We start from the raw sequence: 106,591 nt of genomic DNA on the forward strand, positions 1-106,591 counted from the left end.
ATCTTCTCTTTCACAGAGCTTATCAGGATGGTATCTCCTTTTGGCTTAAACCAACCACCTTGTGTTTATAAATAACCCCCCCCACCCCCAGTGCCTGAATTCAACCACGTCTTCTGCCTTCATAGGCAGCCTCCCCTTGGCTCCAGTTCCAGCAGGACAGGCCTTCCTCTGAAAGGAAGCCTGGGGCAGTGAGGCCACACTAGTCAGCGTTCGGCCCTCCCTACACCAATCCCAGCTGGGCTCCTAGTTGTCTAGCACCTTTGCACTCAAGAAAGTTATATTGTTTTTCTCTCTCTTCCTCATTTCTTGCCAGTATTCTGCCTTTTCATAACATTTATGCCAACAAGATATCTGGTCATTCCCAGACCTTCCTGTTTTGCACAACCCTTCATAGATAACCGAGTGACTGCAACGCTGAAAATCTGTTGCTCTTTTCTCTTCTAAACCTGTATCTACCTCAATAAAACTGAGTCTTTTATGGGAACCAGAAGACTTAAGACTAATGGGAACCAGGAGTCATAAGCCAGAGACTCCTCCCCAACACCTTCTGACTCCTAATAGACCTACTCAATAAGAATCTGTTACCTTGAGATGCCTACTGCTCTGCAAAGTCTAGTGAGAACACCACAGCCTCTATCAACTGCAAGTCTGAGGGAAGATGCCAGTCCCACCAATTCTGACCAATGGTTCTGGGTTGAGTTAAATGAATATAGTACCACATTCTGCTCCTCACTAAGCTTCTTCGTTAACACACCTATAACAACTACTTTAGTAGCCTGAGCACAAAGCTCTGGAAAGCTGTCTTTGCCCTTCTTTCACTATGCCTCGATCCATCATGGGAGCCAAGGAAGCACCTGCTGGCCTTGTGAGTGCCTCTTAGGATCTAGCACCTAACTGGTTAAAGTCTGTTATCCATGACTAGCTCTATTTTATGGCCTTCATACAGTACATGTTGCAGCACTGCTCAATTTGCAAACAGTGAAATTTATCAGGAATCTATATTCTCTTGAATCTGATCTTAAGTGCTAAACCTCTCATTAGCATTAAAAATTCTCCTTTTTTATAGTATGTCCACATTAAATGCTCAATAAAGAAGTGTTACTTAAGAGAAAACATGGAAGATTTCTTTAAGAAAGGAACCATGCTTTCCTCTCCAGCGCAGCCAATGGGCTGAAGGCCTGTTTCCATTCTCCATTCTTCCAGCATAAATCTACAACTCACTGGCAGCACAACCTGATTTAACAGGCACCCATCATCCAGACCAGAACACCTATGGCATGTAAACAGGGTGAGATGGCAAAAGTACAAATTCATAGGTCCTTTCTGATGGAGAACTAAAAGAAAGGTCTTATGAGACAATGAGCGCACACGTGCCATTGTGCGTACACAAGAACAAGTCGAACGTCTCAACAAAGATTTACTTCCACAGAGCCTTGCGCGGCACACTACGCTCACGTCTCACTAGAAAGGAGTCACTTGGGTTATTTTTTTTTTCCCTTTCTTAACACAGCACAAGCCAATGGCCAGCTAGACATTCAGACCCGTTGTTGAATGTTGGATAGAAGGGAGCAGCATCAGACACAAAATTTCAGGCCCTGGTTTCATGTGCCTTTAATACTTGTTTTTCCTTTCCTCTGTATTCACTAAACAAACTTTTTTTTTTTTTTGTAAGGCTACTTTTGTAGCTTTTTGTTTTCCCTTTGTATTTATCATGTTTTTAATTTCTTCTCTGAGGAGGAATTCTCTGAATCTGTATCTTCCAATTCGATTCGGTGCCTTTTGAGGCCACTGTGGCCATGAACAGCCCTGCTACTATCTGTGGCTGGGGTGTCAGTGGGGTCCTCTCTTGTTCCAGCATTGGGGGACTCACAGGCCATTTCAGACCCGCAACAATCTTTGTGTAGGAGTGTCCCTGTCAGGGACAAGTTATCACGGTCAGTGTCTGAGTGTCCTGGGGAAGAGTAGGCCACCACCTCCAGCTCCCCCAAGTTCTGCCCGTTATTGTGAGGGTGAGGGGGACGAGGGTGTAAGCATCCATTGTTGTGGTTGGCACAGATGGTTTCGAGGCTCCTCTCCTCACTGTCATCAGACTGGGTCCTGGGACAGTTGCCAGACCCGCTGTTGAGAGTGGAGCCAGATGCCTTGGGGACAGGAGGAGAAGGCGGCTCCTCAGCCCGACTGCTCAGGGCCTTTCCATTGAGCTTCTTGGTTTCAAAAGGGTGCTCTACAGAGCCGCTATTGCCAGTGTCCTGAGAGGTACCCTCTGGCACCTCTGCCCAAGCATGGCTGCTGTGCTCATGGCCTGGGCCATTGCTGGGAGTTCTAGGAGTCTCTTCTTTAAAAGTGTCCTTGCTGCAGCCTTCAGGTGGCAGGTCCTGGTTCCTCTGGGCCATTGCTATGTTTAGACAGGCTTCCTTACTGGAAGAAGGGGCTGGGTTGTCTTTGTGGCTGGTTCCTGCTCTCCCTTCATCTGCCTCCCCGGTCACCAAGGAGGTCTCTCCATCTTTGTTATTTGAGTAGGAGATATAAGAGTAGCGGAGCCACTTGTAAGCTTTATAAATTTTTCGCTCAACTGATTCTATGTCAGAAGTTGGTGATGCCCGGCTTGGTTGAATCTCTAGCGTGGAAGTGCTCCGCTCAGGGGACGAGGTTGGGGAGGAGGAGAGGTCATCCACTTTGATCTGGGGGTAATCATAGTTGTCTTCTCCAATGTAAGTGTTGGTGGGCTTGATCGGGGCACTGGGCTTGTCTTCTCGGGTTGTCTTCTGTCGGCGCCGCATGGCATTCCGCTGCCAGGTAGAGGCTCGGCGTTCATTCAGCTCCTCCTCATCCTCAGAGCTGCTAGAGCTGCTGGAACTGCTGGATTCATCTTCAGGGCTGGGTGACCGTGGCCGGGGAAAGAGATCTGTGTCTAGTTCCACCTCGCAGACATTCTCCTCAGAATCGGACTCATTGGAAAGGGCCAGGAGGCGTTTGTCTTGGTAGCGCCGCAGAGCAGACAGACGCTGCTGGCGAGAGGCTGCATCCTCACACGTGGGTGTTGGTGGAGTTGAGGCTACTGTGTTTGTGGTGGTGACCCGCAGGGGCCCCAGGTGGAAGGCGTTGTCGGCAGACTCATCTACTGTGGGAGGCGGGGAGCGAGGCAGTGAGGCCGAAGACTCTGAGTCAGTGTAGCCTGAGCGCTCGCTGACCCCAGCGTGCAGTTGGAGGATAGTACTCTCACTGAGGTCACTGTCTGAGTCAGAGCTCCAGCCCTCGATCTCTCGGCGTACCAGTGAGTCAAAGAAGGCCATCATCCGGGGGTCTTCCTGGACCGACTGGTTGGCGTAGTCATGCGACAGGCCACTCCCACTGTTCAGCACAAGGCTGATGTACTCTTCATGGGTATAGAGGCAGCGGGAATCGTCCTCAATCCGACCGTCGAGGTCTCCAGTACATCCTGGCTGCTTGTATGGGCTCCAGATCTGAACAGAAAATGAAAAACAAAAGCAACAAGGAGTAACTGGAAAGTATTCTTTCACTGGTGGTGATAAAGAACACCAAGGCAGAACTTCCCCAGACCCTCCCTGTAATTTAACTAGGACTTGCTAACCAACTTAAAAATAAGTTCTTTACCAGACTGGATCATGTGGGCTATGTATGAAAACTGAGGTTTTTAGAATCAGATGTGGGGAAATGCATGGTCTAGAACACAGTATTAGCCTAGTGTCAAGAGACCTACCTAAGTCCTGTCTCTTGGCCCAGGGTAATCACATACTTTCTCCACCAGAATCTTCCTCCCTTTTAGTTTCATCTATTAGTAGTTGGACATTATAATAATAATCCTGGAGAATAGAAGATGACTTGAAGATTTCCCAAGGTGTTAAAGACTTTCAGAAGACTGAAGCTGTGCACAGAGAGGTACCACTTTTCCCAAATGAAAACAGACCCAGCACTCAGCCCTCTACGGTAGTTAATATCTGAGCCTATAGCTCCACTTCTGCCCAACTGCAACATTCCTATTTTTAACTAATGGGAATTGCTCACTGGAGCTTGATAAGAATAGCCAACTGCCTACACTGCTGCAGTTCCCTCTTGGACATACAGGCACTAGTTACCCAGGAAACTGGGTTCTCTTAGCCAGGGAGCTGCTGGCTTAATCCCCAACAAGTCTGTTAGCTATAGGAGTAGGTAGGACACATGCCCCAAGGACAGGTAACTGCAGCCCCACTCATAATACCCCTCCACTCCATGGTCAGGGACATGGACTCATAGCTAAAAGGCAGCAGAGCTAGGATTCAAACTCAGGTCTGCCTGACTTAAAGGCTTAACTTTACTGTTATGCAAAATCAAGTGCAAGGTAATTAAGCTGTCACTGCAAACGAGAACGATTAGCTCCACCTGACTGCCAGACTGGTTCACAGCAGCACAGAGCAGCCCAGTTACATCAGCCTGTAGTCATGGCAACTCAGATGAAATCCCAGGCAATCTTCTTGCCTGACAGGCTGGTGTCTATCTTTAGATGGCATCCAACCCAGAAAACAGTGGCCCCTCAATTCCCCATCCTTCATCTAGACCAAGACTTCGTTTCCCCAAAGCTATCTAAGGACAAATGCACCTCCCTGTGGGAATTCTCCTGAGTCCCATTCCTGCCATGCTTTACTTGGCAATTCCTGAGAGGTGGTATCTCTGCAGAGGACCCCCCATTTCCAAAGAGGCTGAAGAAACCTTCTAGATTAGCATCTCTCCACCAGTTTCCAATTCAGATTCATTCCTCCTTCAACTTTGTTCCCTACCCATAACTCTAGATGTGGCTCAGATGTTCTCTCCTCTCCAGCTTCATAATCTTACCCTAGAGAGTTTCAAGGGATTGGTTTTCACTTTGGAGTGCACAAGAATCACCAGAAGAGCAATTATAATGTTGATTCCTCAGTCCCACTCTTAGAGGTTCTGATTCAGTAAGTCATGAACAGGTATCAGGACCATGCATTTTTAACCACTCAAGGGATGAGTAAGTAGGGAGACCAACTTTTGAGAAACACTAGACTACAGTTACCATAAAATAAGCAGAATAAAATAAAGGGTTTATCTGAAGGTTTACACAAGGTCTCCAGCATGTGGCTTAAGCTATAATTACTATCTCTGCAAACAGATGTCTAAGGGAATAAAAGAGCTTGGTGGCTTAGAAAGGAAGCTGAGGGGTCCAAAAGGGAAAAGCCCTTAGGATTTTTTTTTTTTTGTGTGCATCTTATTCGTAATTCCGAGCCAAATCTCTCACCTCTCCAGTTTAAAAGTGGTAAAATGTCATTAACCATGTTCTCTAATATGAAGATAAATCTATTTGTACCTCACAGAAACTCACAACTAGTTAACAAAAGTACAAAATAACATCAGTGAGATGCTGGCTTAACTCCTTACCAAGGCCATTTTTAAGTTCCAGTGTATTACTATCCAGCTCCTACATTTTCCCTTCAGGAATGAAAGTCTTAACACTGAAAGTTAGTTTGCATTTGAGCTCTGGAATGTATTAAGCTGAGGTAGACTGTTCATTCCTGAAGCCTGGAGTAATGGAGTGAAACACAGGATTAAGAGGCAGGAGTCTTGAGTAGGGGTTCCCACTGACTCCTAGTTAGTGGGTGATGCGCAGCTCCTTCCTCTAAACAGTAAATTAGATGGGTCTCATCCAATCCTAAGATTCAGAGCAAAACAAAACCTTCACTCCAGACACACAGTACAGCACTTCAGGAGTAAGGGGAGCAGGTAGGAACCCCAGACCTGTCATTTCCTGTGGCCCTAAGCAAATGACCTCACACTTGAAAGCCTGTTTCTCATATGTGTAAATGAGAATGATACCAAAGCCCATACCCAACACCAATAAATGTGATGTTTTCTCTTTCATTTGGCAATTGAATGCCTCAACCAGAATGTTAAAACCCACCCTCAGAGAAACTTCTGAACATTATAAGTACTGACCGTTCCTATTATCTTGGTCCTAATCCTTAGTATTAATATATAAATTCCAACCATTTGTGAAATTGGTAATCTCTTTACACTGGAAAGTTAACAACTCAGAAGTGAATCAATGAAAAACCAACTTCCTGTTACATGTTAAATGTGGCAGCCGGGCGTGGTGGCTCAAGCCTGTAATCCTAGCACTTTGGGAGGCCGTGGCGGGTGGATCACTTGAGGTCAGGAGTTCGAGACCAGCCTGGCCAACGTGGTAAAACCCTGTCTCTACCAAAAATACAAAAATTAGCTGGGCGTGGTGACAGGTGCCTGTAGTCCCAGCTACTCGGGAGGCTGAGGCAGGAGAATTGCTTGAACCCAGGAGGAAAAGGTTGCAGTGAGCCGAGACTGCACCACTGCACTCCAGCTTGGGTGACAAGAGCGAAATCCTGTCTCAAAAAAGAAAAAAGATATATATATATATATATATATATATATATATGGCTAGACATGTCTCATAATCGGGCAAAGTTCATGAGAAAGAGCCAGGCGTGGTGGCTCACACCTGTAATCCCAGGACTTTGGGACGTCAAGGCAGGAGGATCGCTTGAGCCCAGGAATTTGAGACCAATCTGGACAACATGGCAAAACCCCGTCTCTACAAAATACAAAAATTAGCCAGGAGTGGTGGTGTACACCTGAAGTTCCAGCTACTCAGGAGCCTGAGGTGGGAGGATCACCTAAGCCTGGGGAGGTTGAGGCTGCAGTGAGCCATGATCGTGCCACTGTACTCCAGCCTGCTGGGTGACACAGTAAGATCCTGTCTCAAAAAAAAAAAAAAAAAAAAAAAAAAGAAGGAAAAGAAAGAAAGAAGTGAAGAGACAAGACGAGAGATGAAACAAATATTTTCCTCTCCATGCACAGTGAAGTTTAGCTTAAGGGGCTGCTGAGAAAAAGGATGCAGTTCAATTCTTATTCAAACATCATAAAAATGGAAAGCAATTAAGTGACAAGTGTTTGGGTTACACAAGTGATCATGATACGCTTTTATTTTTGGGAAAGGGTCTCACTCTGTCACCCACGCTGGAGTGCAGTGGCATGAACATGGCTCACTGCAGCTTCAATCCTGGGCCCAAGTGATTGTCCCACCTCAGCCTCCCGAGTAACTGGGAGCACAGGTGGGCACCACCATGCCTGGCTAATTTTTAAATTTTTCATAGAGATAGGATTTCCCTGTGTTGTCCCTGACAATAGGGACTCTTCTCCTAGCCAGGAAGGTGGCAGTAAAGGACAAGGACAGAAAGAAGGGGGAGTAGAGAGAGAAAAGCAGGTCTCAGGCTAGACCAGAATGTGGTGGCTAACGCTCTTTGAGCCACTGATCCTCTCAGAAATAGCAGGCAGGAAAGTGACATTTATTAAAATAGGAGTTAGGCACAGGTAATTCACAAGGCACTCCTGGGTGGTAAGTCACTGTCAGCACCCTCACTTTCCAGACGGGAGACAGAACCAAGGGTTGAGACTCAGCGGCCTTTCAGGATAATGTAAGTGCAGGGTGAGGCAGTAATTCCAATTGAGATGAGGCTAGCATGGCCATTGGTCTCATCCTTCTCCTTACCACCTCCCTTCCTGCAATGCTTAGTGCCATGCCATTCCCAGCCAGACTGTGAATGGGGATGACACCTGTGAGACAGCAAAGCTGAGGACTCCAGAGCTTTTTGCTTTCCTTCTCACTGTGATCATCTGTACATACTTAATGTTTCAAAGGGCTAAATGTGCCTCCTGGTGGAAGAGGGTTCAGATCCCATGCAAACCAGGGAGCAGTGAGCTCCATAGTTCAGTCTGGATAATCTCACAGATAAAACACTTTTTTCTCTTTTTCCTCTGAGAACTTGGCTAGTTTGCAACATATGACATTTAGGGCAAGGACTTCAGTTGACTAAACAATAAATAGGGAGACTTATCACAGAAGCATCCCAGAGTGCACACTCAAACAGGAATTCCTCTTGTAAAGGAGATACCCAAGCAGAAAGCTCTCTGAGAAAGAGAATGACGTCAACAGGCCCGGAGAGGACACGTTACAGAGTCAACCCATTAGTCATCGGCCAAAGGAGAAGGGAAAGCAATGCAAGGGACTGGGCCATTTCAATGACTGCCCTACTGAAAGGATAGAATCCAGCAGCAGAATCAGGCTGCTTGCTGCCTTCCCACCAGCATGGCAAATGTGGTGGTGACTGGGAAGAACAAAGGGCGGGGCTCTATCCTAGCTTTGCCACCAATTAGCTGTGTGACCTTGGACAGTTAATTTATAATTTAAATCTCATCATCTGTAAAACGAAAAAGTCAGTAAAAATGATTTCCTCATTCTAGCCCCACGGGGAAATGTGTGCTGCCATGAAAGTCAGCTCTGATCCACAGGACCAGCAAAGCCTAAATCAAGGAAGTTGGACTAAGGGCAAATAAAAATACTGACCTACATGCCAATATTATATTTCTTTTTTTTTTTGGAGACAGAGTCTCGCTTTGTCACTCAGGCTGGAGTGCAGTGGCACAATCTTGGCTCACTACAACCTCCGCGTCCTGGGTTCAAGCGATCCTCCTGCCTCAGCCTCCTGAGTAGCTGAGACTACAGGCACACACCACCACACCCGACTAATTTTTGTATTTTTAGTAGAGACAGGGTTTCACCATTTGGGCCAGGCTGGTCTCGAACACCTAACCTTAGCTGATCCACTTGCCTCAGCCTCCCAGAGTGTAGGGATTACAGGCGTGAGCCACCACGCCTGGCCTCAATATTTTATTTCTGGCAGCTGCCCCCTGCCATGAAGTACAATTTGATTTAGCTCTGGATAGTTATTATTTTTAAGAACAAAAGAAAATGAAAATTATGAAATAAAATAATCACAAGTTAATTTTTATTTTTTTCTCTGAAAACTCTCAGGTTTTCAAAGTCATTTTAATAAAAAAATTGAGGATTTTTTTTTTTTTTTTAAACAAGGGTCTCACTCTGTTGCCTAGGCTGGAGTGCAGTGGTGGGAACATGGTTCACTGTAGCACGACCTCCTAGGTTCAAGCAATCCCTCAGCCTTAGCCTCCCAAGTAGCTAAGACCACAGGTATACACTAATTTTTAAATTTTTTGTAGAGACCATGTCCCACTATGTTGCCCAGGCTGGTCTCAAACTCCTGGGCTCAAGTGATCCTTTTGCCTCAGCCTCCCAAAGTACTGGGATTACAGGTGTGAGCCACCACACCCAGCCAAAATCGAGGTATTTTAGCTTTTGGCAGGAACATCACCTATTCTTACTTAAAAGTCATTATCTCAGGGACCTCAAGAATTAATCATTTACCGTGAATTCTCATTTTCTCAGATGTGGAAAAAATGGTACCAGCAACTGGAATACAAGTGATGGGCAGTGGGTCATCCTTCTGTGGACACAGGCCAGGCTAGGACCCACTTTTACAGTTATAAAAACATTTCCTGGTAGAGGTGAGTTCATTCAGCCAATGTGCAAATGATCCAAGTATTTAGTATTCATACCCAAGTAGCCTCAATTACAACCACATGCAGTAGTTTTTGTGATATATCCTGAGACAATTTAACTATGATTCTGGCAATCAGTAGTTTTATCCATGCCATATTAGGATGGCAATTAATGCAAAGTACATACAAAGTAACTGAGGGGATAGTGGCTCTCCTAACCTCCAGATGAGGTTTGGAAAACAGAATACATTATACTCAAGGCCAAAGGCTTTTGAAAATGTTGCAGCATACAAGGTAGTGTCTAGAAGACAACCTCTGTTTCAAAGCTTAGTTTAGTTTAAAAAAATGGTTCCAAGCCAGGTACAGTGGTGCATGCCTGTAGTTCCAGCTACTTTGGGGGCTCAGGCAGAAGGATCGCTTGAGCCCAGAAGTTTGAATCCAGCTTGGGCAACACAGCAACACCCTGTCTCTAAAAAAATTTTTTAAATGAAAAACTAAATGGTTCTGAAAAGAGCATTTTAAATCACCTTTCTTTCTTCTTTTTTTAAAATTTATTTATTTTTATTTTTTATTTTATTTTTTAAGATGATGTCTTGCTATGTTCTCCAGGCTGGCCTCAAACTCTTAGGCCGAAGTGATCCTCCTGCCTCAGCCTCCCAAGTAGCTGGGACTACAGGTACTGTCACTATGCCTGGCATCACTTTTTAATATCAGCTTTCTAATATTTTGTAATATGTTAAAATCTGAGAATTCTGATAGACCTTTAGTATGTTTAAATATGAGGTCCTACATAAATTGTTCTAGTTTCTTCTAATTATAAATTGTGAGAATTTCTCTAAAAGGACAGAAGGGGAAGGTGCCTCACCTTGATAATCTTTTCTACACCAGAAGAGCAGATCATGTAGGTGTGGGGATTAAATCGGACTTGGTTAACAATAGATCGATGCCCTTTCAGCACCATGAAGGCTCCGTTGACCACCCTACCAATGCCACCTGGGAAAACAGAAGGAAACAAAAATCAGATGATGAAATGAATGAAAGTAAATAGGTTCCAGTAATGGCAGATAAACAGCTCTGAATGAGAGCAAAGATTTTTGGATCATACCACCAGCAGAATGCTTAATCTTACAGATAAGTTGCTATGGAAAGAGAGAAGATGAAACACCTCTCAGCATATGTGTTCTTATGAAGAGCCTTTATTTAGCCTTTAAGCATTGCCCACACTCACCCACTGCAATTCCATTGTCAATGAAACCAAAGCCACTTAAAACATTTCTCAAATTTTTGATCCCCAAGATAGAATCCAAGTGTTACCTCAGAAAAGGCCAACCATGAGCAAAATGAGACTGAACTGCTTGGGAATAGTTAGGCAGCTGGACCAAGGACATGCAGAACCAGAAGCATATAATGGCTTAAATGTACAAAAAACATCTCTAATCCATTTGCCCTCAGTTTCTATGATAAAGACAGCAAACAAAACAAAACAAAAAACCCCATAAAAACCAAAACCACTGGGGGAAATAATAGAGAGAATACTTTTCCCCCGATAGCAGGGAGAACTAAGGATATAGAAAGAAAGAAAAATTTGGATCACTTTCATAATAAGCAGGGTCCAAGTACTGAAAATCAGAATTAGAGAGTGGGCCTTAAAGATACCATGTATAGATTAAAGTCAAGAGGACATCGATAGAAAGCTGTATTTTAAGGATCATCCTGTAGGCTTCCTTCTTCAGTGAATGAGAAAAGTGCCAGAGGCCTGGAACTTGTAACATAAACACGTTATCATTTATGAACTTGGGATAAATTCAAAGTTTCCACTGCACTGGTAATGGTATCACATCCATCCAGAACACATGCACATAAATTCTGATCAAGTTCCTTCTGAGCAATCAGACAACTCAGTACACACAGAGAAACATGTGCCTTTGGCTAGTTGGCAAAATGTGTTGCATCCAGACACAAACAAATGAGTGTTCATTTATCTACTCAAGGGATCCCCTCTTAGTCCCTACCAGGAGCATGGCGCCACTAGGCCACAAAGTATCATTAGACAGTCTCTGCTCCAAGTGCCTCCTTCCACTCCCAACTCCACCTTGTTCAAACACTCATTCCAAATATTTCTCAATATCTGTGTTTGGAGGGAAAATGACTACAACAATGTCCCTTCCCCAGAAATAATATGGCTCTAGGGGTATCTTCTGCTTTTGGCCCCCTAACACAACTCTTCTTTTGTCTCATGGAAGAGATACCTCCTTATTGCCACGTACATATCTTTTTTATGACAGCAAAAGGTTCCAGACTGCACCCATCTACTCACTCAGCCAGCTTTAGGTGCTCAATCTATTTGGTGGGTGACAAAATTTTTCTCCATATTTGACAATAATATTTGAATTGTCCAGAATGGAAAATATATTTATCATATTCATATCTCAGCCCAACATCAAGTTTGCTAATAAACCATAAAAAAAAAGAGGGACTAGGACACAGGATTAGTGGATTTTTCATGGAGAAAGAGGACGAGGAAAAGTTAGGCACTGACGTAGACTGCCATGGTGGGAACCCCTAGCACTGGCTTCCTAAGGTGGGATGAAAGGGAAGCTGGGCCAGTCAAAATGAAAATAAACTAGAGAGAATTAGGGAAGAGGGATAAATAGGAATCTAAAGAACCCAAAAATAGTTGTCTTGACAGAGAGATCCTACCATCCCCAAAAAGTTCCTTTGTGTCTATTTCTTCTAGATAAGGTTCATTATGACAAGTAGCATTTCTGCTCATGGGTCTCCTCTGAATTTTACTTTTTTAACATCCTACTTCTACCTCTACTCCCACTGGGGTGGTTAAGCAAAGAAACTTTGATTTAAATCTAGTAACAGTCTCCTGTTTAATCCCTCAAAAAGAGGGGGGATGTGGGGGGATTTAAGTGACTTATCCCAAGCCATAAAGCTAGAAAATGGCAGAGCCAAGATTTGAACCAGAGTCTGGCTACAATACCTAATATGCTTTCCGCCATATCAGCTGCCTTTGGAAGATGGAAGAGTTTGAATAGGAATGGAGTTAGAAGCTTACATTCAAAAGATTTAGATTTCTAAATCTTTCTGGCAGTTATTAGATAGGTGGTTTTCTTCTGAAGTTCTAAATTAAAAGGAGGGGCACTGTATTCAATGGTATCCTGAGCACAAGCTCTACAGCATTACCATAAGCCATTTCATCACATCACTGACACTGAGTACATGATGAGAATAGAACTGGATCTGTCTTACCTACTCTTGCATACCTAGAACCTGGGGTGCAATGTCCAAATTCCACCAGGTGCATAAATACTTGCTGAATGCATAGTGTTTGAAAAGAAAGCAATTTTAGAATAAGTATGTCAAAAGAAGACAGCTGGAAGGTCTCATATTATAAAGAATCAGCTATCATAGAACTAAAGTGCATCAACCAAACCAATCTTTCTGACTTGGAACATAATTAAAGTAACTATCAGATCTAAAGACTAATTGAAGGCTATCAATGCCTGAAAATTCAGACCATGGAAAAACTGTTTCTCTTGCACTTTCATGCAATATGGCTTCTTTTTTTTTTTTTTTTTTTTTTTGAGACGAAGTCTTGCTCTGTTGCCCAGGCTGGAGTGCAGTGGCTCGATCTCGGCTCACTGCAACCTCCACCTCCCAGGTTCAAGCAATTCTCTGCCTCAGCCTCCTGAGTAGCTGGGATTACAGGCATCCACCACCACGCCCAGCTAATTTTTGTATTTTCAGTAGAGACGGGGTTTCACCATCTTAGCCAGGCTGGCCTTGAACTCCTGACCTCATGATCCACCCGCCTCGGCCTCCCAAAGTGCTGGGATTACAGGCGTGAGCCACCGCGCCCAGCCCTGATTTCTCTTCTTGGTAGCAATTTTAACACAAGGTCTTTTTTGCCCTTCTTTCCACCCATGCTGGTACCTAGGAAATCTGAAAAAGAAGAGGAAATCAATAAACCCAGAGACTGATGGTGAAAATAGGTACAGGCAGAATTATAGTGGCCATTTGTTTAAGGTAACCAAGACTGTGTACAATCATAGCAATAAATGGCTTCAGAGAGGTTTTTCATAGTTTCTTTCCTGGTTCCCAGGTTTGATATTATTGAATATAGCTGCTACTGAACAGTTTACGTACAATCATTTTTTGAGATTAGTCCTAGAAATTTGTATAAGCCAGATAGCTTCTCCTTTAATTTGAAATAGCTAAAGTCAAAATGCCAATATCAGAAAGAATCTAGGGTCTCCTTTCCTCTGTCATCTAATCAGACCATGCTGGTCAACAATAGTATCAAATTGGAAGGAGACAGGAAGGGCATATTTTTATCCAAGAACTATATAACCCACATAATCTCCCTTCAGGGTCATCTCTTAAGACTGTGGGTAAGGGCCCAGGTAAGGATCAACTTCACCCCCTGGTTGCTGAACTAAGTCCTGACTGAATCGCTAATAATGGGTACCAATAAATAAAATACCACATACCCAGGAAAAAGGATCTCATTCCTGAGCTGCCATTTGTTTATAAAATTCTGTATAAACCAACAGTCATTTCTCTGGGCTATCTGCTTTGGTTGGCTTAGCCAAATGTGCTGACACTGTTTTTTTTTTTTTTTTGAGATGGAGTCTCACTCTGTTGCCCAGGCTAGAGTGCAGTGGCATGATCTCAGCTCCCTGCAACCTCCTCCTCCTGGGTTCAAGCAATTCTCCTGCCTCAGCCTTCCAACTAGCTGGGATTACAGGCGCACACCACCACGCCCAGCTAATTTTTTTGTATTTTTAGTAGAGATGGGGTTTCACCATGTTGGTTAGGCTGGTCTCCAACTCCTGACCTCATAATCTGCCCGCCTTGGCCTCCCAAAGTGCTGGGATTACAGGCATGAGCCACTGCACCTGGCCAGCTGACACTCCTTTTTAAGTTTAGTTCCTAAGTTGAGGCCAAAGTCCTCATATATTAATCTTTCTTTGATTTAGAAGAGATGGTAGGGGGGTAGGGAAGACTATAACCATATCTATTGCAAGATCTCAGAAAAGAAAATGAGAACAAGGTATCTCACAGAATTTCAGTATCAGTAATCCACTTACTACCTTAGGGGACCCCAGGATCCCAGGGGAAAACACCTTGCTCAAAATTCAGATAAAGATCTTTCTAAATGCCAAGGTCAAATGTCTCCCTAGAGAAGACTAAAGGAAATGTGTATGTCCTAATTTCCCTCCCTTCCCTACTTATGGCCCACTTTCATAACATTCAGCCAGGGGTTTATTGCCTCAGGCCTTTGAAGAGCCAGAATACTATTCCCATTTCTAGCCAATTTCAGTTGCTTTTGTTTAGTGTCAAGTTCATTTGCTTCATGAAGTCCTCCAAGAATGAGTATGTTTTTGACTCAAAAGCTGAAAGCAATGTGGTCAAGATTTCTTGATGTCTTGGTCTAATAGCAATTAATCAATCATGCTGGGACACTGTCCTCAATACCACTTCCTATCTTCCTCTGTTCTACTTTTTCTATAGCACTTCTAACCTTTTAAACATACTACATAATTTACTATGTTTATTGTTCATTGTTTCCCCTGCTAGAACATAAGCTCCACGACAGCAGGGCTTCTGTCTCCACTGTATCCCAAGTCTCTAGAACTGTGCCTAGCACATAGTAAGGTTTTTAATAAATATATGATGAAATGAAAAGATGTGAGTGTATTAGATGGTGGAACACAAGCATGCAGGAAAAAAAAATCTTCACATATGGGCTCCATCACCCAATAAGTGTTTCTTTTTTTCCATCTTCCTGCAGCCAATTTCATATCTTTTTTTTTTTTTTTTTTTTTTTTTGAGACAGGGTCTCACTCTGTTCCCCAGGCTGGAATGCAGTGGCATGATTTTGGCTCACTGCAACCCCCACCTCCCAGGCTCAAGCAATCCTCCTACCTCAGCCTCCCTAGTAGCTGAGACTATAGGGACATGGCGCCACACTTGGCTAATTTTTTGTACTTTTTGTAGAGATGGGGTTTTGCCATGTTGCCCAGGCTGGTCTCAAACTCTTGGGCTCAAACAATCCTCCTGCCTTGGCCCCCTGAAGTGCTGGGATTACAGGTGTGAGCCACCTAATCCAGCCCAGATATTCTCTTTTTTTTAAGATGGAGTCTCACCAGGCTGGAGTGCAGTGGCGTGATCTCGGCTCACTGCAACCTTCACCTCCCCAGTTCAAGCGATTCTCCTGCCTCAGCCTCCCGAGTAGCTGGGACTACTGGCACGCACCACCAAGCCCAGCTAATTTTTGTATTTTTAGTAGAGATGGGGTTTCGCCATGTTAGCCAGCATGGTCTCAATCTCTTGACCTCGTGATCTGCCCACCTTGGCCTCCCAAAGTGCTGGGATTACAGTCGTGAGCCACTGCACCTGGCCCAGATATTCTTTTACAGCATTTTTACTATAATGTAGTTAAGCAGGAGCAGAGAAATAAAGGGGCTGAAATCCTATCTATCCTTCAGGGTCCTTTGAAATGCTAACTGCAGGAAAACTTTACCAATCTTCCCAAATCTCTTCAAGACCTCCTTCATTATCTTTTTTATGGGCCTCAGAAGCCACTTTTACATCGAGTGCATGTGTCTGTGTGTGTGCCCATGCACATCCTTTTTTCATCTCTGTTATATTGGAAGCTCTCTGAAGGCAAGAAATGTTCATTTTTCAGTGGCCCATAGAGCTTTACATGATGTCTTATCTAAGGATACTCAATAAGTGAACAAATTGAAGTTAAAGCCCTCATCATCCTCTCTGGAATAAAGCTTGAAGTTAAAGTTATCTGCTAAAATGAGGTTTGGTAAGTAGATTTAAGACAATCTATTTCATTCTTGACCCCACTGGTAGAATTAAGAGTTTACTCCAAGGGCCAGATGTGGTGGCTCATGCCTGTAATCCCAGCACTTTGGGAGGCCGAGGCAGGAGGATCACCTGAGGTCGGGAGTTCGAGACCAGCCTGACCAACATGGAGAAACCCTGTCTCTACTAAAAATACAAAATTAGCTGGGCATGCTGGCACATGCCCGTAATCCCAGCTACTCAGGAGGCTGAGGCAGGAAAATAGCTTGAACCCAGGAGACAGAAGTTGCGGTGAGCCGAGATCATGCCATTGCACTCCAGCCTGGGCAATAAGAATGAAACTCCATCTCAAAAAAAAAAAAAAAAGTTTACTGCAAGGCATAGACTACTTCTTTTCCTGGTACATCTAAAAAAGGTATCCAAGCCTCTTAGCATTTCAAAAAGGCCCAAGTGAACAGTTGCAGGGTATTCCAGTGTCAAACCATAAAGAGGACCATCAAGGATACTGACAATACGGACAGAGCAGTGACTGCCTCCTGGAGACCACATAACTACTTAAGAAATGAGAAAAGCCAGATGGGGACAGCCAATACTGTCAGTACAGCTCAAAGAGCTCCACAGGCATCAATGCTTAGTTGCACAAAAAAGTCAGTTATGCTGAGTTCTTCTTTCATCATATGTGCCTCACATGTGTTTATAACCAACTACTTGCAACCAATTAAAAACAGCTGTTTTTTCCAGTTACATGGGAGGAAAAAGCAGATACCTAGGCCTAAGTCACTGAGAGTGAATACATGTCTAGAAAAAGAAGACAGAGCACACAAACATATGCAGGCCCATAAAAATGCATTTACAGCTGTTCCCAGCCTACTTCATCAGCCTACTGCCAGTGGGGGTGGTTACAGTGACTCGGCAGTAAAAATACATGTTTTTCCCTTCCATTCAGGGAAAAATTTGTCACATAAGCGAACCCTCCTGAACTACTGATGAGTCAAGGGCAGCCTTCATGCAAGAACAACTCAATCAGCCATTCCAGGTGGGTAGCAAGGAAGGACAATGTCTTGATCTCTAAGGAGTTATTAAAAGGTGAGTTTAAAAAGGGAGAAGGCCTTCTTTTTCTTCTTTTGTAGACACGGAGTCTCATTCTGTTGCTGAAGTGTGCAGCCTCAAACTCCTGGGCTCAAGCAATAGTCCTGCTCAGCCTCCTGAGCAACTGGGATTACAGGCATATGCCACCATGCCCAGTTTTCTTTCTTTTCTCTTTCTTTCTTTCGTTCTTTTCTTCTTTCTTTTTATTATTATTATTAGAGACACAGTCTTGCTGTGTTGCTCAGGCTGGTATCTAACTCATGGGTTCAACTGATCTTCCCGCCTCAGCCTCCCAAAGTGCCAGGATTACAGGTACGAGCCATTGTGCCTAGCAGCAGTTAGTTTTAAAAAAAAAGTTTGTGAAGACAGGTTCCCACTATGTTGCTCAGGATGGTCTCAAACTCCTGAGGCATCAAGCGATCCTCCCACCTCAGCCTCCCAAAGTGCTGGGATTACAGGTATGTGCCACTGTGCCCAGCCGAGAAGGCTTTCTTAGTGAGGAATAACAGTCGTTGAGTAGCTACTAAGTACTCTCACAATAATCCTAAGAAAGTATTATTGTTGTTGTTGGTGGTATTATCCTTATTTCACAGGAGTTTGGTAAGATTAGGAAATTTTTCCAAAGCCCCCAGTTGGAAGATAAATGGATCAGGAATTTAAAGCCATTCCTAACAACTCTATCACATTATGCTTCTTTCCATAAATAAGAAGGTCTTAGAGTAAGAGGTAGCTCAGGAAAAGCAACTCAACCTGTGAAAACCCTAAAGCCCTTTCTAACAAGAATTCAGGGAAAGAGAAGGGAAAGGCAATATAAATATTTTCAAGAGACACCTACCAACCTTCCCCACACATTGCCAAATCCATTACTTTCATACCTAACTTACTTGGGAAAAAATGATTTGGAAATGATGGATCTACATCGATCTTACTATACATAGCAATAACAATGTCTTGTATTTGAATACACATTGTTTTCAGAAAGCTTCCAAGATTATTAAATCAACACACAATATAAGGCAGAGGTGGGAGACATTTTATATAAGAAAATGAGGCTCAGACAAATACTATTATGTAACTTGCTAAGAATCAGACATGTAGTTAGTGGTAGTTAAGTTCAAGTTAGAGGACTTGAATCCAGGTATGATTTTAAGTCTAATGCTCCTTTCAATATGTAACACTGGCTCTATATGTAACTGCTGATCTACTTATTTTATTTTCAGAATTACCACATAAAAACAGATGCCCTTCCTACCTACTTTAGAGGTCTTAGACATATTCCAATGGACTTTTTCTCTGCCACAGCAAAATTCCCAGTTCTAGTTCTATTCCTTCCTCTAATTTTTATTTTTCATTTTTTTTTTGTTTTTATTTTTTGAGACGGAGTCTCCTCTGTCACCCAGGCTGGAGTGCAGCGGTGCGATCTCGGCTCAGTGCAACCTCTCCCTCCCGGGTTCAAGCGATTCTTCTGCCACAGCCTCCCGAGTAGCTGGGATGATGGGTGTGCACCACTACACCTGGCTAATTTTTGAATTTTTAGTAAAGACAGTGTTTCACTATGTTAGCCAGATTGGTCTCAAACTCCTGACTTCAAGTGATCTGCCCCACTCAGCCTCCCAAAGTGCCGGGATTATAGGCATGAGCCACTGCACCCGGCCCCTTCAATTTTTAAAGGGATTTTTAGAATGAGTTGTTTGAAATTACTAAAAAATTGGACCTGATTTTCCCTGGTAGCAAGTTTTATAGTGGATATACGTCCTATATCTTGAAATGATCTCCTCAGCCCACTAGGAAGTCCTATTGGAAAGACTTATATAGTATTGTTTATACAGTAAATAAATTTCATCTCTTTGGAGTTTGTATAGCGAAAAAAATAAAGACTGATTAACAGTCTTCCTGAGCAGCAGTGTGCAGAAGAAAAAGATGGCCTTGACTTTGGCTCACACTCAGGACCACTCTCCATCTCGTTCTCTCAGCACTCGGCACACACATGAAACACACAGCAGGCATCAAATAAATGCTGACTGCTTGTCATCTAGAGTCTAGCTCTGATCATGCCATTAGGTATACAATGGCAAGCCAGCTTTCCTTTACTAGCCTGCCTTAGAATCATATATCCAAAAGGTACACAGAAAATATGAGAGAGAAAGAGGGAGGGAGGGAGGGGGAAGAGAGAGAAAGAGAGAATGAATGAATGAATGAATGAATGTGTACGCACTTATCCTTGGCCCATGATTATTTAAGTCAAAAAGACATTAGGTTGGATTAAGAGTTTCCTGACAAGATTTTCCTCATCTAAGCATTCAAAGTTAGAACTCAAGGGATGCATCCAGCCCACAGATATCTTGTTAGGCTTGCTGAACCTTGCTAAATATTTTTTATAGCTATGCATTAATTGCCAACATTTAAAAATTGAGGTATTACATATAAAAATGAGAGGTACCAAATAGTCCTGAAGCCATGTTGAAGAGTAGGGCTGAAAACAGGAGGAGTTAAAACCATGCACATGGCCAGGAAACCATCCTTTCCCCATATAAGCAGAAGTCTGGGGGTTGCCAATTGACATTGACCCAAAGAGGTTTTAGATTGGCAATACAAGGCACAGCTGGGGGTGTCATTAAACAAAAGTCTTCATATAGATCTGTAAGACCCACAGCCCCATTTCCCTATTTGGCTTTTAAGAGCCATAGTTTAATTACCAGGCAAATACTCTCTAGGTAGGAGAATGAAGATTCCTCTTTTGGGAAACTGACTGATTTCAATAGTAGAAAGTCAACAGAGAATGTCTAATATTGAAAATCCAAAAATATTATGAGCATGTTATAGGCAAAGGTAGAGAAAGGGACTATTGTGCTTTTAGAAAATAAGCTTTATAATATTATTTGATTTAAAAATTATATAGCTGTATTACTTTGATAAAAAGAAGTACTTAATTACAAAAATAGTGGAGGTAATAAAAAAGAACAAGAAGGAAGAACAGAAAGAAAAAGAGAAGATTCATGAATAAGAAAAAATAAAAGAGGCCAGGCACAGTGATGCACACCTGTAGTCCTAGATACTTGGGAGGCTTAGGCAGGAGGATCGCTTTAGCCCAGGAGCTCAAGGCTGTATGCGGTATGCTATGATTGTGCCTGTGAATGCCACTGCACTCTAGCCTGGGCAACATAGCGAGACCCTGACTTTAAAAAAAAAAAAAAAAAAACCAGAGAAAAGAAAAAAAATGTGGGTGGGATCTGTAAGAATAGTGGCAGAAGGGTTGAATCCCCAAATGAGTCAAGACATGCTAAAAATAATCTTAAAAGATACTTTAGTTACATACAGAGCAAGATGATGATCAAAGGGACAGACTTGCTGTGATTAACAATGTAATGCTGAAGAGTGATACAGAGAAAACAAACCCTCAATTACAGTGAATCCAACAACAGGGATAGTTATAAGGTCCTGTCCTTGTGCACAAAGAAGCCCAAGTACCAAGTAAAGGATGGGGATGCAGAACCAACCATAGCCCATGTGGAAAGTATTAATAGATCATGGGTTCTGTGGCCTCTAAAAAAGCTTATGTGACACTGGGTGTACTTTCTGAAACACTGCATAGTGCATTTTAGAATAAAGCAACCAAGGATTCTTATCTGGCCTGGTCAGACTAAATCTGCTAGATGTATTCAGTTAATCCATAAATGGGGTAGAACAAACTCAGGAGAGAAAATCAGTACAGCAGAGGAATTGACATAACTATTTTTTAAGGAACTACTAAATAAACTTAGGGGTACTATCCCTGGAGAACATCTAGAAGGTGGCATGAGAACTTCCTTATAAGAAGGGGAAGGGACACTAGGGATGCATGTGCACAGAGAAAAGTGAGAACACAGTGAGAAGGTGGCCAAGAAAAGAGACATCGAGAGAAACCAAACCTGCCAGCACCTTGATCATGGACTTCTAGCCTGCAGAACTGTGAGAAAATAAATTTCTGTTGTTTAAGCCACCCAGTCTGTGACACTTCGTTACTGCAGCTCTGGCAGACTAGATGGTCGACATCCTAAATCAGTAAAGAAAGCAGCAGGGGGCCAGGCACAGTGGCTTATGCCTATACGCCCAGCACTTTGGGAGGCTAAGGTGGGACGATCACTTAAGCCCAGAGTTTGAGGCTACAGTGAACCAAAGTCATGCCACTCCACTCCAGCCTGGGCAAGAGAGTGAGACCCTGTCTCTTACAAAAAAAAAGAAAAGAAAGCAGCAGGGAGAAGAAAAAAACCTACAATACTATTGCTAATTCTTTCCTATTCTCTCTATTCAAACGTGAAAAACATTCCAGAGAATAGTCCTGGGGAGAAGAAGGATTATCCACATTCTATTTTTAAAGTCATACTAACAAATTAAAAGCTTTTCAAGATCAGGTAAAATATACAATTAAACCCAAAGATTACTTCTCAACGAATCAAGCTAGGAATTACAGGGGTGGGAGACTTGTATCCACAACCACCTCAAGTGCTAGAACATCACTCTTTGTTCAGGTAGACTACTGCTGTTCCATTTGCTTGTGTCAAAGGTAAGCTGTTTCACTCACGCTTTCTAAATTCTAGAAGAGGAAAAGCCCTTTTGTAACTTGTTTAGTAACTAGACCACAGCAAATGTTGAGTTATGCCAAAAGTAGGCCCCAACAGGTTTTGAAAGGCAGATGTTTGGTAAGAATATTGTTAATTCAGCAACAGCCAAGAACTTCCCTAAACTCTGAGCACTACTATAGACATGTTTTGTGTAATATACTTGGCATAGTCTTCTAATTTTCCTAAAGGTCATTTTCCAGCTTAATGTCATGTATCACCTGGAACAGATGGCTATATTGAGCTGTTTGAGTATTAAAAACAGACATTTTTCTACCATTAGGTAACACTCATTGAGCACATGAAGACACTATTATCAAAAATGAAGAAGATTAAGAAACAAACCATCCTAAGAAAAAAAAAAAGGGGGGGGGGGAACTAAGTAAAAAGAATGAAGAGGTATGATCCACACTGTTTGAAAGCTCAGATGGCTTAAATACAAATTTATGGAAAGTTGCAGCCTTTTTTCAGAATACAATTATAGCAAATGTAAAAATATTTCTTCCTAATTTCTTTGACGTCCTGGGTCAACAAAGCCCCAGGGAACATACCTGTCCATCAACAAAGAAAGCCTCCCTTTAGTTAACATGACCAGGGAGGACAAAGGAAAGAAAGAGCCCTACCAACTGTTTGTAGAGTAATAAGCAAGATTATGAAGATGGATAATAAAAACAAAGCACATAAAAGCAAGACAAAAATATTCCAGGTGTGGGCTGGGTGCGGTGGCTCACACCTGTAATGCCAGCACTTTGGGAGGCTGAGGAGGGGAGATCATCTGAGGTCAGGAATTTGAGACCAGCCTGGCCAACATGGTGAAACCCTGTTTCTACTAAAAATACAAAAAATTAGCCGGTGTGGTGGCGTGTGCCTGTAATCCCAGCTACTCAGGAGGCTGAGGCAGTAGAATCGCTTGAACCCGGGAGGCAGAGGTTGCAGTGAGCCAAGATCACACCAGTGCACTCCGGCTTGGGCAACAAGAGTGAAACTTTGTCTCAAAAAAAAAAAAAAAAAAAAAAAAATCCAGGTGTGAAATAGGAGGAGACTGGAAATAAGGGACATAAAGGAGTTCTATGAAGTCTGAAGAAAGGTTTTTAGGAGGAAAAAAAAATCTAAGCATCATTTATGTCAGATAAGACTATGTCTGAGGGATATAGTTTAATCTGGTTTATAATTTTTATTTTTAAACTTCCTTTGGTCACAGCTTATGTTAGAAATGTTGTCCTCTACTGCTAAAGATCTGTCCCCTCAGGGCACAGCATGCCAAAGGTCAACAGAGCCAGCAACAGCAGTACATTCATGTGAAGGATATACTTGCCTGCTTCTGGATCTGCAGGAATTCTCCACATGTACAGGTTGAAGTCATCAGAGCCTGAAAGGATATACTGTTGGAACAAAAAATATATAGATAACATTATATATTATAATATAGAATAAATACAATATATAACAATAAACATATTAATTTTTTTTTGAGATGGAGTCTTGCTCTGTTGTCCAGGCTGGAATACAGTGGTGCAATCTCGGCTCACTGCAACCTCCGACTCCTGGGCTCAAGTGATTCTCCTGCCTCAACCTCCAGAGTAGCTGGGACTACAGGCGCACGCCACCACGCCCAGTTAATTTTTTGTATTTTTCAGTAAAGATGGGGTTTCACCATGTTGGCCAGGCTGGTCTCAAACTCCTGACCTCAGGTGTTCCACTGGCCTTGGCCTCCCAAAGTGCTGGGATTACAGGTGTGAGTCACCACAACCAGCCTAAACATACTGATTTTTAATATATCTATCTGTACAGAGATTTCCTTTAAATAAACAAGATAAATGGGCATATATTTATAAGGCACCACACAGCAAACACCCGCTTAAAAATACCTGCAAATCAAAAGGCATGTTAGCTAAAACTCAGCAACAACAACAAAAAATGACCTAATTCAAAAAATTCAAAAAAGGGGCAAATTAGACAGTTCTCCAAAGAAATATACAAATGGCTAGTAAGTACATGAAAAGATGCTCAACATCACTAATAATTAGAAAAATGCAAATCAAAACCACAATGAAATACTATTTCACACCCATTAGGATGACTATTACCAAAAAAAAAAAAAATTGACAAGTATTGGCAAGGATGTGGAGAAAGTGAGAACCCTTGTGCATTGCTGGTGGGAATGACTAACGAACGGTGCAGCTGCTGTGGAAAACAATATGGCAATTCTTCAACAAGTTAAACACAGAACTACCACATGATGCAGCAATTACAATCCTAGGTATATATCCAAGAATTGAAAGCACGGACTCTAAGAGATATCTGTATACCCATTTTCATAGCAGCATTATTCACAATAGCCAAAAGGTGGAAACAACCCAAGGGTCTACTGACAGATGAATGGATAAACAAAATGTGGTAATACATACAATGGAATATTATTCAGCCTTTAAAAGGAAGGAAATTCTGACACATGCTACAACATGGATAAACCGTGACATTATACTAAATGAAATAAGGCAGAAACAAAAAGACAGATATTGTATGACTCCATTTATATGAGGCACTTAGAGTAATAAAATTCACAGAAACAGCAAGTGGTTGCCAGGAGCTGAGAGGAGGGAGAATGAAGAGTTAGCGTTTGCTGGGGAGTTTCAGTCTGGGATGATGAAGAAGTTCTGAAGGTAGATAGTGGTGATGGCTGCACAGCAATGTGATTGTACTTAATGCCACTGAACTGTGTATTTTTAAATGGTTAAAATGGTAAATCTCATGTTATGTATATTTTACCACAATTAAAAAAAATTTGAATGCAGAATGTAAAAACTAGGAGCTTCCCAGAGATCTTTCACGTTAAGGCCAAGTATCCTGAACTTCCTTACTGCCAGCTGGTATCTTTGAGCAGGAAGCCATCACCAACATAGCCATGAATTAGTGCCTGGGCATAAGCAGTGGTCTTTTATGTGGCAGCTCCAAACTGCTTCATCTCAAAAAGGACACTGTGCCAGATCTACTCTAATGTGAACTCATAAAAGCATTGTCTAACATTGTCTAATAGCAACGAGAGAGTAATTTTGAGAGTTCATTTATTTCCAGTGATTAACGTGTTTTACTTTAAGGTGAGGTCAGCATTACTTCGTCCTGTCTTTTGCCCCCATCTGCTCATTTCCCTGAAAAAGAGAGGCCTACTGTTTTCCTTTTGTGTGTGTGTATGTGACAGCGTCTTGCTGTGTTGCCCATGCTAGAGTGCAGTGGCACGATTATGGCTCACTGCAGTCTCGACCTCCTGGGCTCCAGTGATCCTCCTGCTTCAGCCTCCCCAGGAGATGGAACACAGGCATGCACCACGACATGTAGCTTATTTATTTATTTATTTATTTATTTATTTATTTATTTATTTATTTATGAGACAGGGTCTTGCTCTGTCACCCAGGCTGGAGTGCAGTGGCACAATCATTGCTCACTGCAGCCTCGACCTCCTGGGCTCAAATGATTGTCCTGCCTTAGCCTCCCAAGTAGCTGGGACTACAGGCAGGCACCACCACACCCAGCTAATTTTTTGTAGAGACAGGGGTCTCACTTCCATTGCCCAGGCTGGTCTCAAACTTCTGGGCTCAAGTGATCCTCCTGCCTCAGCCTCCCAATGTGTTGGGATTATAGGAATAGGCTACATGCCTAGCCAGGTCTAGAGTTTTCTAAAGAAAATGTCATACTTGAAAATGACATCAAACATCCCCAAAAAGTGTAAGTCCAACATACACACAACCTCCTGCCTAACATAAATTACTAAATACTGTGCAATCATTTAAAATCAACTTCCTAGCCTTCAAAACACTTGTAGAAACATGAGAAAAAAGGCAAAGACAGATGGGTTTAAAGATGAAGAAAATGGTATCTATAGGGATTAGGTAATCAGGGCACAGTGGAAAAAGCAGTGGGCTCAGTTTCTTTATCTGCAAAATGAGAGAACTGGACTGGTGGTTCTGTAAGGCTCATTTAATTCTAAGATTCTATGATTACACTGTGAAGGAATGTTGGAGGCTGGATTAGACCTGAAAAGTCCCTAAGCTGCCAGCCCAAGTGATTTGATAAGTCACTCCACAAACATGTTCAAGACAAGGAAACTCATAAGGCCAGTCTTGTTAAACTTTAATTTAAAAGTTTCCTAAACTACAACAACAACAAAGAAAAAACAACATGATTTTAAAAATGGGCCAAGGACTTGAACAGACATTTCTCCAAAGAAGTAGAACATGGCCATATACAAATGGCCACTAAGCACATGAAAAGATGTTCAACATCACTGATCATTAGGGAAATGCAAATCAAAACAATGAGATACCACCTCATACCCATCAGAATGGTTACTATGAAAAACAAAACAAAGACCTAGAAAATAGTTCCCCCAAAAATTAAAGATAGAATTATCATATGATCCAGCAATTCCAATTCTGGGTATATATCCAAAAGCACTGAAAACAAGATCAGAGATACTTGCAACCTATGTTCATAACAGCACTGTTTATAATGGCCAAGAGGTGGAATCAATCCCCTATGTGTCCATCAACATCATTCAGCCTTAACAAGGAAGGAAATTCTGACACATGCTACAACATGGATCAACTCTGAGGACATCACATCATGCTAACTGAAATAAGCCAGTCACAAAAAGACAAATACTATATGATCCTACTAGAGTAGTCATGAAAATTCAGACACAAAGTAGAATGGTGGTTGCCAGGGCCTAGTGGCAGGGGAAATGGGGAGTTGATGTTTAGTGGGCAGAGAGTTTCAGTTTGAGATGAAGAAGAAGTTCTAGAGATGGATAGTGGTGATGGTTACACAACAATGTAAATGTACATATATATTTAATGTACACTTTTTTTTTTTTTTTTGAGACAGAGTTTCTGCCGCCCAGGCTGGAGTGCAGTGGTGCAATCTCGGCTCACTGCAACCTCCACCTCCAGGATTCAAGCAATTTTCATGCCTCAGCCTCCCCAGCAGCTGGGACTACAGGCGGGCACCACCATTTCCTGTTACCTGTTACACATTTAAAAGAGGCTATCAACTTCATGTGGAATTCCTGCTACCCTGCCCCCCATACCACTGCAAACTAAACAAACAAAAAATAATATTTAAGAAGAGTGAGCCCAGTGGTCTTATCAGGGGTTTTACTATTTCATCGTGAAGCATCAGTGCTTTCCTATTTGTTCGGCTATTCATCAGGGCAAAGCCATGAGAAGGGAAAACGGGATTCCCAGACAGAATGCTGACTCAGAAGACTGCCTTAGAAGGAAGAAAACTCTCCCAGAGTTAAGGCCTGTTGGGTTTAATATGACAGCTCCTAAAATATGCAGAAAATGCATAGAATGTACAGGCTCCCTCTTAGGGATAAAGGCAACTCCTGATCTCTCTTCCTCTTGGAACTCTTCTTCCACCCACCACAAGAGAACAGCTAGGGATGATTTTTAGGGAGGGCGTCTTGCCTCGCTGCCATCTAGTGAGGGCATTTAAGTGTTCACACACTCTGGAATCACAAAACTGTCCTGCAGAATTCATTATGGCATTTCACAGTTGTCTGCTGGATGCCTTCTAGCATTAAAAGTTGGCTGCCTGGGATACTGCTGACTATAAGGACAGAAATAAAAGTGAGGTCATTCCTTTATTCATTAAACAAATACTTATTGAATGTCTAATATGTGTTAGGCATTGTTCCAGGGAAGGGAAGGCAGAGTTGATCAAAAGAGACCCTGTTCCTGTCCCATGAAGCTTACATTCCATTAATGGGAAGAGGAAAATATTACAGACATATATAATGTGGGTAGAGCAAAAAAAAAGTTAAACAAAAAAATACATATATATATAATGTGTCCAGTGGTGACAAATATTACAGAGGAAAATTAAACAGCAGGTTAGCGCATATAGGGAGTGCTGGGGGTTGGGGTTTTAGTTTCCGTTTTACAGAGGGTGGTCACAGAAGGCCTCTTTGATAAAATGGTATTTTGAATAGAGCCCTGAAGGAAATGAGGCAGCAAGTTATGTGGATATCTGGGAGAAGAGTATTCCAGGAGAGCAGACAGAGTTCTGGCTATTTTAAAATATAAGGTAGCCATTAAGAGCTCTTTTGTCTTTTTTTTTTAAGCTTTGTGGAAATAAAGATTATTTCAAGTGAGCTGAGTACAGAGATACATTTACTATCATAAGAGCAGCTAGAAAGATTCCTGTCTTCTAAAGCTATGCTGAAAGGGTCATCCCCTCCTGGACTCAGGCTGGTTGGGGCCACTGAGTGGGGTGCTGCTGATGGTTAGTGCTTAAGAGGACCACCAGGACACTGCAGGTCTAGGCGGGCCATCTTACAAATATTTGCTGTGGGATACAAGGAAATATAAGCAAGAAAACAAAGACCAAACAGTGCCAGTGGCACTGTTTCACTACCAAAGGAAACAAACCCAAAGTACTTCATTGTATTAAAACTTAAGAAACACAGTAATTATTTCAATTAACCAGAAAACTGAACTCCACCTCAAGTGGTGAAATTGGAGGCACAGGTTTTTCTCTCTGTCTTTTCTTTTATCTTGATGATCTAATTTCAAATAGTACCTGCTCATTCTCACCCAGGAAATCTGGTGTTTGGGGTCTGAAGCTGACCTGGAGCAAAATGCTTCTGGCCTAGATAACAGAAAGGCTCAACAGCAGATACTCCTACATAAATAGGCAAGCTATAGAAACATAGTAGAAAAATTGGTTACCCAAAATTCCTATGTTTCATATTTTTTATTTCCTTTTATGATGTATGACTTCACAACCAACGTTCATATTTAATACACTACTGTGAAAAAAACTAAAAATTACTATTCAACTTTAGAAAGGCAAAAACTAAATAAAGTGATATGAAGTTTGTGGCCAAATGGGGACATGAATATGAAAAATGCATTGCCTTCTCTAAGTTATTTTTTTTAACGTCATTCTAAACATGACGAGGGGGAAACCACAGATTAAAAACTCACTTCATGTTCTGCTTTAGTACTAAAAAAAGGCAATAACAAATGTAAGAGGAAAAAATAAATAATAAGATTTAAAAGAATATAAGAAAAAATAAAAAACAAAAAAATGAAACTCACTTCGCACAGCCTTTTATCTTATACTCTATTGAGAAGAACAGGGCGGGGCTCCAAGAGGAAGAAAGAATACTTCATTCTTTCTAGATAAATACTTCATTATCTAGGCAATAAAGTCCCCATTTCCCAAAACACCCTGAGTTGAGGGGGAGGTAGGAGATCCATAGACTACAAGTAGATCAGCGTGGAAGATATATTTAATTTTTGTTTTGTTTTGTGGGTAAGGTGGGAAATATCAGTGCTAAAATGAACATGAGTTGTGTGGACACACATTATCCATAATCTTTCCCAGCTGGCTACAAAGGTTAAAAGTTGGCCACATTCTGATTCACCTCACTTTTCATTCATTCTGTGGTCCAAGAGGGCAAGCTATTTACTGATCTGAATGTTTACTGATCTAGACATTTTAAGTAGGGTTAACCTGAGGCCAATGCATGGTGGTGTTTCATCCAATCCACTGTCAGTGTGGAGATACTAACTTGCTCGAGCATAGGAAGAGATCAACAACTCTCTCTCAATAGATTTCAGGAAGGAACCACCCTCATGACCACCACCAAGAACAACATTGAAAAAGATTACTGACTGGTATTTGTCACTGTCTCACTGACCCAAATGTCCTCTGTCAATCCATTGACCTTTACAGAAAATGTGTGTGTGTGTGTATTTGTGTGTATGTGTGTGTTTGTGGTGCGTGCTTACACAGGATTTGATCTTCTCCAACATCTGTTGATGAAGAAGGAAACATATCAATCAGTTACTATTCATTGAGTACTGATCAACTTACCCAGTTCTCTCCAAAGGCTCCTTCCATAGTAATTGATTAATGATTCTCCAGTAAATGGCATGCCTGTCTAATTAGCTGTATTGACTAGGACAGAAAAACCAGATGGCTCGCTAGCCTGGATCAGTAACAGTAGAGAGACTGCTATTTAAATTTAAATCAAACACAGCTCTTATTTTCCCCTGACCTTCTGTCAGAAGGGGAAAAACAATGTGATTGAAAACTTTGTGATATGCTCTCTAGATGACTATTTCCAGAAAAAGGTTTGCTAATTGGCATATAATACACCTTTGATCATACCATTTATAACCAGTGCTTGCCACAAATACCAACCAAAGCAATCAGAGCAAATTTTCTTTGGAAATGGGCAAAGCCGTAGATTTATTTTATTTGTGGTAAGAGAAATTTCATTGCCTCCCAATAAAAGCATACAAATACGCATACCCATAAGATTAACACTATTTTTGCAAGTGAAGTTAAATTATTCTTGCTTCTTTGAGCCATTTGCCATTTCAGCTCCATTAGGCTTCTGGAATCTTTCAGTTTATTAAAATAACCAACCTTTATGGGTTCTGTGTAGAAAAAATTCTATTAATAAAGGAATATTCCATAAAGGCAGCCAATAACAGTCAAATAATCAGCAGAAAAGGAAAAAAGTGCTGTAAATTACCAACAGCTGGTTATAACAAAGTGGCCAGCGTTACTTAAAGATGAATCTTTATTTGGCAAACCATTTTGGAAACCTGAGCAAGATGAGGGGCCATTAACCATTAGCCCCCCTCCATGGGCTTCAGTTTTTGTATGTGAGGACTGGGGAGTGAGGAGATGATAGCACTCACTTCAGTCCATATATGAGTATTTATACTCTTCATTCAAGCAAAGATGTTCCAGCATTCTGAGGAAGTAACATTATTTTTTCTCCAAAGCTTGAAGATATCTCAAAAGGAGGCAAAGCTCTTCTACTAAAAGTAAAATTTCTAAGGAAGAGGATGAGACAGGTTATACTCTGTTCCCCTTCATTAACATCTACCAGGGATTTCCTAGTGGGGCCAGACTCTTAGCCAGGAGCCATGCATTAAAGAACTGCCATGTCCTGTCACCAGATCACATCAATTCCACTTGTTCCTAAGAACAATCCAGGTCACCTTGTGTTCCTTTACAACTGAACGATTATAAACCTGACCATACCTAGCAGGCCTCACATACTCCAAAACCTTTTAAGCTTTTAAGTTCTAAAATTGCATCAGTAAACAGACTAAAAGACAACATAATCCAAAGGTAAAATCTTAATCCAGGATTGATAATACCTGAGCCTCTAGGTTTCAAGAGTTCCATAAATACTTCATTATCATATGGAAAACAATGTAGATGTGTACATTTTTCTGAGATGACTGTTTATAGCTTTTAGAGTTTCAAAAAGGTCCAGGATTCAAAAAGTTATAAATGGCTGATTTAATAAAGTTATATTCCAGAACTGAGTAGCTGTACTGTCTGGCAGCGTGGTCTAGACACTACTTGGACAGGATGTCTCACCTGCTGATGAAACTCCTACACAAGAAGATCAAGAAGTGGAACCTCAAACTGCGGCAGTGGAACCTAAAGTTGCAGGGGGCCTCAAATCTGACCCTGTCCGAAACTCAAAATACAGATGTGTCTGAAGAAACAACGGGAGGTGGAAAGGTTAAAAAATCAAAACATTCTATGAATGTGGGCTTATCAGATGCTCAAAATGGAGATGTGTCTCAAGAAGCAGTGGAAAATATAAAAGTTAAAAAATCTCCCCAGAAATCCACTGTATTAACCAATGGAGAAGCAGCAATGCAGTCTCCTAATTCAGAATCAAAAAAGAAGAAGAGAAAAATGGTGAATGATGCTGAGTCTGATACAAAAAAAGCAAAAACTGAAAACAAAGGGGAATCTGAAGAAGAAAGTGCCAAGTCTCCTAAAGAAACAGAAAATAATGTTGAGAAGCCAGATGATGAAGATGACAGTGAGGTGCCCAGCCTGCCCCTGGGACTGACAGGAGCTTTTGAGGATACTTCATTTGCTTCTTATGTAATCTTGTCAATGAAAACACTCTGAAGGCAATAAAAGAAATGGGTTTTACAAACGTGACTGAAATTCAGCATAAAAGTATCAGACCACCTCTGGAAGGCAGGGATCTTCTTGCAGCTACAAAAACCGTCAGTGGTAAAACCCCAGCTTTTCTCATCCCTGCAGCTGAACTCATTGTTAAGTTAAATTTCATGCCCAGGAATGGAACAGGGGGTCCTTATTCTCTCACCTACTAGAGAACTAGCCATGCAAACTTTTGGTGTTCTTAAGGAGCTAATGAGTCACCACATGCATACCTATGGGTTGATAATGGGTGGCAGTAATAGATCTGCTGAAGCACAGAAACTTGCTAATGGGATCAACATCACTGTGGTCACACCAGGCTGTCTGCTGGACCATATGCAGAATATCCCAGGGTTTATGTATAAAAATCTGCAGTGTCTGGTTATCGATGAAGCTGATCATATCTTGGATGTTGAGTTTGAAGAGGAATTAAAACAAATTATTAAACTTTTGCCAACACGTAGACAGACGATGCTCTTTTCTGCCACCCAAACTTGAAAAGTTGAAGGCCCGGCAAGGATTTCTCTGAAAAAGGAGCCATTGTATGTTGGTGTTGATGATGATAAAGCTAATGCAACAGTGGATGGTCTTGAGCAGGGATATATTGTTTGTCCTTCTGAAAAGAGATTCCTTCTACTCTTTACATTCCTTAAGAAGAACCAAAAAAAGAAGCTTATGGCCTTCTTTTCATCTTGTATGTCCATGAAATACCACTATGAGTTGCTGAACTACATTGATTTGCCCATCTTGGCCATTCATGGAAAGCAAAAGCAAAATAAGCATACAACCACATTCTTCCAGTTCTGCAATGCAGATTCAGGAACACTATTGTGTACAGATGTGGCAGCAAGAGAACTGGACATTACTGAAGTCAACTGGATTGTTCAGTATGACCCTCCAGATGACCCTAAGGAATAATATTCATCGTGTGGGTAGAACAGCCAGAGACCTAAATGGGAGAGGGCATGCCTTGCTCATTTTGCACCCAGAAGAATTGGGTTTTCTTCACTACTTGAAATGATCCAAGGTTCCATTAAGTGAATTTGACTTTTCCTGGTCTAAAATTTCTGACATTCAGTCTCAGCTTGAGAAATTGATTCAAAAGAACTACTTTTTTCATAAGTCAGCTCAGGAAGCATATAAATCATACATACAAACCTACGATTCCCATTCTCTGAAACAGATCTTTAATGTTTAATAACTTAAATTTGCCTCAAGTTGCTGTCATTGGTTTCAAGGTGCCTCCCTTTGTTGTTCTGAACGTCAACAGCAATGAAGGCAAGCAGAAAAAGTGAGTAGGCAGTGGTAGATTTGGCTACCAGAAAACCAACAAAGTTGAGAAGTCCAAAATCTTTAAACATATTAGCAAGCAAACATCCAACCGCAGGCAGTTGTCTCACTGAAGACATGCCTTTCTTTCATCTTGAATAACTTTGTCCTAAAATGATTCTTTTCCTCCCTTGATTTAACAGGATTTTTGTAGCCTTTAGAATTTGGACTTATCTAACAAGAGTATAAATTGAATTCGGTTGCAAGCACTGAACACTGTTACTTCTATCAAGTCTCTCTTTTATTTTTGGGATATAAAACAGGCTTTAATTTTCTTGGTTGCCCAAGGGCAAAGTAAGGAATATCTGATCTTTCTTGTGATGATATAATATTTTAATTTAAATATCCCTCCCTCATACATACAAATGTATGTTACTGTTTTAATTATTTTTGTACCTTTAAAAAAAAGTTATATTCCCTCTACCTTCTCTTTACAAAACAGAAAGTCTGCCCCCTTCCTCAAAAAAAGTTTCCTAAAACATTCACGCTCTAAAAAAGACATACAAGGAATTCCTCTGCCACAACATTCTGTGTTCAGTTCTTCCTCACCAGACCATATCATTGCTTGATCTCTATAACACAGTGGGCAGCATGCCTATGAACAAGAGGGTACAGTCATAAACAAGAAACTGAGTCTAGTCCTGGTTTTGCTAACAATTCGATTTGCCGTTTCACACTACTGTCGGCCTCAGTTTCACGTGAGGATAAAACCTGTCCAATTGCATCCAAAGGTTGCTGGGAGCATTAAAATATAATAGTGGTCTGGGCATTGTGGTTCATGCCTGTAATCCCAGCACTTTGGGAGGCTAAGGTGGGTGGATCACTTGAGGTCAGGAGTTCGAGACCAGCCTGGCCAACATGACAAAACCCCGCATCTACTAAAAACACAAAAAATTAACCGGGCGTGGTGGCACGTGCCTATAATTCCAGCTACTCCGGAGGCTGAGGCAGGAGAATTGCTTGAACCTGCGAGGCAGAGGTTGCAGTGAGCCTAGATGGAGCCACTGCACTCCGGCCTGGGTGACAGAGCAAGACTCCGTCTAAAAACAAACAAACAACAACAACAAAAAAACATAATAGTGGATATGAAAGTGCTTCACAAGTTAAAGGGCTAAAAATATGTAAGATATAAATGGCAAGGAGATGAAAAAAAAGAGTAGCCTAAAATCACAACAAATCAAAGGCTGGAAACCAACGGTTGAATTTCCCCCATTAAAAGTATATCTTTATTTCAGATAAAGGAGAACATATGGCATGCCAGGCCCCAAAGTGGGCTTAATCAGGCGTGCATGGAGTTATTAAAAAAAAAAAAAAAAAAGCAAAGTTATAACTTTAGAGGGCCTCTCTGGCCTAGAGAGTACTTACTAGTGCATTCCATACCTCAGCTATACCCATATAGTATCAACCCAGAGAAGTTGAGTGGTGATGTAATGTCTGAGGGAGGCCATTTATCCAAGGCCATTTTGTTGGATTCATAGGGTGCAAGTCGGCTCTTTCCTCCAGGGGATGGGACAGGATGATTTTATGATCACGATTTTTGGGGCCTTGCCATCTATCAAGTTCAAAAGACCAGTATAAGAGATCTCAGTGCTCAGGTACTCCAGTGCTCAGCCTTTTCAAGAAAATCTTATACTTTCTCCTTTTGTGTACATCCTACTTTCAGCAAGATGTAGGGACTATTAGACCAGGCATCATATGAGACTAAAGCAAGAAATACTTTAAATGATCAGACTATCCAGTTCCAGGCAAACATGCTTGCTAGACTGAAAGACTTGCTTACCAGAAGCCTGAGCCATTCTATTGGACTCACAATCTAGGACAAGAGCCATTTAAGGAATTGTGAAAGAGAAGGAACAAGAGCCAAGTGCTGTCTTATATGTGCATGCCAGAAAAGCCAGCAGGTAGAATACTGGCATTCTTTTTTAACCCTATTAAGAGACTCGCTCACTGAGTATGTAGAGAAGTGTATGAAGCTTAGAAGACAGAATGTACCCAGTCAGGCTTCAGGGAGAAAACAAAACAAAAATCCAAGTAGGAAGTGAAAGCGAGAAGAACCTTTGGGCTCAGGCAGCCTCCAAGGAAAGGAACGCTGTTTTACTGCCAGAGTCCGCACTATATTGCAAGACTAGAAGGTAGGCTTGCTTTAAACAAAAAAAGTAAAAAAGTGTAAGCCTTTAGTTAAGGCTAATTGCTTCTGTTGATACCCAGCCAACCTGATGTCACTTTTGTCACCTGATCTGATGCTAGAAGTTATCAAACTTGAATAATTATAATATACTAGAAAGAAACAAACTATGTATTTGTAGCCAAAAGGGGGGAAGACAGATTGTATAAAGGGCTTTGAGTGCAAATCTCAAAGAGGGTACCATCTGGCAATGTTATGTGAATGTATCTATCACAGCATCAGGCATACAGTAAATGCTCAGTAAATATACGCTCTCTTATTTTAAAAGATGGAGGAAGGAAAAAGACATGAAGTTAGGAAGCCTTCAGCAGGAAGCAGGAAAAAGGAACTTGTCTCCATGAGTTAGTGACAGACCATGGCACTAAACATGAGAAAAAACATCTTGCTGAATGAAGCACAGAGGTTTCAAACTGGTGGATCCAGAGCAGAATAGGTATGGTGCACAGATTTGTTTCATCTATACAATAAAGTATGAATTTGTAATATTTTAAAACCAAGAGACCTTACATAAAAATCTTTATTTCTGTCCTCTCTTGAAAAAAATCGGAGGCCCTGACAACAACGGGCTAAAGCTGTATAGAAGCTGACCCATTTAGATGGGATGTGGGCTCTCCACAATCCCCACCACTCCTTAATGTTTACTCCTAGCCCAATCCACTTATTTTTGCTGCCTGTCTTGCTCCTGTCCGCAACAAGTTGTGATCATTTGTACAGTGAAAAGGGGTCTCTATTGAGAGCCCAAAAATCTGGGTTCTAGCCCTGGTTTGCCTACAAACTTGTATGTGTTGTGACTTGTGACCTCTCTGAGACTCAGTTTACTCATCTGTGAAAGAAAAGGTTTGTATAAAATGATCTCTAATAGCTCTATAATTAGAATTCATCTACAGTGGTGGCAGTGAGCATGAGGGAGACACAAAGGAGGTTCAGATATTTCACACTTTATTCCCCAAGTCTAATTTCTTGAAACGTTAATTTTATTTTGAGGCTAATGAATTACCTAGTGAACCTAGGATAGTTTAAAAAGAAGTACACGTACTCTGAAAAATATCTGGGTCCATCTGTATGGACTGAATAATCTCATAATTAAAAGCCAGATGACTGTCTCAGATAAATAGGATCTCTTACTGCTTTTCTAATCCATGTTCATTCCTATTACGGAAATTCTCAGATTCCTGTCTGGGATGGTTACCCAGCCTATGACTAAATGAAAAGTTCCAGAACACAGAGCCTCAGGCTGTGGGTGTTCTCAGAGCACACAGGAATGAGGTCAAATATAAAGCCCAATATAAGGAAAAGGCAGGCTATGGAAACTGAAAGCAGAAAAAAAGATTCTGTCTAGACTCATCAAAGAATATACATGTCAGTCCTGCAGGTCACACTGTAACTGTGACAACTGCTGCCTTATCCTTCAGTGTGGAAAGTCAGAGCCTATAAATCACCTTTGAGACATGTTCTAGGACTGGGAAAGTAAGTCTGACTTCTTGTGCAATACTTAAAAAAAACTATAAGTTCAGTAGATTAGTTCCACTATAAATCTATTATTTAATTCATCCTCCTAATTGGATGAATTATTTAATTCATCCATCCTTCCAGGCCTCTGGAAGTTGAACAGGAAAAATCATACTTATCAATCCTGATTTACAGTTAGAGAAGACTTAGGCCCACAAAGCTAAATACCACACATTGACCAAAGTACTCAAGATTTACTTCAACAAATTTTTATTGTGTTCTCACTGTGTGCCAGGATTTGGAGACAAGACAATGATGAATTAGCTACATTTCTTAGTCCCTAAGGAGTCAACAAAAAAGCCAAATATAAATCTCTGTATTTTATATACCTCTAACTATTTCGGGAATATGAACAGACTTTTAAGACTTTAACTCTGTTAACTGACCCAAAGTTAGATTCAATGACTTTGCATCTTCTTTCAAGGAAAACCACTTACCCCAGCCAAAAAGAAGTCTTGTCTGTCAGAGAGAATAAAATACCCATAAAACTCTTCCCATAGGACAAGTCACAAATAATAAATTAGTCAAATCTAAATAGAGAAAAATCAAAAGCCATTCAATACTTTTATAATTATATATAAACTGAAAGACAGAAACAATGATATCTTTGATGTATATACCTAGGACTATCACAAAATACCTTCTGTGGCTCTGCCTATGACAATACCTGCCCCAATGCATCTGAGCAAAATGGGTAATTATAATCCGGATCACAGGTTCTCAACCAGGGGCAATTTTCCCCTCAGGGGATAATGTCTGGAGACATTTTTGGTTGCCTGGAGGATAACTTAGGATGATATTACCGGCTTCTAGTAGGAAGAGGCTAGGGATACTGCTAACCATCTTATAATGCATAGGACAGCTCCACACAACAAAGAACTATCTAGCCAAAATGTTAACAATGATAAGGATGGGAAACCATGGTCTAGGTGCTTACATGTTGGCTAGAGGTCTTTGTTCTGGGTCTTCTAAGGTCCATGAAGATAGGCTTTGTTGCTAAATACAACCTGAAGAAAATCACCTTTCCCTCAGCCTCTGGTTTCTGGAAATAAAGCCTAGTAAACTATTAATATCACCTTCACTGCATGCTCTAATATTCAACAAAACAAGAATTACATGCCATAAGAAGTTGATAAAAGATGGGCAATCAACAAAAGCAAAGAAAGAAGGAAAAAAGGAAGAGAGGGAGAGACTTGATTGTCATTTCCACAGCCAGACAAAGCTAAATCAACCATTCTGTATATCTGTTCTATTGAGAGTCTGATCGCCTATAGAAACTGTTTCTTCCCACCCAAGAAACAAATTCCCTGCAGTGCCATACAGGTATATACAAATTAAGTCATTCAGGTACTGTGGGCACCCCAAGGAGACATCACTGAGGCCACCTAGTGGTCTCCAGTATGGATCTCAGCTAAGTAGGCCCTAAGACTCCAACATGAGTATAAATTCTGAATTTGGATATATAGTCTCTATTTATAAGAGAGGAAATCTCTAGTTCAGAAAACTTAAAAGAACATTCTCATCTATCTACACGCAAGACAATTCAACAGGCATTTATTCGGCTCCTATTACATCTACTAATCCTTAAACTATGACATTAGGAAGCCTCTAGCAACCCCCATCTAAGGAGAAAAATCCTAGCTTTTACTTCAAAAAGCAAGGTCTTGCCAGTTTCTCAAAGAAATTTTTCTTTTATGCCTCTTTTATATTTATTTTATGCCAAAATTAACTCTAAAGAGGTGGGTTACAGAATATAAGAATTTTAAGTCAAAATTTGACAGTTGACCCAAAGATAAGAACACTAAACATTAGCGAGACTAAGGTTTTTCTTTTTTCCAATCTATATGTGAAATAGCAATAAGATTTGTTGTGCTTGAGAATAAAAAATTCTATTTGTTTATTTGATCAGTCTTTCCTTAGATTTGTCTTTCTTCCCATTTGTCTTTCCTCGGCTTGGTTACCCAGATTAGCCCAACTGGTCACTGACACTTCAGAACTTCTATGGTTAAGACAGAAAGGTGCAAGAAGGCCAAGTATATTCTTAAACTGCCAGCTTTAAGTCAACATCAGCATCTCCATTCCTAGTGAGGCTCAGAAAAGGCTGGAAACTCACAGCTTGGGCTCTCCATTTCCAGTTGTGATGCTGGCAGTAAAAAGAAAAAGAGTCAGCATCTGGCTCCCTCTCAAACAAAGCTGCTTACCCCATTTCATCCAAGAAAAAGATGCCATCCCAAGAGGCCATTCAAGATACATGTCTCTTGGATGGTACTTAGGGTGTTTCATTCATCATTGTGTTTTATTGGTTTCTTTTTTTTAATGTCTCTCTCACCAGCAGGCTAATTTTCCATGGATTCCCTCTCCTTTCTTCTGAAATGGCACAGTCTTAGAATCTTAAAATCTGTTCACAAACTTGGCAGAGCTAGGTGGCTCAGAACCATATCGTGGCCAGCCTTGGTTTATGGTGTGTGCCTTGTATATACCCATTGGCAGCCTTGATAAAGAAACTCACTATTATTAAGTCAGAACATCTCCAGGCACTCACTGTTTCCCCTTAATTGTTTCTACCTGACATAATGGTAATGAGAAATAAAGACCAGTATAGAAAGAACAATCAGAAAGAAAAGCATAAGTGTGAGATGCAGGAGGCAGACAGCATTTACCTGGTCACGATCTCCTGCAAAACAGCAGCTTTTCATGGTGCATGAGTTGAAGTAACCCTGATTGTCAAACTGAAACACAGGCAGGCGGGAATGGATGTCATAGAGCACAGGGGGCAGGCGTCGCCTCAGGGCCAGGAGCTGGGTCCCGTTGCTGTTGAATCGTACACTCATGGCACTTTGGAGGGACAGGTTTCCACCATAGCGCAGGAGAGAACTGGAAGGCACAAGGCACAGGAATCAGGCATGAGATAGGCTAAACAAGAGTCTGAAAAACACGTTTGCCTACGACCTCCTGTCAAGCTTGCATAGCTGAATTTCAGCAAAAGGATATTTCTGTGCAGTGGCTAGAATAATGAGGGTAGCAACGCTTCCTTCGTTACTTTAAAACAAGTTACTTCAATTGTCAGTTCTCTTGCTCAGTCTCCAAAAGATGAATTACCAGTAAAGTTACAAGAAAAGGATAACAAAAACATCTTGAAAGAAGAGACATATTAAAGTAATGATTTTCTTTACCCAAGCTAACTGCACAACCAAAAGCATACTCGTCAAGACCCTGAGAAGTGGGTTGTATCCACTCTAACTGGGTAGTCATGGACAGTGTTTAAGCAATATAGTCATCCTTCATATTAGAGATACAAGAACCATCAGTAAAAACAATAGGCCGGGTGCAGTGGTTCAGGCCTTTAATCCCAGCACTTTGGGAGTCTGAGGCAGCAGGATCACTTGAGCCCAAGAGTTTGAGACCAGCCCTGGCAACATAATGAGACTTTGTCTCTACAAAAAAATTAAAAAATTAGCCAGGCATGGTGGCATGTGCCTGTAGTCCCAGCTGCTCAGGAGGCTGAGGAGGGAGCGCCACTTGAGCCTAGGGGGTTGAAGCTGCAGTGAGCCATGATCACGCCACTGCACTCCAGCCTGGGTGAGAGAACAAGACTCCATCTAAAAAAAATGAACAATAGAAACTTGTTTATAATGGATAATTTGTCAATCATAATCATTTCATTACTTAATTTTGAATTTTTAATCTGTTCACAAAGAATTTTTATATTCTATACAGCATGATAATAAGTATTAAAGACAGTTCTTAAATTTAAATGCAGAGCAAGCAATGCAACAATTAGAAAAGGAAAATGACTTGTTTTCCTTTACAATTCCCCACAAGTTTATATGCAGCTTTAAAATATACTTTGGTTAATATATAGAACTTCATTTATCTAGTTTCACTAAAGAGTACTATGTTCTGGTTCACCTAATATTCTTCTGCAGTTTCATAAGATTCACATTTTTAAAAAAGTTTCACAAAGTATGGTTCTAAATAATTTCTTTTGATGACTCAGAAGGTACTTTCAACATTATAGTGAACCAGGATGGCCATGAACATTAACAAGTATATACAGTACTAATTTTTAAAGGTTGTTGGGGGTGGTAAGTGTGATTTTTCAGGCAGTAAAGATCACTATTTTATTACAGAGGGATGACTGCTCATAGTCCATGTCAAAACCAAGTTTTATTTTGTATGTTGGGTTAATTTTTGGAGCACTGAATTACTGGCAGGAAAGTGAAGTATATATGTTGGGGACACTGTAGAAACAAGTGCCACATCAGAACTCACTCTGTCTCATGCAGACATTATTGTCATGGATAGGTAGTGACCCCAGTAGTTTTAGAGAAAAAAGTTTATAAATTCTGGAGAATCACAGACCTGAAAAGGGCCTCAAGATGCCTAAATTAGAGCCTAACAGATTTATTTGAAACATTTTAAAGAAGTTTTAATCGCATTGTACCAAGTGAAAAAAGAGCTATATATTACCAGAAGAGAGTTAATATTGAATGAAGATAACACATTTTCTTTTTTTGCCAAGAGAATGGTGGGGAAAATTAAGTGGACAAGAAAAGAGCTATCCTATCCTATGGGAAGGGAAGCCCTGAAACCACAGTACAAAGGCAGTTGCCAACCTAGCTTGGTCACAAAAACAGCCTGTACCAACACCAGCCCCAGTCAGTCCTGTGTCCCCCAAAGCAGTCTTCTCACCAAAGGAAGGAATGCTCTGGTAGTGCAGCTATGTGTGGAAACAAGCCTTGGGCAAAACAACCTGTAATCCTTTTAGGACTGGAATGAAAGGAAAGAGGGAAGACTTAGAAAACTCTCCCTAGAATTCCAGACATCAAGGAGGGGCCTGGTATCCCTGCAGGCCCCAAGTAGTAATCCCTGCAGAGAAATGCCCTTATAATGGTCCCAAACACAGGCCACACTCTCTTGCATACAGAAAATGAATGACAGGACTGTTAGAGACCAGGCATTTCCTTTACAGGGTGCCCTGGCTGCGACAGGCATGTGGTGTTATCTAAACACTGAACTCAAAAACAATGAGAGGCTTTCAATCCAACATCAGTATGGAGTGTGCAAATAAACCAGCATTTGTAGGACTGACTAGGAGTTGGGGGTTGGAAACAAGAGTCAACAGAAAGAGACTTGGCCAGCCTCACCACCCATAGCAGCAGGGGTTTGCAGCAGCTCAGGCATCCTTGAGAGGAAAGCTAGGGCCTCTGGCAAACACCCTTTCCATCTGTTAACAGGAACTTCCTCTGCCCATTCTAGTCAGGCCTGTAGAGGAGTCTGCCCAGGACAGGCATGTGGGCCATCCCAACCCCACCCAAGCTCCCTGACCCACCATCTGCAGTCTGATCACACTATAGGAATTTGGTTGTGGGCTCCAGGATAGTAACTAACTTTTCTCTTGCCTATGCTTCTGGGCAGGGAACTCTGACCTCTCACACAAAGAAAGTACAAAGGAATCTCGCTCCTAGAATGCTTAGGGGTGCTATCTAAAGAGCAGCAGCCACCAACACTGAAAACTTCATGTTTTGTCACAAAATTCTATTCCTTCCAGAGGGATGAAATGACACCTGAAATCCAGAAAGTAAGTTACATTAACTGTAATTTATCAGCAGGGGTCTACAGCTGGCCACTCCTGGTGAGAATGATAAGGATGATCTGGTTTGCCAGGAAGGCAAAGCTTGGAAGCAGTCTGCCCTCATAGTCAAGATACAAAGATGATGTCAAAGATTCTGGCTTCAAGTGTAAGATGCATGAAAAATCATCTAGGACTTTAAAAAATGTAGATTCTCAGGATTCCCACCCCCTGTCCCCCACAATATTCTAATTCAATCTGGGAAGTGGGCCCAGGTATCTGAATTTAACCAGCAACACCAGTTAATTGTGATACAGGTGACTTTCAAACCACACTGTGAGAAACATGATTCCATTTTGGAATTTGTGGGGTTGGGGATGGAGAGAAAACAAGGCAGAGAAAAGAGAAATTATCAAAGTCAATGAAAAGCTAACCATACAATATGGCACTTTTTATGGTCTCATGTCTGTTCGCAGAAGGATCTCCAATTCCTCTTCAGATCAGAGTTATACTCCTGTCCTCAACACATTCCCTGAAGAAGAAATTTCTCATTTCCTCTTGAAGAAATGGGGGTGCCTCTATACAAACAAGAATGCCTCAATCCTGACTTGCTTTCTGGACACTTATCTTGATAATGAAAATGCCACTGTCTGTACTCCTTCAGAGAAGTGGCCACCAATACATTCAAATGAGATGAGCAATATATTGAAAGAACTAGCAAAACATATTAACAGTGAGTTCAAATAAAAATATCTTTATAAGAAAAATTAATGAAATACATCTACTCCAACCTATCTTCATCCAAGGATTTGCTATAAAACACAAGAACAGGGTAGGAGGTGATCCAAGGTGATCCAAAAGACCTAGGGCGAAAAGCAAGAACACCTCAGAACATCAGGAAAACATTCCTCACAAGTGTGGTCTCCTGTGGGGTTTATTTTGTCTTGTTTTGTTTTTTTAAGTACACACACACACACACACAAACCACTCAATTGGACTTCTTTATTGCTCTGGTGGGGTAAAAAGAACATTTAAAAAAGTACTTAGCCAAGGCTAAAGCCTGGGAACACAAGAGAAACAGGCCAAGGCTGTTTCCAGGGAAAGTGATTGTGCGTATCACTTCTAGCACAACATAGGGAATTGAAAAAGCTTCCAAGATCAGGCTCTGTGGACCTAGATTACTATAAATCCATGATTAACTAATCCATCTGATACACCTGGTGGTGCCAACAAGATTTTCCAAAGACCACTGGCATGAATTTCCTCATTGTTTCCACGTGAAACCTCTATAAGACTGGTGGAATGCTTGGGGTCGAGGTACTACCATCCTAACTCACAGACATCAGAGCTGGTGTCGTATCCCAAGTAGAGAGAGAAAAGCAAGGTCCTTTCTACGGGAGAAAGTCTCTCCCCATCACAGTTTCTGATTTAAGGCAGGATGATCTATAAGGAATATGGGATGTTTTGTATTTCCTATAATACAACCCATAGAATATGACAAATCCTAGAAGATACTAGAACTAGGTAAAAAGTCAGCAAGTTCAGGGAGTCACAGTCCACACTGGTCGCATTCAAGTATGTTTAGAGTCCCGATAATCCATTAACCATTTATTTTATGTGAGTTGGAAGGGGGATGAAGAACCTGGGCTTTCTCTTTTGTTTTCCTAATGCACTCCTCAGTCCCAAGACTGAAACCTCCAGAGGGAACCAGAACTGTCGCACAACCAACCCAAGGAAGACACATTGCGATCTGTGAATGAACACATTTATTTTCCCCAGAACATGATTCACTGCCACATTTCTCTGGCTTGATATACAGATGAATTCAGTATACTTTTTGAATCTCCATAAATTTAAGTTTGACTGAAGTTGGCAGAAAGGCTTGACTAAATTTCTGTAAAGAAATCTTTATATAATCAAATGGCATATCCAGCCCTTTCATGAAGCACATACGGATGGCGGGCATTGCAGTGTTTCTAATCATTATCTTCCAGAACAGGAACATGCCCAGAGTGGATGTGTTCTAGAGCCCAGAACGCTTCAACTTTTTTGGCCCACAGGTTCCAAAAGCCCCACAGAACCAATCAAGATCTCAAAGCAAATTAAGAGGCAGTATAATAACAGATTTATTATCATGACTTTCCACAAAATAAGGGACTCAACATTTAGTCATTTGAGTTTATCAGATGGCCTGGCTTATTCAAAAACGCCCTCTACCCAAAAGCTGGTGAAATAACAATTTTCATAAATAGCCATTTAATCTTCACCTTACATAGTATCAGCCCTGACCTCACAGTGCATAAAACTGGGAAGAGTTCAATGAATAGTGGTTGGCAAGAAGGAAAAAAGCAAGGGGAAGGAGGGAGACTGAGATGGCAGTTGCTACAGCAACAGTAACAGTGCAGAAGGAGGGGGTGGGAGGATATGCAGGTAAACAGGCAGTCTCTGACGGCAAGACAAGAAGTTGGGGTGGATGCACTGAGTATTAGGTGACAAGGCCACAAAGCTAGAGGAATGCTGAAGAGGAAAGAAGAAAAGTCTGGAAAAAAATCCTAAGCAGAAGAGGGTTTGAAAAGAAAAATCATGACTTAGTACTTTCTAAAAAGAACTCTTATGCAAACAATTGAAAACAAGAGAAGAGAGAAAGGTCAAGGAAAGAATCCTTTCCTCCAACTGCTGACTGATGAGACACGATTACAGGAAAACAGCTTGTTTCATACAGGAGCCACTCATTGAGAACATGTCCAAAAACCAAAATCACCTCTAGTTGGCAATAATATGAATGCCTCAGAACAATAGCTTTAAAATTTTTTTATAGTAACCCTTCATAATTTTATACTGCATCCTCGTACACCCACATTAATTTAGCATAAATTCATTAAACAATAATTAGCACCTACTATATGCAATGTACCTTCTATTCTATATTTTTTATTTAAGAAATACTTGTGACCATCTAAATTGATTTCATCACCCACTGGATTATTATTATTATTAATTTTTTTTTTTTTTTTGAGACAGGGTCTCACTTTGTCACCCAGGCTGGAGTGCAGTGGTGCAATCTTGGCCCACTGCAAGTTCCGCCTCCCAGGTTCAAGCAACTCTCCTGCCTCAGCCTCCCCAGCAGCTGGGATTACAGGCGGGCACCACTATGCCTGGCTAATTTTTGTATTTTTAGTAAAGACAGGGTTTTGCCATGTTGACCAGGCTGGTCTTGAACTCTACTGACCTCAAGTGATCTCCCCGCCTCAGCCTCCCAAAGTGCTGGGATTTCAGGCATGAGCCACCACGCCCGGCCACCCACTGGATTATTGAAAGAGCTTCCTTCCTAGCTTGTCTCTGCTTTCATTTTTGGCCCATGCTTCAGTTTATCCTTAACAAAGCAGCCAGAGGAGATGCTGAACCATGAATCTAATCCTATCATTCCTTTGCTGAAAACCCTCCAGCGGCTCCCCATTTCAACTAGAGTAAAAACCAAATTCCTTACAATGCCAGCAAGGCCCTAGACAATACCCCTTACCCTCATCCTTTATATCTGTGACCCCACCTCCTAGGACTTTCTTCTTACCTTATTCAACTTCAACCACATGGTGCCTCTTCACTGCTCCTAGAACGTGCCAGGCATGCTTCTGCTGCAGAACCGTAGTACTTACAGATCCTGCAGCCTAGAATGTTCCTCCCTAGGTCTGAGCATAGTTCATTCATTCAGTCTTTATTCAAATATCCTCCTCAATTAGGCCTTTCCTGACACCTTATGCAGAAATACAACTTCTCCAATGCTTCCTCCCTGGCCCACTTCATTTTCCTCTACTGCATCAATCACCATCTTACATACCATATATTTTTACATATTTATTTTGTTTCCTATTTGTCTTTTCCCACTAGACGATTAGCTTTTACATCTTTTCTTGGTGTATCCCATGCTTAAACGGTGCCAGACAATAATAGGCATTTGATAATCAGCTGTTGAATGAACAATCTAATAGATCATAAGCAGCAGTTTGAAAAACACTGACTTGGCCGGGCACGGCGGCTCACGCCTGTAATCCCAGCACTTTGGGAGGCCGAGACGGGCGGATCACGAGGTCAGGAGATCAAGACCATCCTTGCTAACACGGTGAAACTCTGTCTCTACTAAAAATACAAAAAAAAAAAAAATTAGCTGGGCGTAGTGGCAGGCACCTGTAGTCCCAGCTACTCAGGAGGCTGAGGCAGGAGAATGGCGTGAGGAGGCAGAGCTTGTAGTGAGCCGAGATCACACCACTGCACTCCAGCCTGGCCGAGTGAGCGAGACTCCGTCTCCAAAAAAAAAAAAAAGAAAAGAAATAAAAGAAAAACACTGACTTAAAACGTTTTTAAAACAAAACTAACAGGCCTGGCGCAGTGGCTCACACCTGTAATCCCAGCACTTTGGGAGGCCAAGGTGGGCAGATCACGAGGTCAAGAGATCGAGACCATCCTGGCCAACACGGTGAAACCCAGTCTCTACTAAAAATTTAAAAAATTAGCTGGGCATGGTGGTGCACACCTGTAGTATCAGCTACTTGGGAGGCTGAGGCAGAAGAATCGCCTGAACCTAGGAGGCGGAGGTTGCAGTGAGCCGAGATTGCACCACTGCACTCCAGCCTGGCAACAGAGTGGGACTCTGTCTCAAAACACACACACACACACACACACAACTAACAAAGCAAAAACAGGTTCCATCGAGATTCACATGGCTCTTAACATTTGTCTACCCATGAAACCTGATCTCGAGGGGCAAGCAGCAGAACAGCATAAAATCAGATAAACAATAGTAAGCTTGGAGAGCATCTGAGTCAAAGTCCTCCTACATAGGTGCATAGGTGGAGATCTGTGGTCCACAGTGATTTGTCAATGACCACCCAGGTCTCTACATCTCACATGAAGCCATGACGCCACCATACATCCTTTAAGTGAGTTAAATTCATCCATGTGCTAATCATGTAAGGATCCAACAAGATAATTTAACAGGTAAGCAAGTATCTTAATTATATCTTAGACTTTAAAGCAAGTTCCTGGCTGGGCATGGTGGTTCATGCCTGTAATCCCAACACTTTGGGAGGCCCAAGCAAGAGAATTGCTTGAGCTTAGGGGTTTGAGGCCAGCCTGGGCAACAAAGTGAAACCCTGTCTCTACAAAAAAAAACAATACAAAAATTAGCCGAGCATAGTGGCACATGCCTGTAGTCCCAGCTACTCAGAAGGCTGAGGTGGGAGGATCAACTGAGCCACTGCACTGCAGCCTGGGTGACAGAATAAGACACTGTCTCAAAGAATAAAATAACATTAAAAAAAAAGTTTCTGATATTTGCAGAAAAGAAGTTCAAAAGGAAAATTAAGCTTTAAAAGGAAGCCAATTACAAGTTAAAAGAAAGTAGATTCATCTACCATGTTTCAGAAAGTGACCAGTGAATTCAGCAGGTATTAAAATACATGTCCTACCCAATTATGTTCAAAAATAGATAGTGATATACTATGCATATTGATGGATATATGGATATCAATAGGAAGATACATTAACTAGACTATAGAACTTGGGTCATTTTTATTTTCCTTATAGCTTTCATTTTATTTTCCAAGTTTTTCTACAATGAATATAAACTTCTTCTATAATCAGAAGGAAATGTCTTCTCACATATACTCCCTCTTTTAAAAAGGGTCCATGGAAGAAAGCTTTGAGAAAAGTATGAGAATAGGGAATTTAGAGAGCCTCTTAATGGAAACTTCACATAATAAACTGACCCATAGCATTCTGGTACAAATGCTAAATTTGAAATCCAGTCATTATTTTAAATCCATATATAACAGTCAAACAAAAATTTTCAAAGGACTCTGAAAATCTTAGTGTCCCTTACCATCCTTCTCAATGAGGGCAAATAATATCCCTCCTTTGGTAGATTTCTAGATACAAAACAAGTTTCCCTTGGTTAGCATTGGACATAGTCACCAAGTTAGGTCTGAAACTTCACTCAGTTTTATTTCTTTCTACAGATCCACCATCCCACTTCCAAAGTATCCATAAACAAATGGGAAAGTTAAGTGATCAGAATAGAAAACAGATTCAAAACACACAAGTATTTTATGCATAATCCAGAAACATTAGCAGTGTTCTTGGAAAGTCTTCTACATATGGGCAAATTCATGGGTAAAAGAAGCCAAGATTATTATTGAGAGTATACTAAGAAGTCCCTATCTAAAATATGTGACTCCCAACACATAAAACATAAGGTCAAACCTGGAATTACAAAATAGAAAGTTCAAACTACAAAGAATTCACTGAAGGGATTATATCAACATAGATACCCCTGAAGAAGCAACAAGTTCTTCAGTAAATTTAATTTCCAAAATGTTTTCATGTATATCATATCATCTAATCCTTACAATAATCCTATAAAATAGACAGTGTGGGTAACACCAACCTATGTTACACTGGAGGAGACCAAGGTCCTGAGTAATTATATGACTTGGCCCTGACCACACAATCAAGCAGCCGAAATAGAAGCAAGTTTTTTCTGCTTCTTGGTTCAACAAGATTTCACAGAATATGCTGTAGAGATGGATTATTCCACCTATTAAAAAGAACAGCATCAGACTGCAATGCATCAGGGCCAGAAGGATTCATCTAAGTCATTCACTTCACACCCTTCCCTACAATTCAGTAATTCATTTATTCATGCATAGTTTCATTTAAATATTTATTGAATACCTGCTGACTATCTTAGGCACTGTGCCACGCACATGGATTCAAAGATGTTACCGTTTCCATGAACAGTGCTGTAATAAGGGGAAGATGTGCCATGAGAGGACAGAGGAAGAATAACTGCCCTCTACTGGGGAGACAGGAGTGGGAGTAGTCACAAAAGACTTCCTGGAAGAAAAACCTAAGCTGACGCAACAGAGTCAAAGGTTGACTCAAATTCTTAACTGGCAAAAGAAGATAAATCTGGATATGTTAATACAGTCATGCATCACTTAATGACAGGAATATGTTCTACGAAATGTGTTGTTAGGCAATTTTGTTGGGTAAACATTATAGAGAGTATTCACACAAACCTAGAAGGTATAGCCTACTACACACCCCAGCTATGTGGTATAACCTAGGCTACAAACCTGTACGGCATGTTACTATATCTTATTATATGGAACACCAAATGCCATAGGCAACTGTAACACAATGGGTAAGTATTTGTATATCTAAACATTTAAAAGCCACAGTAAAAATACAGTATAAAAGATTTTAAAAAATGGTACACCTATATAGGGTATCCACCATGAATAGAGGTTGCAGGACTGGAAGTTGCTCTGGGTGAGTCTGTGAGTGAGTGATGAATGAATGTGAAGGCCTAGGACATTACTGTACACTACCACCATAGACTATATAAATATTATACACTTAGGCTACGCTACATTTATTTAAAAATATTTTTCTTTCTGCAATAATTAACCTTAGTTTACTATAACTTTTTTTTTTTTTTGAGACAAAGTCTCACTCTGTCACCCAGGCTGGAGTGCAGTGGTGTGATCTCGGTTCACTGCAACCTCCGCCTCCTGAGTTCAAGTGATTCTCCTGCTTCAGCCTCCTGAGCAGCTGGGATTACAGGCACACGTCACCATGCCCGGCTAATTTTTGTATTTTTAGTAGAGATAGGGTTTCACCATGTTGGCCAGGCTGGTCTCGAACTCCCGACCTCAAGTGATCCCTGCCTCAGCCTCCCAAAGTGCTGGGATTACGGGCATGAGCCACCGCACCCGGCCATTAGTTTACTATAACTTTTTTACTTTATAAACTTTTTTACTGTTTTAACTTTTTGACTCTTGTTGTAATACTTAGCTTAAAACAGGCACATTGTGCAGCTGTACAAAAGCACTTTCCTTCTTTATATCCTTATTCTTTTTCTTTTTTTTTTTTTACTTTTTAAACTTTTTATTTTGTTAAAAACAAAGACACACACACACACACACACACACATATTAGCCTAGACCTACACAGGGTCAGCCTCATCAATATCACTATCTTCTACCTTCACATCTGTTCTACTAACATCTTCAGGGTCGATAATACACGTGGAACTATCATCTCTTATGATAATGCCTTCTTCTGGAATACCTCCTGAAGGACCTGCCTGAAGCGGCTTTACAGTAAACTTTTTTTAATAAGTAGGAATAGACACTAAAATAACTATAAGAAATACAATACAGTAAACAGGTAAACCAGTAACACAGCTGTTTATTATCAAGTGTTACGTACTGTACATCATCGTATGTACTACACTTTTATACGACTGGCAGCACAGTATGTTTGTTTACACCAATGTCACCACAAACACATGAAGAATGTGTTGTGCTACAACATTATGACAGCTACATTACCAGGTGACAGGAATTTTTCAGCTCCATTATAATCTTATGGGACTTCTGTCATACATGTGGGTCCATTATTGACTGAAACATCATTATGCAGAACACACATGTATATGGATAAATTCTCAACACATACCAATGAGTGAAAAGTCCAGTTGTAGAATGATTATATAGTAGCATATTATTTGTGTGAAAAACATAGAAGCATATGGAAATAATGCCATATATTTTTCTACGGGTACATGTATAAGCATATAAAAACCAAGAAGAAGTTCTGGAAGCATATATTATAAACTCATAATACTCACTACCCCCAGGAGAAAACATGAAGGACCAGGACTAGAAGAGGTAGTCAGAGGGGGCGTTAGCCTGTGGACAGTTTTAAAAGGAGAACATAATTACCTGTTACTTGTATTTTTTTCTTTTTCTTTTGAAATAATTATAGATTCAGAGCAAGACACAAGAAATGTACAAGAACGTCCCGTGCATCCTTTACCCAGCCTCTTCCAATGTTACCACCATCTTGCATAGCCATAGTACAGTATCACAACCAGGAAAATTACATTGGCACAATCCACAGAATTTATTCAGATTTTATCAGCTATACATGCATTCATTTGTGTTAGGTGAATGTGATAACCACTATGCTATGGAAACTCGCTTGTATAGCTTGTATATGTACATCATGCATAGCTTCATGTAACAATCACTGCAATTAAGATATCTATCTGTACCATCACAAGACTCCCTCATGCAACTTGTCCTCTACTCTCATCTCTAACTCCTGGCAATCAATAATCTGTACTTATCTTGAGAATTATATCATTAATGAGGATTACATAAGTGGAATTATGCAGCATGTATTCTTTTGAGATTGGCTTTTTTTCAGTCAACAAAATTTCCTTAAAGTTCATCCAAGTTGTATCAACACAGTTAGTTCCTTTTCATCACTGAGTAGCAGTCTGTGGTATGAATGTACCACATTCACCTAATGAAGGACATGTGAGTAGTTTCCAGCTTTTGGTTATAAGGAATAAAGCTGCTATGCACATTCATGTACAAGTTTCTGTATAGAAATAAATTTCATCTCTCCTAGATATAGATCCAAGAATGAAATTGCTGGGTCATATGGTAAGCTCATCTTTAATATATAAAGGAACTACAAACTGTTTTCCAGAGTGGCTATACCATTATATATTCCCACCAGCAATATGTGAGTGACTGAGTTTCTCCACATCTTCACCAGCATGGCTTGTATTTTAAAAAGCTAAACTAAGAAGTCTGTCAAAGTATTTCAAAACAAACAGAGAGATAACTAGGCATTTTTTATTTCTTTATGGATACACACATCATCAATGAAATATTTTTGTACCCATTTAAAAAAAATCAAACCTGAATTTGTTCAAGCTTCTAGATCTAATACCAATTTATGGGAAAAACCTGAGTCAGAGGAATATGCTAAATTACAGTAGAAGAATGCAATCAGCATAAGCTAGAATATAAGAAATTCATAAGACAAATAATCCAGTTTCTTCAACACATAATTTGCAAGCAAAAGAAGTGAGAGATGGCCGGGTAGGGTGGCTCACGTCTGTAATCCCAGCACTTTGGGAGGCCCAGGTGGGTGGATCACTTGAGGCCAGGAATTCAAGACCAGCCTGGCCAACATGGTGAAACCCCATCTCTACTAAAAATACCAAAAATCAGCCAAGTGTAGCAGCGGGTGCCTGTAATCCCAGCTACTCAGGAGGCTGAGGCAGGAGAATCGCTTGAACCCAGGAGGTGGAGGTTGCAGTGAGCCAAGATAGCGCCATTGCACTCCAGCCTGGGCAACGAGAGCAAAACTCTGTCTTTAAAAAAAAAAAAAAGTGAGAGACAGGGGTACCTACAAACTAAAAAGACTTAGAAGTCAAATCATCCAATTGCTTTGTAAGGATTTTGAGTCCTGCTTCACAAAAACCACTGTAACAACTAGATATGAGATGGTATTAAGGAATTATTGTTACTTTTTAGGTGGAATAATATTGTGGTTATGTTTTTTTTAATTATCTTTTTATGGAAAGCAGTTTGGTAGTTCCTCAAAAAGTTTAATATAGGATCACCATATGATCCAGTAATTCCACTCCTAGGTGTAATATACCCAAAATAATTGAAAACAGGTTCTCAAAAAAAATTTGTTCACGAATGTTAATGATAGTATCATTCACAATAGCCAGAAGATGGGACAATCCAAATGGCTATCATTAGATGAATGGATAAACAAAATGTGTATATCCATATCTGTGTAATGTATATATAATAGAATATTATTTAGCCATAAAAAGGAATGAGACACTAATACATGTGGATGAATCTCAAAAACATGATGCTAAGTGAAAGAAGCCAGACAGAAGGTCACATATCGTGATCGCCAATATTAGGTGTCAACTTGACTGGACTCAGGCATGCCTACATGGCTGCTGAAGCATTGTTGCTGTGTGTGTCTGTGAGGCTGTTTCCAGAGGAGACTGAGATGTGAGTCAGTGGGCAGGGAGAACATGACCCGCCTTTAATGTGGGCAGGCATTGTTCCAGTGTAACTAGAACAAAGCTAACAGAAAAAGGGGGATATTCAGCTTGTTGATGTTCCTTGTTCTCTTTCCAAGCCTGATACTTTGCTTCCTCTCCTGCCCTTGGACATCAGACTGCAAGTTCTTCTGCCTTTGGACTCTGGGACTTGCACCAGTGGCCTCCTGGGGGCTCTTGGGCCTTTGGCATCAGACTGAAGCCTCTACTGTCGGCCTACCTGGTTTTGAGGCTTTCAGACTTGAACTGACCACTCTACTGGCTTTTCCCATTCTTCAGCTTGCACATAGCCTATCATTCACCTTTGTAACGGTATGAGCCAATTTTCCCTAATAAACTCTCTTTTATATATACATATATCCTATTGGTTCTGTTCCTCTGGAGAACCCTGAATAATTATACATAGTGTGAAATACCCAGAATAGGTAAATATTATTTTTACTATTCTGCTTTTATCTGTTTTTTGTTTTGTGTTGCTTTTTTTGAGACGGAGTTTCGCTTTTTTTGCCCAGGATGGAGTGCAATGGTTGCGATCTCAGCTCACTGCAACCTCTGCCTCCCGGGTTCAAGCAATTCTCCTGCCTCAGCCCCCCGAGTAGCTAGAATTACAGGCGCCCACCACCACGCCCGGCTAATTTTGTATTTTTAGTAGAGACAGGGTTTCACTATGTTGGCCAGGCTGGTCTCAAACTCCTGACCTCAGGTGATCCACCCTCCTTGGCCTCCCAAAGTGCTGGGATTACAGGCATGAGCCACCGTGCCCACCTTAACTGTTTTTTAAATTTTTATTTATTTTTAGTGATAGGGTCTCATTCTGTCACACAGGATGGAGTGCAGTGGTGCAGTCACGGCTCACTGCAGCCTCAACCTCCTGGGCTCAAGCGATCCTCCTGCCTCAGCCTCTCCAGTATCTAGGACTGCAGATTCTGCCACTACCCCACCTGGCTAATTTTTAAAAGAATACTTTTGTAGAGATACGGTGTATGTTGCCCAGGCATGGCTTGAACTCCTAGCCTCAAGCAATCCCCTTGCCTGGGGCTCCCAAAGTGCTAGGATTACAGGCGTGAGCCACTGCACCCAGCCTACTTTTACACATATTTGAAAAAAAGTCTTACCATAAAAATTTTTAAGAAGAAAAAGTCAACATTTGATTTTAAAATAAGAAAGCTGGCTGGGCGCGGTGGCTCATGCCTGTAATCCCAGCACATTGGGAGGCTGAGATGAGTGGATCACTTGAAGTCAGGAGTTCAAGACCAACCTGGCCAACATGGTGAAACCCCATCTCTATTAAAAATACAAAAAAATTAGCCGGGCATGGTGGCACATGCCTGCAGTCCCAGCTACTCGGGAGGCTGAGGCAGGAGAATCGCCTGAACCCAAGAGGTGGAAGCTGCAGTGAGCCGTGATTGTGCCACTGCATTCCAGCCTGGGTAACAGAGCAAGACTTTGTCTCAAAAAATAAATAAATAAATAAATAATTAAAACATAAAATAAGAAAGTCCATTTGATTTAGGTTTTGATATTATCTACTTCTGAATAACTGGACTTGGGGAATACGAAAGGAAGAAAATGAAATGATACTTGTTTGCAGAGCTCCCCTCCATTTACCAGGCATTCCCCAGATGCTCTGGTCTGAAGCGACGTCTCTTGTCATAAAAGACATTTGTGTCTGGTGAGAAGGAATGGACGCAAGCAATCTCTGGCCTAAACCCCAAAGACCCTGGGTCTGAGTGAACTTGAGCAAATTCAACATGGACCTCTCTGATTAACCACAGCTTCCATCTTGTAAGACCAACAAAATTGCTAAATCACCTTGGGTATTTGCTAAATAATGGCAGAATCAAAGGTCCCACCCCAAACCAACAACTCAATCTCTAGGTATGGGGTCCAGGAAGGAGTGCTTCGACAAGCTCCTCAGGTGATTCTGATGCCCCTTAAAGTTTGAGAATCACTGGGTTAGGAAACAAGTGACCTGGTGTCCTCCAGTGGGCAAAACTGATTCTACAACTCCACCTTGTGGCTTAAAAGCTACAAAGCAACTTCACCAGAATACCTGGCTCTCTGCCACATAACTAATTGACGGTGGCATTCAAAGCCCAGCAAGAAACCTTACACCTCTTCTAAGGATTTATTCCTGAGATACAACATTTGGATTCATGTCATTATACTCAGGGATTAACAGGTCCATAAACATTATAGAAAGTTAGCTTTGGAAGTATTTTCTAAAAGTTAGCTTTGACTATTTTGGGATGAGTATAACACTATATATTCATTCAATATTTCCTAAGTTTCCATAATATTCCAAGCACTGTGCTAGGCACTAGAGATTAAAGATGAATAAAACACGGACCTGCCCTTAAAAATTCATAGAAAAACACAAGTAATAATACATATTAGGACAAATGCCTCCTTTCTGTGAAGCAGCTCCTGGGCACTGGGAAGGAAATCAAAGACAAATACTGGCCTACCCGGAGACAAGACATAGCATATGAATAACTAATGATGGCAAAAGCAGCAACTGAAATGTGCAACATGAATGCCACAGATCATAAGTACTTTACAGAGATTCTGAATGGAGAGATCCTTTCCTCTAGAAGTTAGGGACGGCTGCATTCATTCAACATACACTCTGTGCCAAAATAGTGCCAGGTGCTGGGGGACATGGTGAGTAAAAGCATCTTTAAGAGTATGTAACAGAGAGATCTAGCAAGGAAGTTTTCCCTGATGGATTACCATTTGATCTTGGTAACTATGACGTGAACACGTAAAGAAAAATCAAGAAAACAGGAGAAAGCATCCTCTATGTGTATGTGTTTTGGGGGGTGGTGCAAAGGGAGAAGAGACGCAAGCTAAGGAGCCAGTGCAGTCAGAACCTTGTGGAGAGACGGAAATGGATATGAAATGGGGTAGGGATTTAAGGAATGAAAAGAGTGGCCAAGCACTAACACAGAGCAAAGATGTTTATGGCAGAGGGAGGGAGAGGCAGAAGAGGCAAATGGACTTTGAGATTTCAGCCAGGATGATTATAAGACAGACGATGACATTAATAAAAAAACAAAGAAGTTTAAGAAAGGAATACAGTGCTTGGGAGAAAGCAAGCTTTTTATTAAGGAGTTCAGAGGACAGAACACTTGCATGAGTACTGTAAACCTATGTATGGTAAAGATGGGTGAGTAGAAGACCGAAAGAAGGGAGTAGCTTAATAACCAGAAGGCATGCCCCCGACTAAAGCTAATCATTGTGACGAGCAAATCCCAGTTATCTTCAGCTTTTCTGTTGCAGTTTTCTATAATACCACCAAAATTTCTAGGTCCACCTGACTCTTCTCGTTCTCTCTTTTGTCCCTTTAAGGCAGCTCTGTAAAGAGCCAGTGTTATTGCCACAGCCACTGGAATCGTAGGGAAGAAGATAAATACCCACTTGAAGACAACAGTGGCCTTGGATTCTTTTTTTAAATTTTAAGATACAACATAATACAGGCCAGGCGCGGTGGCTCACACCTGTAATCCCAGCACTTTGGGAGGCCAAGGCGGGTGGATCATGAGGTCAGGAGATCGAGACCATCCTGGCTAACAAGGTGAAACCCCATATCTACTAAACATACAAAAAGAAATTAGCCGGGCGTGGTGGTGGGCGCCTGTAGTCCCAACTACTCAGAAGGCTGAGTCAGGAGAATGGTGTGAACCCGGGAGGCGGAGCTTGCAGTGAGTTGAGATCGCGCCACTCTAGCCTGGGAGACAGAGCAAAACTCTGTCTCAAAAAAAAAAAAAAGATACAACATAATATGGTAACGTGCACTAATTCTAAGGGCATCGCTCAATAAAAATTTATATAGGTATACAACCATGAAATTGCCACCCAGATCAAGATATAGAACCCCAGAAGTTTCTCTCATGCCTTCCTTAGTCAATACCTTACCCAGAGGTAACCACTATTCTGACTTCCATAACTTGCCTGTTCTTGAGCATCATGCAAATGGAATCACACAGTAGAGATTCTTTTGTATTTGAATTCTTGTATTCAATATTATGACCGTGAGATTCATCCATGTCAATGTGTGTATTTATAGTTTGTTTATTTATGTTTGTGTAATATTCTATTGTATGGCTATTCCACAGTTTATTTATCCATTTTCCATTTTCTTTTGATGGATATTTAGGTTGTTCCTAGCTTGTGGCTATTATAAATAAAGCAGCTGTAAACGTTCTAGTACATGTCTTTGGTGGAAATAGGTACTCATTTCTCTTAGATATACTTAAGAGTGAGATTGCTGGGTCATGGAGTTATGGTGTTTAGCTTTAGTAGATATTGACAAATAGATTTCCCTAATGGTTGTACCAATTTGTACTCACCTAAAATGTGTGAGTGTTTCAGTTGGTCCATACCCTTGTTAACACCTGATACTATAAGTCTTTTTAATTTTAAACACTCTAGGTGTATACCGACACTCATTGTGGTTTTAATTTGCACTGCTCTCATGAGTGATAAAGTTCAGTACTTTTCAAATGCTTATTGGGTATTTGGATATTTTCTTTGGTAAAGTACCTGTTCAATATTTCTGCTCATTTTTTAAATTGATTTTTTGTTTTTTACTTACTGATTTGTACTTCTTTATAAATTCTGGATATTCTTACTCAATGTATGTATTATGCTTTTTTTTTCTGATCTGTTCTTGGCTCATCTTTTCACTTACTTTTTTTTTTTGAGACAGAGTCTCACTCCGTCACCAGGCTAGAGTGCAGTGGTGCAATCTCGGCTCACTGCAACCTCCACCTCCTGGGTTCAAGCCTCCTGCCTCAGCCTCCCGAGTAGTGGGGATTACAGGCACACAACACCACGCCCCACTAACTTTCCTATTTTTTTTTAGTAGAAACGGGGTTTCACCATGTTGGCCAGGCTGGTCTCAAACTCCTGACCTCGTGAGCCAACTGCCTCGGCCTCCCACAGTGCTGGGATTACAGGCGTGAGCCACTGCATCCAGTCCTTTTCACTTACTTAATGGTGTCTTTGGCCAGGCGTGGTGGCTCACATCTGTAATCCTAGCACTTCGGTAGGATGAGACAGGAGGACTGTTTGCACCCAGGAGATCGAGACCAGCCTGGGTAACACAAAGAGACGCTGTCTCTAACAAAAACATTTAAAAATTAGCCAGGCATGATAGCATGAGCCTGTGGTCTCAGCTACTTGGGAAGCTGAAGTGGGAGGATGGCTTGAGCCTTGGAGGTCAAGGCTGCAGTAGCCATGATCATGCCACTGCACTCCAGCCTGGGCAACAGACCAAGACCCTGTCTCAAAAAAAAAAAAAAAAAAAAAAAAGGTGGTGTCTGCTGAGTAAAAGTTCTTAATTTTAATGAAATCCAATGTGTCAATTTTTTCTTTGATGTATAGTGTTTCTGAGGTTTTAAGAAATTTAAGAAATCTTTGTCTACCCTGATGGCCTTGCATTCTGAAAGGAAAGAGGCTAATTCAGGGCAGCCCCATTCATTAAAGTTTCAACAAACATCAGAGCATGAGTGCCTTTTCCAGCCTTTGACATTACGCCCCTGGGCTTTATTTTCCTATAATGGTAGGAGCAACCCTCAAATGCAATGTGGCAGAGATTGTCTGGCTTGTTCAGAAGGCAGAGTTTCATTTAATCTGGTCTCTATAGAAGTAGGATTGGCCCAGGCCCCAAAAAACAGACAGTTAACTGACAGGTCCCCAAACCCAGAGAGAACCTAAGAGCAATTTCCCGATAGTAGGAACTTGCTCTCATTGCCCATTTTCAGATGCGTCATTTACACGACTAGTGAAAGCACCGTCTTATAAGATAAGTCTTTATAGGGATTCTCGGCTTGCCCCAGTTTTATTATTGAGTGGGGAAAAAACCACTCTCTTTATTATCCTTGTCAAAGCAAGACACTGTTATCTGTCATAGAACTAACAGTTCCTGACAGAAAATAAAGAGATTGGAAGGGAGAGAGGTAGTGAGTAAGCAGACAGCTAAAACCGGCAATGAAAAGGATGAGACAAGTAGAGTGAGAGCAGGGGAAACTTTTGCTTTTCCTGAATTCTCTAGACATTAGAGGATCTCAGTTCTGAAAAGTGTTCAGAGGGCACTGCAACAGCCCAAGATAGATATAACTGGGACACTGGCAGTGAGAAAGGAGGTTACCTGTGAAAACAGCAGAAATCATCTAAACGAAATAAATGAAACCTTGTCAGAACATGCAATGTACACTTGTAAGTGTGAAATGTTTTTTTATCCAGTCACCTACACTCAAGCCTCTCCTCCCCAGTGACCACTCATCACCACTAAAATCCCTAAAGCAGAACTTTCCAACTCCAGTGTCTACAGGGTCAGGCAAGTAATGTAAATGAGGGATACACCTGTATTAAGACATCAAGAAGTGGTTGGACCCTTAACTAACATCATAAAGGTTTTGGCTGACTATTGCCATATGAGAATAAAGGTCCGACAATATCAGATCTTTTGTCTTTTTCAAGAGATGTAAGAAACTGCAATTTTACTTTGTAATTTTTCAAACTCTAGTATATCAGGTAGACCAAAATATCTCTGTGGGTTGAATTTGGTCTATAGGCAGCTAGTTTACAACCTCTGTTCTAAAGTGTTGCAGCAAAATAAATAGTATATGCAGATTTCCAGGGTTATAAAAGGTAAGAAGTTTGAACAGGTTCTAGGCCATGAGACAGTGAAAAAGGTTTTAACTTTCAGGGACAGGAAGTCTAAAGGACTCAGACTTCGGAGTATGACAGGTCCATATTGGAAAAATTTGAGAGGAATTCTGAAAAAGTTCTATTGTAAGGAGGCACAGATGAAAGAAAACTAGAATGTACAGGGACCCTATTTGATTTAGTAAGAGAGGGAACTGGGTGTGGTGGCTCATGCCTATAATTCCATCTACTCGGGAGGCTGAGGCCTAGGCAACATAGTGAGATCCTGTCTCTAAAAACTAAAAAAAAGAAAAAGAAAAACAGGGGAAAGGGGAAGGATGATATATATGTACACACACACACACACACACACAAATAACACACAAGTTATTTCACCTCTCTGTGCCTTGATTTTCTTAAAATAAGAATAATAGAAGCTACCTCATAGGGTTATCAAAAGGATTAAATGAGGTAATTATTCATATGATGGTCAATACTCCGATGGCAAGTAATGCTTAATAAATGTTAGTTATTATTTATTATTATGAGACACTGAGAGGTGAAGTAACTTATTCAAGATCACATGCCTATTAAGGTGTACTACCTGGATCTGTAACCAAGTATGGCTTCAGAGCCTATACTTCCTACACTAAACCATCAAGCTCTTCTTCCTCCCCTTACCTCACTGGGCTAGTTTCTTATTCTTAATCTGTACAATGAGGAAGTCTGATCATATTATAATTCAAGTCTTCTTTAGAGCTGACATTTTTTTTTCTGCCAGCCAGCCCTCTAATCAGCTTATTTCAGGGCAGCAGTGGGACAAAATTGACTCTCCTCCTATACCTTCAGGCTACCAAGTGGAGAGGTATAGTGTAGGCTTGGGGTAAGACAGGGAAATCACTCAAGCATTGATAGGTTAAGCCAGGAAGGAGAAGGTGTTCAGGGTGAGACCCTCATCACTGCTCCAAGGAGATTATCTGTTTCCAGGACAGCAGGCCCTGAATTCACCCACATGCCTGTGCAATTACAAGCTAGAAGTCATTTAAAAACCTGATAAGGAACCACAACAGGTTTAAAACCTAGGGCAATCAGAACACCAAGCAACTCTTATCCTTTTGGAGTCAAGGGTCTCTATGAGAACTTGGTAAAAACTTTCTACCATCCCTAGAAAAAATATGACATGTGTTCACTCAGATACACAAGCCATACAATTTTACCTGCAGTTATAGGGGATTTACAAATTCCTTAAAATCTCTCCCTACACTTGAAGTATCCCTGAAAAAGTTCTATCGTGTTCCAGGCTTGTCCTCCCAACAGATTAAAAATTGCCCCAAAATCCAGGTTGGGGTTTCTAGGCAGCTGTGCTCAAGAGACAAATTATCTATTGCAACTCAGCATAACTAATCCTACATGGAAAAGAAAAAGAGTGGTCTCTTCCCCCAAACCAACTTGTACTGAGGGAATTCTAACAGAAAAGATCTGTAATTTCATCCCCAAACACCAGTGGATGCTAAGTTAAGAAGAGTTCCAAGGATATTTCATCCTCCTTTTCTGCCTGACACCCATAAAACCTTGTAGAACCTTAGAAGAGTTGAAATAAATGCAAAAACATCCTAGTCCCCATGGCACTATGCTCCTTCTTTTATTCCAAAAAGAAATTAGTCATGATTGTCAATTAGCCTTACTGGGCAACTTTTCTCCTATATGGGCTCTGAAAACGGTAGGTTATCAAAGAAACTATAAAACCTTACCCATAATTGAAGAAGAACTCAAAACAAGATATCATTTTCCCCCCATAATACTAGCAATAGTTCAAGTGTTGGTGAAGGTCTGGAGACACATGCAATCTTATACACAGTTGGTAGATTTGTAAGTTAGTACAGCCTTTGGTGGTGGGGCTACAATTTGACAGTTTTTATCAAAAATTTAAAAACATGCATCCTTTGATGTAGCAAAGTCCGTACAGATATTTTTGCAAAAGTAGGCCTGGTTATAAAGATAGATTTATAACCAGGTTAAATGTAACATTGTTTATAATGACCAAAAACTGGAAACAAGAAGCCCTGGTTGTTGGGTACATCATATAAATTGAATGCCATATAGTCATTAAAAGAAGGGGCTGGATCTGTTAGTGTTGGTATGAAAAAAGGCTCCAAAACATATTGTTAATTTAAAAAAGAAATTGAGAACAGTGAGTATTACTACGTGCTTCCTTCTGTCTCAATTTTTTTAAAGGATGCATATGCATAGTAGTATATACATTACATTAAGTTCTGGAAAGATAAGAAACTGTTCACTGTAGTTACCTCTGGAGTGACTACAGACACTAGAAAGAAGCAGAACTGTACTGATAGACAAACATTTTAAAAACATACAAGTAACAGAGATAATCTGGAGATGGAACTTGTTTTTTTGTTTTTATTTTTTTCTGCATAAAACCCTCAAACCAATAAATGTCACTGTAAAAATACAATAATCATCATCACTTTCAATTCTTTTAACAAGAAAGAAACTATATTTATTAGTGAGGAGACAAGTGGAAAGTGGGGGAGGGCCCATATAATGCACGGTAAGAAACTGGTGGAAGAGAATGGGAGAGAATTGGGATAATTAAAATATCCACACTCCCCTCCTCTCTCAAGACACCGCAGACACCATGAATTACTCAAGCTTTCCACTGGAGATAAACAGCTCAGTGCCCCACTCCAGTTGCCAGCTATTCATTGCAATTATAAGCAGGAGAGATAGTAGGTTGAGAGAAGGCTGGTGCAGTTTGTCCAAATCCTGCCTTTTGTAATATGGATGAGGCAGAACAGTTGTTCCTAAAGAGCCTGAAGTAGCAGAGAACACTGCAGATGAACACAATTGTCTTCTTGGCAGACAGCAAGCCTCCTAAAGTTCATAGTGCAAAGGCACATCAGGGGTCCTGCCACTACACACATTTTAATAGACTGTAAAAGCAAGAGCCAGGTGCCTATGCAACAGAGGGGGCAGGAGAAATCTCTGCTGCCCTGAGGAAGCTTAGGGAGCCCTGCTCAATGACAGGGACATCCCTCTGGGCTACACCGATCTGCTACAATAGTTCCAACCATATCTTACTGCCCCATGGAGAGAATCACCTAGGAGTAAAAATCATCAAGGAAGATAATCTTCTGTACTTAACTACTCCTTTCATCTGAGGCCCGTGAAATAAATTATAACATCACTTAGTTTCCATGATATTCTTCTGCAACACTGCTTTACGAAGTGGGAAATTACATCTATGCAGAATTTCCAGAGGAGGTAGCTAGCAATACACGGAAGTTTTTTAATACAGCATGGCCAACTTTATGTACAGGTGCCATAAAAAGTAGTCCCTCCCCCATGGGACTTAAGGAACATAAAAGAGCCTGCTACTCACCCCCATTCCCACATCCTTTAATGATGCCTGAGATTCCCCCATTAGTGATTCATGCCATCATTCAGGTTTGTCTTAAGTATGCTCTTTTCATAGTGCCATGTGGAGAAACACATGAGGTCCTGAACACCACAGTGCAATGGCTCTTAACCTTTTGTTGTTGTCACTATAAAGGTCATTAGTCCTTTTGATAAACAGAAAATGCACTTATTTGAATATACAATATATAATTTTCATATAATTTTGGCAGTTCAGTATTTTTTAAGCCCTCTTAGGGATCCCCTCCAACCTAGGCTTAAGAACCCCTGGCTCAGCAGCAACAAGTTTGGCAAATCTCCACCTCCACCTCCTCCCCTCCACCCACCCCATACCAAAAGCTCCTATGCATCTGGGGAACCCTAGGTCTGAAGAGAGAAGGCAATACTAAAGGGATGCTCTGACTACTTCAGATAATTGCCTAAAACTCACCCTGTCTACAGTCCAGATTACTGTTTATGATTCCTCCTCAGCAAGGAGTACGGATTTGTCGCTGTCTATTCCTTGGAAACAAGCTCTCCTGGCTTGAGAGACACTATATATCTTAAGAAATGCCCAGCAGAGATAACTGCCAAAGAGGTCCTTACAACACTTACTGGCTGGTCACATTACCTGAGAAATGAGGCAGGGGAAAGTTTTAACACCTATGAATAAAGGGGGCTCACCTCTGAGGTTTTCGAATGTCCCAGAGTCCCACTCCTTCCTTTGAATTGGCTGTGGCCAACAACCTGGGCTCCACAGGGTTAAACATGACACTATGAAAGGCTGATGGATAGTTTGCCAGGCAGAAGGGCTCTGTGGAAAGAAAAATTATAATCAGTTCACTCCAGGTACCTGTGGGCCACTGGCAGGCAGATAATCAGGAATGTGAATACAGGTCGGAGCACTCTTTAATAACCACTCCAACGGCCTGGAGCCCCAAAACAGCACATAATCCCACCAGTCACCTCTACTCACAAGGTCCCCATGAGTCCTATACATAGCAAGGTAAACACATTTAACCACATTTTAAGCTATAACACCCAGAAATATATATAGCAGCTATCAGATCTTGAGACAAAACAGAAACGGCCACTAAAAATGGGAAAATAAGCCATTTTACAGTAAGTAAAACTGAATTCCACATGAGCTGAAAAAATTCACAACCAATTACTGGTAGGATTATTATGCTTTTAATCCAATTGTATTAGTTTTAGAAAAGTTTTTAAACCATGCACAGATTTGATGAAGATTAAAAAAAACAATGACAAAATTAAGACGTGGTGAAACACAATGGTGTGGTTTTTCTCTTCTGGTTCACAATGCTCCCTAACATCTAGCCAGTCTGTAATCAACTTCACCTAGAAACCCTGCAACATTTTACAAAAATTAGCAGGTTCCAAGTGAGGAAGAAATCACTTAGTTACCTAGCAGGATATACTCCTATGGGACCTGTTAGAGTAATACAAAGAAAGCACTTCTCAGTCTATGACCTCCATATGCAGTACTTCACAGGTCTCTGAGCAGGTAAAGCACTCAGTCATCTCTGCCATCAGGCAGTTCAGACAAAGGAGAATTTCACTTACCAAGCCCACAGTGACTCGACCACAGCTGCTACTTCGTGCTACCTTACCTGCCTAACCCTAAAAACAAGCTTCTCTTATAGCCTGAACCTAAATAATGAGCACAGCCCAGAATGTAAAATGTTTAGAACATAGTAAAGTTAAAAGACCCAGATCCTGCCAGACAAAGCAGGCAGGATAGTAAATTTAGGTACACAGCTGTGATCATTACAATCTGCACTAAAGGCCACGGTGGGTATGGCAGTGGCACTAAGGCTGGTACTAGAGGAAGGGGCCTTTTGAAGACAGGTAGAATTACAGAAATCTCTCTGTAGGAAATGAGCTGAGAAGATGCATTTCCTGAAGAACTTCAGAGAAAGTCAACAAAGCAACTTCTTCATTTCACACATCAGAGAGTCAAAGGGCACATTCAGAGGAGGCACTCACACAGACAATCCCCTTTAAACAGAGTTTATTTGCCATCATTTTAAGATCCTATACACAGGTAATTTGAGATTCGGTGGTTCTTTCAACAAAATAACAAGCCTGAAACTAGGATGCAGGAAAGTGCATAACGCCCCCATTCTCTGTAAATAATCAAGAATAGTTACATGTCAGCACCACAACTTCTGCTCCTTGGGGCACTAAACACCAAAGTACAAGGGTTTGTGGAGAGTCACAGGAGGGTGGAGAAGGACTGGCAAAGGTGCCTCACTCCTGAGTATTTAGGTGGAGGATAAGGCCTCCAAAGACCTCTTATGCCCCCATGTGAGTGTTTCACATTTCCTTTCCCTTGACATCACTTGCACATAGATACTGAGGTAATAAATTGGATCTTCAATGAATCTGACATCAAACTGTTCAACACAGTCCAACAGTCTTTTGCACAGTGAGCCTACCTCCATGGGGGGATTCCCGGATGTCCCAAATGAGAACCCGGCCATCATCTGAGGAACTGGCAAAAATGTTGTCATTCACTGGGCTCACAGACAAGCCATATACTGCATCTTCATGAGCAAACACGTCCAATGTCTCACTGCTGGGGGATAAGAGAGCAAGACAGAGGCACACACATACACACAAGCATAGTGCAGAGTCCCAGCACTTTGATACCGAGGGTGCCATCTTTTCCATTTCTAGAAGAAAGTCAACCTAGCTAAACCCAAAAAATATTATATTTCCTGAAAGGTAGGTAGTCAACTTTCAGGTTAAAAAAAAGGTACTACTAAGGACTCTTTTTAGAGATTTTATAATTTTTGTGCTAAATAAGCATATTTAAAAGTGACTCAATAGCTGAGTTTTGTATTTTCATTTATTACAGAACGCATCTGCTTGTGTACAGATTTGGGGGTCATACTTGATTTTCAAAAAGCAAGGGAAAGCTTTAAAGCAGCCAAGTCTGATGCCTACAGGATGGGAGAGGGGTCTCCTAGCAATCTGGCATGGTGATGAAGAGCATGGCTCTGAGGCCAGATAGCCTAAGTTCAGGTTTTAGTACCACCTGACCTTCTGTTATCTAACATGTCTGTGACTCCGTTTCCTGATCTAGAACGGAGATCACAATAGTATCTCCTCAGAAAATGAGTGTGAGGATTAAATGAATGAATATGTACAAAGCATTTACAATGGTGTCTGGCACATAGTAAGAACTCAATCAATATTAGCTATTACTGTTCTTAAATATTATGGTTCCTTCTCTTCTAAACTCGTTTTAAATTTTCACCTAAAAAGTACACTCTCATGCCAACTTTCAAAACTTTCAAATCCCTTTTTCCTTTTTAAATCAAAACTTTATTTATTTCAAACTATTGTAGGATTTTTTTTAGAAAAGAACAGCTGGTTTCATGCTGTTTTTTTCAAAAAACAAAAACTATTTTAGTCTAAAGAGATATTTGCCTCTTCATATATGAAAAACAAAGTCAATCACCTTCACACACCACCAATCTATTTACCTTTCAACATCATGGAGGATAACTTGCTCATCATTGCCTGCAAAAGAAAAAGCAGACATCTGATCATTCGTGCAAGGTGGTCCCTGTCCACATTACAATTTAGTATTTTTAAGTTTTCAGGGAAAAAATATGAACAAAGCCAATGCTAATACAAATTAGAAGTGTTAACTGGAAAAAAGATTTATAGAAATAATTTAAGAAGGGTAGGACATTCTTACAGAGAATTTTTAAAAAATAATGGCATCCAAGTATAACATAGTAACAGTTCCCAATGTGTATTATCCAGTGGATGATGTAAAAAAAAAAACAACTGTGGCTACAACCTGGGTAACATAGTTAGACTCCATCTCTATGAAAATAAAAATTAAAAAATTAGCCAAGTGGTGGCACACCCTTGAAGTCCCAGCTACTAAGGAGGCTGAGGTGGAAGAATCGCTTGAGGTCAGGAGTTCAAGGCTGCAGTGAGCTATGATCACACTCCAGCCTGGGCAACAGAGAGAGGCTATCTCAAAAAAAAAAAAGTGGGGGGTAAACAACACAAAACAAAACTGTGGCCATCAAGAAAAACACTAAATGATCATTGACAAATCAATTCACTAGCTTTATTTTTTTTCTTTTTCAGCAGAACACTCACTAATCATGAGACCTGCAATAAAATCTTTAACATTTCTATGACCTAACTTTTTAACCTACAGAATAGGGATAATAACATCATAGAGTAACTGTAAGCATAAGAGTACATCTGTAAAAGCATTCAGAATAGGGCTGATCACTTAATAAGCCCCCAATAAATGTTTGTTAATATTTCTATCCTCATGGTCTTTTAAAAATGTTTCTTTCTTTCTTTCTTTCGAGACAGGATCTTGCTCTGTTTGTCTTTTAAATATTTTTATTTCTTTCTTTTGAGACAGGATCCTGCTCTGTTGCCCAGGCTGGAGTGCAGTGGTGCAATCATGGTTCACTACAGTCTTGACCTCCTGTGCTCAAGCAATCTTCCCACCTCTGCCTCTCTAGTAGCTGGAACTACAGGCATGTGTCACTATGCCTGGCTAATTAAAAAAAATTTTTTTTTTGTAGAGATCTAACATGTTGGGGTCTAACTATGTTGCCCAGGCTGGTCTCAAACTCCTGGGCTCAAGCAATCCTCCTGCCTTGGCCTCTCAAAGTGCTGGGACTATTACAAGTGTGAGCCACCATGCCCAGCCTCATCATCTTTTATAGCATGAAAATTTGATGACTGTGATTCCAAATGATGTGAAAGTTTTAATCTTGTATTTCTCCTTATTCTATCAAAGGATATAAATTATATTCATGATATGTGTAGTCCTGCCTTCAAATGGTTTGTATAGCAAAAAAATTAAAACCTGAATATAAGAAGACAAAACATGAAAAAAGTCCCACTCTATGCTAAAATGCACAACCAACAGTCACTTAAATAGAAAGCAAAAGTAGCAGTAAAGATATGGCCCAGGGCATCTTAAACAAAGGCCTGGCTGTAAATTCTACTGTAGGTACAAACCAATGAAATCAGTAAACCCATACTAATGCCTTCTAGGTATCAGGTACAGTGCTAGGTCTTGGGTATATAAAAAGAATAAGATTCTACTCTGTCCTTGAGAACTCCAATTGGACTTGAGAACAGTCCAACTGGACAAACAACTAACAGCAACAAGAGGGTTTGCCTTGCAGCAATATGATCTAGCTATGGGGTCAATTATTTCCTTCATAAGCAGGGTGAAAGTACATGGAGAAGGAGACCTTTGAAGAGAAACTCAAATAACTCAAAACTCTTACCAATGAAAGGCTTAGGGGAATTGGTGGGGACTGGACAATTAAGGTGGAAGAACACCATGAACAAAAGGCACAAGGGCAAAATAGTACCATGCAGTGCATTCTTAAAATGACAAATAGTTTGGTGGGCTACAGTGTATAACTCAGGGAAGGGAGGTCAGGCCAGACAGATAGATTGGGGTTTACACTTCATTCTTCAGGCACTGTAGGCTCAATGGTTCACATGGTCCAGTCTTTATTTTTAAAAGTAAACTTGCGTATGCAATGAATTCAAAGGAGAATTAGAGAGTGGTAACAGAAATCACAGAAGGCCATTGCAAAAATCCAGGCCAAACTAACGGATAAGTATGAGAGGCTTTCAAGACAGACCTGACAGGACTTGGTGACAGACTAGATGTGTAAATGTAAGAAAGGCAGGTTTGAGGATGACTCCAAGATCATAGGTAGAATGAACCATGTGAAACTGCTACTTTTTAAAGTTGAAAATGGTTAATTGTCAGCAATTTCTTAAAGTTAAACCTAATAGCTTATATAATTGGGTGAATGGTCGTAACTGAGAAAGAAAATCCAGCAGACAAGAAGAAATTTTCACTCAGGGGAGGACTAATGATCTTGGTTTTAGATCTATTGTATTTAAGTTGCTTTTGGAACACAGGTAGATGTCCAGTGGGAAAATCTGCAGCTCAGAAAAGACGTCAGAACTAGAAATGTGGGGTCAGAAGGAGTATGGTTGATGGAAGCCATCACCAAGAGGTTGGTGTGAGCACCAGCCATTCCAATTGTACCCTAACACAACACTTTTCAAACAGGAGCCATCTGTGGGTCATGACATTCATCTGCATTATGGCCAGCATAATCTTTAAAAATGAAATCAAATAGAATAAAAAAAAATCAGAGTGTGCCACAAATAGGAAGGTTAAGTATTGTTTCAAATATGTGTGTGTGTCTGTGTGTGTTTCTGTGTACCAGACTGCAATGTGAAAAGTTTTCTGCCAAAGAGAAATAAAGAAAAAGACAGGTGAAGAAAAGAAAACAAAAGAGAAGAGAGAAAAGACACACACTATCCTAATATATAATACTGCTGTAATGCAGAAAAGACAAGCTATGAGAAACCAGTAATTCCACAGCTCAATGAAATACAGGAAGAAAAATAAGGAGTTATTTTCACACTCTTTTCTCTAAAATCCCAACCACACTGACGTTCCCAAGGTAGAATCTCCCTTTTTACCTCCGGAGAACACTTTAGTGTTCCCACTGTTGAAAGCCAGGCAAAAAATGTTGGAATGGTGCTCTCCTTTCAGCTGTATGGGCTTGACCCTGGAGTGGATGGCTTGTTCCATGTGCCATAGCAGAACCCGGCGGTCATCTCCTCCTTAAGAAGGAAATAAGAATCTGTGGTTAAAACAGCTGACATCGCAAGGCTGACAGATGGTTTTGCCAGCCTCGAATCCCATCCTTTCCAAAACTGCACCTCCCCAACTCCATAAGATTCACATGGTGCACAAAAACCCAGGACTCTCCCTGCTTCACCATCAATAGGCACATGTTCTCTAGGCCATTCATCTCTCCCAGGAATTGATTCTTAAGCAGACATAGAAAATGAAAGGGATAAGCACTGATATTGAGACTCCTAAAGCCACCCTGTTCCTGTCTTTCCAGAGTTGTTTAAATATTTCTTCATTTGCTACCTAGAACCCGTTCATGGAAGTCCTTTTTCGTTTGTTTGTTTAATAGAACCTGAGATGACTTCCACTGCTTGCAATCAAAGAACTTTAAAGTAATATTTCTAGCATAATGGTTTTCAAAGCAATCTTCTTGATATGATCTCATTGACTGTGGAACACCATACAAATGATAACTAAGAAATCACCTGACTCTTACAGTAATAGGATCTAGACAGAATATGGCTCAGCCCAGCTCTTAACTCTGCGTAACTCTGGGTCTTAGTTGGTTGTTATTGTTTTTTCCCATTTTTACTTTTTACTTTTACTTTTTTTGCACTGACTTTTTATAAGAAGGCTATACTATTTTCCTAATAAAAATTTAATTTACAACAGCAGCAAACCATAGCAAGCTCTACACCTCCACCTCCCTTACTCCATTCAATGAAAAATGCAGCCACAAATGATAGCACATCCACACAAGGGCATACTATGAAGCCATTAAGTTGTTAGATCTATACAAAAGCTAATGCAGAAAGATGTCCAAAGATACCCGTTAAGGGGGAAAATGAGGTATAAAACAGTAATGTACATCAATATCCATTTGCATAAAACAAAATTTTTAAAAGCTCCATGACAGCAGAAACCTTGTCAGTTTTGTTCACTGGGAAATACCTGGCACCTACATGAGTGCTCCAAAGAATGAGCATTGACAGTATGCTTATACTCGCATATCTATGCATTGACAGTATGCTTACACTCGCATATCTATGCTTGTATTTGCATAGCTCTATCTAGATGGCTATAAAAGAAGCTGTTTATAGTGCCAACTATAACTGGCAGGCTGGTGTTGGGAGACTTTTTATGGTGGTAAAATATATATATATACATGTAACTTACCATTTTACCCATTTTCAAGTGTACAATTCAGTGGCATTAAGTACATTTGTGCTGTTGTACAGCCATTGCCATTATTCACCTTCAGAACTTTTTCATCATCCCAAACTGAAATACTGTACCCAATAAACAATAACTCCTCCCAGCGCCTAGTCACTGTTCTTTTTTTTTGAGACGGAGTCTCACACTGTTGCCCAGGCTGGAGTATGCAGTGCAGTGGCGCGATCTCGGCTCACTGCAACCTCCACCTCCCAGGTTCAAGTGATTCTCCTGCCTCAGTCTCCTGAGTAGCTGGGATTACAGGCGCCCACCACCACGCCCAGCCAATTTTTTGTATTTTTAGTAGAGAAGGGGTTTCACTATGTTGGCCAGGCTGGTCTCAAACTCCTGACCTCATGATCCACCCACCTCGGCCTCCCAAAGTGCTGGGATTACAGGCGTGAATCACTGTGCCCGGCCAAGTAGTCACTATTCTACTTTCTGCCTCTATGGATTTGTCTACTCTAGGAACCTCGTATAAGTCAAATCACACAATATTTCTCCTTCTAGGTCTGGCTCACTCCCTTAGCATAATGTCTTCAAGGTGCATCCAGGTCGTGGCATGTATCAGAATTTCCTTGCTTTCTAAGGCTGAATAGTATTCCATCGTATATATATTTGTATGCATATTTTGTTTATCCACTAATCCATCAATGACCATTTGGGTTATTTCCATCTTTTGGCTATTGTGAATAATGTTGCTATGAACACAAGTGCACAAATAACTTTTTGAGTCCCTCCTTTCAATTTGGGTATATACTGTTGGAAAACTTTTACTTTCTACCTTCCTATACTGCTTGACTTTTTGCCACAGCAGATTTCTTCTTATAATAAAAAATAGAAGATACAGAAGCCAAATCATACTTATTCTCCTGCTCCTAGAAAGAAATTGTCTTTGCTACTTGAATTCCTTTGTTTCTTGAATTTCTTCTTCCTTCCATTGTCAATGCAAATCAAGTCGTCCACCAAACTGATGTCTTAAGTGTGGCCCACAGTGTTCTCTTTATGATTGGCCTATTTCAACTATGAGTTCTCTGGCCTAGGATAGTATCTAAATTACGTATTTCTTACAAATTTACCATTCTGTAAAACATCAAGCTAAGGTCATGAAAATCATGGTTTGGGTTTTTGTCACTTTATTTTAATGAAAAATGCACAAATGGTTTTCCACACTACAAACAGACTTAGGTATGGGCACTTTAGTTCTCTATAGTCTCCACTCCTATGGTTTTCTCCCAACACTGAGGCTGTGGGTCAGTGACTTATCACTGCTTCTGCTACTATACTTTTTTTAAATTAGATAAGTATTTCTCTATACTTATGTCTCTAGCAAAAGCAAAAAGTTAAAAGAGAGGCGCATGTTTCTTCTACTTGCTCATGTTTCTGACCTAATCTCCCTCTGCCTCAGTTTCATCAAACATAAAATGGTAATCATAATAGTTCTTCTACCTCATTGGTTTTATAGATGATAAAGCCAAGTACAAAAGAGTAATATGCCAACATCACACAATAAAGTCATTGAGCTAAGATTCAAAAGCAAGCAGTAAAGATTCTATAGCCCCGACCCTTAACCACTATTCTATACTGCGTTATTGAACAAAAAATGAATCATAACTGACAAAGCAAATTCGTTCTGATGGACAGTTGAAGGGATTGTCCACCTTAGTAGCATAACTCATAAATGTTAAGTAAGAATAAAGGGAGCCCAGAAGTAAAAACAGAAGCTGACTTAACTCCAGCAAACTGGCCCCTGGAGTAAACTGAAGGACCAGAATAGGACTGCCTGAATTTATAAGAATTCTTGCAGTGCACAAAACTGGTAATGGCTTAATGTCTAGAAGATGCAAAGAATTTCTATAAATAATTCTTAAAACTCCAATAGGAAAAGAGGCAAAGAATATAACCATTCAGAAAAGGAAACCCAAATACCAAACATATTATAGAAGATCTCAAATTCTATATGGTATCAGGGAAATGTACGTTATAATTTAGACAGATTCTCACAAAGTGGCACAAGGGAATGTACAAGAAAGTTCACTGAAGCATTGGTCATAATATCAAGAAGACCTATATACAACATAAATATCTAACAATTCAGGAATGGATAAATTCCACTGGAATATAAAATAGGTGGAGTCTAAACACAATGGAACATCATACAGCAGTTAAAGTGAACAAGAAACATGTAAACAAACATGAATAAATATTGAACACCTAATGGTAATAAAAGCAAGTTTTGAAAGGATATGAAAGGGATAATATCTAAGCATGTATTTTTAAATATACAAAACAATACTTTATATTGTTTATGGATAAACACACATAGTAAAAGAGGCTTTTAAGTGTATCTGTAGTGTTTCTTTAAAAAAAAAATACAGAAGTGATTTTAGCAAGATTGCGAGATATAAGGTTAATATACAAAAGTCCATCACTTTCCTATATACCAGCAATGAATAAGTGGAATTTGAAATATAAAATATTTAGGTATAAATTTAACAAGATTTTACAAGATCTATATAAGAAAAATTATAAAACTCTAATGAACAAAATCAAAGAACTAAATAAATAGACAGATATTCTTTTTTTTTTTTTTAGACGGAGTTTCACTTTTTTTTTTTTGCCCAGGCTGGAGTGCAATGGCGCAATCTCAGCTCACTGCAACCTCTGCCTCCCAGGTTCAAGCAATTCTCCTGCCTCAGCCTCCTGAGTAGCTGGGATTACAGACACCCACCACCACGCCCAGCTCATTTTGTATTTTTAGTAGGGACGGGGTTTCACCATGTTGGCCAGGCTGGTCTTGAACTCCTGACCTCAGGTGATCTGCCCACCTAGGCCTCCCAAAGTGCTGGCATTACAAGCTTGAGCCACCATGCCCGGTCAAGACTCAGTATTTTTAAGATATCAGTTCTTCCCAACTTCATCTATGGATTCAATGCAATCCCACTCAAATTCTCAGCAAATTCATTTTATGCATATCAGCAAAATGATTCTAACATTTATAGGAGAGGCAAAAGGCCCATAATAGTCAACATGATTTTGAAGAACAAAGTTGGAGGACTGACATTACCTGACTTCAGGTTACCACAAATATACAGTAATCAAGACAGTATAATACTGGCAAACAAATACACAAATAGATCAATGGAACAAAACAGAGGCCAAAAACAGACCCACATAAGTATAATCAACTGATCTTTGACCACGGAGCAAAGACAAAACAATGGAGCAAAAATGGTCTTTTCAACAAATGGTGCTGAAACATCTAAATATCCACATGCATAAAAATGAATTTAGATACAGACTTTACACCCTTCATAAAAATTAACTCAAGATTGATTATAAATCTAAATGTAAAACCAAAACTATAAAACTCCTAGAAGATAGTAGGAGAAAACCTAGATGACACCAAATGCTGGTCATGATGTGGAACAACAGGCAATCTCATTCATTGCGGGTAGGATTGCAAAATGGTACAGCCACCTTTGAAGATAGTTTGGCAGTTTCATACAAAACTAAACGTACTCTTATCATGCAATCCAGCAATCATGCTCCTTGGTATTTAACCAAAGGAATTGAAACTTGTATCTACACAAAGACCTGTACATGGATTTATTTTACAACAGCTTTATTTACAATTGCCAAAACTTAGAAGCAACCAAGATGTCCTTCAGTATGTAAATGGATAAATCAACTGTAGTACAACCAGACAACAGAAACTTTTTCAGTGATAAAAAGAAAGGAAATATCAAGCAGTGAAAAGACATGGAGAAACCTTAAGTACACATTACCAAATGAAAAAAGCCAATCTGAAAAGGCTACATACTGTATGACTTCAACTCTATGATACTCTGGAAAAGACAAAATCATGGAGACAACAAAAAGATCACTAATTGCCAGGGCTTGGAGGCAGGGGTTGAATATATGGAGCAGAGAAGATTTTTAGGGCAGTAAAAATCCTCTGTATGATACTGTAATGATGGATACATGTCATTACATTTGTCCAAACCCATAGAATATACAATACCAAAAGTGAACCCTAAGGTTCATTTTTTGAACATTGGGACTCTGAGTGTTTATGATGTGTCAGTATATGTTTACCAGTTTTAACAAATTTACCACTCTGGTGGAAGATGTTGACAATGAAGGAGGCTATGCAGGTGTGGGAATAAGGGGTACATGGAAAACCTCTGTACCTTTCTCTTAATTTTGCTGTGAACCTGAAACTTCTCTAAAACAAAGTCTTAAAAACAAAACATCATAAGTAAATCCTTCTACCAGTAATAATAATAATATTGGAAGTAAATTTAACAAATCATCAACATTTTGTCAAATCCTATTGGTATCTCTCTACTTCATTTAAATACCCCATATTAAGGAAGTATTGTTATATCTTTTAGGTATTATAATGGCATTATGGTTATGTTAAAAAAGAAAAAAATCCTTATCAATTAGAGGTGCATACTGAAGTGGGTGAAATGGAGTATGTCTGGAATTTCCTTTAAAACGTTCCAGAAAAAAAAGTAGAGGGATAGATGATTAATATGGACAATTGCTATAGATGCATACACTATACTATTCTACTTTTGTGTATGCTTGAACAATTTTTTCTTTTTTTTTTTTTTTTTTTTTTGAGAGTCTCACTCTGTCACCCAGGCCGGAGTGCAGTGGCATGATCTCAGCTCACTGCAGCCTCCACCTCCCAGGTTCAACTGATTATCCTGCCTCGGCTCCATGGGTAGCTGGGACTACAGGCAAGCACCACCACACCCAGCTAATTTTTGTATTTTTTTTAGAGACAGGGTTTCACCATGTTGCCCAGGCTGGTCTCCAACTCCTGACTTCAAGTGATCTGCCCGCCTTGGCCTCCCAAAGTGCTGGGATTACAGGCGTGAGCCTGGCTGAATATTTCCATAATAAAGAGTTTTGGATTATGTTTAATGTTCATGATAGAAAAAGAAAAAAGAAAACAAGACTGCAGGATGGGCTGGGATACTCATGGCTCACTAAGACCTACAGCACAGTCTCTCCTGAATTGAAGCAGCTTAAGTAAAAACAGAATATTGTGCGCCTGTAGTCCCAGCTACTGGGGAGGATGAGGCAGGAGAATCACTTGAACCCTGGAGGCGGAGGTTGCAGTGAGCAGAGATCGTGCCACAGCACTCCAGCCTGGGTAACAGAGCAAGACTCCATCTCAAAACAAACAACAACAAAAAAACCAAAAACAGAATATCTGCCAGGCCCAGTGGCTCATGCCAGCACTTAGGGAGGTCGAGGTGGGAGGATCCGTAATCCCAGTACTTTGAAAGGTCGAGGTGGGAGGATCACTTGAACTCAGGAGTTGGAGACCAGCCTGGGCAACATAGTGAGACCTTGTCTCTACTAAAAGAAAAAAAAAGAAACCAGAATATCTATACCTTTGTGCCCAACTCATAACCATTCTCAGCCTAAGGTCTCCCAGCATCACCCAGACAGAAATAATCTTTAATGTTCATTCTAGGCATTTATAGGATGATTTCATTTTGCCTAGTACTCAGTAATTCAAAATTCATGGCCATTTGTTAAATGCCTTGGGATCATTTTAAATGATGTGTCCTTAGTAACTAACATGATGATGACAGCCCAATCCATGGGAGATTGGAATCACTGAGGCAAAAATCATCGCTGTGATGGGGCCTGCCTCTTGACTTTGCCCTCAAGGTTAGCATCAGAAGATGTAAGCTAAACACACCCCCTTACTCCACTCAACCCCTCATTCCTTTAGGCAAGGTATTAAGAGCCCTATGCAAAGGCAATCTTCAAGTATGCGTTGGCAGAAAAACAACCAGTACAAATTGAGGCATAATGTAAAACCGTTAGGCTGCTTTTCACCCAGCAGAGGGCGCTAAACAGCTGTGCCCAAGCCTCTGATTCAACAAAGCAAAGGAGGGCTGGTGAAGCAAGGGAAAGTCAGTTCAGACGCAAAAGCAGCTCTACAGTTGTCTCCCTTAATCTCCTAGTCAGTTCAGAAAGGCAGAGATTTATTGTTTAGTTCCACAGAGAGAGACTGACCTGCAAATAATCCAAGTGAAGAAGATTTAGGATGATTTCAGACTATTTAAGCCAGCCCCATGGGCCTGGCAGTTGGATGAGAATGGGGTCAGCCTCAGGAGAGGGAGCCCAGCCCCAACCTCTCTGGGGCACCGGAGGTGGAGCACAGGGACTTCTCGGGAAGGCTAGGCCTTTCTTCTCAGTGCCAGTGCCAGGCAAAGACAAGCAGAGGCCAGGCCTTCTAAGCCTGGTTTCCTCACAAACAACTGCTTACCTTCAACTCATCTGAGAACCCCAAGAAAATACAACTACATACTCTGGTTTTGGTTTTTTGGGTTGGTTTCATTCTGCACTAAAATCACTAATTCATCAAAAAATGTACTATAATCACATTGTGGAAGCAGCTTTGTAGTTACAGAAAACCTTTATACGTAAAGAGTACCCTAAAGGGTCCCGAGCTATAAGCAGAAACTAAGCAAGCCCTTACAACACACTATAACAAAAGTAATTATTTAACATTCTTCTTATTTTATTGCTCAGAAAAGCTGAGGTAAGGATTTGCTTTGGGTTTCCTCAAAAGCCAGCCAAGCACAGGACTGAGAAAGCAGTCTGAAATTCTGGGTCGAATATTCCTGGAACTTATCATTGTTTGAAGAGCGAAAGAATAATAATTTAAATGTCCATCAACAGAAGTCTGGTTAAAATTATTGTTTAATAAAATAAGCCAGACATAAAAGGACAAATATTGTATGATTCCACTTATATGAGGAATAGTCAAATCAGAGACAAAGTAGAATGGCAGTGGCCAGGGGCTGGGGGAAAAGAGGAATGGAGAGTTATAGTTTAATGGGTAGTTTCTGTTTTGCAAGATGAAAAATTCTAAAGATGGATGTGGTGATGTATTAATTACACGAATGTAATTAATACCACTGAACAGTGAGTACACTTAAAAATGGTTAAAATGGTAAATCTTATGTTGTATACATTTCACAATAAAAAATATAAGAAAGTTTACTACTTATATATGTACAATGCAGCCTAAATAAATAAAAGCATGAGGCAGCTCTGTCTATACTCACATGGAACAATTTCTAAAATATAATGTATTAGTGACTGTATTAATTGTTCAAAACATTCTTTTAACAAGTAACTCAATGGGATTAGATACAGAGCTTGGGGTTTCATCTTTGAGAGGCAGCAAAGATGGTGCTACAGAAGGGTACAGGAAGTGCAAGCTCTGGAATAAAAGGACTTGATTCAAATCTTGGTTTCGCCATTCATGTGTCCTGGTTACTCTACTCCTCTACCCTAATTTTTTTATTGTAAAATGGAGAAAATACCAACTATTTCCCAGGTTTGTTGTGTGTGGTGAGATAATGTTTGTAAAAGCACTTAGCCCAGTGTGATATATATTAGGTGCACACAGCTCTCAAATTGTCCTTGTGTCCCTAAAGTATCATCCATGAACTTGTCCTAATCTTTCAAACCTTGTTTTAGGTAGCATTAAGAATATGAATAGTATGATACAATTACACAAAAACATGCACAAATTTATACATACAAAGACAGATGCAAAATGGTTAGCAGAGGTCATCTCTTGCAGATAGCAATTTTACTTAATACCCTTTTATATTGCTAAAGTGTTTTCTTTTCTTTTCTTTTTTTTTTAACTGTGAAGCCTAAAGGAAAATCATTCAGCCTGGCTTTCTTCTCAGCCCATTTATTCCTCTTCAGTGAGTGTACTGTGTAAGACCAAACTTCCTTTTGTGTTAACCATACCTCTCCTAAGCTCCAAGAAGCTGCAGCGCATTACAGAGGCACAGTCTGTGTGACACACAGCCCAGCTACGTCAGTGGATGGAAAATAAGTCTGTTTTGTTATTTTTCCAAAGTTGAAAATAATTGATATTTGTATAGGAATTCAATCACATACATATCTCATTTTATTGTCACTTGTGAAGTAAGGATTATGTAGGCCCTTTTTCTAGACACGTATCAGAGAGATAAAATGACTTGCTAATAATCCAAAGAGCTTGGCCTGGAGCCTAAAACTAAGTTGTATCCATTCTACCAACATGCAGAGGACAGAACAGCACCTAGCATTCCAAATGAGGAATGTTCTGGAGCTTTACACAAGGAAGAAAAGCACTTCCCAGCCTTTTTTTTTTTTTAAATGATTTTATCTATTTTTAAGTATAGAGTTTTGTGGCATTAACTACGTTCACATTTTCATATCGTTGTGCAACCATCACCACATTTTATCTCCAGAACTACCCCTTCCCGCTGACAACTGCCATTCTCCCTCTAGACACCATTCACTTGGCACAGTGTCTCCAAGGTTCATCCATGTTGTAGTGTGTGTCAATTTCATTTCTTTTTAAGGCTGAATAATACTATTTCATTGTATGTATAGACTACATTTTGTTTATCTATTCATCCACTGATGGACCCTTGGGTTGCTTCTACCTTTCAGCTTTGTGAATAATGCCACTATGAACATTAGTGTACAAATATCTGTTTGAGCCTCTACTTTCAATTCTTTTGGGTATATAACCAGAAGTGAAATTGCTGGATCCATATGGTAATTCTATTTTTAACTTTTTGAGGAATTGCCATACTGTTTTCCACAGTGGCTGCCCCATTTTATATTCTCACCAACAACGTACAAGAGTTCCAATTTCTCCATATCCTTGCCAACTCTTTTTATTCTTTGCTTGTTTGGATAATAGTCATCCTAATGGGTGTGAAATGTTTGCTGGCCTTTTTAACCTTCAAATAATAGCCTAAAATAACTCTCAAGTCCTTTTAAATATCTCAGAGCGCATCATTCTACAAACAGTTTGAGTTCTTCATGAGTACCTACCCTGAAATTCAGTTACCACTTTTCTATTCACTCACCCCATCCAGCCCAAAAGAGTTTTCTGTAGTTCATTTATCCCCTATTGTTTTGCATTTCACTGCCTCAAGGAACTAACATCATATATAAATTTGGGAAATTTCATATTCATTCTCTCCTCAAATCACTTACAAAAACATTAAGAGTGCTAAGCTCCATTTACTCAAGCCAGCCACTTCTGTGATTAGACCTATTTTAGAGGTGGATATAATGTGGGGCAGCATAGCACAGCACAACATTCAAAACCACAGGCTTAGTCTCCATGTAGTAAGACATAGGAAAAAATAATAAGAAAAAACCCACAGGATTAGGATACACAAACACAGGTTCAACTCTCAATGTCGCCGGCACTTACTAGCTGTGTGCCTTTAGACAGGTTACTTAACTTCTCTAAATTATAGTCCTCCCATCTGTAAAACTGAGAAAACAACACTACCTATTTCACAGTGTTACTGTTAGGATTAATGAGATAGATCTGTGTAAAAGACTTGGCCCAGTGCCTGATACATATTAAGAGCTAGATAAATGTCAGCTAATTATTATGCTATTTGAACTCAAACAACAGCTAACATCAGTTAAGTTTACTCTGGGTCAGGTACTATCCTAAGGGTCTTACATGTAGTGGCTCTTCCAATCCTTTTAACAACCCCACGAAGTAGGAATTCACATGAAACTACAGAAAAGCTACATAATATGAAGGGATACACAGCTACCAAGAGTCATTGGTGGCATCTGAATCTAGGTAATGTGGCTCCAGAAACCATGCTCCTTACCATGGTGCAATCCAGCCTCGCAAATATAAGAGGCCAGGCAGCAAAGTAAATGAGTCAGACTTGCCAGATTAAGTGACAGACTGAAGAATATATCTGTATTTTTAAAAGATAAGCCACCATTCAGCTCTTGCCAGTTGTTGCCATAGAGAAATACAGACTAAAGGTTGCCAGATCTCCCAATTTTTGGCCCATGGATAAGTTAAGGTTGAGTGATTTGCTCAAAGTCATAAAACTGCTGTTCAGTGGCACTTCCCAAATCGAAACCAGTAGGCAGGGAAGAGGGAGGGGTACAGGCAGGTCTGGAGAGATAGGAGAGGTGGTGTCACACAAATTTTGCTCTTCACTACAGAAGTAGCTATAGGGATAACATCTACAGGCATTACTTCTGCTGACACCCTATTTTTACCTAGTACCCTTCTGCTAAAAGCTGAGTCCACTTATCTACCTATTATCTCATTTTTCCATGTCTCTAATGAGGTAACTAGAACAGAAACATCCCCATTTTAAACATGTTAAAAGTGAGGTCCTGGCTTGCCTTAGCTCCTAGCTAGAAGCACTTTACATTAAATAGGAAGTATTAAGCAGCAGCAACACCCTAACTAGACAGCTAGAGCCCCATAAAATGAAATGGTTTCTCCAAAATCAGATGACTAATAGCAGTGGAGTTTAATAAAGCTAGGGTTTTGAAACACTAACCCTAGACAATGTCTCTAATTCCTGATCAGAAACAGAGAAAGAAATCCACAAACATTCAAATATCCCTTTCTCCTTACACCAGAGTCACAGAGTAGAGATGTAAGGCACCTAAGAGTTCATCTTCTAACATCTCCATTTTGCCAGTGAGGAAACTGAGGCACAAAACTGAGGCACCTGTCTAAGAGCACACTGCCAGTTACAGGCAGAGTGGGATTCAAATCCAAGATGTCTGAGTCCAAAGCCCCTGCTCTTCCTAAAGTGTGGTAAACATAGGCCACTGGATGATTTTAGACAGTAGAGAAATGATTTTAATAATTACGTATTTTAAGGTGTACTAGAAAAAAACAACTAGCATATAAAACCCGTGACTTAGACTTTATAGTAATGTCAAGTTTCTTTCAAATACTGTTTATAAGGAAAGTCAACTTAGAAAAAATGTTAATAGCACAGGTGACACTCCTTATATATAACAAAAATCAAAAATGTGGGGCTCAAACTTCTGAAATTTGGAGAACAGGCACATTTACGACCTTCTTAAGAGAGGGACTCTAAATCAGAGGCTGCAATTTGATATACATCCAGATGCAAACAGGGTTAACTAGGGAATAATCTCAAGAGGAATTAGGAGAATGTGACTGTTTTAACAAAGAAAGTTACAACCTAATGAGTTGCACTGTAATCAGTCTAAAGGAAGACTACAAAATGGCCAAAACATTAAAATATTCAGACTCACTAGTAATCAAGGCCAGTTGTATGAGAAGTCATAATACACTTTTTAGATGATGCCAATATTCTGACTGAATTGGTTAAGACAAAATAATGACCAGCAGAAGCCACGATGCAGTCTCATAATACATTGGTCCAAGTGTAAATAAGCTGGTTTAACCATCTTGGAGGACAATTGGGTGATATATATCGAATGTATCTTAAAAATATAAAAAATATTCACACCCATTGACTCAGAATTCCACTTCTAAAGATTTTATTCTAAGGGAAAATATTTTTTCTCTTGGATTTAGCTACAAGGATTGTGATAAAAGCAAAAAATAAACAGAAGAAACAAGACAGAATTGGTTAAATTCTGATGTAGACACTTGAAAGGATACGATGTCATAATATCATGCTTCAGAACAGTTGTTCTCAAAGTGTGTCCCATGGACCCCAGAAGGTCTGCAAAGTCAAAATTTTTTTCACAATAACACTACAATGTTATTTGCCTTTTTCACTGTTTGAAACTGTACTGACAATGCAAAAGCAATGGTGGGTAAAACCACTGGTGCCTTGGCGCTAGGGCAGTGACGGCAAATTGTACTATTCATCAGTGTATTCTTTAACTGCCACTCATTCACAATAAGACACAAATGCCACGTTCACTCAGGAGTGCCTTGATGAAGCAGTAAAAATAATTGTATCAAATTTCAACCAGAGTACACATCTAAATACTCTGTATGACAAAATAGAAAGTACACATAAAACACTTCTGCTGCACACTGAAAAACAATACCTATTTTGTGAAAAAGTATCTATGAGATAGTTTGCATTGTGAGCTGAACTGGCTGCTTTTTTCATGAATAACATTTTTACTTGAAATTACTGAAAAAGTATGGTTATTCAGATTTGGGTATTTGGTAATATTTTCTCAAAAATGAATAAGATGAGCCTGTCACCTCAAGGAAAATAATTGGCAGTATTTGTAGCCAATGATAAAATTCAAGCTTTCAAGTAAAAATAAAAATTTTGGAAAAATTGTATTCACCATGGTGAACATAACCACTTCCCAATACATAGAGGCTTTTCTGATGAGACTGGTGGCAATGTCAACAAATGTGACTTTTTAAAATATACAATGAAATGTGTCAAGATTTGGAAAACCTGAAAAACTCAGTGAACTAGTATTTTCCAAATGATCGATGTATGATGTTATAAAATGATGCATGGGAGGAAAGACCCAAAGTTTAAGACAGATTAATGGATTTTAATGTAACAATGTAACAGGCTACGACAAATTATTCGATATGGTTTTATATTCTACATTGCAACTAATCTTTAAGAAACTTCTACTTGTTTTGGTACAGTATTAAGGAAGAATATACAGTTATCTAAGACATTAACATGCTCTTCCCTTTTATAGAAACTGATGTGTAAAGCTTTTTTTTTTTTTTTTGGATACAGGATCCTACTCTGTCACCCAGGCTGGAGTGCAGTGGGGCAATCATAGCTCACAGCAGCCTCAACCTCCCATGCTTAAGTGATCCTCCTACCTCAGCCTCCAGAGTAGTTGAGACTACAGGTGCACATCACCATGCCTGGCTAATTGTTTTCTTTTTTGTAGAGACAGGGTCTTGCTATGTTGCCCAAGCTGGTCTTGAACTCCTGGACTAGAGCAATCCTCCTGCCTCAGCCTCCCAAAGTGCTAGGATTACAGGCATGAGCCACAGCACCCAGCCTATAATTTTCTTTATATACTTCAGCTAAACCAATATTTTGCAAGATTAAATGTGAATGCCTTTTATTATGACAGATACACACAGATTTGAGAAAATGTAACAATGACACTCTTCTTGCTATTTTTTTTTAATTTTGGAAAATATACTGTTTTTACTATTTAATGTTTTTTCACTTATGAAAACTAGTATTTTTTCAGTTTGAGAACTGTTACTTTAGGACAGTGGTTTTCAACCCAGATGATGTTTCCCCCCAGGGAAAATCACCCTTGACAATATGTGACATTTTTGGTTGTCACAACTGGAAAGATGCTAATGGAATACACTGGGTAGAGGCCAGGGATGTTCCTAAATATCCTATAGTGCACAGGACAGCTCCTCATAACAAAGACTTATCCAGCCCAAAATGTCGGTAATGTTCAGGTGGATAAACCCTGCTTTAAAAGAATATGCAATGAAATATGAAAAAATATTAAGTTTTAAAATATTAATCTTAATATTACAAAATACCAGAGGTGGCCTACTTTCAATTATATGTTTAATATATGTATACTAAATGTGTATCAAAAAGGCTACATGTTCCAAATATTAACAATGGTCATCCTGAATAAGTGGAATTACTTCTTTTTTCCTTTAAATATCTATTTTCCAAATTTCCTATAATTAATACATAATAGTTGTTTAAATTATGAATGGGTGGGAGGCCTATCTTGTAAGTACCATATGCTGATGACTTGTATGATTTCAACAGGCAATTTTCCATAGTAAAGTATGGAATTAGTGACACGTCAAAGAATAAAAGTTCCTCAAATAGAGCTGGGGGATACTAAAAACGGGTTCTTAGGCCCTCAAAACCAGTAAGGAAAGTTATTAAGTTAGTGGACGATGCATTGCCAGGTACTTCCAGATCACAAATTTTCTTCATCTCCAGCCTTACTTATCTCTTCTGCCATAGAGAACTAACCTAGACAATATGCTCTCCTGATTATATCACAAATACTCTTCATCCATTCTATGAGCAATTTCTGATTATTCTTTTTTTTAGTTTTGTACATAAGAACACTGCCTGCCTGGACTTTTGCAAAATTCCTTGTATACACAAAATTAACAACATAATAAAGCTTTCTTGTCTCTTCTTTGGCAATTCTAAAAAGACTGAATCAGTGAAGGCCCTAACACTTCTAGGAATGCACACTACACCCAGCCACCCACCAGCAGATGTAAACAGAGATGTCAACCCTGAGACTAAATCAGGGGCGAGCTGCCAAACACTCAAACTTCACTTGTTTCTTGCCAGTACAGTAAGCCCCTTTGCCCATGATTTCACTTTCTAGTTTCAGTTACCATTAGTCAACCAGGGTCTGAAAATATTACAGTCAAGGTATTTTGAGAGAGAGAGACCACATTCACATAACTTTTATTACAGTATAATATTATAATTGTTCTACTTTATTACTATTGTTGTTAATGTATTACTGTGCCTAATTTATAAATTAAATTTTACCATAGGTACGTATACATAAGACAAAACATAGTATACATAGGGTTCAGTACCATCTGCAGTTGCAGGCATCCGCTGCGGGGCTTGAAACTCATCCCCCACAGATGACGGGGGACTACTGTATGTCTAAGGCAAAGCACACACTTGAGTCATCTGTGGCAGCAAGTGATATAAATGAGGTATCTGTGCTAAGCCATCAACATAGTCAAGACACCTATTTAAAAAAAAAAAAGGAACATAGCAATCCTCAAAGGTTCCAATTAGTCACTTAGCTTTAACTTGTAACACCAAGATACAACTGGAATTTAGATACAAGACTTGAATGGAAATTCAGCATGGGGGAAGTTGTGTAACAAGATTTTGACAGGCATCTGGATTTGCAAAGAATTCCTCCTCCTGAGTAATGTTCTTGGAAGGAAACAAAGACTTTCCAAAGTACAGAAGTATAGCTCAGCAGGCTAAGAATTAAAACTGGAGACTCAACCAGAGTGACAGTTGGCCTCCACCCTGGAAAATCTCTACCTACTCATCTGTAAAATAATAGGGCATCACCAATTTAATCAAAACCATGTTCAGGGGCAATGAAACTGCAGATACAATGTACTGGCAGAGTAAGCCACTTAGGAGTTTAACACTTTACTTGAGCAAGTCCTTTTTAAATGCAGAACCTCATGACTTTCCCTATTGAGGGAAAAGGTCAGAAGACCCAGAGTTTAATCCTGATTGTACTACTCACTAGTTGTAACCTACTGAGCAAATCATTTTACCTCTTTGCTCCTTTGTTTACTTAGACGTAAAATTAAAGACTTCTATTAGACGATCATTAGTCCTTTCCAGCAACAAAATTCTGTAATTCTACAGAGACATCAGAAGCCTAAGATCACAAATGAGAGTGGTGAAAACAGGACTCCAACCAGATCACTTAAACATTTCACAACATGAAGGACATTCTAGGGCCAGGCACAGTGGCTCATACCTGTAATCCCAGCACTCTGGGAAGTTGAGGTGGGTGGATTGTTTGAGCCCAAGAGTTCAAACTCAGCCTGGGCAACATGGTAAGACCCCGTCTTTAGAAAAAATAAATTTAAAAAATTAGTCAGGTGTGATGGCACATGCTTGTAGTCCCAGCTACTCCAGAGGTTGAGGTGGGAGGATCACTTGAGCCAAGGAGGCAGAGGCTGCAGTAAGCTGTGATCACACCACTGTACCCCAGCCTGGGCAACAGAGTATAATCCTGTCTCAAAAAAGGAAAGAAACAGAGAGAGAGAGAGAAAGAAGAAAAAAAGAAAGACAGTCTGGCCGGGTGCAGTGGTTCACACTTGTAATCCCAACACTTTGGGAGACAGGGTGGGAAGATCGCTTGAGGCCAGGAGTTCAAGACCAGCCTGGGCAACATAGAGACCTTGTCTCTACGAAAAAATTAAAAATTAGCTGGACGTGGTGATGCACACATAGGTGTGCATCACCTATGTGTCCTAGCTACTTGGGAGGCTGAGGCAGGAGGATCAATTAAGCTTAGGAGGTCGAAGCTTCAGTTAGCTATGATCATGCCACTGCACTTTAGCCTGACCCACAGAGCAAGATTCTGTCTCACAAGAAAGAAAAGAAAAAGAGAGAAAAGGAGGCTCGGGCATGGTGCCTCATATCTGTAATCCCAGTACTTTGGGAGGCTGAGGCAGGTGAATCACTTGAGGCCAGGAGTTCAAGACCAGCTTGACCAACATGGTGAGACCCCGTCTCTACTAAAAACACAAAAAAATTAGCTGGGTGTAGTGACACATGCCTACAATCCCAGCTACTCAGGAGGCTGAGGCAGGGGAATGGCTTGAACCCAGGAGGTGGCGACTGCAGTGAGTGAGATCACACCACTGCACTCCAGCCTGTTAGCACCACTGACAGAGTAAGACCCTGTCTCAAAAAAAAAAAAAAAGAAAGAAAAGGAGAAGGAAGGAAGGGAAGGAGGGAGGAAGGGAGAGAAAGGGAAAGAAAGGAGAAAGAAAGAGAAGGAAGGAAAGAAGGAAGGGAGGGAGAGAAAGGGAAGGAAAGGAGAAAGAAAGAAGAAAAGAGAAGACAGAGAGGCCAGGCGCAGTGGCTCACACTTGTAATCCTAGCACATTGGGAGGACGAGGGGGATTGCCTGAGCTCAGGAGATCGAGACTAGCCTGGGCAACGTAGAGAAATCTCATCTCTACTAAAACTACAAAAAATTAGCTGGGCATGGTGGTGCACACCTATAATTTCAGCTACTTGGGAAGCTGAGGCATGAGAATCTCTTGAACCCGGGAGGCGGAGGTTGCAGTGAGTCAAGATAGCGCCATTGCACTCCAGCCTGGGCGACAGAATAAGAGTCTGTCTAAAAAAAAAAAGAGAGAGAGAGAGAAGACAGAGAAAGACATTCTACAGCCATATACCTGAAAAACTACAATCCCTGAAAATTCTTCTCCGGGCCACTTGAGGGGGCCAACTTTTACTCCAAATATACTCTGGTGCTGGATAGCTATCCCAAAAAATTAAGCCTATAATATTTTTTTCTTGCTTATTTAATTCTTATTTATCATTCATATTTTGCAGATGACTGTAACATGGTTTTAATATCAATATCACATCCACTTTTAGTTAAACACTCCTCAGGAAAAATTTCAACTCAGTGGAGAATCATTCCTCAAAATACCTTTTCTCAAAATCAACTCTACAAAGAACAACAACCCATAGGAAGACTGTAAAAACAAAAAAAAGTACAAGTAAACAGTATAATAAGAATTATAAGATGATGTATATAGAAAGGATGGAGTAACATTAGCCTCTGGACCTGGCATGTTCATAACGGTTTCAGCCTTTTTTTTCCCTTTCTAATAAAAGGCAAGTGACTAACTAACCACTCTGCTTCTCAGCCTCTATCTGGTACCTTAAAAGTGGCAGCGGAGGCCAGGAGCGGTAGCTCACACCTGTAATCCCAGAACTTTGGGAGGCTGAGGTGGGCAGATCACCCCCGCCTAGGGACTGAACTCTGTCAGGAGTTCGAGACCAGCCCGGCCAACACGGTGAAACCCCGTCTTTACTAAAAGTACAAAAATTAGCCAGGTGTGGTGGTGGGCACCTCTAATCCCAACGGGATTACAGGCTGAGGCAGGAGAATTGCTTGAACTCGGGAGGTGAAGGTTGCAGTGAGCTGAGATCACGCCACTGCACTCCAGCCTGGGCCACAGAGCGAGACTCCATCTCAAATTAAAAAAAAAAAAAAAAGTGGCAGCTGAAAGACCTGAAGTAAGGAGAATGGATGCTTAAAGGCTTTTCTACTAGAGGCATCCCATAGTGAATGTGAGGAGCTAGGAGACTGGGGTTTCGGTTTTACTTGCATACCAGACACTGCAATAATTATAAGCAGGTGACCATATAACTTATCCTTTAAACTGGGACCTTTTTTTTTCTTTTATTATTATACTTTAAGTTCTATGGTACATGTGCACAACGTGCAGGTTTGTTACATATGTATACATGTGCCATGTTGGTGTGCTACGCCCATTAACTCGTCATTTACATTAGGGATATCTCCTAATGCTATCCCTCCCCCGTCCTGCCACCCCACAACAGGCCCCAGTGTGTGATGTTCCCCTTCCCTAAACTAGGACCTTTTTAAGAATGAAAGGAACACTAATAATTACACTGGGACAATGGGAGAGCTTCAGATGGTCCCAAGTAAATCAGGATATATGATTGGCTTGGTTACAAAGGATCCCAACAATCAACAAGGCAGGCAGGTGACGCAGAGTTACCTAATGAACCTTATTAAGTAATCTTGCCTCATCTTATCAACTGGCAGAAGCCCCAGCAGAGGCAGAAGGGAATACGGGAATCAGTCATCCTGCCAACATTATCTCTGCTATGTGGATCCATTATAAACCAGTCAATTTCCTCAGATGCCATTTTCTCAATGACTCCTACATAATCCCAGCCCTTTGGAATATAACTTTCATTTTTTAAATTGGCCCTAACAGGAAAACAGTACTAGAGCACATGGACTTGATCTATGAATTATCAACTCTGTATCCCGAGAGGTATATGATAGAATTTCTGGTATTCTGGCCAGGTATGGTGGCTCACATCTGTAATCCCAGCACCTTGGAAGGCCAAGGTGAGAGGATCACTTGGGCCCAGTAGTTCAAGACCAGCCTGGGCAAAATAGTGAGATCCTGTCTCTACAAAAAAAAATTTTTTTTAATTAGCTGGGCACGATGGTGCATGCCAGCAGTCCCAGCTACTCGGGAGGCTGAGGTGGGAAGATCACTTGAGCATGGAAGGTCGAAGCTACAGTGAGCCGTAACTGCCCCTGCACTCTGGTCTGAGCAACAGAGCATGAATAAAGTGGCAGGGCATAGGAAGATCAGGTAACTAAAGTGACAAACTACTACTGTCAAGTCTTTCCCTAAATCTCTGATTTAAGAAAACTGATAGGAAGAGCAAACTGAGTCCAAGACCGGAACCAATGGAGCAACCTTCCCTTTTACCCATTCAGTGAATGGCCATGAAAGTGAAATGCCTTCTCTTCCACAGAAGCAGAGTGACATTGTGGTGACAGAAGCAAATTTTACTTACAAGAACACTATGCTTCAAGCTCATTAAGGATTAAACAGGCTTATCATCTGGTCTAGCAGTTACACCTCCCTTTATGATACTGTGTGTGTGAAAAAGTGCTTCCAAATGACTTACTAGCACTCTCTGAGCAAATCAGCCCATATTAGGTTTACACTTTCTTCCAAAAAGCACTTTATTCTGAAGCACAGTATTCATCTGTGGCCCAGACAGGTATTTTCTCCCCATGTATAACTATATGAGGAAAGACACCTATTTGTTGACTGAAATTCAGCCAAATGTAATCATTCAGCATGACTTGGGCAGATATTAAACTCAAATTACAGGTTCAGTAAATACACATATATTGTTTTTACTTTTAACTGGGCTAACAGACAAGAGAAACCAACTTGATAACTAGAGTATACCTACTCCTAATCAGACTAAAGTAGGGAGTTAAACCCAGTGGGGGTTAGTCACATGGTTACGTATGGAATACACAGAGTGTGAGGAAGAAGGAGACTTTAGATAACTGCAAACATCAGAATCTAGGTGAGGTGAGTGCTAGCACCAAGAGACATCTGCTTGAGAAGTAAGTACTGTGGCTGTGATGAGAACCCTGCTTACTGGCTCCAAGTCCACTCCCATCTTCACAATTCCACCCGTCTTCCTCCACTTACATATAAAAGTGAAAAACTGCAGATAGCAAAATATGAGTGATAGCATCAAGAGAGGAGAATGAAGGAGAAAAAAAATCAGATCCTTTAAAAATGCATATAACATTGTAAAAATTTCAAAGCAGTTAGCATGTCTCAGAAAACATTCAGACCCAACCTGGAAATCTAGCTCCACCATAAACCATGGGAGCTTTCATAAGTTACCTAACTTCTGTAAGCCTCAGTTCCCTCATATGTAATATAAGGATAATAATACTACCTTAACTTACAAAACATTCTTTTAAGTGTTACATATGCCTGGCACATGAAATGCCCCCAAATAATATTTGATAAATAAATGACATCAAATATTAGCTATTTAAAAAATCTGTTAAACATTTTTTTTTTTTTTTTTTACAAACAGCAATGTCTCAGCTGAACATTGGGCGAGGCATTCCTTAATTTGGTAGGCACAGGGGAGTGCTGCAGATCAGCAGGGGATGTGAAACAATGACAGTTACATTTTGGGAAGCTTATATTATAATGGCAGTGGCGACTAATAAGTACTAAAACTGAAAAGAACAAAAACTTGAAAAGCAGTTATTGGAACCAAATTTTCTATAAAGTAGTGGATCATGGTTATAAAAAAATCTTTTTTCACCCCTAGAATTACGTTTCACATCATTTTTTTGTGACTAGTCAAGTGAAGCAATAGGAGTGGAAAAGGAACAAAGAAATCTGTAACTGGTTGTGATCAATTAGTTGTAAGCACCACTGCATTCAGACCGGCCATATTTCACTTCATTTTAACCACAAATAATGAATTCTAATATCTATTTTTCCACTAATGCATTGCCTGTTCTCTGGATTACAGAACTCTCAGCAGTAATTTATCAGTGTCCTTCCTTGATTCTTTAGCACTCACTTATGACAATTAATACAAAACCTTCAAATCTCCTTGTCTTTCTACACTACAAATCTCCTTGCCTTTCTACACTACAAATCTCCTTGCCTTTCTACACTACAGGTAACACTGGCTATTTTCCAAGTGGCAAATAAGACATGTAAAGTGCTTAGCAGAAGGCCTGGCATATATTACAAGATAAAAAAAAAAAGTTACATAATAATTTTCATTGTTATTAAGATTAAAGGGTGCACAAGGCCAGGCGCAGTGGCTCACGCCTGTAATCACAGCACTTTGGGAGGCCGAGGTGGGCGGATCACAAGGTCGGGACATCAAGACCATCCTGGCTAACACGGTGAAACCCCGTCTCTACTAAAAATACAAAAAATTAGCTGGGCGTGGTGGCGGATGCCTGTAGTCCCAACTACTCGGGAGGCTGAGGCAGGAGAATGGCATGAACCTGGGAGGTGGAGCTTGCAGTGAGCCGAGATCGCACCACACCACTGCACTCCAGCCGGGGCGACAGAGCGAGACTTCATTTAAAAAAAAAAGATTAAAGGGGCACAAAATGGGTACTCAATAAATATTTTAATGAGTAAATAAACATACTTAAGTAAAACAAGTTAACCTTATTTACAGCAAAACACAGAGATATAATTTATCATTTAAGAGAAGCAACCAGAGTTGTACATGTGCTCCAGAAACTGCTAACATTCAGCTTTCAATTCCTTAGGACAGATCCAGAAAATGTGACCTGCCTACAAAGGGAAAAGAGAGAAACAGCACCTGCCTGGGAGCAATGAGTCCTACTTAGAGTCCTGACAGCCAGAGACAATGCAGACAGCTCTGGGCAAGTCACTTGTCTAGATCTCAGCTCCCTTTCCTGTAAAATGAAAATCCTTCCATTTCTCCGATCCCATGCAGAAAAGAGAAGATATAAAAGGGTTACTTAATGCAGTATTTCACAAGCTTCAATCTTGATCATCTTTTCATTTTTGCCATATCCACATAGCACTTTTACTGTTTTTCTTTAAATTGATTTGCATGATGATGGCTCACTGCAGCCTTGACCTTCCAGGCTCAAGCAATCCTCACACCTCAGCCTCCTGCGTAGCTGGGACTAAAGGTGCACGCCACCATACCCAGCTAGTTTTTAAATTTTTGGTAGAGATAGGGTCATGCTATGTTGACCAGGCTGATCTCAAACTCCGGCGCTCAAGTGATCCTCCTGCCTCTGCCTCCCAAAGTGCTGGGATTACAGGTGTGAGCTACTGCACCTGGCCTTAATTTACTTAAAAATTTAACCTCACCTTAAGTAATAAAATGATTAAAAATATTTTATTCACGTTAGCTAATTTTTCTAATGTGTCTAAAGATAAATTAACTACTCAACTTTAAATATTCACTCAAAGATTATCTAAATTCATCTAACATATCCAAACTTTGGCAAATGGTAACCTAATTTTTATAACTGAAAATAAAAAAAATTTTTTTAATTTCCCATACTATAGCAACATAAGAAAATCAAAAAATTTAAAGGACAGGGAATTGAGTAGAAAAGAAATAGAATTTCATATTCCCACAATAATGTAAGGGTTAATTCAAATTAATATAGTTATTTTATAAGTAAGAATATTTTTTAAACAATGTGAGGCAACAAAAATTGAAAACAGAACTGATTCCTTCTTAATTTAGGTAATCTTCATCTGAATTAGGATTTTATTTCCTTTAACTTTAAAAGACTTTCATTCCACCCTTGAGTATCTAAATTCAGACTAAAATAAGAAAAGCAATTAGTTTCTTCTTTCTTAAGACCATAAAAAGAAAACAGAGATTAAAATTAAGTGCCATGTTTATTAGCAATGGAAGTGCTCTTATAAACTTATGCTCTCTTTGCCTTGATCAATGCATGAGAAAATAAATGCACCTACTTCTTAACTTGGAATTAAGAGAGCAGTATGCATTTGTGTGACAAGTTTTACTAGTCAATAAAGTTTCCCTGATCTAAATGACTCCAACTGTACTTTACAACCAAATCCATCAATAATCAGTGAATAGGCACATGCTTGTTGTACCTGGGCTGACACTGCCTTTCAATGTGGTGGCCAAAATACATAACTGAGGACTCTTGCTCTCTTTAGGAAATCTTAGCTATCAAAAACACATTGGCATAAATCAAATTAAAAATGATCCTTTGAACAATACTGAGCACAAGGACAACTTTTTGATGTATTAATAACAGTGTCTAATGTGACTAATGATCATCAGCTAAACCTCACTAGGTTATTTTAAAGGAGAAGTGACAAACCCAGGCATAAATCTAAATTTGCCAACCTTTGATAGGTATCAATTAGCTGACTAAAGAACAGGTAGGACAAATAATGTGTATCTATAAATATTCACATTACTTTATCCTTATGACATGATCTTTATAATTTATCATAGCAAAGTTCCTCAGGGCCATCTCTACAGGCCTTCTTTCTTTCCCACCAAATCTCACAGGCAAGAGCATTTTTGCTGTATTAAGTATAGCAAACCAGAGGAAAAAAAAATCTATTAAAGTATCATAAGGTAGAGGGGATGTATTTTAAAAGGTCATGAAATGTTACAAATGAGAACTGAACACTCCTAAAAACACCAGCTTTTTGAAAACATAATTTATACCTGATTCATTGTCCCTGTTCTCATAGCTCCTGTTTTACAAACAGTATGCACTCAAAAACTATTTGTTGCACTAATAAATAGATCAAATAATACAATACCTTCACAGCAATGAATTATCAGTAAATAGAAAAGGCCAGAAGAAAATTTGAAAACTGATTCCTCAATTACCTTATTAAAATGTCTATACTATGAAAGCTTTTCAAAGACAAAAACCTGCTCTACCACTGGCCATATTTCTCCTGATAAGTAACTACCGAACCAACAAATTCATTCTAATTAAATGAACAGCTTTAATAAAGTCAGGCTTTATTTAACTGGCTAAAGCCAAACGCCTTACCTGCAGATAATGTGCTTTTAGACTAATTTATCTACAAAAAACTGATTTCATAAAACATGATATAAACTAGTGACTGGGAAACAGGAAATGACCATTAATTAAAAGGTTCAAATTAAGCATATAGGTGTAATAATAGCTATTATTCAATGCTTAAAAATACTCTTTGATGACAGTACTGGTTAAGCTTATTCACAAAGTATTTTGAACAGTTCACCTCATGGAGATCTTTCTCAATATTTCATGGTGTACTGTGCCATGTGCAGTATATGTTAGATGTTGAAGGTATCAATCTCCTAAAAGCCTTTTGTGACATTCAAGGGAAACAACAACAACAGTTGCAGCAGCAGTAGCAACAGTATGGGTTAGGCCCTCGTGCTAAGAATTTTACAAATGTTATTTCATTCAATCCTTACCACAACCCTGTAGGGTATTATTATCCTTATTACATGGGTGAGGAAACAGACAAGAGAGGATAAGTGACCTGTCAAAAGCAACCCAGGTACCAAGCAGCTGGGTTGGTGTTCACCCCAGGCAGTCTGACTTCAGAGTTCATACTCTACAATCTCTATATATTATGGCTCCTTATAATGATCAATATGGTCAGAGACCCATTTGAACTAGAAATAGGCTAAATAGTTATCCCCATTTATAAGTATTATGACCAAGCAACTAAATGACTCTCCCCATTCACAACTCCTACATAATTAATACTTTGAAACATCATAGTTGCTCATGCTATTTGAAAAACTTCTGAAGGTACTTTTCCTATATTTAGTCATAAGCACACAAAAAAGATAATAATCTCTCGCTATAACTCAAAACTTCATACTTCTGGGTTATTCTGCTAGCTCTATAAGTTCCAATGCCTTAAACTTCGATTCAGGGGAAATAATATAGCCACTCTCATTCCAAAGAGCCAAATCTTTGTTTTTGTTTACTGCTAAGATGACTTGCACAAGCCCTTTACAACATATAAAAAGGCGGAGTAACAATCCAAGTCAAATGCACATAGAGATACATTCTGATTGGTCATCCAATCAGAGCCCTAAAAGATGTTCATCTTCTTCGCAAAAAAAAAAAAACAAAAAAAAAAAAAACTTTAAACAAACATATAAAGGACCCCATTCTAAGAAAAAGGAAAAGCATAAGAGGAGGCAATGAGAGCAATTTAGAGTACTAGATGCAACCAAAGACCTAAAAGGTAAACCCAAGATATCCCCTAAATATGCGTACTACTGTAACCTCATTGATGTTGTTAGGATCTCTTGTAAGTGGCACTTCAACATACAGTGTTGTTCCCCATCCCTCAAAGGACTAACACACATAAATATTCTAAGAAGAGACTACAATCATCAAGTATAAGCTAGTCTTTATAAAAAAGTAATGTTCACGGGCTGGGTGGGGTGGCTCACACCTGTAATCCCAGGACTTTGGGAGGCTGAGGTGGGCAAATCACGAGGTCAGGAGTTTGAGACCAGCCTGGCCAACATGGTGAAACCCCATTTCTACTAAAAATACAAAAATTAGCCAGGTGTGGAGGCACGCACATGTAATCCCAGCTACTCAGGAGGCTGAGGCAGGAGACTTGCTTGAACCCAGGAGGCGGAGGTTGCAGTGAGCCGAGATCCCGCCACTGCACTCCAGCCTGGGCGACAGAGCAAGACTCCATTGCCCCCACCGCCCAAAAAAAAAGTAATGTTCACTCAAAACCAAGTTCATAAAGCACCTTCACATATAACATTTCATTGACCATTCACTACTCCCATTCATCTACCAGTGAGGGCAATCTGTTATCCTCATTTTACAGATGAGTAGTGAAGGTACTTACCTAAAATCAAACACTTTGTGACTGGTAGAGCCTCCAACTCAAATCACATGACGTCAAATCCCAAGTACTTTCCACACCACATTGTGCCTCCACATTCCACATCAAAAAGTCACAAAACTATCCTGTCTGGCTAATCTGCACTGGTCTATTAACAATACTGTAAGAACAAATGTCTGTTATTAATGACACCATGTGTTATGAATATAAAAGAGAAAGAAAACAAACTCAGTATTTTCTCTGAGAGGGCTGGCGCTCTGTTCAGCACCCAACCTATACTTTAACTAACATAGTTCTCACAAGCCCCTCAGGTAGGTGCCAATATTCCAACTGTATACCTCAGAAAACACATTCAGAGAGGCTTAGTAACTTGACTAAAGTCACAGATTAAACAAATGACACAGCAATGATGTTAACCACATATCTGCTATACCACACTGCCTAACCCAGTATCACAGCAATGCCCCTTTCTGGTCATAAACAAGAAAAACCAAGTACTTTTTCAGTTAAAGTATCTTAACGTGTCAAATAACCATTTCTCCACTTGTTGCTGTCATAATTTCACTTCCAAGCACAGCACTTTTTCTCCTTCCTGATTTTCTCTGGTTTACTCAGTATCTGCTGGCCTCACTGTGCCCTGGAAAAGGGGATAGCTGTTGGAACAGAAAAGTGATGTATTATTAACTAATAGTACTTTACCCGGCCACAGGAATCATGCAAATATTATTTCTGCCCTGGGTATAAGTTAATTCTATCAAGTAGTATGTGTCAGTTACCAGAAATGTGAGCCTGCCCAAACAATTATGAAATGAAAACAATGAACAAACTATGAACAATCTATCATTTTAATCACAGCTCTCTAAGGGCTTTCCAAACCAGACAAGACACAAGAACAACAAAATGCATAAAAGTGATCTCATTACCATCCCAGAGTCTGGCATCCCACTACATTACAACATTGGGGATACATAGCATTAGCCTCAGAATACTGTGCTCCCCCACTCAGGTGTTGACTGCTAATGAGAGACAAAGATAGATAAGAAAAAAATATAAACATGACACTAGTTTTAAACTTGGGAAAATTATTGAAGGACTTTCCAGAACAAAATTTAATTAGCTTTAACAAGTTAAGGTATACTAGGACTCCCAAAGGGGGCTTCCTTATCTGAAGCAAACAGGAGGAACTTTCTGTTAACACAGCTGTGTACTCGTAATGGAAGGTAAATAGCTAAAAAGGCTTTAAACCAAAACTCTATGTTCAAGGAACAAATAGGAAAAGCTAGGTGTATCTTAGCCAAACTGGAGGAGCGATGGAATAGCCTGCTGATAGGGCTAAGAACAGGAACAGGAGTAGATAAAAAGGAAACAGGAAGAACTGAGCTAGAGGGAGTATGGGGGGAAGGAGGAGGAGCAAGGGGCAAAGAAGGCTGGAACCCAGGAAGTACTGATGGAGATGGGCAACACAAGCCTAGAAAAGTAAGGAAATAAATACCCAGAATCGAAAGGTCTGCCAGAGCCTCCTCTGTGGAAATGACCCTCCTCTTTCACAGGCTAAAATTAAGATAAAGGAAATGACCTGGCCAAGACTAGAGAAAATAGAGTTCATTTAAGATACAGGGGAGCGTCCTGCCCAAGGATAAAAGTAGTAATAGCTGGTAGAGAACGGAGGGAACTTTTTCGTGCTTTTTAAAATGTAACTTCAAATAGATAAATTATGTGGCATGGAAATTATCTCAATAAATTTGTTATTTTTTTAAAAGTGTGAGCTAGGCATGGTGGCTTATGCTTGCAATCTCAGCACTTTACGGTGTGAGGCAGGAGGATTACTTGAGGCCAAGAGTTCAAGACTAGCCTGGGCAACATAGGGAGACTCCACCTCTACAAAAAAAAAAAGTTTAAATTAGCCGGGCATGATAGCACCTGCCTGTAGTCCCAGCTACTTGGGAGGCTGAGGTGGGAGGTTAGCTTGAGCCTGGGAGATCAAGGCTGCAGTGAGCAGTGATAGCCCACTGCACTCCAGCCTGGGCAACAGAGTGATACCCTGTCTCAAATAAATACATAAGTAAAGGTGTGTCAAGCTGGGCAACGTGTGACTACTTACAATTCCGTTAACATGATTAGTTCAGTTGTCTCTAAAAGAGTACCCCCAAATTCCCTCACTCGGTAGGTAAAGTTTACTTGTGTCTGGGAACTTCTCTGTTGGAATACTTCGGGAGTTTTATGAATACATAAAAAACAACAGCAGGGAAACTGGGAGCTAGGTCTATAAAGAAGAGGTCTTCCCCCATTTTTGCTCTTCAAATTTATTTGATAAAATTTTATACGGTGCTGCGGGGGAAGGAGGCTTTTGTCTGAAAGATCAGGTTTCTTCAGAGGATGATCTAGGGCCAAAATCTACCTAGTCAAAGAGAAAACGATCTGGGGTACAAAAGTCAAGTCAGTTCTGGACAGACCCCAGAAGGTTTATCATAAAATGATCACAGAAGACCTTTCTCTTTGCTACCCCCAAACTGGACTGTACGCCCCCGTCACTTCCAACGGTTACTCGCGAAGACGGATGCTTTGCCAAGATCCCAGAAGTTTCTGGCGAGCTGCTCACGGACACAAACTAGAAAGACATTCGGGGACCGACCTGGGTGAAGCTAAGCGCCACGTCCAGCGCTGGGTTCCCCCTTCATCCCTCCCAATATAGGAAAAGGGACAGAAGAGGGCAGCAGCCAAGCAGGAACGCGCAATCAGCCGTCTTCACCCCCCTCCCCTGAGCCAGGTTTCGGGGAGCCGCCCCCTAGCCCTCACGTAGGCCCATTCCCACCCGCCCCTGCCCTGGGCCCGAGACCCCAGGGAGGAGGGGACGACGGCGGCGAGCGCCCCCACCGGCAGCAGGCGCACCTCCCCGGGGGCAGCTGTCGCCGCGGCCCGCGGGGCCCGGGCCTCCCCGGGAGCAATAGGCTATCGATTCAGCTGCCTGTCGCTAGGAGCCCCGGGAGAGCGAGGCCTACACCGCCCGGCCGGAGCCCCGGCCTCGATTTCGCCACTTTCCCCAAACCAGAGGGAGAGCCCGGGGGCAACCAGGCCCGTCTGGGCGAGAGGGAGGAGAAGCAGAGACCACTTGCAACAGCGGCCGCGGGAAACGGGGTGCGGGGCGCCGGGCTCCCGCCAACAAGTCTCCCGGGGGTCCCCCACCCTACCGCCTGCCTCGCAAGTTGCGCATTCAAGTTCAGGCTGGTGCCCTTTAGCCTCCACAGCCCTCGCCACTCTCGAAACTGTATTAAAAACAAGACGCAGAAGAGGCCACAACCGAACGAAAGGCGATGGTGTTGGGCCTCTAAGAGCGCCGAGGGGGGCGGCCCACAGCGACCCTACCGCCCCAGTCACTTCCCCTCTGCAGACCCCGCCAGCCCCCGGGTCGCAGCCCCCGGCCCCTCGGCGTCCGGGTCTGTCACCGCCCGCTTCCCAGCCCCAAGACCCCTTTTCCTTAACGCCGGCGACGGGGGCTTCAGCTCCCCCTTGCCTCCGGCGCTCCTCGGCCTCCTCACCCTCCACATCCCCAAAATGCCCCCAGCACCTTTTAAAGTACGCGGAGGAAGAGTTTGCCGTCAAACTTTGTCGAGCGGTAACCTCGCCCCCCTCCCCGACCTACACTTTCAGGGCAGGCATCAGGAGAGATCACTTTGCACTTGGGATAAAGCGAATTAAGGAGCTGTCAACCATTTTAGGTCTTTTTTATAGAAGACATCCTCTCCTTCCCCTCCCCCTGCAATGGTTTTAATTTGACACCAAACCTTCCCACCGCAGAAGGGGGTAGAGAAAGGGAGGGGGTGGGGACAGAGGGCAGGAGGAGGGTGACGGGGGAGAGCGAAAGGGGGAGGCTGGGAGGGTGCGGGGAGGCGCGGGGAGGGGAAGGGGGTTGATTTACCTGAGACCAGCCACTGGCCTCCATTGTTGGAGAATTCAATGGCATTGACACAGCCGAAGTGGCCGAGAAGGTCCTTCTTGTAGAGGTTTCTGCAGCCCCGCAGGCGTCTCCTCTGAAAGTCCTGAGTGAGCAGGGGGTCCCCATGCAAGCCCCGCTGGGACAAGAAGCCCACCACTGACCTCATGCTGCCCCCCAGGCCAGCTCTCCTCTTCATGCTGGAACCGCCGCCGCCGCCGCTCGCGCCGCCGCCCCTCCCTCGGCCTCACGCGCGGCCGCTGCTCCCCCCACCCGGCCCTCCCCCCGCGCTGCGATCCGGATGGTTCTTTAACCAGCCATGGCAGGCAGAGCGAGGTGTGCAGACACTCGGCGGCGTTCGCGGCTTCCTGACGGTCCCCTCCCTCTCCTTCCCCCCGAGGCTCCTCCCTCTGCCTCTCCGCCTCCTCCAGCAGCTGATCCTCAGCTGCCGCCGCGCTTCCGCGATGCGCGGCCCTTCCGCCGGCTGCGGGGCCCCGAGAACGCGGCGTCGGCGCCCCTCCCCTCCGCGGGGGGCTGGCCGGAAGAACGCGGCAGGCCGGCCCGGAGACCACGGGCGCCGGCTGCTTTCCCAGTTGAGCCGCTTCCCGCCTGGGGACCTGGGTGGCGCCGGGCGGAGACCCCTCTGCACCCCAGCGCCCCGCACTCCGCGGAGTTGAATGCGCGTAACAATCCGAGTGGCCGCCGGGCTTCGGCTCGCCTTCCTCCCGCGGGGACCCGCGGGCCGGCTGCTGCCCGGAGGCCAGCGCCCGTACGAGTTCGGGGAAAATGCGGCTGGAGTGGGGGAAGGTGCGGGCGGGGGCTCCGGCCCTCCTTCCTCTGCTGGCCTCTGCTGGCCTCTGCCTTGGGCAGTCCGGCCCTGCCCGAGGCGGGGGAACCGGGAGGTAGGGCCGCACACTTGGAGGAACGTTGCCTGGGGGTTTTGTTCGCGCACCCGCCCCTTCCCCTTTCCCGGTAAATGTTTAACACCACCGCTCATCCCCGAGGCCAGTTCTCTAACTCTCCCTTCCTCCGGTCCTTTAGTTGAAAAAGGCTAAATTGTTCCGTCTGGCAGATTAGAGTGGTACATGGGGGGAAAGAGAAAGGGATAAAGAAGTAGGAAGAAAATTGCCAAAACCGAGTTGATAAAGTCCCGAGAAGCACGAGGTACTTCTCTCCGTTTCAGATAAATTTGCACGACACAAGAAGCGTGATTTGAAACTAACGATATATGTTATTTAATTGGGTGCGGTGAGCTCCTCTTAAAGGTCTCGAGTGGGGAGCACTGAGGTTGGACAGCTGTTAACCAGCAGCTGCGCTCCAGGCCAGAAGTGGCTGCACTTCAGTAGGATGGGAGTCACCGCGTTGACCCTAGTGGGTGTTAAGTGCTTTGGAATTCTACCAGATACAGTTAAAAGTCCCCTTTTCGATGTATTATAGTACTTTTCCTGGAAGCTATCCTCTGTCATTAAGTGGTAATAAGCTACTGAAATAGGCACTTGTCAGTTTTGCCCTTTCAAGTTAGCAGGAATTACATCCTCTGGACCAGAGATGGCACAGGAGCAGTTGAGTAGAATCATCATTGAAAGATGGGCTGTACATCTCTGATCTGGGGAAGATAATAATAATTTTTTTTTTAAAAAAAGATCGGCTGAACATGGAAGAGGTTTACCTGTCAAACAAAATTATTTACTTCTACTTTTTGTTCAGTGACAATACGATTAATCGCACTAATAACAAATATGCAAATGTTTCATATAAAAGTACATATTCTAGCAAACATTACTAAACAGAAACCAAATTCCATCAGAACTTGGGGAAAAGGGCAAAAAATAAATAAATTTTTAAAAGAAAGAAATCAAATTCCAAAAATGTGAATTTTAATGGAATATTGTTCCCCTAAATAGGAAACTATGTGGTACTTAAAAGGTTTTATCCTCAGGATGCCTTCTAATAATCCTTTGTGTTTATTCATTATAATCACCACCTGAAAATTAGTAGCAGTATACCAGCTTTATTAAAGATGTATAGCACCAAACATCCTTCTGTCATAGCAATGTCAAAATGTGTAATTAATCATTTATTTTTGTGATGATGTGAGTCTCCCCACTCTGCTGTAAGTTCTCTGAGAGCAGGGACTACGTCTGTTCTGCTCAAGGGTGTATGCCTGGAGCCAGTACTTGCTGGCACTAGTGGCCGCTTTAATACTTGCTGAATTCATGAATGAACTTAGGGAGTGGGGAGGAGTTTGAAGGGAAAGGTCGTGCTTTCCGGTTTGGATATGTTGAGTTTGACCTGTTTCATTCCAGTGGAATCCACTTGTTCCAAGGCCAGTTTCCCTGCTCACTGTTCCTTTGCTTGGCATACTCAGTCCACACATTCAAAACCCCCTCTGACTTCTTCCAGTTAACAGGCCATCATTTATACCTATTTGCCTGGGGTGGGGGAGATTTGTTCAAAGTGGCCTTTACTGTGGCAGTGTATAATACGCATCCTCCTCTGCCCTCTTAAGCACATACCCCCTTTACAGTTTTTACTGAATTCCTGGGAAAATTGTCCCATATTTTATGTCTCAGCATAAAAATAGACCAGCATCTGGTCACATGCCAGCCCAAATCTAGGACTTTGCTGGAAACTTCCTTAACTGTTGGGTGACCAACAGAAAGGTAGGACCACCTAGTCTGTTTATATCCTACTGCTAGTCTGGCCAGATTTTTATAAGCCTGAATGAAATATCTTCCTATTCCTATAATTAAGAGTTGTCGGATAAAATGGAGGATACCCAATTTGGTATGAATTTCAGATAAACAATGAATGTTTAAGTATACCCCATGAAATATTTGAGATATACTAATATTGTTTATTTGAAACTTGAATTGGGCATCCTGAATTTTTTATTTGCTCAATCTGGCCACCTACTTATAACCAACTTCAAAAGATGAAACTCCATAATATCAATTTGCTTTTACTAGGAATTTAACATAGTCCCTTGTGTCATTTATTGCAAACTAATAATATGGTACATAACTACATACCACAAACTTTTTTACCACACCTGTAACAAAATTGCAATACCACAAACATTTAATCAGCTTTGATAACCACATGAGCTTTGTGTTTTTCATATAGGCATTTGTAGTGAAAAGGCCAGTGTACTTAGCTTTAAAATAGCAAATGAAATTACTTCTGGGTAAATTGAACCACTGCAGAGAATGTGTGGAGGAAGAGGGAGAAGGGTGAAAAACTCATATTTTTCTTTCCTAAACCCAGAAACTTATGTGTATTAACATTCATACTTAGGAAGCCTTGAAACACTGATTTGGAAATTCATTCTGGAAAAACAAAGATATGGAAATTGCTTAACCCAAGAACTCTTAATTGCTTCACCATAGGTTGAATACTGGTCAAATGTAGAATTCCCAGAAATGTATTTACTCTTTGACTTCTATTTTGTTTGACTCCAATATTGCTGAAGAAAGAGTAAGGAATCTTTAAAAACTGATTGAATGCTAAGGAAATGCTCAAACATTAGAAACTGTGTTTTTAAAATTTATTTATTTATTTTGAGACAGGGTCTGGCTCTGTCACCCAGGCTGGAGTGCAATGGTGTGATCTTTGTTCAGTGCAGCCTTGACCTCCCAGGCTCCAGTGATTCTCCTACCTCAGCCTCCTGAGTAGCTGGAACTACAGGTTCACACTGCCACACTCAGCTAATTCTTGTATTTTTTGTAGATGGGGTTTCTCCATGTTGCCCAGGCTGCTCTCAAACTCTTGGCTCAAATGATCCTCCAGCCTTCACCTCCCAAAGTAAAGGGATTACAGGCATGAGCCACCTAGCCTGGCTGTTTTTTTGTTTGTTTGTTTTGTTTTTTTAACTGAGAAAATACTAAGCCCTTCTGAAACTTTTATTAAATCTTAGCATATTGAGTACTACATATGGATACTAACATGCTCAGAAATGTTTTATTCAAAATATTTTCAACTTTAAAATAAACCACTATTCATAAAAAGAGATGTTAATTCATGCAGAGATCAATGCCTCAAATATACATATGATTTAACTGTAACATTTATTTTTAACTTTTTAAAGACAGGGTCTCTTTGTTGCCCAGGCTGGAGTGCAGTGGTAAAGTCATAGCTCACAGCAGCCTGGAACTCCTGGACTCAAGTGATCCTCTCACCTCAGCCTCCTGAGTAGTTGGGACTACAGGTGTATGCCACCATGCCTGGCTAATTTTTAAAAAATGTTTTACCATTTTGTCGCTCAGGCTGATCTTGAACTCCTGGCTTTAAGCTATCCTGCTTGTCCTCCCAAAGTGCTGTGACTACAGGCATGAGCCACCTCGGCCTGTCAACATTTAAATTTTAAAAGGTAAATTATTTATTGGTCATCTCAAATAGACAACAGTCACTTTTAATGTTGGGGAGAAAAGAAACTGATTTATTTAAATTCGTATTCTTCCAACAAGATCCATAGGACATATAGCTTTTCATTTTTTAATAACTTTATTGAGATATAATTGACATAAAATTCACCTTTTAAAGTGTACAATTCAGTGGTTGTTAATATATGCACAACGTGGTATAACCATCACCATCTAATTCCAGAACATTTCACCACTCCAAAAAAGAAACCCCATATATATTAGTAGTCTCTCACCATTCCTCCCTCCCCTCAGCTGCTGACAACCACTTATCTAATTGCTATCTCGATGGATTTGCCTATTCTGCATTTTTTTTTTTTGAGACAGAGTCTGGCTCTGTAGTCCAGGCTGGAGTGCAGTGGCGTGATCTCAGCTCACTGCAACCTCCGCCTCCCAGGTTCAAGCGATTCTCCTGCCTCAGCCTCCACAGTAGCTGGGATTACAGGTGTGCACCATGACACCCAGCTAATTTTTTATATTTTTGGTAGAGATGGGGTTTCACCACGTTGGCCAGGGTGGTCTCAAAACTCCTGACCTCAAATGATCCACCTGCCTCAGCCTCCCAAAGTTCTGGGATTACAGGCATGAGCCACCATGCCTGGTATATTCTGTATATTTCATAGGAGTGAAATCATACAATATGTGTAGTCTTTGTAATCTGGCTTCTTTCATTTAGCATAATGTTTTCAAGGTTCGTCCATGTTGTAGCATGTATCAGTACTCCATTTTTTTTTAGACCAAATAATATTCCCCTATATGGATATACCATATTTTGTTTATGTGTTCATTAGCTGATGGGCATTTGGGCTGCTTCCACTTTTTGGCTATTATGAATAATAATACCACTATTAACATGTGTGTACAACTTTTCTGTGGGCAAATGTTTTTATTTCTCTTGGGCATTTTATGTAGTAGGACAATTTTGGGGCTATATGGTAACTTTATGTTTAACTTTGTGAGGAAGTGCCAAACTGTTTTGCATATCAGCTGACCATTTTACATTCCACAGGTTGTATGAGGGTTCCAATTTATTTATTTATTTATTTATTTATTTATTTTTATTATTTTTTTTTTTTTGAGACAGAGTCTCACCCTGTTGCCCAGCCTGGAGTGCAGTGGTGCAATCTGAGCTCACTGCAACCTCCACCTCCCGGGTTCAAGCAATTCTCCTGCCTCAGCCTGTTGAGTGGCTGGGATTACAGGCACGCGCCACCACGCCCGGCTAATTTTTGTATTTTTAGTAGAGACAGGGTTTTGCCATGTTGGTCAGGCTGGTCTTGAACTCCTGACCTTGTGATCCCCCTGCTTCAGCCTCTCAAAGTGCTGGGAGTATAGGCGTGAGCCACCGTGCCTGGCCGAGGGTTCCAATTTTTTTACATCCTTGCCAATTATTGTTATTGTCTGACTTTTTAAATTATGACCATACTAGTAGGTGAAGTAGTTTCTTATTATTGTTTTGATTTGCAATTCCCTGATGTCTGTTGATGTTGAGCATCTTTTCTTATGCTTATTGGCCGTTTGTTT

The 106,591-nt window shown here is 40.8% G+C and overlaps 1 protein-coding gene and 1 pseudogene across 7 annotated transcripts; one reads left to right on the forward strand and one right to left on the reverse strand.

The window, feature by feature from the left end:
• Positions 1 to 1,586: 1,586 nt before the first annotated feature.
• On the reverse strand, positions 1,587 to 101,064 carry DCAF5 (DDB1 and CUL4 associated factor 5). Of its 7 annotated transcripts, none has more exons than XM_031001770.3 (9): positions 100,632 to 101,064; positions 70,056 to 70,199; positions 67,037 to 67,073; positions 65,984 to 66,120; positions 64,209 to 64,338; positions 39,600 to 39,813; positions 23,236 to 23,302; positions 10,271 to 10,398; positions 1,587 to 3,464 (listed from the first exon to the last, which is right to left on the reverse strand). In XM_031001770.3, the coding sequence occupies exons 1-9, from the start codon at positions 100,843 to 100,845 to the stop codon at positions 1,710 to 1,712; spliced, it is 2,826 nt and encodes a 941-aa protein (XP_030857630.1). In that variant the 5' UTR covers positions 100,846 to 101,064; the 3' UTR covers positions 1,587 to 1,709. The 7 variants fall into 7 exon arrangements, with proteins under 7 accessions (XP_030857630.1, XP_030857629.1, XP_063553995.1 ...); XM_031001769.3 differs by having other exon boundaries at positions 65,984 to 66,123; positions 100,632 to 100,986; XM_063697925.1 differs by having other exon boundaries at positions 65,984 to 66,123; positions 100,811 to 100,895.
• Positions 31,323 to 33,365, forward strand: LOC101141359 (ATP-dependent RNA helicase DDX18-like; annotated as a pseudogene).
• Positions 101,065 to 106,591: the final 5,527 nt, after the last annotated feature.

This window comes from Gorilla gorilla, chromosome 15, assembly GCF_029281585.2.
Source record: "Gorilla gorilla gorilla isolate KB3781 chromosome 15, NHGRI_mGorGor1-v2.1_pri, whole genome shotgun sequence".
Taxonomy (NCBI): domain Eukaryota; kingdom Metazoa; phylum Chordata; class Mammalia; order Primates; family Hominidae; genus Gorilla; species Gorilla gorilla.

Coding starts and splice junctions, on each gene's coding strand:
- DCAF5 (XM_031001769.3), bottom strand. CDS start 100,845: ATGAAGAGGAGAGCTGGCCTGGGGGGCAGCATGAGGTCAGTGGTGGGC. Junction 70,200..100,631: donor AGGCCAGTGGCTGGTCTCAG/GTAAATCAACCC, acceptor TTCCTTCTTAAG/GAGGAGATGACCGCCGGGTT. Junction 23,303..39,599: donor TTGCAGGAGATCGTGACCAG/GTAAATGCTGTC, acceptor TTGTTCCAACAG/TATATCCTTTCAGGCTCTGA.